Below are 144179 nucleotides of genomic sequence, written 5' to 3'. Positions count from 1 at the left end.
TTGTAGCTACTATAGTTTTGGTTGTTTTAATACAATTCGTTAACATTGGATTCACAAATATTAACAAATTTAACCAAAAATTCGCAAAGCTTGCAAAACGAATTTCTGGCTGCTTTGCACATCTCTAATACTCAGTGCATCAGGAACACTTGTTCTTTGTATGAGATAACCTTAAAACCCTTAGGGTACAAACCCACTTGACGTATTTGCTGCGTGAATCAGTCTTAAAAATAAGCAGGCAAAACGCAGGTTGGCTTTATACAATTGTTCTGTGTTAAAATACGCAATTGCGTATTTTTGAAGCGTGAAGCTACATGCGTTTTTCGCACAGGTTGTTAACAACTGATGCTTTGCTAACAACAAGCTTCACGCTTCAAAAATACGCAATTGCGTATTTTAACGCAGAACAATTGTATAAAGCCAACCTGCGTTTTGCCTGCTTATTTTTAAGACTGATTCATGCAGCAAAAACGTCAAGTGGGTTTGTACCCTTAAAGTGCACTGTTGAAAACTAATGCAAAGCAAACGTGAAGGAGTTGCCCTGAAAATTCTAGAGAAATCCCTAAGCATATTTTTTATGCTTGAAACATAAAGCAGTGATCTCATTGATTGAAAATAGGATTGGGCTACCTAAAGAGCTCTTAGTTACTATCTGTAAATGGTCACTGTTCCCAGAGATTGGTGCTTATAAACAAAGCTTTCACAAGACAAGATTAGTTACATGGCCAGGCCAAACAAACAATCACTAGATTGTTTGTGTAGGCCGTTTCTTCTATCAATTGTCAGCCACACAGAATGGCCTGATCAGCTGACAAACAAATATTTGCAGAGCATGTGACATCCTCCACCATGCTTGTGGAGTAGGCCAAGTGACATGCATGACCATATCATAGACAGGATTGCTGTCATAGGATCTGAAATCATAGGATTTTCTAACAAACCCCAATGAAAGTCTCAGGAGCAAAGATAATTGTGTGTTTGCACATTCAGGTTTTTAATTACAATTAATTAATTTAATTGCATTTATAACCTGTTAATGGCTCTGGCTTCAATAATTGGAATTAAAAACCTGACTATGTGAACGCACACGGGTAAAAGAGTATAAAAGTTATAGTGTTTAGACTACAAACTTCTTATTAACCAGAATTAAACCACCGGTAAAATGATTCATTAAACAGGTGTCCAGCAGACTATATAAAAGGATGTTACTTAACAAAGAAAAGCCCTTCCCATTTCATGCCGTGAGCAAGAAAGAGAAGAGAAATGCCACTAGACCTGTGAAAATATATATTTTTTACACAAGTAAGGTAAAGGCTACAAGAAGATCAGCAAGCCTTTACTTATCAGTCAGAATAATGTAGGAAAAGTAATGCAAAAAAAATTAAAGGGGTACTCCGGCAGGGGGGGGCATTTTTTTCCTGGGACCGGGGAGGAGGTGGCTGAGGGAAACAATGTCCGATCACCTCCCCGGTTCCAGCGGCAGGTCCCTCATCGCGGTGCTCCGGTCCCCGGTTCCCGGCCGCTTCCTGGTGTCTGGCGTGGGCCCAAGACGATACGTCTCAGGTCCGCTCAGCTAGTCAGTGACAGAGGCGGGATCTGAGCGGACTTGAAACGGATGCCGCCTCTGTCACTGACTAGCTGAGCGGACCTGAGACGTATCGTCTTGGGCCCGCGTCAGACACCAGGAAGCGTCCGGGAAACGGGGACCGGAGCGCCGCCTTTAACAAAGATGGAACCCGGAGAACCCCTTTAACAAAGATGGAACTCTAACCATCTTACAGAGATCTTCACGAAAGCTAATACCTAAATAGGGGTTAAAGAAAAATCATAGTTAATAAGGTTGAAAAAAGTCAGGAGTCCATTGAGCTCAACTTACAGAAACACTACTGTATTGATCCAGAGGAAGGCAAAAACCCTTATGAGGCAGACACCTATTGCCCCATCGCTGAAAAAAAAAAAAAAAATCTTCCTGACTTCAAAATGGCAATTGGAATAAATCCCTGTATCAACATCCTATCACATGAAATCTGGTGCTCATAATTTGTAATATAATATTTTTCAAGAAAAGCATTAAGGCCTCCCTTAAATTTGTTTACTTACCATGCAAGTTGGCTGTGCAGTGAGCTAAAGGAGCAGAAAGCCAAGCTATGGTGAGAGTTTTCCATGGAACAATAGAGTGCACACTGCAGAGCAGGGGTCCGTAGCAAACTTTTGATTGGGCCCCCCCTGACCACTAAGTTGTCAAGTGTAGTCATAACTGCATAAATTCAAGCCTTGGTCAGGAGTGCTTGCAGTTAAAGGGACCTTTGCAGAAGGCCCACTCTGTCACCAGGTGCTGCGAATGTTGTCAGCTCAGGGGGCCCGGTGTATTGCAGGAGCGGCCGTGGGGCCCCCTGATGCAATGGGCCCTGTAGCAGTTGCTATGCTGCAGAGGAGTGGCATGCATAGGAAATATATCACTTCTGTAGACTAAACACTGCAATTACTTACAGCTACACTCACTTTCCTGTTCTCCTAAAACGTATCAGACGGAGGATAAATCCATTTTACATAATTTATTGAAAGTTGTTTATAACTATATTATTATTATTTTTTTATTTTTTATTTTGCTGCATAATGCATTACCCCCAAATGAAGATCCCTTTAGGGTCCGACCAGTGAGAAGCAGTAATGGATCCAAAGACATCTTGTCGCTTGAAGGAGCTACTCCAACAATCACGGTCGTTCCACAGCCAAAGTGAGAAGAAGACAATGCAGATTCCTAAACAAATTTATAATAAATAAATAAGAAAATAAAAAATAAGTAACATTTACAGGTCCCAATTGGTTTCTTACTAACCATGACTTCAGTATTCCCAATAACCTCAAAGGCATAATCAACTCCATCGTGAGTCATGTCTGCCAAAATTTTTTCAAAAGGACGGTCATAATCTTTGGGGTTGATACATTCAGTGGCTCCGCACTCCATGGCTTTTGCAAATTTATCAGAGTTTATATCAACTGCAATTATCCTGGAAGCTCCTGCTACTTTACATCCAATAATGACCGATAAGCCAACTCCTCCCAAACCAAAAACTGCACAAGTAGAACCGGGTTTAACCTGTGATAAGACAAATACATTGATTTAGCTTCTGCATTGTGTTAAAAGGGTATTCTAAATGGAGACATTAAGGGCACATCGATAAGATCATAGATGCATAGATAGATGCAGACCTGCTATATGAATGAATTGGGAGGTGGCAGCAATGAATGGCTCCATCCATTCAGTTTTATGGGGATTATGGTAACATGCCTAAAATTTGTCATTTCTGTAACATTAGCAGAATAATAGCCCAGAAGTAGAAGTAGTCGCCCAGCCCCCCCCCCCACACACACACACACAGACACTTGCTTTTTCTTAATTTTATAGAGACATAGAAGATTGTCAGCAGAAAAGACCACCTGGTCCATCTAGTCCGCATTTATATTATTGCCATTTTTATTTATTTTTATTACCCCCACATTTTTTATTTTTAGGCTAAGGATTAGGCTGAGTATTTTTGCTCAATATTTTGGTGAGTAGTTTGCAACCAAAACCAGGAGTGGATTGAAACCACAGAAAGGCCATGTTCACACACATTTAAAAATCGAGTGGATTGCCGCCATTTAATGGCAAATAACGGCTTTTATTTCAAAACAATTTCCATTGTGTTTAAATAACGGTAATTGTTTGCCACTTAATGATTGCCATCCACTCAATTTCAACAGTGTGTGATCATAGCCTTTCTGTGGTTTCAATCCACTCCTGGTTTTGATTGCAAAATACTGACCAAAATACTGACCAAAAATACTGCGTGGGAACATAGCCTTACAATGAATACAGAAGAATAAGGATACTAAAATTAGGTAGGAAATTTCTCCTGAGTAAGGTTATGTCCCCACTTCGGGAACATAGTGGGGAATGGCAACTGTCTTGTGATATGGAGAGCCACTAATAATTACCATGATCATTATTCGCAGCTATCTACATAACAAGATGGCCACCTTTGCCCAATATGTTCCTTAAGTGGGAACATAGCCTCAGGAGATACCCCACATGTGGTTATACACTACTTTTTGGACACATGGCAGGGCTTAGAATGTAAGTAGTGCCATTTGTCTTCTCATATTTGTGTTCTCATAATGCCTTTTTTGGCTCTTTATTGGTTTTTTTTTATGGCCATCAATTTGACACTGAAACAAGGTAATTATGGCCATAATTTGCTTCAAATGGCCATGTTTTGGGTTCAAAATAAGGGTCATCCAAAAAACGGCTGAAAAAAAGACGCTGTGGGAACATGGCCTATGTGTAGGTTTTTCTGGAATATTTTTTTGGAAACTACACCTCTCAAGAAATTCATCTGCACATGTACTGAGCATGTTGACCTCACAGGTTTTTAGCCCTGGGCTACCAAAATTTAAATTTAAAAATGTTACTAAAAATGCCGTAGAAAATTGTGGTTTAAGATTATGAACTATGTTTTGGAGACCCAAAAAGGAAAGAGGGCCATTTAGTATTTTAGTACAGAGTTGGCTTGAATTTTTTTTGGGGGGGGTCCATGTCACATTTGTAGATCCCCACAAAAATGGACGTACACTTATGCCCATATGCAGGAATGGGTTAATAATAACAAATACTAAAAACAACTTACTTTTGCAGTATTTACAACTGAGCCATATCCAGTAGAAAATCCACAGCCAATCAAACAGACTTTGTCCAGTGGAGCATCATCATGTATTTTAGCAACCGAAATATCATCCACTACAGTGTATTCAGTAAATGTGCTAGTACCAATGAAGTTGTGAATACCAATACCTTTACAGGTAAATCTACTGGTGTTTTCTGTTATTGCGCCATCAAATTTGCCAAAGCTATTTAAGTAAATGAAACAGAATTTAAATTCTTAAAACAACTTGAGGTTATATTGTACAATGCATTGTCAAAGAAACCAAATAGTATCTTATTTGGCTCTTTGGGGACCCAATTTTTTTTTTTTTTAGGCTATGTTTACACACAGTATTTTTTTTTGAGTATATATAGAATATATAGAGTAATTATAAGTACAGTATAGTGACACTTGAATAGTAGGGAGACACCTGAATAGTCAAAATAATCAATGACCTTTTTTTAGCTCTTTGGGCACCCAATTTTTTTATTTTTAGGCTATGTTTACACACATCATTTTTTGAGTATATATAGAGTATATAGAGTAATTATAAAGTACAGTATAGTGACACCTGAATAGTATGGAGACACGTGAATAGTCAATATAATTGATGAAACTTGTTTGACATGTTCTGTCCTCAGTAAGGCCATGCTGGCTTGTGTCCATCAAGTTAATATTTAGACATTCATATACCCAAGCTAACTGGTCTGAAGTTTCTGGCCTCATCTCATCTTATACAGATCTGCCAGGGGTTGAATAAGGTGATCTAGACCCATTGCCTTAATCAGCATAAAAGGGGCATGCTCCTCTGAAAGACTATGTTCACACAACGTCAAAAAAAAAGAGAAAAGGTGTCTGCAGTTTCTATTTAAAAAGACGTCCGTTTTTGACGCAATTTAAAGGGGTTGTCCAGCGAAAATCTTTTTCTTTTAAGTCAACTGATATCAGAAATTTATAGAGATTTGTAATTTACTTCTATTAAAAAATCTCAAGTCTTCCCATACTTATTATTAGCTGTATGTCCTACAGGAAATGTTTTATTTTCAGTCTGACACAGTGCTCTCTGCTGACATCTCTGGCCAAGACAGGAACTCGGTCTCAGTTTTCTATGAATCCCCATAGAAAACCCTCTCCTGCTCTGGACAGTTCCTGTCTCGGCCAGAGATGTCAGCAGAAAGCTCTGTGTCAGACTGAAAATAAAACAACATTTCCTGCAGGACATACAGCAGCTAATAAGTATGGGAAGATTTGAAAGAAAAAGATTTTCTTTTGACAACCCCTTTAACTGACTGCAATGCAACGCACTGAAGTCAATGGGGTGGCGGACGTCCAATGCACACAGTATATAAAATGATGGACGTTATCTGCCCGGACGTGGAAATAATGATCAGGTAATTTATTTTTAGACGTCTTTTGCAAAGACCGGACGTTATTTTCTAGTTGTTCACACACAGTTTTTCTTTTTTCACCCTCCTTTCTCTGTTTTTACTATTAAATTCAATGGACTTTTCAATTAAAGATACAGGCAAAGGCCAATTAGTAACCCCAAACTAGAATAATGTACAAACAGCTGTTATTGCCGTGATGGGCAGCCAATCCTCAAAATAACAGACGTTGTATAAACATAGCCAAAGACTGGTCTCTGAAAACACCGGAGAGATAGGGAGGGCAGGAGAATGATCATCAGTGGTACTATGCTGATACAGATACAATTAGCTCACACTTTGCTGAACTGAGGTGGCTTTGATTTACCTTTCAAGAACAGGGTGGATCATCTTCAGCAAGCTTGTATCACAACAAGCCCAATGTTCCTGTCTAAAGGTCTCCATACATCTTATTTCAGGTGGAAGTTTACTCGTCAGTATAAAGTGTATGGGGACCTCTCCATACTCCACTGACAGATAATGTCAGAAGAGAAAGGGGTCAGGCATGATGTAATTTCACTGCCTGACCCCTTTGTTCTTAGAGAGATAAGCTGCCACCAGAGCCATCTGGCTGTGGCTTACCCCTCCCCTACCCATAGAGAAGAGAGAGATGTTCAACTAGGAGAGATAACTGTCAGCCAAACACTATGTCGACAGTTATTGAAGATGTATAGCCACCTTAAGAAGATGGTTCTAACCATAAGATTCTGATCTTTAGACATTTTAAGCAACTAATTAGATACATAAATACATACGAAGTTTTATAGCAGAAATTACTCTCTGGATTTAGGCAGCATCTGCATTTTCCACATTGGGGAATAATCAGTGGTATAACTTTGTCTCCTGCAAGAAACGCAAAGTCAGATAAGTTGTGAATACTATAACAATTTTCTATCACACCGAGAAGAAAGAACAGATAATGATAGAACAAGCTAATGCTGCGTTTACATGGAGCGATAATTCGCCCGATCGTTAGTGATGAGTGAATAGTGAAATATTCAAATATTCGATATTCGTACGAATATCGTACGGATATTCGACTAGTCGAATCGAATATTCAATCCCATTAAAGTCTATGGGAACAAGTATTCGATTATTAAAAAACATCTACTCGACCACTTGGAGGAAAAAAAACAAAGCTGAGGGATTTGAACGCTTATCGAATATTTTTCGAATATTCGGTGAACTATTCGATATTATTCGATAGACCGAATACCTTACTATTTGATCGAATATCTATTCGATCGAACAGTATTCGCTCATCACTACCGATCGTACGATTAACGATATTGAAAGAACGATTGTTTCTTTTTAGAACAATTTAGACAGAATGATATATCGTACGGAAAAATCGTTTTGCGATCGCTTAAGCCTATCTTGCACATAAGTAAAATCGGTTAATGACTGTTTACACGGAACGATCTGCAAATTTTTTGCGAACGACAAACAACGATTTAAGAACATGTTGTAAGATCAAAATGAATGATTTCTCGCTCGTCGTTTGATCATTCGCTGCGTTTACATGTACGATTATTGTTCGAATTCGATTGTTATCGTGCAAATTCGAACGATAATCGTTCTGTGTAAACGCAGCATAAAGGGGAACTATCAGAAGGTTAGATTCCCCCGCCCATAGTGCCGGGGATGCTGAAGAGGAAGGTATGTGTCTTAACTTCCTCCTTGGCACCGGTTTTGTGCTGTTATTGTATAGTCTGCTCTAGAACACCCTTGGAGCACTGCTGGCCCGCCCCCTCCATTGATTATCATTAGAAGGAGCGAGAAGGATAATGCAGCAGTGCTCCTAATGGTGCTCCGGAGCGGACTTTACCCCAACTAACAGCGCGGGACCGGCGCTAAGGAGGAAGGTAACACACATACCTTCCTCCTCAGCGTCCCCGGCGCTATAGGGGGCTATCAGCAGGTTAGATTTGTCCTACCTGCTGATAGTTCCCCTTTATTGTTAAGATTTTGTATTTCTGTAAAATGATGTGTTAAAGATGGCTGAAGATATCAGATGGAGTTTGTATGTTTTTCACATTTAAAACTGGAATTTGGATTAGATCAAATGCGGTTGCTTAACCTTATGCTGCTTAAGGCTATGTTCACACAAGGTATATTTTCGTAAAACCACGGCCGTTGTTTTGTTTTGTATTACGAGAATATACATTACATTGCTGTTTATGGGATCCCAGCCGGAGTGTATAAACATAGTATACGCTCCGTCCGGGATCCATAGCGGCGCCGCAAACAACTGACATGTCAGTTTTCTGCGGCCACTATTCAGTGAATAGTGGCCGTAGAAAACCCTGTCAGTGCACACTATGAAGTGAGCGGCTCCAGCCTCAAGCTTCATAGCGTGCTGTGGAGTGTTCTGATGCGGGCGCGCACGGATGCGCCCACATCAGAACTCTGCGGCCATAATTGCAGTAGCGGGTCACGGAACGGCCGGTCTCATACGCTGTGGGAACATAGCCTCATACTGTAACTCATCAAGGCTATATTGAACATAGTATGAAAGGCAAAAACAACAGTCTTACCTGGTTTAATGCCAGTTACACTTGATCCAACACTCTCCACTATCCCAGCACCTTCATGCCCTAATATAATTGGAAATTTTATGTAATCTAACGCCCCACTTAAGACATGTTCATCAGAGCGGCAGATCCCTGTGGCTACAATCTGAAGGAAAAGAAAAGATGTTACTTATGTCTATAAAAAACATTAATTCTAAGGCCATTTACTTTTTCAATTCTATTTTATTTCTATATGATCAATTGTTAGGGTCCTTTTACACCGACCGATCGCAGCCCGATCAATACTGTAAACGAGCGCCGATCCTATTACACAGCCCGATAATCGTTTAGCAAGCGCTGCACGGACATCATTAGCAATGTCTGTGCAGCCTTTGCCCAGACAGTTTACATTACCGGTCCACGTTCCTGGTGTTCTCGTGCACTCTGCTTGCTTCCTGGTCCCACGAGCCGCAGCTTCAAAGCGGTCTGTCTGAGCTGACAGGCTGCTCAGCCAATCACTGGCCACAGTGGTCCCGACACCAGGAACGTGGACAGGTAATGTATTAACTGTTTGTTGAATCGTCAGCCGTCGGCCACGCATTGCTATCAGATGAGTGATGCGTAATCGGCGGACGATGATATCAGCTCAGGGCCTAAAGGAATGATCAGCCATTGATTGTTTAATCGGCTGATTGTTGTCTCTGTTATACGGAGCGATAATCGGCTGAATCGGGTAATAGGGCCCTTACTGTTTCAAGCCCAAAGCCCAAAACTATATTCCTGGGAGATTCTAATGACATGTCTTTTAAATAATTTATAAAAGTCAGACTTAGTCAGCAAGTTATATAGGTTTGTAAATTACTTCTATTTAAAAATATTCCAGTACTTATCAGCTGCTGTATGTCCTGCAGGAAGTGGTGGATTCTTTCTAGTCTGACACAGTGCTCTCTGCTGCCACCTCTTTGTGAGACAGGAACTTTCCAGAACAGAAGCAAATCTCAATAGAAAACCTCTTGTTCTGGGATAATTCCTGTCTAGGACAGAGATGTCCTAGACAGTAACTGTTGATTTGAAAGAAAATGATTTTTGCCGGAGTAGCCCCTTTAATTTTGTATCAGCTGAGCCTATGTTGTATGGTACACGGTGGACAAAAACGTATCCGTTAATATATACTGTGGTCTAATCAAAGTCGTAGTAAAATATTTATTACACTAATGAGTCTGCGCCAATAGCAAATTCAACATGTGTAAGGTTTGATGGTTCAAAGTTCATTGAAGACAAACATGTTTTATTGGGCTAGTGCATGTTTATCTGGGCTAGTGCATGTTTATCTGGGCTAGTGCATGTTTATCTGGCCTAGTGCATGTTTAAAGAACATGAACATGTTAAAAGATCAAAATGAATAATTTCTCAAATGTGATCGTTATTGCGAAAATTCGAATGATAAACGCTCGGTGTAATTGCAGCATAACTTTTCCTGCTTTCATTTTGACATGCAGGATTTTTTTTCTTCTTTGTCCCATTCATTGAATGATGAATGCCTAAATCTCTCTCCTGGCAGCATGCCCACATTGTTTTTCTAATATACCTTATAACCCATTATTTCACTTTAGTTATATGGATGGAGCAACACATTATAATGTATCTATTATATATATATATATCTCTTATGTTTTAGGCTATGTTCACACAACGTATCAGACCGGCTGGGTCACGGACGGTCTGTGCCCGGATCTGTACTATAGTGCCCAGCATCAGCGCTCGCCCGCATTAGAGCTTCCCATAGCGCACTGTGTGAACTGTCAGGGCTTTCTGCGGCCGGAATTCACTGAATTCCGGCCGCAGAAAACTGACATGTCAGTTATTTGCGGCGGCATATGGGATCCCAGCCGGAGCGCATACGATGTGTGTACGCTCCGGTCGGGAACCCATTGAAAGTAAGGCATTATTCCACTGTGGTAAAAGCACGGCCGTATTTGCCAAAGGCCGTAGTTTTACGTAGTGTGAACATAGCCTTAATGTGTATTGATAATGTTGTGTTTCCTTAGCTCCATCTGCATCTGCTCCAAGCTGCAAAATATTGATTTTTATTTTATCTAGGATATGGATAAAATCAATATTTTTTATGTATTCAACAATATTGCTAGTGGCTGAAATCGTGATGAAATAACAAATAAACTTATCAAACATGGAGTAAAGTGAAACTGGCTCAGTTGCCCCTAGCAACCAATCAGATTCCACTTTTCATTCCTCACAGACTCTTTGGAAAATGAAAGGTGGAATCTGATTGGTTGCTAGGGGCAACTGGGCCAGTTTCACTTTACACCATGTTTGATAAATCTCCCCTATAGTCACCAGTTTAATCTCACACTACTTCCAGCATTACTGCCATATGGCTGCAGCTATGTGCATGTAAACCCACATGGTGTCTACAGCCAATCACCGGCCTCAGAGGTCTTGTGACCAATACTACAAAGGCCAGAGGTGATACTGGGGGATTCAACTGGTGCATATATAGTATCTTTATTATTTTATCACGGAAGATCCCTTTAAAAAGTAAACAGACTTTACCTTAATGCGAACTTCATGTTCTTTTGGGGGTGCAACTTCAATATCCTCAATGGTAAGTGGCTTGTTGGGTCCCCAACATACTGCAGCCTTGCATTTTATAATCTACAAAAACAACATGTACCAAAGATGATTTGTTTTGGGAAGGAAGGAAGGAAGGAAGGAAGGGAGGAAGGGAGGAAGGAAGGAAGGAAGGAAGGAAGGGAGGAAGGAAGGAAGGAAGGAAGGGAGGGAGGAAGGGAGGGAGGGAGGGAGGGAGGGAGGGAGGAAGGAAGGAAGGAAGGGAGGGAGGGAGGGAAGAAGGAAGGAAGGAAGGAAGGAAGGGAGGGAGGGAGGGAGGGAGGAAGGAAGGAAGGAAGGAAGGAAGGAAGGAAGGAAGGAAGGGAGGGAAGGAGGGAGGGAGGGAGGAAGGAAGGAAGGAAGGAAGGGTGGGAGGAAGGAAGGAAGGAAGGAAGGAAGGGAGGAAGGAAGGAAGGAAGGAAGGAAGGAAGGAAGGAAGGAAGGAAGGAAGGAAGGAAGGAAGGAAGGAAGGAAGGGAGGAAGGGAGGGAGGGAGGAAGGAAGGAAGGAAGGAACGGTGGGAGGAAGGAAGGAAGGAAGGAAGGGAGGAAGGAAGGAAGATCATACAGTTATCTCTCAAAGCAGATGAGAATTAAGAGTGTATATATATATATATATATATATATATATATATATAGGCTATGTTCACACAACGTAAAAATAAAGAAAAGACAGCCAATTTTGATATTTTAAAAAACGTCCGTTTATGCTGCGATTTAACTGACTGCAATGCATTAAAGTCAATGGAAAGACAGACGTCCAATGCACACGATGCATTGAATAACTGATGTTTTTACCACGGATGTCAAAATAATGAACGTGATCATTATTTTCGGACGTCTTTTGCAAACAGCGGACTTTTTTTTATTAGTTCACACACAGTTTTTCTTTTCTCACCGTTCTTTCTCCGTTTTTACTATTAAATTCAATGGACTTTTCAATTAAGCCGCATCCAAAGGGCAATTAATAACCAAACTAGAATAATGTACCAACAGCTGGGAGGCCAGGCTGCTAAATGACGTCCGTTATTTTAGACTCAAAATGATGGGTGTAATTTTAAACGGAGCTGAAAAAACGTTGTGAGAACATAACCATACACACACATGCACAGATGTAGCCAGGGTTAAAGGGGGTTATCAAGCAAAAACTCTTTTTTTGTTTAAAAATAACTGGTTTCAGTTATATAGGTTTGTAATTTACTTCTGTTTAAAAATATCCCAGTACTTATCAGCTACTATATGTCCTGCAGGAAGTGGTGCATTATTTCCAGTCTGACACAGTGCTCCTCCTCCTGCTGCCTCCTCTGTCCATGGTAGGAACGTTACAGCACAGTAGCAAATCCACATAGAAAATGTTTCCTACTCTGGACAATTACTGACATTGACAGAGGTGGCAGCAGAGAGCACTGTGTCAGACTAGAGAGAATACATAACTTCCTGCAGGACATACAGAAGCTGATAAGTACTGGAAGACTATGATTTTTAAATAGAAGTAAATTACAAATCTGTACAACTTCCTGAAACCCATTGAATTGAAAGAAAAAGATTTTCACTGAATAACCCCTATAACAGGATATGGACTGGCACCAGCGGGAGACCACTGGCAGGTACTGTAGGTACAAGTCTTCATTTCTTTTCTATTTTAAGCTCATGTACTGTATATATATATCTTTTATTCTTTGGACGCCCCTTTTAAACTAAATTAAGATCTCAAGCTGTGCTGAATAATCTCTATATATCTTTATAGTGTTTGGAGTTATACGTTTTCTAATACAGAGCTCCAAATAGTCTACATAGGCATATGAATACATAAAATATGCTGGCTGTCTGCCATCACCACTAGGAGGAGCACTGGAGCTCAATATTGTGTTACTGTTGTGTTCGATGCCCAGCAGAATGTAGTAAGCTGCTGAGCTCTATTTGGTGATTACAAGCAGCTAGCAGGTTCTACACTGAATGATTATTTTGTTAGAGACACCTGCCCTTTTACTACTAGAGCTTTCCTGTATGGAAGAAGACAAGTTACTTTGACATTCAACATAAAATCATGTTACCAAGTTTCAGTGGGATTCCATATTAGAATATGAAAATCAAGTGATCTTCAAACAAGGCATGTGTTGTAAGCTTTCTATTATTATTATTATTATTATTATTATTATTATTATTATTATTGTGCAACAAAGCCAAAGAAATTCTTGGGATTTTATTGCATCAGTACATGCCTTCAGAATAAACAATCATGACATGTCCCATTGTTATTCTCTTCTAGTAACATTGTTCTTAAAGCGAATGTACCATCAGTACATTTGCTTTAAGTTTTGCCCATGGATAGAATGGCACCGGGTCAGGGAAATCGGTGCCGCAGTCCTTTTTTTGAACCGCGGCCGTGTTCCCGCGTACAGCGCCATTTTTTTCCCGGCCGGATGTAAAGCACTACAGGCGGGTCAGCTGGCCCCCAGTGGGAGGAAACCCCCTCCTCTCTATGATGCGGCTCCATTGATTCTAATGGAGCTGCGGCATAGAGGGGCGGGGGTTTCCTACCAATGGGTCTGCTTGTCTCTAGTGCTTCACCCAGGCCAGTGCCCGGGAATAGAACAGCATCGTACACAGGAACCGGACCGCGGCTCAAAAAAAGGACCGTGGCAACAGCTTTCCCATGCAGGCGCCATTCTATCCATGGGCAAAATTTAAAGCGACTGTACTGATGGGTTTTGCTAGGGTTCTGATCAGCATACCCACCATTGACCTTCTAAAGACCTCTATGGCCTCCATGCAAGATCTACTTGTACAGTCTGTGACAGGCTGTACTAGCAGATCACTGATCTAACAGTACACTGCAATGTTATATTATTGCAGTGTAGTATGTACAAAATTAAAGGACAAGTGCCATAAAAAAAACTTTTTCCCAGTAATTGAAGCACATTCCAAAGTTATATAACTCTGTAATGTGCTTCAGTCACCTATCTGCCTCCCTTCCCTGTCTTTTCCCCCCTCCACCCCCCACCAGGAAGTGTCCTGACTCACACAGACCTGATGACTGTCTTCACCGTCACCAAGCTCTTCTCCCAGCTCCTTCTCCTGTTACACTAGCCCCCCCCCCCTCCTCTGCCTTGTCAGGTGACTCAGCTTGCTCAGCTCCCATTGGCTGAACAACTGCAAGCCATCACTTGAGTTACCTGACAAGGAGGGGGAGGCTGGTGTTACAGGGCCTAGAGCAGCCCTCCTGCTGATGACCCATCCTCACAAGAAGGAGCTGCCTGGTGACGGTGACGACAGTAATGAGGTCTGTGTGAGTTAGGACACTTCCTGGTGGGGGGTGGAGGGGGGAAAAGACAGGGAAGGGGGCAGATAGGTAATTGAAGCATATTACAGAGTTATATAACTTTGTAATGTGCTTCAATTACTGGGAAAAAGTTTTTCATGGCACTTGTCCTTTAAAAAAAAATTCTCATACAAGTTCCCTAGTGAGACTATAAGCTGTGTTCACACACTGTCAACATGATGGCCGTTTGGTTGGATGGCCGTCATTCAACGACAAATAACAGCCGTTATTTGTCATTAAATGATGGTCATCCAATAAAATTGGCCATCATTTTGACAGTGTGTGTGTGAACATAGCCTCAAAGTGTAAAAAAAAAAAAAAAAAAGTTTTAAAAGATACAAAAGAAAACCCCTTTGGATTTAAATGACAATTTTCCCTTTTTTTCTTCTTTTTATAGAAAAATGTTCCAAAAAATAAACATATGCAGTATCGCAATGTGTGGAAAAGTTATTAAAATATAATGTGATGGATCCTGCACTGTACATAGTGTAAATGGGGAAATAATGTTCAATGTCAGAAATGCAGATATTTGGTCACATGACCCATAAAAGGGAAGAAAAAGTCCCCCCTAAAATGACAAACATTTTACATAATGGCACAAAAAAATAAGGCTCTGTAGATTAAAAAAAATATATATATAGCTGAATTGTTTTTGTTTTTGTTATTTTTGTTATTATATTTTTCAGTTGCACAACACAAATGTATATATTTGATAGATAAAATAATCACTTTTAGAAGTGGAAGTGGATAAAATAATTAAAAATGAAAATTGGCTTGATTATTATGCTAAAAACCTACACATAATTTAGTAACCTGTCATTACAATCACACCAGAGGGTCTGCTTCAATGTTTCAATGGGGCAGTAGATATTCAGCTTTGCCTATTAGTAAGGAAAAAAATTATTACTTACTTTCCCAGCAGTTGCCATTTTATGTGTCCTTCTCTGCGCAATCTTTACTTACAAGAGAGAAGTTTGGCTAACATTGTGCCTGTTATCAAAGTTTATATTTAAACCACCCATATTCCTGACTCTAACATGGCTACATGCCTAAAACTCCTCCCTGTGAAAACATCAAAGAATTGCAGGTAACGGCTTGTAAACAAATAGTTTCATTCCTATTCCTACTATCTGTAATAAATAACACAGAAAATATTCTATATTATAGTTTTACAGTAAACATGTAGTGGAAGTATCTACTACCCCTTCAGTAAAGTAACATTTTATTGTGTATTTTTTTTTTTTTTACCCCAACTAATCTCAGATTGGCCACAATGTTCTTGAGTTAAGCTTCTTTTTTTTTTTTTTTAACACTTCCCTCTTGAACCTTATGGTGTTATTACACGGGCCGATGGGGGCCCGATAATAACTGTAATGGAGCACCGATCTGATCGGCGCTCGTTTACTGGGCCTATTACACGGCTCAATAATCATTTGATAAGGGCTGCATGGACATCGTTACCGATGTCCTTGCAGACCTTGCTTAAACTGTATACAATAACTTTCCATGCTGCAGGGCTCCTCTTCCACTCTACTTCTCTCCGGGTCCTGCTCGCTACAGCTTCAGAGCGGCTTGTCTTAGCTGACAGGCCGCTCAGCCAATCACTGGCCACAGCGGTCCCTGCCTATGATTGGCTGAGGGGCCTGTCAGCTAAGACAAGCCGCTCTAAAGCTGGAGCGTGCGGGACCCGGGGAGAAGCAGAGCGCAAGAGAGAAGAGTGCTGCAGCATGGACAGGTAATGTATGCACTTTGCATATTGTCAGCCACTGGCCGTGCACCGCTATTACACGCAGCGATGTGTGGTCGGCACCCGACAATTATAGGTCCAAACCTATAGCAACGATCAGGCGATGATCGTTGTCCTCGGCGGATTGTTGTGTTTATTACACAGAGCGATGATCGTCCGGATAGGACCCTTATTTAGTCCTTTAACATATTTAAAGATTTTGATCTTGTCCCTTCTTTCCTCCAGACCATACAGATTGAGATTACCTGATATGGTTTATGCCTGACACCATCCACCATTTTTGTAGCCCGTCTTTGGACCCGTTCTATTTTATGAATATCTTTTTTTAGGTGAGGTCTCCAGAACTGAACAAAGTATTCCAGATGTGGCCTCACCAGAGCTCTATACAGTGGGATCACAATCTCCTTCTTCTACTTCTAGATATACAGCCCAGCATACAATTTGCTTTCCCTACCGCCTGGTTGCACTGATGACAAATTTTAAGGCGGTCAGAAATCACTACCCCTAAAACCTTCTCTTCTGAAGTTTTTGCCAACACAGAACTGCCGATATGATACTCGGATAGAGGATTCCTCCTCCTCTCCAAGTGCATTATTTTACGTTTGGAAACCTTGATCTGCAGTTTCCATTGTTTTGACCACTTATCTAGCAAAGCTAAATCATTTTCCATATTACTGACACCTCCGGGAATACCCAAAGAAGATTCTATAGTGTGAATTCAGCCTTTATAAGCCAAAGAGAAGCAAGTGGATGTCAATAGAATAATTGCATTTCCTCTGTTTTCCTAATATACTTTGTGTTAAAAAGGCATTTAACCACTTGAGAGCACTGCCAATTTTTGTACTTGCATTTTATTTTTATCTCCTTCCCCTCTAAGAGGCAAATTTTCCCCAACAACAAAGTTGTTTAGAGTTATTATTTTCCTTTGAAGGACCAGTTGTTCATGACAATGTCACCCTTTATTTTAGAAGAAAAAAAAGCAATTCTGTATTTTCTTCTCTTGGCCAGGTTTTCTTTTCTTACAGATCTTCTTTTTGAAATGAGCAAACTTACAGTAATTTCAGGTTCACACCAACCCGATTACTCAGCAGCCCTAGAGCTGCCTGGAAAACATGGATGCAGCCGGGGGCTATGTTCACACTGCGTATGAGTCCGGCCATAGTTCGTACGCCGCCGTACATGTGCGGCTGAAACTACGGGCGTGGGAAAAGTAGACATGCAGCCGGATGCATACGAACCGCGAACATACGCCCATAGTACAGTTATGCTTCCCTAGCTTTTTTTCGTAGCGATCTGAAACATGTAATTTACGTGGAAATCTTCGCCCAGCCCAATAAAACTCACAGAACCTTTTTGATCGAAAAATCAAGTTCAATTTGGCTGAAATAAGTACTCCGTACGGGACCGCACTGGAATCCACGGCCGTGAGTTTCAACATTTCCGTCCTCAAACAATGGTCTTGTTCATTTTTCACGGCGCCGTATACGATCCGGCCGTAAGCTCATACGTAGTGTGCATTGAGCGGCCGTATATCGTTTTAAGATTTTTACAATATTTCAAATGTGGGGAGTTTTATCAACTGCAGATTGTGTTGAGTGGGCGGGGCTTCACAGCAACAGCGCCACTAAGCCCCACCCACAGCACCACAGTTGGTCCCGCCCCTCCATGACTTTATAGGCACATAGGCCCCGCCCCTCGGAACAGGCTGGCCTAAAGGTCTAGGCCCCACCCCCTCTAGGTCGGCCCATACCAATGGACATCAAGGGGGCAGGCCTATGTGCTGATGACATCATGGAGGGGAGGGGCAAACAGTGGCGCTGCGCACGGGGCTAAGTGGAGTTGTTGCTGTGAAGCCACGCTCACTTAGCACAATCTGCAGTTAATAAAAGATCACTTTTTACTTGAACAAGCACCATTATGTATGATATACTGTAAAATAATGTATGAAAACTGCTAAATGTACCCATAACACCTGTGTAGAAAAGTCAGAATGCAAAAAGGTGGTGACAGTGTCACTTTAATATACTAAAGTTGTTAAAGGGGTAGTGCGGCACTAAACAATTATTCACAAAATAATACACATTACAAAGTTATACAACTTTGTAAGTATGGTATGTATGTGAATGACCCCCTTCCCCGTGTTTCCCCCCACCCACGCTAGACCCGGAAGTGTGGTGCATTATACTCACCGCATCTCGTGTCGACCCCCATCCCCCATCTTGTGACAATGACGTAGTCTTCGGGAGGCCGGCCAAACCGCTTCATCCATCTCCCCTCTGCCATGTCATCAGCAGCTCAGCCGCGATTGGCTGAGCATAACTGTGCTCAGCCAATCGCGGCTGAGCACAGTTATGACGCGGCAGAGGGGGGCCGGCATAAGGGACTAATGGAGTGGTTTGGCCAGCTTCCCGAAGACTACGTCATTGTCACAAGATGGCGGACGGGGGTCTACACGATATGCGGTGAGTATAATGCACCACACTTCTGGGTCTAGCGTGGGTGGGGGGAAACACGGGGAAGGGGGACATTCACATACATAACATACATTACAAAGTTGTATAACTTTGTAATTAAATCCAAGAAGAAGAAAAGGTATGTCATATAAATAAGGGTGGCACATCCCAGATAGTAAATGACTGTATCTCTCACAAATGAATACAATAATTCTTTATTGATGTATCAAAAACTACAAGTGCAAGACAAACATCTAAAAACATTTAAAAACACAGAAAGGTTCTATTCGACTGGGCAAAATAACCTCAGTGCCAGTACACCCCGACTGGTACAAGTGTAATCCCCCTCCCATGAAAACAGATGATATACAAAGGAAAAACAATGAGTAAAATAACCAATAGGAAAAATTATGAGAAATATGACTGTAGCTGTAGCTCAATCTATATCTGAGATGGACACAAAGACCAAAATAACTCAAGGAAATAGAAAAAAAATGCGCATAATGAAGCATAAGAGCAGATATGAGGGAGCCCATGTCGGGGATTGGAAACCTCTTTGTGTCCATCTCAGATATAGATTGAGCTACAGCTACAGTCATATTTCTCATAATTTTTCCTATTGGTTATTTTACTCATTGTTTTTCCTTTGTATATCATCTGTTTTCATGGGAGGGGGATTACACTTGTACCAGTCGGGGTGTACTGGCACTGAGGTTATTTTGCCCAGTCCAATAGAACCTTTCTCTGTTTTTAAATGTTTTTAGATGTTTGTCTTGCACTTGTAGTTTTTGATACATCAATAAAGAATTATTGTATTCATTTGTGAGAGATACAGTCATTTACTATCTGGGATGTACCACCCTTATTTATATGACATACCTTTTCTTCTTCTTGGATTTAGTTGCTTCTTGTATGTCATTTTGTGGTTGAGCACCCCCTGATTTGTACCTTATTTATTGTTTGATTTGATTTGAGTAGTAGTGCCCTGTCGTCTCCCTTGTATAACTTTGTAATGTGTGTTATTTTGTGAATTATTGTTTAGCTCTTTTCGTCATAGATAACAGAAAATAATTATTTTACAATAATAGCAGCGTACATATATAAAAAACAACTATTCTCAAACATTGTCAAACAATTCTATGAAAAGGCCATGGATAATTCTTCTTACTAAAGGCTTGGTGCGCCACTAAAACACGAAATGTGCTTCTGAATTTTGCAGGAATGTACATAAAATTGTCTTGCCTTCAAAGCAATATGCACTGAACCACAATATGTTGCATTTTTTATGTAAATGGAAGCAAAACTACTTAGCTTTTGTGTACATATCACCAAAGCTGTGGACAACCATTCGAAAACTAGATCTACAGAACCTTTATTATGTCGTGAACAAAGGTTCTGCAGATCTACTCATCTGCACCACAGAGAAGGAAGAGGAGGAGGGCTGCTGTAGTGCAAGGTCATTGGGAAGGCACATGAAGACCAGTCTGTGAGAACAGGGGCTCTGAGCAGCAGTCTGTGTGATAGGGGCCATAAGCATTATTCCATGTGAAGGTGTGTGTGTGTGTGTGTGTGGGGGGGGGGGGGGGTCATAAAATATAAGTGAAAAATAGCAGCACATGGGCAACAGTCTATGTAAAACAAAATGAGGTCCCTTTTAATAATTAATTAGAAAGAACATGGTTAATCCTTTCAGTGAAGCAACTCTCTTATCACCATAACAATGTTCAAGGTCTAGGTTGGATTACTACATTATAAAGAACACCAGTAAACAAAGAATGTAACTGTGACACGTATCGATATTTATGCTTCAATCATTTAAAGTGAATGTGAGATTTTGAGCGACTTTTTTTTTTTTCTATTAAACCGTGTTCTGAGTGCAGTTATGTCATGATTGTACCTGATAAACCCTCGGTTCTGAGCTCTGGCCGCCGGCTAAGGCTGTTGCAGCAACATTTACGTCTAAGGCCGGGACCTGGCTGCCTTTATGACTGCTATAGTGTATACCTTGTGTGCCTATACTCACTTCCTACACTGTGATATCTATCCTGACTTATTAGTTTTCTCACTTAGAAACATAGAAGATTGTTGGCAGAAAAGTGTAATATCCCTATTACCACATCCAATTTCTGTCCAGACAGGTTTAGACATACAGTATGTTCTGTTATTGTGTTTTGACATTTCGATTTGTCCAACCCTACCTTGGAATTTCTAAAATACAGATGGCTTAACATTTCCCCTGTATGTGTCTAACCAACAACAATTTAACACTGTATTTGCTATATATTGTGCTTAGCTTCCTGATGTAGGCTTATTTTTTTCATTTGTTTGAAAAACGTAATACAATATTCAAAAAAATAAATTAAATAAAACTGAAACCTATAAGTCTCAGACAGCTCTGTAACAAGATGACTAGGTTAAATATAATGGATAATTATTAGTGTGGAATGAGGTGCTTACCTTTCCCTGAGCTCAGGTGCTTAGATAAAGGTGGCCAAACACCTTCAAAAACTTCAAAGCCTTTGATACAGATCCCCATAAAGAGCTGATAGAGAAGTTAGAAAAAATTGGACTTAATCCCTGGATAGTTCAGTGGATTTGTGGTTGGCTGAAGGATAGATATCAGAGGGTTGTTGTTAATGGTGTATATTCCGAGCAGAGACTGGTTACAAGTGGTGTGCCACAAGGGTCTGTTCTGGGACCTATTCTTTTTAATATGTTTGTAAGTGACATAGGAGAAGGTTTTGTAGGTAAAGTTTGTCTGTTTGCTAAGGACACAAAAGTGTGCAATAGCGTTGATATTCCTGGAGGTGTCAGTAATATGGAAAATAATTTCGCTTTGCTAGATAAGTGGTCCAAACAGTGGAAATTGAAGTTCAATGTTTCCAAATGTAAAATAATGCACTTGGGGAGGAGAAATCCTCTATCTGAGTATCCCATCGGCAGTACTGTGTTGGAAAAGACTTCAGAAGAGAAGGATTTAGGGGTAGTGATTTCTGACAGCCTTAAAATGAGTCACCAGTGCAACCAGGCAGTGGAGAAAGCAAATTGCATGCTGGACTGTTAGCTAGAGGAAGCTAGAGGAAGAAGGAAATTGTGATCCCGCTGTATAGAGCTCTAGTGAGACCACATATAGAATACTGTGTCCAGTTCTGGAGACCTCACCTAAAAAGGATATTGATAAAATAGAACGGGTACAAAGATGGGCTACAAAAACCACACCATTAACAACAACCCTCTGATATCTCTCCTTCAGCCAACCACAAATCCACTGAACTATCCAGGGATTGAGTCCAATTTTCTCTAACTTCTCTATAACTCTTTATGGGGAACGGTATCAAAGGCTTTGAAGTTATTGAAGGTGTTTGGCCACCTTTATCTAAGCACCTAAGCTCAGGGAAAGGTAAGTACCTCGAGTATCGAGCATGCTGATTGAACCCTAATAATTATCCATTATATTTAACCTAGTCATCTTGTTACAGGGCTGTCTGAGACTTATAGGTTAGGGTTTTATTTTATTTTTTTTTGAATATTTTATTACGTTTTTCAAACAAATGAAAGAAATAAGCCTACATCAGGAAGCTAAGCACAATATATAGCAAATACAGTGTTAAATTGTTGGTTAGAAACATACAGGTGCAATGTTAAGCCATCTGTATTAGAGATGAGCGATTAGTGAAATATATTCGACTTTCGAGAATTTTAATCGAATAGGCACCGAGATTCCACTATTCGAACGAATATTCGATCACATTATAGTCTATGGGAAAAAAATTTGCGGCACTTGGAAATCGAAATTCGACCACTTGGAGGTCACCAAGTCCCCCATGAACCCTCCCTAAATGATGCCAACACCTCCGGAATGACACTGGGACATTAGGGGGAGCATGCCTGGGTGCACCCAACACCCCAAATTTGCAGTATAATGCCACTCTCTGCAGTTGCGAACGCTTTACAAACGTTTACGGCAACGTTCACACCTTTTCCTTGTATTTCTTACGCAGTGTTACATACATGATTCCAATGTGCATCCGTAGAGCGTCATATTATTCGCGCGTATCACGCGTCATGCTGTATGAACGTTACTGGAACAGTGTATATCAGGTGCCCTTAGTGGGTTACTGGAACAATATGTATCACATGCCTTTTACTGGGCTACTGGAACAGTATGTATGACGTGCCTTTTTCTGGGCTACTGTACAATATGTATCATGTGCCTTTTACTGGGCTACTAGAACAGTATATATAAGGTGCCCTTACTGGGCTACTGGAACAGGATGTATAACGTGCCCTTAGTGGCTTAAACCAGGGACACTATAAGTCACTTGTACATACAGGGTACTGGAATGAATACACCTGCTGCTGCTGCTGTTGTTATCATCTATTTCTTAGCACTGAGAAGGGCTTTGGATTCAGAGATGACTTTTTCGCTAGATCTTAGCCCTGAAAAGGACTTTTGGGTTCTGTAGTAAGCCTGCCTAACCAAAACGCTACTAAAACCTCTCTCTCCCTGCTGCAAGATCTTTCCCTGGCTAGGTTGAAAGTGCATCTGCGGTCAAGAGGTGGGAGCCAAGTATTTAAGATATGAGGTCATGTGGTTCAGCCATCCATTGAAGGTAGACGCCGTTTTCGTGCTGTGTGCGTACTCCCAGGGTCCCTCACGGCCTCCCTGCATGGTGATTGGATTTTTAAAAAGCGCCAACTGTGATGGGAGGACTTTGGAATGTTTCCCGTGTACTCGCCACACTACGCGATTGAATTTGAATCTTTCGAATACCGCAATATTCGATTCGATCGAATACCATCTCGATGGAATCGTATTCACTCATCTCTAATCTGTATTTTCTTGGAGTAATCTGTATTTTAGAAATTCCAAAGTAGGGTTAGACAAATCGAGATGTCAAAACACAATAACAGAACATACTGTATGTCTTAACCTGTCTGGACAGAAATTGGATGTGGTAACAGGGATATTAATAGAGATGTTCTAGGAACATCATTGAGAGGTAATAAACATAAAAAAAACATTAAGGAGTGTCAGTGCACTAATATAAGTGAAGAGTTAAAGGAAGTGTTTGTGTGTGTGTGTGTGTGTGTGTGTGTGTATGTGTGTGTGTGTGTGGGGGTATTCTGTACAATATTCACAGAGCAGTCATCAGTGTCAGTGTACACGTAATAGTTTTAAATAAAGAAAAGAAACAATCCAATAGAAGCCACAACGGTAAATAATATAGGAGTCAATATGAAATGTTTAAGAATCATATGTTATTTTTTTTCTATTTAGATCTGGTACATGATTCCTAATATGAATTTTTCTCCATTTAGTGGATCTGATCCACCTTCTCAATTTAGTCCTCCAAAGTCAGAGGGAATTGTTATATGTAATGTTAATAGGAGCCTGGCTGCCGGGGAAGCTGGAATCTTCTACTAGATGGGGAGGTAGGAATAGAAGGGATAGTTCTGGAAAGAGTAAAACATGGGAGTTAAATATCAGGTTGCATGAAATATAGATGCCCATCAATGCTTTATTTTACTGCGGGTCCACCAAACAGGAAGGAAGAAACCTCCTACTATAGAGCATCTATCTGTATTAGTAGACATGTATAGAAAGGTCACCTCCAGGTTCATGAACTCTAAACCTAATAAAATAATCAACCTCTAACTTAAAGCTAAAATCTATTTTATTGTTACTATATGTATTGGGAACATAGAAAAAGCAATACAGATATGGAATATATGAACACAATTTTTTATGTCCCAAAAATGTTACATTTGCGTCCACCACACCTACACCCCTTACGCATGTTAGCATGTTCTAAAGCCAACTATACTTACTCAATTTTGTAGCAAAAATTATTCTCTGGATTTACACATCTGCATTTTCCAAACTGACAAACAAACAATGGGAGGACTTAGGGTACAAACACGCACACCGTATACGCAGCAGATTTGATGGTGCAGATTTGATGCTGTGTTCAGTTATTTAGATCTAATCTGCTGCGTATCTGGTGTGTATGTTTGTACCCTCAGCCTCCTAAAAGGGAATACAACGATATGTTCCTAATTTACTGTTTAGTATACAAAATTATTATACATGTACATAATTACATAATTAATGTACAGTACACTCAAGTAGACCAACTAATTTTACATTTAAAGGAAGACTTTCATGGTAAAACTGCTGCCCTGTCACCAGATTATTTCCCTCTGCTTTTTGAGAACACATGTACATTTAGTGCATGTGTATAATAAGGTGTATTGACACTTCAGTTCTATCACCTGTTTACAAAGAATCAAAACACAGAGTTCCATTACAGCAAGGATAGAATAATTATAAAGTAGTGAGTAACTAATTCATGACCAAAGGTCACTAATGCATCGGAGTTCAGATCACACTAAAGCAGTGTGCTCCTCTTTGCTTTTTAAAGGAAATCTGTAAGCTCTCGGGCCCTACCTAAGGTGTTGACAGTGTGCTTTAGTTGGCAGTCCCCTTGTGAGCATGGTACTGTACCTTTTGGTAATTTGTTAGTTAAGTGTAATTTGTCTGTGAGCTGTAATGAAGAGTCAAACAGGAGTTGTTTGTGCCACACTCTGGCATACCTATCCACTCCTTCCTCCTCCCTCTTCTTCATGAATAATCAATGCTGCCCAGCCTCCTGCTCGCTCAGCTGTCAGCCAGTGTCTCTGATTGCAGATCAGTCCTCTGTAGGGAGTTTCTGTCTAAAAGAATCACTCAGATATAGTTAAATCTTTTAGCACAAATGTCTAGGAGTAACTCACCTGTCTAGAGACCTGCCAGTAGTTCATCCTTACTTATTTTATTTTCTCATTATTGTATGATTTTTAAGGCTATGTTCACTCACAGTATATTTGCTCAGTATTTTGCAACCAAAACTGGGATTGGATTGAAAACACAGAAAGGCTATGTTCACACACTGTTGAAATTCAGTGGATGGCCGCAATTTAATGGCAAATAACAGCCATTATTTCAAAATAACCGCAATCATTTTCCATTAAATGGTGGATATTCACTTTTGGCAGGTTTCTAGACAGGTCACTTACCCTTAGACTGAAATCTAAAGTGCAAACAACGGCCACTCTGCTCTGTTCACACAATGTATGGCCGTTCTGATGGCCGTATATTGCATAGAGTTGAATGGTTAATTGGATTGCAGGCACATCCAAATGTGCCTGCAATCTAAATAAATTAAAGTGATGTTCCTGCAGAAAATAAGGTAGTATCGGCCGCAGGAACATATAAAACAGTGGCCGTTGTTTGACACTGCAAACAACGGCCATGTCAAGCAAAAGCCATTGTTTTATCTTTGTGAACATAGCCTAAAGCTCTATTCACATGCCTGTCAAATATGGTACGTAAGCTGGATGTACATCACGCACTGAACACTTCGCTTCTTATGGGACTCCATGTCTCATAATTTATTATGATTCACTGAACTCCGAAACAGTTAAAGCAATATGCTACTGAACTGTCACAGTCCTGTCAGTTCAGTAGCATAGCGCTTTAGCTGTTTTACAGCTTACTGTATCATAATGAAAAGGCGTGTCCAAACTTTTAATTGGTCTATTGTCTAAGTTATACTATATGTAATGATCTAGAAAATAAAAATGTACCCAAATGTGACCCTCACCAACAAACCAAGTCTAGAGGACACCTTGATTAATCATTGACCATTGAAAGATTTCAGCAATACCACGTGTGTGAACTGTTTGTCGGACTTTTGTTCCCCCTTAATTTTTTTTTTAAAAAAGACTATTTTCTTTTCTATTTTATTAGCAATTTACAAAGCATAAAAATTGTGGGGTTACAAGTGTCCATTATGCGGGACTGTCTACATGCATATGGTTCCCTGACTTTATATCAACATTTGCCATACTGCTGATTGGCATATCTATTAACACAAAGGGGGAGATTTATGAAAGGGTGTAAATATACACCTGGTGTAAACTGCCCACAGCAACCAATCACAGCTCCTCATATTTTACCAGAGCTGAAAGCTGAGCCGTGATTGGCAGCTGGGGGCAGTTTACACCAGGTGTATATTTGCACCCTTTCATAAATCTCCCCCATAGTCCATAATTTAACTATTGTATTTGAAGAAAAATTAAATATATTAATACTACTCACAAAGTTAGGGTTATTTGGTTTGCGGGTGTAATATATTGAAAACTTCACGTTCGTATTATAGTGATATTAAATCATAGAAGCATGTAATGGGGAATTCCTCATCTCAAACAAAAGCCACCAACAGTGGTGGGTATACATCCTGGTGTCCACCAAAAAGCCAAACCAAACTGATTGTCCCTCCAAAAGGGGAACAGGGTTGCAGGGTGGTAAGGAATCTGATAGCCACACATACAACCCGTAGACCTCTAGGAGGGATATCCCATGAAAAGTGCCACATCCTGAAGATTCCTGTGACAAATACACATGAAAAGTGAACACACAAGTTCAGCAAGTTCTGACATCCCAGGCTCGTCACCTAGGCACTTCTGCACTTCGAAATTTCTTCCTACCTTCACCAAATGGTCAGATACAGAGGGTCAGGTCGGACTTTGGGGTAGCCATTATAGGGTTTTTCTGGGCAATTTAGACTAATGGACTAATGAACGGAGACACAGGTGTCGAAAGCTTAGACTATTGTGGCCAAAAAGGCTTGCGGTCAGTTCAGCAGAGTAAATTATAATTTGCATATTATCAAAACACTTATTTCATAGAAGCAATTTACAGAAGTAACATATTAAATGTGAACTAATCTGAATATATTAAAGGGGAACTGTCAGCAGATTAGATAAATTCAACCTGCTAATAGCCCCCCCATTTGCACAGGAGACGCCAAGGAGGAAGGTATGTCTCTTACCTTTATACACTGCGCAGTTCTGGTGCAGTTAGTAGTTTTGCCCCCCCCCAACTGCCTGCCCGCTCCATTGATAATAATTAGAGAGGGGTGGGCCATTTAGGGGCAGTTCAGTGCTATGGGGGCGGGCAGTGCTCCTAATGGTCTTACCGGACTGTGGAGCAAACTACTAACTGCATTAGTGCCAACGGTGCCAAGGATGAAGGTAAGAGATATACCTTACCTGCTTTAAAAGCACCCTTTAAAAGCACAATGTCACCAATGTCTCAATTAAACTTTATCATCAGGTTAGAGTGCCCTAATCGGCTACTATATTCCCTTTAAACATTGCTGGCTTTGCAGTTGACTCTATATGGGAGCACCTATATTAGGAGGAGGAAAATGGATTACATAAAATAAAATGACAGGAGAATAATTTAAACACCATTTTCAGTGGTAATAGGAAATATTTTATTACTTTTTATAGGTAACAGTAGAGTCATTTTTAAAAGCATTACATTAAAAAATGTACATGCAGCAATTGTACAGAAAAATTGCTAAAGTCCAAATTAAGATTGGTCAGCTTTCTCCAGTCTGATAATTCTCGGACATCTACTGTATGAGTAGGATTTTACATCTCAACCAAGTGTGTTATTTCTAGCTTACACTGCTCAGTACTACTCCATATTGTCCTTCATGCTGTAGCTGATTCTTAGGGTATACTATAGAGATATAGGTGAACAGGATGTGTAGGTGCAGTTTATGTAAGATACAGTAGCCACAGAGTGCTATTATGTGTGAGTGCTGTTTATGTAAGATACAGTAGCCACATTGTACATTGTACATTGACCATATTCTGTGGAATGAGACCTTTCTGTTACATAGTAGAAAGCAATAGCAGTTCCTTGTGATTATTTCATCTTGCAAGAAGAGAACATCGTGGATTTCTTCTTAAGATGACAACCAGAACTAGATCTTCAAGGAGACAACACTGTACGGATACTAGAAAGAAAATACATTGGTTACAAACATATGTATTTGCTTTTCTTTGTCTGTGTTCCAGATGGGGGGAGTGGCTGTCTGTGCTTGGTCGTGCACTCCATCCATCCCACCTGGGGGTTATTTTTTCTCAGTATTAGTTGGATCCTGCATGCCCAAAGTATAGGCTTATTATTAGCCCTGGAGAGGCCAAAGTAGAGTGTAGGGTCCATCCCGTTCACGAGGCCACTTACCATTAAGGGATGGTTCGCACTATTTGCATATTGTATGCCAAGAGCCCCATTATTTTAGGGATTTTCATATCTGTATTGGGTCTGTGTCTTGCTATTAGCATTTTTTTGTGGTTTAGCATTTTGCATTTTTTTGTGGTTTTGTAGTACATTCAGTTAAACAATGTATATCCTGTATCCATGTTTTCTACTTTTTAAGCACTGCATGATACATACAGTACTCTATGTTAGTCTGAATGTAGCAATCCATATTTAACCCCTTCAAGACCGAGCCCTGTGATGCACGAATGTCCAGGTCAAAGTAATGCAATGTTCCTCCCCGCGTTCTAAGAGCCATAGCGCTTTTATTTTTCCACCTACAGGGCTGGTCGCGGTGTCATTTTTTGCGCCATGATCTCTTCTTTTTATTAATATCATATTGGTGTGACAGAAAAATTTTGATCGCTTTTTGTAAAAATTTTTCTGATATATAATTTAATAAAATCAGCAATCCTAGTGTTTTTTTTTTTTATAACAATAATGTTAGATTTTAATAGATTGGACAATTCCGCACTCTATGATATGTAATATGTTTATTTATTTTTTAAAATATTTTTTGATTATAATGGACAAGGGGGTATTTTAAACTTTTATTTGGGGCGGGGATATAAGGGTTTTTTCTAACTTTTTTATTACACTTTTTTAAACATTTTTTTTCACAGTAAACATGCAATCAATAGATTCCATGTACTGATCTATGCTATGCCATATCATAGCATAGATCAGTGTTATCAGCGATCTATGCATAGAGCCTGCCTGAGAGCAGACTCTATGCACAGATTGCCGAACCGACAGAACGGAGGTAAGAGGCTTACCCCCGCCCATTGGTACATGCGATCGTGACAGAAGCTTGTTCTGTCACTGAGTACCTATAGCTGTAGATCGCGGCGTTTAAGGGGTTAATGAGATGCAGCTGCGGGATCGCAGCTGCCTCTCATTACCTCCGGCCCCGGACACACTGATGTGTGCGGAACCGCTCTCACTGCAGCAATCCCGCACACATCAGTAAGCCCCTGAAGTCAGGAACGTGTATATGTGTGTATATATATATATATATATTATATATATACACACACATTCCTACTGCATGGGGTATGTGCAGTAGGAACATATATATACGTTTTATTGACAGGAAGGGGTTAAAGAGATAATCCTCCTGCTGAGATTATCCTTCGTTGTTCAGGAGCATATACATAACTGCATAATGAGTTTCTAATTATTTTGAGAAAAACTTTGAAAATTTCTATAAACTTATAACGTCATCCTGTTTGTAAGATCATCTTATTCAATTATGAACAAATGGAATAAGGGAAATTCCATAAAATAACAAAACATTACGCAGCCAAACTTGCGAAAACCTTTTTCTTTCTTAAATATATCTTGAGAGAAAGGAATATATAAAATTCTGAGTGAAGGGGAAGCTTTCGTTCTTTGTTTACCCTCAGGGGTGGCTGCTAGAGATGAGCAAATTTTCAGTATTACCAAATAGATGTGCTTTGTTAGCTCAGCATTCAGCTTATCAGCGGCTGCCTTTAACTCCATGCTGCTTTGCTTCGGGTGCCTGGAAAAACTGCATCCAGTCCTGGCAAACTTCTCACAGTTTCCCCTGCTTTGCTTCGGGTGTCTGGAAAAGCTGGATGCAGTTTTTCCAGGCACCCGAAGCAAAGCAGCATGGAGTTAAAGGCAGCTGCTGATAAGCCGAATACCGAGCTAACAAAACGATTTGTTTCCTTAATACTGAAAATTTGCTCATCTTTAGTGGTTGTATGTAGCTTAGAAATTTTTCATGTAACATTTGAATAGGCATTGTGTAGCTAAATGTATCAGAATAATGGACCTTCAACAGCACAAAAATGTATTATGAAATTGATGAATTCATAATATTGGACCTGATGATACTTTAGAGTTAATTGTAAAGATTTTTATGTAAAGTTATTTTATATATGTAATTCTTTCAAGACCTAAAGTATACCTCTCTCCTTTGCGTAGAAGTTCAAATCCTTCGTTGATCTTCTCAAGTGGTAATCTGTGTGTTATCAGCCCATCAAAGTCAAATTTCTTATTTAGATAGTCTGACACAAGTTTTGGGACATCATCTTTGCTCTTAAATCCTGTACCAACAAATAGAAATTATTTCTAAGTATAGTATTGTTACACATCACATGACACTTTTAATATGATGTAAGGGTGGGTTCACACTACCGATTTCATGCTGAGAGTTTGATGTGAAATGCGCTGCGGATACGATCCCTGTGGATACGATCCCTGTCATCCCGCTACGATTATGTAAATGCCGGCGCCCTTAACCCCCCGCCTCCCAGAGCATACTTTACCTGCTCCACGCTCCGGCTGCATCTGAGGCTCCCAGCTTCTGTAGGTCCCTAAGCGATGATTAAATATTTTTACTTTTGGGTTCAGGTGACCATAAATCAAAGATTGGCTGAAATGCAGACTTAGACCATTTTCTGAGAATTGTTGGTTAATTCCTTTATATGGCGTGACAAATCGAGGGGCCTAGGCTGCACAAACAATCCCTGTATTGTTCATGCAGCCCGGGAAACTGTGCTGTCAATTTAATGAAAACAGGCAGGCCACCACCTTCTCCAACTGTAAAACATTCCGAAGGAGTCGGGCCCTGAAGATTCAGCCAGCGGGAGGATTGAACGAGATCACAAGCAGCACAGCCAGGACCTTCCTCAGGCCATGGGGTCTCTGTCCAGAAAAGAAGAGCGAGAAGACTCCACCAACTCTTCTCGCTCTTCATTGCTGGATAGAGACCCCATGGCCTGAGGAAGGTCCTGGCTGGACCGAAACGTTACTCACATGGTCTTTTGCTCTTATATACTTTCTACAACAGTCGGAGTATAATCCTGTAATTTTTTCACTGTACAATAAATATCCACAGTTTCATGACTCAAAGAGTGCCGTGGTCTTACTATTAACACTAACCCCTTTAAATTCAGTCCATCTTTAGGCTATGTTCACACTGCGTATATTTTCGCGGCCGGACATATACGCTGTAAACTCCAGCCGGGAATTTACACAAGTTGCGGCCGGGTACGTACGGACCGCGAACTTACGCCCGTAGTCTACTTACGCTTCCCGAGCGCCCTACGTAGCGATCTGACAGCGGTCTTTTACTTGGAAATCTTCGCCTAGCCCCGGACACCCCACAAAACTTTTTGGATCGGCACAAAAAGCTTGCAAAATGAAGAAATCACCACTACGTACGGGACCGCATGTTACGCTACGGGCGTAAGTTACGGCATTTTTGTCCTCAAACAATGGTCTGGTTCATTTTTTACGGCGCCGCATACGAACCGGGCGTAAGTTTGTACGTTGTGTGAACTGTGCAGCCGTAGATCGTATACTTTCCATTGTACGCAAACTACGTAAGTCTCCGGCCGCTTATTCACGGAACACGCTACGGCCGGAAACTTACGTAGTGTGAACATAGCCTATGTAAGGAAGAGACAAAGATGGAACACAGGAAGTGGGGGCATGGCTTGGCTAGAGCTGTGTACAGAAGAGTAGGAGAGGGCTTCTCTCTTTTGTCTGTTGTGTTACCCAATTTTTTCTCCCCGGATGATGTAAAAAATCTTAACCAATTGAAAAGTCTGTATACACAAGTTATAATACACAAGTTCAAAAATGGGAATTTCATTCTGTGTAATGTATTACCTCCAAAAACAGCTCCAGCCAGAACACGTCCAGTTAGAACTTGCAACGGATTAAAAGTAATGGTAGCATGTGAATGTGCCACACCTACAATCACAGTTTTTCCGCAGCCAAAGTGACTGGATAAAAGAGCAGCTGTCTAAAAAAATAAAAATAAAAAATACAGTTCAGTACCAGCATTTAACATTGCTAATGTATTTATAATATTAACTAGTTTTTGTCATCAACGTACCATGACTCCAGTGTTTCCAATAACCTCAAAGGCATAGTCCACTCCGTCATCAGTCTTCTCTGCCAACACTTCATTGATAGGACGGTCATAATCTTTCGGGTTGATACATTCAGTGGCTCCAAACTCTTTGGCCTTTGCAAATTTGTCGCTATTTATATCAACTGCGATAATCCTGGAAGCTCCTGCTACTTTACATCCAATAACGACCGACAAGCCAACTCCTCCCAAACCAAAAACTGCGCAAGTAGAACCGGGTTTAACCTGTAATAAGAAAAACAGTATGCTGGTAGTGTGTAATCATACTACTCTATTGTATGTCACCTAATTCTATACCTAGATTATTATGGTCTACATCGTAGAATACATCGCACAATAATAGCAATTGTAAATATATGCCAACATATCAGATTTGTTCTAGAAATCTGGAATATCTAAATGGGATTATTTTTGCTTCTTGCGCATGGTCACATACATTTCTACAACAACTGACCAGTATAAACACAATCTGATGATTGCTTATAAAATTCCCTAGGGGGACTTGAACAAAAAATACTTAAATTTTACAAAGCTCCTCCCTCTCTTAATAAAAGTTGAAATCACTCCCTTTTCTTATTTTTTAAATAAAAGTATGTAAGAAAAAAATAAACATATTTGTTAGTGTGCAGAATTGTCCGACATATTAAAATATAACAATATTTTGATGTGTGAAAACTATTTTAATATGTGAAAAGTACAAATAAAAAAAAATACCAGGATTGCTTTTTTTTTTTTATAAAAAACCCTATCTACACCGATATGGAACCATTAAAAATGATAGATCATGGCGTTAAAATGTGCCCCTAAACAGGCTTGTAGATACAAATAAAAAATAAAAATAGGACAATTTTAAGGCAAAAAAAAATGTTTTACAGCTTGAAAAATTGTAAAATATTAGAAAAGCTATTTAAAATGGGTATTGTAATCAGACTGACCTATAGAATAAAGAAACAGTTTTACTGTAAAGTGCATTGTGTAAAAAGAGTGGGGTCCCCTCCCAAATAGTACATTTCTTATTTTTCCCCAGATTTTCCTCACAATAATAGTTTTGGGGTCCATACAGTTTATGGTATATTGAAAAGGGTTGTTCCGGCAAACCTGTCCTACATCAGTATTGGCTGTGTAGATGGAAAAATAAAAATGACGGCTCTTGAATAATGATGAGCGAACATCCCAATGTTCAGTTCGGATCCCAAATATGAACATTAAAAAAAAAAAGATTTTAATTGGTTTGGTTTGTGTTTACCGAACATGCATGCATGTATCACGCAATACGCACGAGCAGAAGCAAAAAAGGAAAATTAATAAAAAGAAAATATATATAAAAAAAGACTGTTGGTTTTTTAAGTTTTTTTTTCACAGAGGATGCCTGGTCACTACAGGGTTAAGAAATTAATCCTTATATTGCTAAAACTCTGGATTCTGTCACCCTCTCTACACTGACAACTTTCTAAGCCCTACTCGTCAGCTCTCCCTCCCTGCACTAACTATCACTGTGACTATAGCTGCCTTACTAAATTCAGATGCTGTCCCTGCTCGTGTCACTCTCCCTACTGAACGGCACAAGAATCAGGAAAGACTGTGAGAAAATTGGTCTCAGCGTTGCGTTTTTTATAGCGTGTACATAATGACGCTAATCGTACAGCCAATCACAGTAATGCCAGTAGTGAACATGGCTACTACATTACCTGATGTGCCCTTCGTTCCCCACGCGTTCATTGGCTCTTTCAAATTGATGGGAAGAAGCTTACGCAGTTGCATACATCGCAAAATAAAGGTTTGCATGTTCAAAAATTTTCAAAAATTATCATTAGCCATTTCAAGCATCGAACAAATTGCTTGTGATTGGTGAACACGAACAATTAGCGGTGTGTGTGTACGACCATACATTTATGAACATGTTCTCTCATCACTAGTCTTGAAAGCCAAAAAATTTAATTGTCTGTGTCCAAAGTCAAAATCCATTGTGTCAATAAGGGGTTAATTCAGTTATTTAATGTTAACATGTTCTTTGCAGTACTGCAGCATTTTTATTGAAATTATTATGCAGTACCGCAACAGTAAATTGTAATGTGTGAACACATTGAAATACAATGAAAGCACAAATAAAACTTACTTTACCAACATTGACAGCAGAGCCATATCCGGTGGAAAATCCACAGCCAATGAGGCAGACCTTATCCAGCGGTGCATCCTTGTGTATTTTAGCTACAGCAATATCATCAACCACCGTGTACTCAGTGAAAGTACTAGTACCGACAAAGTTATAAACAGGTTTCCCTTTGCAGGTAAATCTAGTAGTGTTGTCCAGTAGTACTCCTTTATATTTTCCAATGCTGTTTAAAAAATGGAAGAAAATCATTGACTGAAAACTACTATGGACTATATTGTATAAGTCAATGTTACATGATTATCTTCTGTATTCACACTAGATACTAGGCTGGGTTTATCCGTTGTCCATTGGTATTTGATCCTCATTTTGGTTTGTAAGGCACAAAGGGGGTTCATCCCTCAATGGAATATGGGGGAGGGGATATAGTTAAAGGGGTATTTCCATAACCTAAAAAAAGTTCCTTTGCAAATGTGGGCAGAGGTGGCAATTTGCCATTATTTACACCTACAGGTGGTGGAAATCATGGGAAATCTGTGCCAGCTCAGGGCTAATGTAGGTTTGTGAGAATGCCATTCGGCAGATTAAGGCTATGTTAACACTACGTATGAGACCGGCCATTCTGTGACCCAGACAGATCATCCGGCCGGCCGGATGATTTTTCCGGCCGCAGGGTTCTGATGGGGGCGCATCAGCACGCGCCCGCATCAGAACTTCCCACAGCACACAATGAAGCAAGCGGCCTGAGTTGTGTGAACTGACAGGTCTTTCTGCGGACACAATTCACTGAATTGCGGCTGCAGAAAACTGACATGTCAGTTATTTGCGGGTCCGCATGGGATCCCGGCTGGAGAGTATATCATGTGTATACGCTCCGGCCCGGGATCCCATAGAAAGAAAGGCATTGTTCCACCCCGCACAAAGTACGGCTGCTGTTGCCGATGGCAATAATGGCTGGACTTTTACGTAGTGTGAACATAGCCTAAGGCTATGTTCACACTACGTATGATTCCAGCCGTAGTTCGTACGCAGCCGTACATGTGCGGCTGATACTACGGCCGTGGGAAAAATCGTCATGCGCCCGAATGTGTAGGCATTGCAAACATACGCCCGTAGTACAGTTCTGCTTCCCTAGCTTGTTTTGAAGCGATCTGAAGCAGGTCATTTACTTGGAAATCTTCGCCCAGCCCAGTAAACCACACAGAACCTTTTGGATCTAAAAATCAAGTTCAATTTGGCTGAAATAAGTACTCCGTACGGGACCGCATGGAAATCCACGGCCGTGAGTTGAAAATTTCCGTCCTCAAACAATGGTCTTGTTCATTTTTCACAGCGCCGTATATGATCCGGCCGTAAGCTCATACGTAGTGTGCATTGTGCGGCCGTATATCGTATACTTTCAAGCAAACGCATCAACCTCAAAACTACGGGCGTATATTCACGCTTCGCACTACGGCCGGAATCATACGTAGTGTGAACATAGCCTAAAGCTGTATTTGTATGTTCATAGTTGTGTCCACAGTTGCGGAAAGAACATAATTCCTATTTATTTTAATGGCCTCGTTCAAACGTTTATACACGTGTATGGGGCCGAGATCATCTTATGGTGCAGACCGGCATTTGCCGCACGGAGGTTATCTTCATGTAGTGCTCTGTTAAGCACAGAGCACTACTGATGCACATTCATAGTGCAGTCTGCGGTCGTGGGCTGCATTATGGACGTGTGAACAAAGTCTATGATTTGCATAAGCCTCTCAAGAAATCCAGCGTGGTGCAGGGGGGACGGGATTTAGTTAAAGGACTGTGTACCCACAATCTGCCCCCCCCCCCCCAAATGGTTTTGCCGTCGGATAGCTGCTTTCAATCCAAGATCTGTCCTGTTCAGCAGGTGATGCAGTTATTGTCCTTAAAAACAACTTTTAAATTTGCAGCGCTGAGTCAAATTGCAGTGGCCTAGAGTGTCTGTGTCCTAAGCCTGCACCGCCCCTCCGTCCCTCCTCCCCGCCCTCTTCATCATTAGGAATGCCCCTGGGTAGGATTTCTCCTAATCACCACTTGTCTGAACACTGCACATGTGTTGGATCAGTAAGGCCTATGTGCATTGTTCAGACAGGTGGTGATTTGAAGGCATCCTGCCCTGGGGCATTCCTAATGGTGAAGAAGGCGGGGAGGAGGGACAGAGGGGTGTTGCAATCCTAGGGCATGGGTACTCTAGGCCACACCAATTTGACACAGCGCTGCAAGTTGTTACTTTGGACAATAACTGCATCACCTGCCATATGGACCCCAGGACAGATCTTGGATTAAAAGCAGCTATCTGATGGTACAAGCAGTTGGGAGGGGGGGCAAATTGTGGGTACAGAGTTGCTTTAAGACTAGTATACAGATACATTGGTCTTGATAAATCACCTATGTATCTAAGGACCACCTAGTTTGGAATTATAATTCAAACAGGTCCTCATTAGAGATAAGCAAACCGGGTTCGGGTTCGAGTCCATCCGAACCCGAACGATCGGCATTTGATAAGCGGGGGCTGCTGAACTTGGATAAAGCTCTAAGGTTGTCTGGAAAACATGGATACAGCCAATGACTATATCCATGTTTTCCACATAGCCTTAGGGCTTTATTCAAGGTCAGCAGCCACCCCTAATCAAATACTGATTGTTCGGGTTCGGATGGACTCGAACCCGTACCCGGTTCACTTATCTCTAGTTCTCATAGATTAATATTGCGTGCAAAAAAAAATTTTTTTTAACAGCTTGAAATATTTTGTAATAGATTGCCCGCTGCTTGGGATAAGATTGATTTTCATCCCTGTCTTCCAGTGTTTGCACATGTGGTCTCCCACCACGGGTGTTCATTGTATGGCACCTGTCACAAAAGTCTTGGCACTCAAAAGTAAGGTGGTGATGAAGATATGTATTGGTTTCGCCACCAGATGTCAGTATTTTGTATGTGAGCTTGTATATAGCTTTTCCTTCTACCTATCTCTATACTTCTTTCTTTGCACACTCCATTCTCCACCACTCACAGGGGCTCTTACACACCCTGGTAGGAAGTAGTCACTTGGTGGGAGGAAGTGTAGCGTCAGTTTCCCTCTTATTTTGTGGGGAGGACGACACACACAAAACAGGCATCCCTGCTGAACTTAGCCAGAGCCTTGCTCTGCCAGGATCCCTGTCCGGACAGTCCACCAGTGTTAAGTGTGAAAACACACATGTATGGAGAACCTTGAGACTTCACTTCTAACAGTATCATTATGTACACCATGCAGTGTTAGACCCCAAAAGGAGAACTAGTCAGAGATCACGCCAGCCCACGCTGTAAACCTCTCAAAAAAGTGCAGGGCAGTATCCTAGGAAAGAGGAACTGACCCAGATAGAGCAAAGCAAACGTGACGAAAGTCTATACGTTCTCTATCTTGCAGTGTAGGTGACACCGGATAATTTCGGACACTTAGCTAATCTAAGGCAACCAAGACTGGGGCTTGTGTCAGCCTGATAGGACGAGTCCCCCAAAACTGCAGGGCAGAAGGTGGCTAAGTGAAACACAGGCACAAGTATTATTCTCTCAAGTATCTCTCTCTCAAGTTCTGGCAGAGCTCACTTCTACCCTTGCTTGGGGCTCTCACGACAAACTCTTCTCTTCTCTTCACTGCTCAACACTAAGCTACACCAGCATCACTATTCTACCTCAGCACTTAAAGTATCTCCCAGCACAGATCCAGTGAACACAAGTCTGTACCAAAGAAATTGTCAATTACCAGCGTATCCTGTATCCTAAGAGACTGTTAGTAAAGCCATTTTATTTATTTTACTGGGACTCCGTCATCATTGCACCAACACCTAAACCTATCAGTTACTCAGTACTCCCCTTGGCTTCATCTGTGAAACCTGTTGGCATGAGAAGCTGAGGATGCAAGTCTGGCACTCATCAAAGTCAATAAAAAGTGAATTATTACATGATAATGGGGCCAGACGGGTTTAATAGCTAAACTTCAGCTGTCTAAAGTCATGCTACTGGTTTAGTATCCCAAAACCAGCCGACAGGTTCTCCTTAAGTTAACTACTTACTCATTTTTGTAGCAAAGATTACTGTTTGGATTTACACAACATCTGCATTTTCCGCATTGAGGAACAAAGAGTGGGATGACCTTGTCTCCTGTACAAAAGGAAATCGGGATGAATGTGTTATTCACTGGTTACTGCAGCAAATTCATGTTGCATGTACATTCGAGTACATCAACTATTTTGACATTTTTTGGGGAATATTGGACAAGCTGCTACATCCGCCGACTTAATGTTATAAATAGGAATGGTCCGAAACTGCCGAGGTTCGGGTTCGTATGAACCCGAACGCTCGGCATCGGATTCCCGCTGTCTGGCCTCCGTGCAGCGGGTGGATACAGCGGGAGGAACGCCTGGAAAACTAGGATACAGCCTATGGCTATGGCTGTATCCCAGGTTTCCAGGCGGTCCTCCCCCTGTATCCACCCTCTCCACGGAACGGCCAGACAGCGGGAATCATTTCCGAGAGTTCGGGTTCGTACGAACCCGAACCAAACTCGGTTCGGACCATCCCTAGTTATAAATTAGATGTCCTTTTTTAAAGCGTAACTGTCATTTCAGGGTCATTTTTCTGAAAACATTAAATATCTATAGTACAAACTATTTTAAGAAACTTTGTAATAGGTTTTATAAACCAAAGGAGTTTCCTTCTGTACTGAAAAATCAATCTCCCAGCCTCCCCCCTCACATGAAATAAAGCAGGATTTCTGTCTCCATTATGTGGCTATGGAGAGGGGAGGGGCTGTTAGGAGTGACTGAGCACGGAGGATTTCTGCACAGCACAACACCCTGCAATCTTCTCTCAGTAAGTTCATAGATAAGCACTGACCTTTCTGACCCCAGAATCCTGCGTTTAAGGTGCCCAGAGAGTCTACAAACAGCTGACCTTCATTTCACCTCTTCCTGCTCCCTTATCTCCCTCAGCCCCTCCCCCTCCATAGGCTTACAATGGAGAGAGCAGAGCCCGTCTTCACTGGCTTCTCTGTAATGAAGACGTGTTTGCCTGATAATGCACAGATAAGAAGTCAGGGGGGAGGCTGGGAGATTGCTTTTTGAGTACAGAAGGAGGCTTTTTTGGCTGATGAAACCTATCGCTTATACTACTAATTTCTGCAATAAAAAAAAACATGACAGTTACGCTTTAAGTCAGTTGTACCCAGTGCTATTCAGGGCTTCTTTAGCTGTAGGGCAGATGGTGCATTTGCACCATGCCCCCTTGCTTAAGCCCAGAACGCTGCACTCTGTCTCTGCCAGGCAGCAGGACCTGCAGCAGTCAGTCAGTCAGTGTGTGCAAGCTTTCACCTGACTGGCGCTAAACTTACCCAGTCAGATGGCAGCCAGTGTGGGGCTACAGTCTGGGGGGCTGCTCCCCCCCATGCTCTTTGTAATTTACCATTGGACCATACATACAGCCACGGCGCAGGACTCCCAATTGGTGTTTTGCAGTGAGGGGTAGCTTGATAAAGGTGTCAGTCCCACACCGAAACGCGTCGCTCATTTTTAAGCCTAGTGTGAATAAACTCCCAAGAAAGACACTCGTGAGGTCCTTGGAGTTATTTTGGGAGTCCTGTGCCGTAACTGTATGTATGGTTTAATGGTCAATTCCAAACTGCATTTTCGTGCTTTGACATCAGGACGGGTGTTGGGAGCAGAGAACCAGAGGCCAGACATCGGACTGATATAACAAAAAGGCCTACTAGTGTTGTGCCTAAGGTTTGCACAACACCACCAGGTTAGTTTGGTCCACTTTCTAGTAATTTCCCCACTGATATTGTCCATGCTACACTACATTAGCGCCCCTCTTTGTCCATATATGTTGTTCGTCTGCCTCCCCATGCTGTGTGATGGTCCTGCCAATGCGCCCCCTCCTCTCCATCAGTGAACTGATCGGCTTTTTTCCTCCCTTCTCTGCTGTCAGTGCAGAGGAGGAGGGGTGGAAAAACATGGTGCCAGCATGAAAAGGAAGATGGAGGCGAGACCTGCGGGATGCTGATGAGAACCTCTGGACTTTCTGCATACAAATTGTGTATGTTTGCCTGTCTGTGTTTATGGGAACTTTGGATGTATATATGAAGTGTGCAAGTTTGGAAGTATATATGAAGTGTGCAAGTTTGTATGTGTAAAAAGTGTGTTTATGTGTTTAACCCATTAAGGACCAAGGAAATAATTGTACGTCCTTTTTTGCGTTGCTTTGCCGCTCAAGGACGTACAGTTACGTCCTAGGATGAAACGGCCACAGGAGCTGCGCCCGTGCCATCCCACGGCAGGTCCCGGCTATCCGCACCCGTCGCACTTGCCGCGACCCACACAGATCGCGGCAGTTAACACTATAAGTGCTGCGATCAGGCCGATCGCAGCACCTATAGTTTGGAATAAAGGGAGAATCTTCCCTCTATTCCCATCAGGGCCATGCAGAAGTTATGACACCCTGAAGCCTCCTGTGTCATAGCTATGGTGGCTGAGCAGGTTCAGCCTAAGGCTGAGCCTGTTCAGCTTTGCCTGTTTCACAGGCAAATTACAATGTAATGCAGATCTGATCAGATAGTAATGTCCCCATGGTGGGACAGTAAAATAAAGTAGTATAGTAAATAAAACACACAAATAAATAAATAAAAAAATGCAAAACACATAAAATCCCCATAGCCCCCAATGTAATATTAAATGTAAAAAGCAAATAATAATAATAGAGTACACATATTTAAAATTGCTGCGTGCGCAATAACGCTAGCAATAAAATTATCACATAACTAAACCCGCACAGTGACCGCAGGGGGAAAAAATGAAAATCAATAATTTTGTCATTTTTTTCAAGAAATGTGGGCATTTTTCACACCCAAATTGTACGGATATCGGCCAAATTTCACCACTAATCTAAAGTACGATATGTCACGATAAACAATAGAATTGCTAGGATAAGTTATAATATCACAGAGGTACAACCACATAAAGTGAGACTGGTCAGATTTAAAAAAAATGGGCTCTGGTCCTCAAGGCGCTATCTGGACTGGTCCTAAAGGGGTTAATGTGCGCAGTATGTATATGGTGTATGCATGTACAGCATGTGTGTTGTGTACTGTATGTGATGTATGTACTGTATATTGTGTATGCATGTACAGTATGTGTGTATATGGTGTACAGAGGGGCTATTACATCATGGGGCTATTACATCATGAAAACCTTATGGGGGGCACTCTTGAGGTCTTTGCACTAGGCCCACCAGTGTATTAAAATAGACCTGTTGCTATCCCATTTAGTACATAATCCCAGTCTGGATTTTAACTTCACATGTTCATAACCTTACAGTTATCAGTGTTGAACCTCACCTGCCATGCCCCAGCCCTAGCCTCAATCTATCCAGGTCCATTGGTAAAAGTGCACTGTCCTTTATTGTATTTTTTTAGTATCATCTGCAAAAATTGGCATTTTACTGTGTAATCCCTCTACAAGGCCATTAATGAATATATGAGTGAATAGGGCCCATATGGTCCCCCATAGTAGCAGTGACCCACTAAGAGTATGCGCCAATATATGACATCCAATGAGTTGCCCAGTGCTATTATTGAGCTAACCCTTTGGTCTGTTGGGTAAAGCTTGAGTAGAAAGGGTAAGAGAAGCCCTGCTTTATATTATAAGTCTTACCAGGCTGCAGATCTGTCACTCCTTCACCAACACTCTCTACAATCCCAGCAGCTTCATGGCCCAGTATCACAGGAAACTTCACTTGTAATCCACCGGTTATAACATGATCATCTGAACGGCAAATTCCAGTTGCCACAATCTGTAGGAATACATGTGATTTTATTGTACACTTCAGAAATCCGACAGACACATCAAGTACAATGGAAGAGCGCTATTAAAAAATCTCAAGTCTTCCCGTACTTATTAGCTACTAAATGCCATGCAGGAAATGTTGTTTTATTTTCAGTCTGACACAGTGCTCTCTGCTGCCACCTCTGGCCGAAACAGTAACTGTCCAGAGCAGGAGATGTTTTCTATGGGGATTCATATAAAACCGAGACAGAGTTCCTGTCTCTGCCAGAGATGTCAGCAGAGAGCACTGTGTCAGACTGAAAATAAAACACTTCCCGCAGGACATACAGCAATTGATAAGTATGGGAAGACTTGATATTTTTAAATCAAAGTAAATTACAAATCTATATAACTGATATCAATTGATTTAAAAGAAAAAGATTTTCGCTGGACAAACCCTTTAAAAAGACAGCTGTACACTAGAACCTGACCCTATTTAACCCAAATCTGCCCCCATCCCCGCAAAGAATTTTTTTAGACACTGAAGCAGCATTCCTCAGAAGGATGGAAAGTGGGAAGGTGGAGATTGGGGTAAATGCTGTGATTATAGCACAGACTGAGTAATACAGAGTCCTGTTAGATACCTTGAACATAAATATCCAGCTTTTTTAAAGAAGTCTGCTGGATTATAAAAGCTGGCAGCCGGCAGGGGCAGGTGGGAAATTGATTACTAAAAAGTACTAACTTACCTGTCCTCATGCCCACGGTGAGCATTGGGACCAGCTGCTGGACCCCTGCCGTAAGGCAATTTCCCCAGAGTTGCTCAGCCAATCAGTGACTGGAGCAGCGTCTCGCCCCAGTCACTGACTGGTTGAGTGGCGAGTCCATCAGCCTGGTAATAAATAATATAATAAAATTACCAAGCATAAATGTTACCTTTATGCGAACTTCATGTGCCTTTGGTGGTGCAACTTCAATCTCTTCAATGCTTAATGGTTGGTTGGGTCCCCAGCATACCGCAGCCTTACATTTGATTACCTGGTTATGAAATAATATGCAGCTAAAGCTATTTAGTTAAATCAAAATTATCCTCTATTCACATTTGTCACTGTTTTCTGGTCAAATTGTAAAATGTTCAAGGGGTTGTTTCAGATAATGAAAAGTACGAGGCCACAGGTGAAGCAGACTTCCCAAAGCCAGAACAGCCGTGTGTTACACAATAGAATACATAGGCTAGTTGCAGCTTTGTTCTACTGGGATCAGTGCCTAACTGGATATGAGTCAGTGCCCTGTACTGTTTTGAGATTATCCCTGGCATGGACAAGGTGATCCTCAGAGGACGTCTTTTCCTCCTGAGAAGTCTAGCAGTGCATGCTAGCAGTGTTTACTTGCTTAATAATAAAAACTTAAGTCTCTGGTCCCTGACAAGGGTCCTGGCCTAAGCCACACCCTGGCTTTACTGCAGCAGGAACTGTGTGTTGCTCTTTCTAGTGACTCAAACTATACGATGACCCTCCCACCAGGAACTAGCTCCTAGTTATAGGGTTCCCTTAACTAGCCTGTGACTGCTGGGGCTGTGTAGTGCAAAAGAAAGGAGCATGAGGATAGTATAGAAAAAGAGGGAAAACAGACCAGCACCTGTGACAGGAGGGAAACAAACATGTGACAAACAGTTTTAACCCAGTGTTTCCTTCAGCTGTGCATAAAACAAGGCTTACAAAAATACAGTAGTGACACCTGGTGGGGAAAACGCATAACACCTCTGACCATATCCCACTGTGAGAACCTAGAAGGAGTGACTTTACCCAAGTGAAGTGGCACACCTGTGCTGGGACACTACAAGTGCTGCTATTAGAAGAGGTGCAGAGGGGGGTCAGTGCTCCTATTAGGGTATGTGCACTTTAAGGAAAACACGCGGAGGACTTGCGGTGGATTCTGCCGCTCGAGCCCGCACATTCTTGCTTCACTTTCCACCTGTACCATAGACTCCATTCTATGGTCAAGCAGATTCCGTCATTCTTTGGTCAGATGGCGGAATCTGCCTGATCATAGAATGGAGTTTATGGTACAGGCGGAGAGTGAAGCAGGAGCTCGTGGGGATGAGCGGTGAATGATCCGCCTTGGTTTCCGTAGTGTGCACATTCCCTAAGAAGAGGTGCTGAGGGGGGTCAGTGCTGCTATTAGAAGAGGTGCTGAGAGGGGTCAATGCTGCTATTAGAAGAGGTGCTGAGAGGGGTCAATGCTGCTATTAGAAGAGGTGTTGGGGGTCAGTGCTGCTATTAGAAGAGGTGCTGAGAGGGGTCAATGCTGCTATTAGAAGAGGTGCTGAGAGGGGTCAATGCTGCTATTAGAAGAGGTGTTGGGGGTCAGTGCTGCTATTAGAAGAGGTGCTGAGAGGGGTCAATGCTGCTATTAGAAGAGGTGCTGGGGGGGTCAGTGCTGCTATTAGAAGAGGTGCTGGGGGGGTCAGTGCTGCTATTAGAAGAGGTGCTGGGGGGGGGTCAGTGCTGCTATTAGAAGAGGTGCTGGGGGGGTCAGTGCTGCTATTAGAAGAGGTGCTGGGGGGGGTCAGTGCTGCTATTAGAAGAGGTGCTGGGGGGGTCAGTGCTGCTATTAGAAGAGGTGCTGAGGGGGTCAGTGCTGCTATTAAAAAAGTTGCTGAGAGGGGTCAATGCTGCTATTAGAAGAGGTGCTGGGGGGGGGGGTCAGTGCTGCTATTATAAGAGGTGCTGGGGGGGGGGTCAGTGCTGCTATTATAAGAGGTGCTGGGGGGGGTCAGTGCTGCTATTATAAGAGGTGCTGGGGGGGGTCAGTGCTGCTATTATAAGAGGTGCTGAGGGGGGGTCAGTGCTGCTATTAGAAGAGGTGCTGAGGTTGGGGGGGGGGTCAGTGCTTTTATTAGAAGAGGTGTTTGGGGGTCAGTGCTGTAATAATAATAATAATAATAATAATAATAATAATAATTATTATTATTTATAAAGCACCCTTAGTTCCAGAGCGCTATACAATAGATAGGCAACAGGCAGGAACAATACAAGATCAGAAAACATTACATGAAGGCAAAAGACAGACTGGTACATGGGGGAAGAGGACCCTGCCCGCGAGGGCTCACAATCTATGGGGTATAGGGAGAGAAACAGGAGGTAAAGTGCAGCCAGTCAAGTGTGATGCAGAGTTATTGTACGTTGTAGCCTTGTTTGAAGAGATGGGTTTTCAGGTTACTTTTGAAGGACTTGATGGTGGATGAGAGGCGGATGTGTCAGAGTAGCGAGTTCCAGAGTATGGGGGACGCTCGGGCAAAGTCTTGGAGGCGGTTGTGCGAGGTACGAACAAGGGGGGAGCGCAGACGGAGGTCACTGGAGGATCGAAGGTTGCGTGAGGGACGGTAGCGGGATATCAGGTCAGAGATATACGGAGGGGACAGGTTGTGGATTGCCTTGTGTGTCATGGTCAACAGTTTAAAGTGAATACGTTGGGCAATGGGGAGCCAGTGGAGGGATTGGCAGAGGGGAGAGGCAGAGGCAAAGCGAGAGGAAAAGTGGATAAGTCGGGCAGCAGAGTTAAGGGTAGACTGAAGGGGATCAAGGGAGTTAGCTGGAAGGCCAGAGAGGAGGATGTTACAGTAGTCCAAGCGGGAGATAATGAGAGCATGGACCAGCAGTTTGGTGGCGTCAGGGGTAAGGAAAGAGCGGATTCTGGAAATGTTTTTGAGGTGAAGGTGGCAGGAGGTGGTCAGGGTCTGAATATGTGGTTTAAAGGACAGGGCAGAGTCAAAGGTGACCCCAAGGCAGCAGACCCGAGTACAGAGCCTTGGGGAACACCAACAGTAAGGGGACGAGGAGAGGAGGTGGTGTGGGAGTGGGAGACACTAAAAGTGCGGTTGGAGAGGTAAGAGGAGATCCAGGAGAGAGCTAGGCTATTGACACCAAGGGATGAGAGGATTTGTAAGAGGAGAAAATGGTCAACTGTGTCGAAGGCAGAAGATAGGTCAAGGAGAAGGAGCACAGAGTAGTGGTGCGAGGTTTTGGCAGTCAGCAGGTCATTAGCCACTTTGGTGAGGGCAGTTTCTGTGGAGTGGTGGGAGTGGAAACCGGATTGCAGGGAGTCAAAAAGCGATTTCAATGAAAAATGTGAGGAAAGTTCATGGTAGACATGTTGTTCCAGGAGTTTTGAGGCAAAGGGGAGAAGCGAGATGGGGCGGTAGCTGGATAAGGAGGTAGGATCAAGGGATGGCTTTTTGAGGATGGGTGTGATGGTTCATGTTTGTATGGAGATGGGAAGATGCCAGAAGTTAGTGATAGATTGAAGAGATGGGTAAGTGCTGGGACAAGTGCTGAGGAGAGGTTGGGGATAAGGTGGGATGGAATAGGGTCAAGTGCGCAGGTGGTGAGGTGCGATGTGGAGAGTAGTTTGGATAGATGTTCTTCTGTGATGGTGGAGAGGTGAGTTAGTGGGGACTGGCAGTAGACAGGCATGAGGGGGGGCTGAGGGGACTGTGAGTTGAAGCTTCCTCTGATGTCATCGATTTTCTGCTTGAAGAATGTGGCAAAGTCCTCAACAGAGATGAGAGATGTGGGGGGTGGCAGTGGGGGGCGGAGAAGAGAGTTGAAGGTGTTAAACAGTTGCCTAGGGTTATGAGATAAGGAAGATATGAGGGAAGAAAAGTAGTCCTGTTTAGCAGAGGTGAGGGCAGATTTGAACTCGAGGAGTGCTCTCCTGTATGTTTGGAAGTGTTCCTCAGAGTCAGTCTTCTTCCAGCGCCGCTCAGTAGCTCTGGACACTTGCCTTAGTTGTTTGGTTAGGTCGGTGTGCCAGGGCTGTCTGTTCGTGCTTCGTGTTTTCTTTTTCGTGAGAGGGGCAACAGAGTCGAGGGCTGAGGTTATTGTGGAATTGTAGAAGGTTGCGGCTGTGTCAGTGTCGTTCAGAGAGTGTATGGTGGAGAGAGGCAGAAGGAAGTCAGAGAGTGTTTGAGTGTTGAGGTTTCTGAGGTTCCTGCGAGGGTGGGCAAGTTTCTGGACTGGGGGGGGCAGATGAAGAGAGGAGAAACGAGAAAGTTAGGAGGTTGTGGTCAGAGATGTGGAGAGATGTGCTGGTGAGATCAAATATGGGGCAGAGGCGGGAGAAGATGAGGTCCAGTGTGTGGCCCTTTTTGTGAGTGGCCATGGAGGACCACTGTGTAAGGCCAAAGGAGGAGGCTAGGGATAGGAGTTTAGAGGCGGGTGATTTGGTTGTGTCGATGGGGATGTTGAAGTCGCCCATGATGATGGTGGGAATATCTGTTGAAAGGAAATGCAACAGCCAAGTGTTGAACTGGTCAAGGAAGGTGGTTGCGGAGCCTGGTGGTCGGTAGATGACGGCCACTTGGAGGTTAGAGGGGGAATAGATACGGATAGAGTGTACTTCAAAGGAGGTGAGGGTGAGAGCAGGGAGAGGAGGGCTTGGGGTAAAGGAGCAGTTGTCCATTAGCAGCAGGCCAACCCCACCACCCGGCTTATTGCCAGGGCGAGGGGTGTTAGTAAACTGGAGCCCACCGTAGGAAAGTGCAGCAGGGGAAACAGTGTCAGTAGGGGACAGCCATGTTTCAGTTATGCCTAGGAAGAAGAAGTTGTGGTAAAGAAAGAGATCATGTATGAATGTAGGTTTATTGCAGACAGAGCGTGCGTTCCAGAGAGCAGCAGAGAAAGGGACAGGGGGAGGGGGGGTCGGGACGGATGCGTATGGTGTTAGAGGGGCGCCGCCGTGATCTAGAAGAATGTGGACGAAAGGAGGGCAGTGGAGTATATGAGTTCAGGTGGGGAGGGCCAGGGTTTGGTGAAATGTCTCCAGCAGTGAGAAGTAGCAGAGACAGAGACAGTAGGTAAGAGGGCGCAGACATTGAGAGCATTTACAGGTAAAGGTTTTAGTGTATGGAAAGAGGATAACAGGAGGGGTGAGATCAGAGGGTAAAAGAGCTGGAGAAATAAAGAGATTGTTACTTGGTGTGGGGAGTGGAGGGTTAACACAGAGTTTAAAGATAATGGAAGCAAAGGTGAAAGCCAAAATAAACATTGTGAGCAAAGAGAGGGAGAGGAGATGAGAATATGGCGGAGTGTTACCTTTGGGTTAATTCTGGTATTAATTCATTTTTCACACTTAAAATGGCTCACTTAGATGGACTCACATATGACCCAGAGTCCAGAATATATAGGGATTTAGCAATCACTAGTACCAGGTGTGATACATGGGGTGGGTGGGGACTGGAGTTGAGTGAAGACAGGGGAAACAGATAAACAAGGCTAATGAAAGCAAACTATTACAGCTCAGTGCTTAGGAGGTGCAATAAATGCCAATACAGATGGGATGAAAGACAGACATACCAAAATTAAACACAAGTATTCAGGGATCAATGAATGAGATGGTGAGGGCAGTAGTGGGGGTCCAGTGATGGAGAGGCACACATACCTGTGAATGAAAGATGGTGCTGAGGGGGGCAGTGCTGCTATTAGAAGAGGTGCTGGGGGGGGGTCAGTGCTGCTATTAGAAGAGGTGCTGGGGGGGGGGTCAGTGCTGCTATTAGAAGAGGTGCTGGGGGGGGGGGTCAGTGCTGCTATTAGAAGAGGTGCTGGGGGGGGTCAGTGCTGCTATTAGAAGAGGTGCTGGGGGGGTCAGTGCTGCTATTAGAAGAGGTGCTGGGGGGGGGTCAATGCTGCTATTAGAAGAGGTGCTGAGGGGGGCAGTGCTGCTATTAGAAGAGGTGCTGGGGGGGTCAGTGCTGCTATTAGAAGAGGTGCTGGGGGGTCAGTGCTGCTATTAGAAGAGGTGCTGGGGGGGTCAGTGCTGCTATTAGAAGAGGTGCTGGGGGGGTCAGTGCTGCTATTAGAAGAGGTGCTGGGGGGGTCAGTGCTGCTATTAGAAGAGGTGCTGGGGGGTCAGTGCTGCTATTAGAAGAGGTGCTGGGGGGGTCAGTGCTGCTATTAGAAGAGGTGCTGGGGGGTCAGTGCTGCTATTAGAAGAGGTGCTGGGGGGGTCAGTGCTGCTATTAGAAGAGGTGCTGGGGGGGGCAGTGCTGCTATTAGAAGAGGTGCTGGGGGGGGCAGTGCTGCTATTAGAAGAGGTGCTGGGGGGGGGGGGTCAGTGCTGCTATTAGAAGAGGTGCTGGGGGGGCAGTGCTGCTATTAGAAGAGGTGCTGGGGGGGTCAGTGCTGCTATTAGAAGAGGTGTTGGGGGTCAGTGCTGCTATTAGAACAGGTGCTGAGGGGGTCAGTGCTGCTATTTGAAGAGGTGCTGGGGGGGTCAGTGCTGCTATTAGGAGAGGTGATGGGGGGGGTCAGTGCTGCTATTAGAAGAGGTGCTGGGGGGGTCAGTGCTGCTATTAGAAGAGGTGATGGGGGGGGTCATTGCTGCTATTAGAAGAGGTGCTGGGGGGGTCAGTGCTGCTATTAGAAGAGGTGCTGGGGGGGTCAGTGCTGCTATTAGAAGAGGTGCTGGGGGGTCAGTGCTGCTATTAGAAGAGGTGCTGGGGGGGGTCAGTGCTGCTATTAGGAGAGGTGATGGGGGTCAGTGCTGCTATTAGAACAGGTGCTGAGGGGGTCAGTGCTGCTATTTGAAGAGGTGCTGGGGGGGTCAGTGCTGCTATTAGGAGAGGTGATGGGGGGGGTCAGTGCTGCTATTAGAAGAGGTGCTGGGGGGGTCAGTGCTGCTATTAGAAGAGGTGATGGGGGGGGTCATTGCTGCTATTAGAAGAGGTGCTGGGGGGGTCAGTGCTGCTATTAGAAGAGGTGCTGGGGGGGTCAGTGCTGCTATTAGAAGAGGTGCTGGGGGGGTCAGTGCTGCTATTAGAAGAGGTGCTGGGGGGGGTCAGTGCTGCTATTAGGAGAGGTGATGGGGGGGGTCAGTGCTGCTATTAGAAGAGGTGCTGGGGGGGGTCAGTGCTGCTATTAGAAGAGGTGCTGAGGGGGGTCAGTGCTGCTATTAGAAGAGGTGCTGGGGGGGTCAGTGCTGCTATTAGAAGAGGTGCTGGGGGGGGTCAGTGCTGCTATTAGAAGAGGTGCTGGGGGGGGTCAATGCTGCTGTTAGAAGAGGTGCTGGGGGGGTCAGTGCTGCTATTAGAAGAGGTGCTGGGGGGGTCAGTGCTGCTATTAGAAGAGGTGCTGGGGGGGTCAGTGCTGCTATTAGAAGAGGTGCTGGGGGGCAGTGCTGCTATTAGAAGAGGTGCTGGGGGGGCAGGGGCGCCGCAATCATGAGGCGACCTGAGTCGTCTGCCTCAGGCGGCGCCACCAGCTGTCACCATGGGGGCCGCATTCAGTGGCAGATTATAATATGAGCGGTTCGGGCGGCCGCCCACATTATAATCCGCCACTGATCGTACCATGTACCGGAGTCCCCCCGCGCCCGGACAGCATCTGTAATGAGATGCTGTGAGCAGGGGAGACTGTATTCATAAGCGCCGCGCTGTAATGAATCAGCCGCGCGGCGCTTATGAATACAGTCTCCCCCGCTCACAGCATCTCATTACAGATGCTGTCCGGGCGCGGGGGGACTCCGGTAAATGCATTCCACGTCCGTGATCCGTCAGGATCACGGACGTGGGAATGCAGCCTTAGTCCCCCGGGTGATGTGTGGCTGCCGGAGGTGTCCCATCCTGTCTCCGGCAGCGCGCGCATCAGAGAGCTCCCTGTGCGCCGGAAGTCACAGCCACAGGCACACGGGGAGCTCTCTGATGCGCGCGCTGCCGGGGACAGGACGGGACACCCCGGGCAGCCGCACATCAGCCGGGACCAGACCAGAGAGGCTCGACGGGGGAACGGAGGGCAGGTGAGTTGTGTGCTGTTTGTTGTGTTTGTTTTATCTGCTGTGCAGGGGGGGGGGGAGAGGGGACCATCTATAAGGTAGGGGGGGAAGGGGACCATCTATAAGGGAGGGGGGGAAGGGGACCATCTATAAGGGAGGGGGGGAAGGGGACCATCTATAAGGGAGGGGGGAAAGAGGGGGACGATCTATAAGGTAGGGGGAGAGGGAAGAGGGGGACCATCTATAGGGGGGGGGGAGGGGACCATCTATAAGGGAGGGGGGAAAGAGGGGGACCATCTATAAGGGGGGGACCATCTATAAGGGAGGGGGGAAAGAGGGGGACCATCTATAAGGGAGGGGGGGAGAGGGGGACCATCTATAAGGGAGGGGAAAGAGGGGGACCATCTATAAGGGGGCATCTATAAGGGAGGGGGGAGAGGGGGACCATGTATAAGGGGGGGAGGGGGACCATCTATAAGGGAGAGGGGACCATCTATAAGGGAGGGGGAGAGGGGGACCATCTATAAGGGGGGGGGAGAGGGGGACCATCTATAAGGGGGGGGGGAAGAGGGGGACCATCTATAAGGGGGGGAGAGAGGGAAGAGGGGGACCATCTATAAGGGGGGGAGAGAGGGAAGAGGGGGACCATCTATAAGGGGGGGGGAAGAGGGGGACCATCTATAAGGGAGGGGAAAGAGGGGGACCATCTATAAGGGAGGGGGGAGAGGGGGACCATCTATAAGGTAGGGGGGGAAGAGGGGGACCATCTATAAGGGGGGACCATCTATAAGGGAGGGGGAGAGGGAAGAGGGGGACCATCTATAGGGGGGGGAAGGGGACCATCTATAAGGGAGGGGGAAAGAGGGGGACCATCTATAAGGGGGGGCCATCTATAAGGGAGGGGGGAAAGAGGGCGACCATCTATAAGGGGGGGACCATCTATAAGGGAGGGGCGGGAGGGGGACTGTCTATAGGGGGGGGAAGAGGGGGACCATCTATAAGGGGGGGGAAGAGGGGGACCATCTATAAGGGAGGGGGAAAGAGGGGGACCATCTATAAGGGGGCATCTATAAGGGAGGGGGGAGAGGGGGACCATCTATAAGGGAGAGGGGACCATCTATAAGGGGGGGGAAGAGGGGGACCATCTATAAGGGGGGGGGAGAGGGGGGACCATCTATAAGGGGGGGAGAGAGGGAAGAGGGGGACCATCTATAAGGGGGGGGGAGAGGGGGACCATCTATAAGGGGGGGGAGAGAGGGAAGAGGGGGACCATCTATAAGGGGGGGAGAGGGGGACCATCTATAAGGGAGGGGAAAGAGGGGGACCATCTATAAGGGAGGGGGGAGAGGGGGACCATCTATAAGGGAGGGGGGAGAGGGGGACCATCTATAAGGGAGGGGGGAGAGGGGGACCATCTATAAGGGAGGGGGGAGAGGGGGACCATCTATAAGGGAGGGGGGAGAGGGGGACCATCTATAAGGGAGGGGGGAGAGGGGGACCATCTATAAGGGGGGGGAACATCTATAAGGGGGGGAAGAGGGGGACCATCTATAAGGGGGGAAGAGGGGGACCATCTCCTAAAAGATCAGCACCCTCCTCTCCTGACATCCTCTGTGCTGCTGTGACCTCTCCTAAAAGATCAGCACCCTCCTCTCCTGACATCCTCTGTGCTGCTGGGACTTCTCCTATAGGATTAGCACCCTCCTCTCCTGACATCCTCTGTGCTGCTGGGACCTCTCCTATAGGATTAGCACCCTCATCTCCTGACATCCTCTGTGCTGCTGGGACCTCTCCTATAGGATTAGCCCCCTCCTCTCCTGACATCCTCTGTGCTGCTGGGACCTCTCCTATAGGATTAGCCCCCTCCTCTCCTGACATCCTCTGTGCTGCTGGGACCTCTCCTATAAAGTCAGCCCCCTCCTCTCCTGACATCCTCTGTGCAGAAAGGGACCAAACATTATGTTTATTGGGGACAGCAGTGGGGGGGGGGGCAGTAGTGGATTATAATGTGGGCGGATTGACGGGGGGGGGCGTCATTCTATAGTTCGCCTCGGGCAGCAGAGAGGCTAGAATCACCCCTGTGGGGGGGGGGGGGGGCAGTGCTGCTATTAGAAGAGGTGCTGGGGGGGTCAGTGCTGCTATTAGAAGAGGTGCTGGGGGGCAGTGCTGCTATTAGAAGAGGCACTGGGGGATCAGTGCTGCTATTCAAAGCAATGCTTCAAGACTCTAAAGTATGACCTTGGCTTGTTGCTGGAGAAGAAGTTTTTGAAGTACTATATGTTTGTCAGTGAGGCCCCAGAATCAATAGACTGTCTTATGAGGCCCCAGTAGAAAAAGTATGAGAAGCCCTGTTGTAGAGACAAGTCAAAAGTTTTTATCGGTTGGGGTCTGAGGTAAAGTCGGGAGGTGTATCTATTTAGACGGAGCTCAAAAACTGTGGTTAGATTTGCAAAGCCAGTTGCAATCCTTGTTCTAGTGATCACTGGGGTTCTGAATGCTCAGGCTTCACTAATCAAAACTTTTGACATACTGTATCTCTAAACATATGAAAAGTTCTTTAAAGTGACAGGTCCACTTCAAGATTCATCACTTTTAGATAGAACACAAATGCTGCGGTGAGGGTGCCTTTACACAGAGAGATTTATCTGACAGATTTTTAAAGCCAAAGCCAGAAACAGACTATAAACTGGGAACAGGTCACAAAGGAAAGCCTGAGATTTCTCCTCTTTTCAAATCCATTCCTAGCTTTGGCTTCAAAAATCTGTCAGATAAATCTTTCCGTGTAAAGGCACCCTTAGATATGCAAATTCACATTCAGGTGAGAGTATGTAGGTAAACAGTAGCATGACATTATAAGTTATATTTAACAAAATTTTTAGATCATATAAATAAAAAATATATACTAATTATACATACACAGTGGTGCCTTGGATTACGAGCATAATTCGTTCCGGGACCGTGCTTGTAATCCAAATCCACTCTTATACAAAAGCAAATTTTCCCATAAGAAATCATTGAAATGTAGACAATTGTTTCCACACCCCAAAATCATTTTATAATCATTATAGCAGCAATGTGTATAGCTGAGTGTGGGTGCAAGCACATTATAGCAGCAGTGTGTATATCTGAGTGTGAGTGCAAGCATATTATAGCAGGAATGGAGAGGATGGGAAACACAAGGACTGATAGAGACTGCAGGGAGCATGAAGGGATGAGCAGGGCAGATGTGGGCACAGTATAGCAGCGCTCTCTGTCCGGGGAGAGAGGGGTTAAAGCTATAAAGAGATTACCCCCACAGTCCTGTCCCCTGATGCAAGCCCCAGCCTGAAGTGGATCTGCTATAAATTGGAAGGTGAGAGAGACTTCCTGGGTCAGAGTACTGTGCTGCAGACCCCGCTATGCAGGCCATGCCCCTCCCCCACTCACGCTCCCACCCAATACCAGGAGCTCTTAAACCAAAGCAATGCTCTTAAACCAAGTCACAATTTTGAAAAACTGTGAGCTCTTCTTGCAAAACACTCTTAAACCAAGTTACTCTTAAACCAAGGTACCACTGTATATATATATATATATATACACACATATATATATATATATATATATATATATATATATACACACACACACACGGTGTATATATATATATATATATATATATATATATATATATATATGATTCCTTACAAACTAAGAGCATTTATACTGATTAAAAGCAGTACTTACTTTCCCAGCAGTAGCCATGTTATACCTCCTCTCACAAACTGGAGATGATCGTGAATTGTAAAAAAATTTTTTAAAGTCCAAAGTCTCATCTTCCTCTGCCTCCACATGGGGTTGTGCCTAGCACTCCTCCCTTGATAGTAACCCAGTGAGGTAAGCTGAGGCCATCCCCACCTAACTATTAACCTTACTTACCAGTTAACCCTTTGTCTGCAATCAGGTTTTACCGCATAAGGGCCCTTGCACTCTGAGCAAAATAGGCGTTTTTTTGCGCGGATTTCGCGGTAAATGGTGTTTGAAAATCTGCCCGTTTATATTAAGCAATGCATATTTCAATAGTTTTTAATGGGTTTTGTTCTGTGTTTTTCACACAGCGGAATTTCCATCCATAATTTTCTGTTGTGGATCTGCTTTCTGTCCAAAGAAGTTACATGTCACTTCTTTGGCCCCGTTCACACTGAGCAAGAACGGCGGAATTCCGCAGCGGAGATCGGAATCCCGCCGTGCTCGGTGTCCTGCTTTGAGTGAATGAGATAATGTGTGCTCCTTTGCTGCCGTCTCTCTCCGCTCAAAGAAGTGACTTGTAATTTTCTAGAGCGGAGAGCGGCAGCAGCGGAGGAGCGCGCGTCCTCTCACTCACTCAAAGCAGGACACTGAGCACAGCGGGATTCCACAGCATAGAGCTCTATTGTCTATGGAGCCGGCGGAAAGGCGCGCGTCCGTGAGCGCGTACAGCCGTCTGAATTCCACAGAGTTTATCCGCGAGAATTCCGTAGTGTGAACCCGCCAAAATTCATCTTCTATTCTACTCCTATTCTGCCAGAGCAGAGTAGGGGTGGGTTCACACTGAGAAATAAGTGAGCAATTAGGTAGGGAATTGAAGAGGAATCCGCTCTTATTTCAGCTTGAAATCCCTAATGTAAAATATGTACTGAGCAATGTCCCATTGTGTTCAATAGGATTTCTGTTCTGTTGTTCACACTGCAAAATTTCCAGGCAGAATTTTCTGCTGCAGATCCTCTTTCCGCCTTAAGGCCCCTTTCACACTGAGCAAGAACGTCGGAATCCCGCCTCCGCTGCCGCCGCTCTCCACTCAACTAAATGACGTTCTTGCTCTGTGTGAACAGGGCTTAAGGGTATGTTCACACTGAGGAATAGGCCGCAGTAGGGTTTACTAGCTGGAGCCCTGCTGCAGTCAAGCAGAGGTTAACTGCAGCTAAAGAAAAAACAAACAAACAATCAACTCACCTGTGACCTGTTCTCAGCGCAGGCAGTGAGAACAGCCTAGCAGCAGAGCGTCTCATCGGAGAGGCTTGGAGATACTCGGCTGCTGGGAGAGCTTTGGGAGAATGGAAGAGGTGCCGGAAGTTCCCGAAGCCTCTGTCATTCTCCCGAAGCTCTTCCGGCAGCCGAGCATCTCCGTGCTTTTCCAGGAGAGCTTTGGGGACCTCCGGAGAAGGCAGTACGCGTAACACTGACTGCGCCGGAAATGGGACTGTTTTTTATATAGTGGTTGCCCCATACGATGGGGATGCGCCCATTTTTTAACTCCCCCACCGTATGGGGCAACCATACCCTGTGTATAAGATGACCCCTGACTTTCAGGGTTAAAAAGTCGTCCTATACGCCGAAAAATATGGTACATACAGCTATTAAACCGGCTAGCAGCACACTGTGTTTAGGTAGGCAGGCAGCTGGAGTGCACTGTGAGGAATAGGCTGCAGTGTATCTACTTGGTGAAAACCTCAGATATAGGGTATACAACTGTATACTGTACAATAACATCAGGGCCGTCTTAACAGCATTATGGGCCCCTGGGCAGATGTGCGAATTGGGCCCCACCCCCCGCGGCCGCCGTCATCAAAACCCCCCCATCTTTGCAACCCCGCCCCTAGCCAGTACAATTACGTACAATAAAAAATACAAATTATTGTTAACATAAACTTTAATTCACAACACAGTCTTTCAGCAGCGCAAAAACAAAAAATAACCGTGCGTGCATGCCGCACCAAACCAGACCAGGTTGGCTTCAAAGTATCTAAAAAACGCAATGGAGACAGCAATCTGCAGGGTTTATTGTCACACCAGTGCAACATGTCTCATATATACAGAGGGGCAACAACATGACTATTATATATGAGAACCATGTTGTCTCCCTGTATGTATACTGTATAATACAATATACAGGGAAACAACACGGCTTATATATACAGAGGGGCAAAACAACATGTCTAATATATATAGAGGGGCAACAACATGACTATTATATTATATATGAGAACCATGTTGTTTCCATGTATACAGAATACAGGGAAACAACATGGTTCATATATAATATAATAGTCATGTTGTTGCTCCTCTGTCTATATGAGACATGTTGTTTTGCCCTTCTCTATATATATGCCAGATAACAAGCAACAAATATTACCACCGCATACTGACTAACACCACCGCTGCTACTGACTAATCCACTGTACACAGATCACTATCACCTCATCCAGTCATATAGAGGTACCCAGCTCTACACAGGTTCTGTACACCATATACATTACAGTGCAGATACATCAAGTGACTCACATGGGACGTCTTCTCTGATCGGAGTTCTTCCCTTTTCATCTTCTTTTCCATTTGCCCTGTGCCGTTATGAGAACTTCTCTGAGCCACGAATCCACAGAATCTGCCAGACAGACATATTAGGCTCCACACTCTGTCACCATCCTCATCTCTCTACACACTGCACATCTGTATTGGCCCCTTATAGATAGCTCCCCCTGTATTACCCCCTTATAGATGGCTTCCCCCGTATTACCTCCTTATAGATGGCTTCCCCCTGTATCCCCCCCCCCTTATAGATGGCTCCCCCCTGTATCCCCCCCTTATAGATGGCTCCCCCTGTATTACCCCCTTATAGATGGCTCCCCCTGTATTACCCCCTTATAGATGGCTCCCCCCTGTATCCCCCCTTATAGATGGCTCCCCCTGTATTACCCCCTTATAGATGGCTCCCCCCTGTATCCCCCCCTTATAGATGGCTCCCCCTGTAACCCCCCTTATAGATGGCTCCCCCTGTATTACCCCCTTATAGATGGCTCCCCCTGTATCCCCCCCTTATAGATGGCTCCCCCTGTATCCCCCCTTATAGATGGCTCCCCCCTGTATTACCCCCTTATAGATGGCTCCCCCCTGTATCCCCTCCGTATAGATGGCTCCCCCCTGTATCCCCCCCTATAGATGGCTCCCCCTGTATTCCCCCCTTATAGATGGCTCCCCCTGTATCCCCCCCTTATAGATGGCTCCCCCTGTATTAACCCCTTATAGATGGCTCCCCCCTGTATCCCCCCCCGTATAGATGGCTCCCCCCTGTATCCCCCCCCTTATAGATGGCTCCCCCTGTATCCCCCCTTATAGAAAGCTCCCCCCTGTATCCCCCCCCTTATAGATGGCTCCCCCTGTATTACCCCCTTATAGATGGCTCCCCCCTGTACCCCCCCCTTATAGATGGCTCCCCCCTGTATCCCCCCCTTATAGATGGCTCCCCCCTGTATTACCCCCATATAGATGGCTCCCCCCTGTATCCCCCCTTATAGATGGCTCCCCCTGTATCCCCCCCTTATAGATGGCTCCCCCTGTATTACCCCCTTATAGATGGCTCCCCCCTGTATCCCCCCCCTTATAGATGGCTCCCCCTGTATCCCCCCTTATAGATGGCTCCCCCTGTATTACCCCCTTATAGATGGCTCCCCCTGTATTACCCCCTTATAGATGGCTCCCCCCTGTATCCCCCCCGTATAGATGGCTCCCCCCTGTATCCCCCCCCTTATAGATGACTCCCCCTGTATCCCCCCCTTATAGATGGCTCCCCCCTGTATCCCCACTTATAGATGGCTCCCTCTGTATTACCCCCTTATAGATGGCTCCCCCCTGTATCCCCCCCTTATAGATGGCTCCCCCTGTATCCCCCCCTTATAGATGGCTCCCCCCTGTATTACCCCCTTATAGATGGCTCCCCCCTGTATCCCCCCCCCGTATAGATGGCTCCCCCCTGTATCCCCCCCCCTTATAGATGGCTCCACCCTGTATCCCCCCCCTTATAGATGGCTCCCCCTGTATTACCCCCTTATAGATGGCTCCCCCCTGTATCCCCCCGTATAGATGGCTCCCCCCTGTATCCCCCCGTATAGATGGCTCCCCCGTATTCCCCCCTTATAGATGGCTCCCCCCTGTATCCCCCCATAGATGGCTCCCCCGTATTCCCCCCTTATAGATGGCTCCCCCCCTGTATCCCCCCCTCGTATAGATGGCTCCCCCCTGTATCCCCCCCTATAGATGGCTCCCCCCTGTATCCCCCCCTCGTATAGATGGCTCCCCCCTGTATCCCCCCCTATAGATTGCTCCCCCCTGTATCCCCCCCTCATATAGATGGTTCCCCCCTGTATCCCCCCTCATATAGATGGCTCCCCCCTGTATCCCCCCCCCTATAGATGGCTATCCCCTGTATCCCCCCCTCGTATAGATGGCTCCCCCCTGTATCCCCCCTATAGATGGCTCCCCCCTGTATCCCCCCTATAGATGGCTCCCCCTGTATCCCCCCCTATAGATGGCTCCCCCTGTATCCCCCTATAGATGGCTCCCCCATGTATCCCTCCTATAGATGGCTCCCCCCTGTATCCCCCCCTATAGATGGCTCCCCCTGTATCCCCCCTATAGATGGCTCCCCACTGTATCCCCCCTATAGATGGCTCCCCCCTGTATCCCCCTATAGATGGCTCCCCCCTGTATCCCCCCCTATAGATGGCTCCACCGTATTCCCCCCTTATAGATGGCTCCCCCGTATTCCCCCCTTATAGATGGCTCCCCCCTGCACAGCAGATAAAAAAACAAACACCCAACTCACCTACCAGCGCTCCCCCGTCGCTGCTTCCTCACCTCATCTGCCCCCGGCTGATGCGTCGCTCCCCGGGGGATTCTCCGGGAGCGCACACATCCGGAAGCTCAGTGTGCGCCCAGGCCGGGACTTCCGGTACAGGAAGCCCCAGCGACGCGCACTGAGGTTCCTGATGCGTGCGCTCCCTGAGAATCCCCCGGGGAGCGACGCATCAGCCGGGGCCGGATTTCCTCTTGCGACCGCAAGCAAGAAAGTGCTTGCGGTCGCAAGAGAAGGGGAAGGGGGGTGCGCAGGGCCGTCTTACCCATTGGGCATGGGAGGCGGCTGCCCGGGGACCCTTGCGTCCTAGGGGGCCCCTGCCCGCTGCCCTGAATAACATTAACCATTGGAATGCCTGTTACCTGAAGGCATTTCTAAATATTAATATATAGTGTATAAGGCTTTATACTGAGAGTGTGCCAAAAAAACATAATCATTTTCTAAGGACTGGTCGCTCAGACAGATAAGATGGCGGACACGGACAGTGGACCCTAAGCTGAATCCCGCCCACTTTTCCTTCCTACTTGCCTCAATCTGTCCTAGGTGACAGCGAGCAACTGGGCGGCAGCCCCTGCACCAGCTAGGTGGAACAAAAAACAAGACAAACAAACACAATAAAGAAGAGTCAACAGTCTGGGTCACAACAATCGGGTAGCGCAGTACAAACCACGATCCAATAAGCAAGGTCAATAAACAGGCAATATGGTCGGGGCAGGCAGCCAGCAGGGATGGTCAGAATACAAGGCAGAATGGTCAGAATAAATAGAGAATAACAGAGGCAGAGACAAGCTCAATAACTGGCACTGGAATGAGACTCAGCTGAACAATTGTAAGGAACAAGGAGACAGTCCCAGTCCCTATTGGACAAGTCTCCTGGTTCCAAACAAAATCACCTGTAGCCAGAACTGGCAGCAGAGTAAGGGCCCTTTTACACGTAAAGATTATCTGACAGATTATCTGCCAAAGATTTGAAGCCAAAGCCATGAATGGACTATAAACAGAGAGCAGGTAATAAAGCAAAGCCTGAGATTTCTCCTCTTTTCAAATCCATTCCTGGTTTTGGCTTCAAATCTTTGGCAGATAATCTGTCAGATAATCTTTCTGTGTAAAAGGGCCCTAACTCCTTGATAGCCAGAGCACATTGCGTGGGGCTGAACATCCTGATGAAACAGGCCAGTGTTCAGACAGGGTTCAGGTTAATGCACAAGACATACAAAACCACTGAATATTAGCATCGTCTCGGCAGCACAGCATGAGCCGAGGGGTGCACAGAGTTTAGCACAGGCACATTCATGACACATTTGGTACTACTTTATTGCATTCTGTGCGTAACATTAACCATTGGAACACCTGTTGCCTGAAGGCATTTCTCAAAAATCATATATAGGGTATACGGCTGTATACTGTGAGTGTGCTAAAAAAATATAATTATTTTGTACTACTTTTTTGAGTTCTGTGTGTAACATTAACCATTGGAATGCCTGTTGCCTGAAGGCATTTCTAAAAAAATAATATATAGGGTATATGGCTGTATACTGAGAGTGTGCTAAAAAAATTATAATTTGGTAGTACTGTTTTGTGCCTAACATTACCATTGGAACGCCTGTTGCCTGAAGGCATTTCTCAAAAATCTTATATAGGGTATACAGCTGTATGCAGAGAGTGTGCTAAAAAAATTTAATTATTTGGTGTAATTGGTAGAAATATTGCAGAACATGATGGAAATATTCCCACCTACCATCATTGGCGGCAGAGAGAAGAGTTCCTCCCAGAGTCTGACAACATCCATCAGGTCCACAGCCACCAGGGGAACACTCTCCAAAGTGTGGGACACGTTCATGGTACACTCTTGCAAAACTTCCATCACTGCAAGGCCTACTATAAGCAGGAGGGACAAGTATCGCGGATGTTGCGGGAGTACCTTGCCAATCGCAACCCTGTCCTCCTCGATCCCTTGGCTCCCTACACCTATTGGGTGTCCAAGTTGGACACATGGCTGGAGGTGCTGGCCTGCCCTGCCACCCGCGTTGTGTCAGAGAGAGTGTTAAGCACAGCCATGGGCATCATCACAGACAAGCGCAGCCACCTGTCAACTGATAGTGCTGATCGGCTGATGCTCATATAAATAAACAGTCACTGGATTGACCCAGACTTTGCTTCTCCACCGAAGGAAAGCAGCCAATAGTGAAATGCCATGTGTCTGCTCCAGCTCATTTCCTCCTCCTCTTCCTTCTTATCCACCATATAAATGAGGCATTTGAAAAAAACAGCATTAAGGCTCACTTAACCCTTTAAGGACGGGGCCAATTTTCATTATTGCGTTTTCGTTTTTTCCTCCTTGTGTTTAAAAGGCCATAGCACTTGCATTTTTCCACCTAGAAACCCACATGAGCCCTTATTTTTTCAGTCACTAATTGTACTTTGCAATGACAGGCTGAATTTTTGTATAAAGTCTACTGCGGAACCAGAAAAATATTCAAAGTGTGGTGAAATTGAACAAAAAAAACGCATTTCTTTTATTTGGGGGGACTGTGTTTTTACGCCATTCACCCTGGGGTAAAACTGACTTGTTATGCATGTTCCTCAAGTCGTTACGATTAAAATGATATATTACATGTATAACTTTTCTTTTATCTGATGGCCGTTTATTTATTTATTTACTTTTATTTAAAACCTGGGAAAAGGGGCGTGATTCAGACTTATTGGGGGAGGTGTTTTTTTACTTATAAGAACAATTTTTTTTTTTACACATATACTAGAAGCCCCCCTGGGGGACTTCTAGTATATACACTTTGATCTCTCATTGAGATCTTTGCTGTATACTTATACAGCAAAGATCAATGAGATCGGCACTCGTTTGCTTTCAGCTGCTGCAGCCGAAAACAAACGAGTGACGAGCCGGGGACGGCGCCATCTTGGAGAGGTCCCCGGCCGGCAGCAGGTATGGAGATCACTCCTCCGGGACAACGTATATCATAGTATATGACAGATATGCATCACAGAGGTGCCTGGCCTCGGGGAAGTGAACCTCATCTCTAAAACCCAGTGCATCAATAACCTCCAACCTGCTGTTTTAAATTTTTTACATCCAAATTCCAACAACTTCTATAAAACATCTGTGAGGTTATACACAATAAGGTTCCAGTAAAATACCCGAATAAAAAGAAGGCCACAAAATACACAGGACAGTCCTTTAATTCTATGGCCTGTGCCTGTGAGTCAGTTAGTGCACGGTGGCCAAACATATGGTATTTCTAAAAACTGTAGATTTAGGGAAATAATATTGAATTTAATTATTTTCTATTAACACATTCTGTGTGTCAGGAAAAATTACTTAAAATTTTAAATTTGTAAAAAAAAAAAAATGACATTTTTTAATTTAACCTCCAGTTAGCTTTGATTCCTGTGAACCACCTAAAGGGTTAACAAAGTTCCTAAATCCTATTGTGAAATCTTTTGGGCAGCAGTTTTCAAAATGGGGTCATTTATGAAAGTTTTTAGCATTCAGAACACGATAGAAAAATGAAAGTACTAGAGCTCTTAGAAGGGGAGGAGGAAAAAAATTAAAAAGCAAAAACGGAAATAATTTTGGGCTTGGTCCTCAAAGGGTTAATGGTCTTCTATTACACATATTTGTATGTAATAGTCTGAATTATACTTTTATGTATCCTCTGTATTGTAGGATTAGGATGCATTAGGATTTGCTTTTTCTGGAGGTGCTTTGGCTACTATAGCTTGAATTTTTTCTCCTTTGTCCTTCATTGTTCTATTTGCCAGACTGTGATGTTAGTAAATTTCTGTGTTGTAATATTTACAAAACTTCAATAAAAAATTTTAAACATAAAAAACGTTATGGACGATTTGAACTTCTACTGCCTCTAATGTCTGAAAATTTTTTGGAATGTTTATTAAATTATGATAACATGAAGTAGACATATTGTAAATGTAAATTATTAACTAATGTATGTGGCATGACTATCTTACTAGCAGTAAATTCCAAAGTTAGAAAAATACAAATGTTTCCAAATTTTTTACAAAGTTCTGGAGTTTTACCACACAAAAAAGCTAAATGTATTGACTAAAATGAACCACTAACAATCTCGGAAACATCTGGATAGGTTAAAGCATCACAAAGTTATTAGCATATAAAGTGAGACAGATCAGATTTTAAAAAAGGGCCTCAGTCATTCAGTGATGTACAGACCTTGTTAACCCCATAGTTAAAGGGCTAAAGTAATTCATAGGCTCATATGACAAACTAATGCTGCGTTTACACAGACAGAATTATCTGACAGATTTTTTAAGCCAAACCAGGGAATGGATTAGAAAAGAGGAGAAATCTCAGTCTTTCCTTTATAACCTGTTCTCTGTTTATAGTCTGTTTCTGGTTTTGGCTTCCAAGATCTGTCAGATAAATCTGTCTGTGTAAACGCAGCATTAGTTTGTCATATGAGCCTATGAATTACTTTAGCCCTTTAACTATGGAAAAATTACTTAAAATTTTAAATTTGTAAAAAAAAAAAAATGACATTTTTTAATTTAACCTCCAGTTAGCTTTGATTCCTGTGAACCACCTAAAGGGTTAACAAAGTTCCTAAATCCTATTGTGAAATCTTTTGGGCAGCAGTTTTCAAAATGGGGTCATTTATGAAAGTTTTTAGCATTCAGAACACGATAGAAAAATGAAAGTACTAGAGCTCTTAGAAGGGGAGGAGGAAAAAAATTAAAAAGCAAAAACGGAAATAATTTTGGGCTTGGTCCTCAAAGGGTTAATGGTCTTCTATTACACATATTTGTATGTAATAGTCTGAATTATACTTTTATGTATCCTCTGTATTGTAGGATTAGGATGCATTAGGATTTGCTTTTTCTGGAGGTGCTTTGGCTACTATAGCTTGCTATGATCAATCAGCAAGAAATCACCTTGGCAACCACCCTTTTCCTCGGCACACTGTTCATATAGGCTTTTTAACCTGACAATCAGGAGAGGAAGTGCCAGACCTAGGCGTGAAACGATCATAGCCTGTTGTTTTGTTTGCACCCACGACTATGTAAGCAAAATAAAAGATTCACTCTAAATTGGATGTGTGCCGTGGCATTTCTGTTCTCCTTTGAACTTATTGTTGATCAACATGTTGACTCTATGTTAATTAATAGTATTGAGCGAGTACTAAAATACTCGGGTGCTCTTTACTCGAGACGAGTATTTCCCGATACTCGGGTGCTCGTTTCGAGTAACGAACCCCATTGAAGTCAATGGGAAACTCAAGCATTTTTGCAGGGGACCCAAGTTTGGCAGAGGGAAGGTTGCTTGAAAACCTGTCAACCACAGAAAATGATGGAAACACCACAGAAATGGACAGGAAACATCAGGGGCAGCATGTAGGGAATCAGTAAAACAGGGATCGGCATTACCGGGGTTAGCGATCCTCTGCAATAACGCTGATCCCTGTATTGGTTAATATATTTCATTATTAAATCAAAGTTTCGTTCTAAAAAAGTTATTTTCGTTGTTCAATAGCTTAATCAAAATGAATCCATACTTGTGCAATTAAATATACTGTTGATAAAAAAATAAATATATTAATAAATGTGTGTATATATATATATATATATATATATATATATATATATATATATATAATTAATTATTTATTTATTTATTTACAGTATATTTGTAACGCCTGGAGTAGTGGATCAACTGGACCGTCACTAGCGATAGCACTAACCTCACCAGGGAGCGGAGTCTGGCTCTTTCACCAGAGCCCGCCGCAAGGCGGGATGGACTTGCTGCGGCAGGCGACCCCCAGGTCGCTACCCCTGGCTTGGTTGCTAGTGACAGCAGGCGAGGCGTGGCAGGAGCAGTAGGCAGGAGATAGTGCAGGCAGAGGACTGTAGACGTGATCGCAGGTGGCGGACAGGACTCAGGAACAATGGGAAGGCAGGTGGCAAGGACTAGGGACAAGGACTGAAGACAGGAACAAGGGACAAGGACTAAGGTCAGGAACAACAGGGAGCTGGGCCAAACGCTATGGGAAGCATGTAGAGGCTCCAACACCTGGGAGGGGGCAGGGCTGGAACTTATAGGAGAGTGTGATGTGCAACAACCAATTAGGGGCAGAACTGGCCCTTTAAATCTGAGACAGCCGGCGCGCGCGCGCCCTAGGAGGCCGGCACAGTGAGAGACAGGAGCGGAGGAAGGTGAGGCGCCCCCAGGGGCTGAACTAGCAGCAGCGCCGGGTCCCTGCACAAGGACCCCGGCGGCTGCATGGGGCAGGAGGAGGTTGCGGCGGCGGCCCGGAACACGGGACGCCGCCGCGGCCGTGACAATATTTAATTGCAAAAGTATGGATTCGTTTTAATTAAACTATTGAACAACGAAAATAACTTTTTTAGAACAAAAATGTGTTTTATTAATTAATTATATTAACTATTACAGGAAGCTCTATTAATGCCGGTAATTCATATTCCCGGTAAAACAGCTCATGGTAATAATTAATACTTTACTTTAATTAAAACATCAAATGTTTCTTCTAATTATGCTATCACAATAGCATTATTAGAAGAAACATTTTGATTCATATGTGCGCTCAGCTGATTGGCAGAGCGCACATATAATCCGACGAATAGGCAACATTGGACATAGGAGGATGAGTATAAAGCTCTCCCCACCCCCTCCCCTGCACTGAACCCATCCCAGCAAGAAAGGGGGGGGTCACTTAACCCCTTCCTTTCTGGTATGGGTGCAGTCTGACATCAATCTGGCCCCCAAGGGGTTAGGGGGGATGCAATGCATCCTCCCTTAACCCCTTGGGTGCCAGATTGTAAGCAGCGATCTGTAAAGATGCTGCATACTGTAAAGTGCACAAGACTGCTCACACTCACAATGATGGGTGTTGTGCTCCTGTTTGTGTGTTTTTTGTGTGTTTCTCCCTTTTTGTTTTTCAGATATTGGTATCCTGGGGATTACGTCGGATTTGCTGGACTACGTCGATGACCAGCGGTTGTTTGGATTTTTTTTTTAAATAAAATGGTCAATTCACTTGTGGCTTGTCTTTATTTCTTTACTTTATAGACTTAATAGTGGAAGCCGTCTAATAGCCGGAATCCATTACTAAGTCGGGACTTAGTGTTAGCCATTATAAAATGGCTACCACTAACCCCCCCATTATTACCCCAGTACCCAATGCCACCAGGGGTACTGGGAAGAGCCGGGTGCCAGTGGTCCCGGAGCGTCAAAATTGGCGCTCCTGGACTGGGCGGCAGCAGGCTGGTAATATTTAGGCTGGGGAGGGCCTAAACCAATGGCCCTTCCCACCGTGTTGTTACTAGGCTGCTGTTGCTTGGTTTTTAACCCAGCTGGTCATAAAAATTTGAAAAAAACCTGTAGGGCTATTGGTTTTGGCCCTCCCCAGCCTAATATTACCAGCCTGCTGCTGCCCAGTTCAGGAGCACCAATTTTGACGCTCCGGGACCACTGGCACCTGGCTCTTCCCAGTACCCCTGGTGGCATTGGGTACTGGGATAATAATGGGGGGGTCAGTGTTAGCCATTTTACACCGGCTAACACTAAGCCCCGACTTAGTAATGGATTCCGGCTATTAGACGGCTTCCACTACTAAGTCTATAAAGTAAAGAATAAAGAGAAGACACAAGTGAAAATTTTTTTTTATTTAAATAAAACACCCCCACACCCCTCATTGACCATTTTATTTAAAAAAAAAAAAAAATCAAAACAACCGCTGGTCATCGACGTAGTCTAGCGAATCCAACGTAATCCACAGGATACCAATATCTAAAAAAAAAAAAAAAGGGAGAAACACACAAAAAACACACAAACAGGAGCACAACACACATCATTTTGAGCGGTGTTGTGCACCTTACAGTATGCAGCATCTTTACAGATCGCTGCTTACAGTCTGGCCCCCAAGGGGTTAAGGAAGGATATATTGCATCCCCCTTAACCCCTTGGGGGCCATACTGATGTCAGACTGCACCAATACCAGCAAGGAAGGGGTTAAGTGACCCCCCCTTGCTGGGATGGGTGCAGTGCAGGGGAGGGGGTGGGGAGAGCTTTATACTCACCCTCCGATGTCTGATGTTGCCTCTTCGCCGGTCCGCGGCACAATGAAGTCACTCAAATTGAGTTAAAGATAGCCGTAAAACAGGCAGAAAGAGACTTGTGGGAACATATGCTGTTATTATTTTACTATGATTTATTATTTTCCTTATCAATATATGATCAGCACTGCAACTGAGTGTCATTACCTGATCAGATTTTTATCTGGATATAAGCAATGACCAAAAAATTTCCAGTGACTAAAACTGAATTTTCATTAAAGGAGAAGTCTGGCCATTTTTATTTTGGGGCAGCCGGCAGGGGCAGGGGGGATTTACTACAGGATGCTAACTTACCTCTCCTTGGGATTCCCGCCAGAAGGCATTTTCCCCCCTGAGTCCTGATGATGTCACAACAAAGGGAAAAATGACTTCCCGGCTGATGGATTGCCCGCACAGCCAGTCAGTGACTGCAGCGGCGTCCCGCCCCAGTCTTGATTGGCTGAACGGGCAGTCAATCATACGGGTTGTGACACCGGCTGGGAGCAGATCCCGGGCTGGAGCAGCGATCTGACGCTGGAGGGACATGCTTTTTATGTTCCCCCGCCCCTGTCTTAAAAAAAAAAAAAAAAAGTCTCCTTGTTGGACTTCTTTAAACTAGGGGGTTAAACAGACAAGATTTGCATTCTCTCTGATCCTGGCAGTTGCAGAAGGAGTGGGGCTGAGTATTACATCCCAATTCCTGCCTCTTATCTCCATGAAGAAAATATATGTCATGGAAAAAGTAAAGACAGCCATCCATTATGTACATTTTCATCATCAGTGGCTGTGGTGGGAAAGAACAGTGATTGGCTAAGCGGGCTGCCAGTTAGATGGAAACCAAAGAATCAGACAGGATCACACTAGAGGAACAGAGGCAGGTAAGCACAGTGTTTTTTATTTTTACCGTCAACAGTGCGTCAATAACCGCTTCTCCCTTCTACATGCCATATAGAGTATTGTATTGTGTAAATCATCAGCCCAGCATAGTGCCAGCCTTCTTAGTCCTGTGTACTTTCTCCAGCACTATGTTGTATGAAAAGTTGTTACTATTAAGCCGTAATAAATGCCCCCTACGATAGATGATAAACGTCTCCCTATGTGTACCTGAATAACAAAAGATGTATTGAAAATGTATGTATAAACTAACCGTATTGTGCAACCTGACACTATTCAGTTATATAACAGAAAGCAAAAAAAAGTGTGTTATAAATGAATATTCCTTCTTGGAAGCAGACAGCATTAGGGAGTTCTTCCTTAGATGACCACCAGGACTGGGCTCTTCAAAGAGACAACACTGTACGGATACTTAAGAAAAAAATACATTAGTTAAAGACATATACGGCATATAGAGTACTAAACAATTTATATTTATTTTTGTACCTTTTTAACCCCTTCATGACCGAGGTCATTGGTGCCCGGATGTCCAGGTCAAATTTTTCCATCTACAGGGCTGGTTAAGGTGTAGTTTTTTTTCTCTAGTTTTTATCAATATCATATTGGTGTAAGAGAAAAAATTGGATTGCTTGTTATAAATTTTTTCCTGATATAAAATTTTAAAAAATCAGCAATCCTGGTGTTTTTTCCTTTTTTCCCTCGTTTACGCAGCTAACTGCGTGGGAACAATAATGTTATACTTTAATAGATCGGACAATTCCGTACCCTACGATATGTAATATGTTTATTTTTTCCCTCTTTTTTTACATACTTTTATTTTTATAATGGGCATGGAGGTATTTTATACTTTTATTGTGGGGAGGGTTATAAGGGTTTTTTTTTAAACTTGCATACTTAATTACATATACTGATCTATGCTATTCCATAGCATAGCATAGATCAGTGTTATCGGCATAGAGCCTGCATGAGAGAAGACTCTATACACAGAACGCCAATCCTATAGGACGGAGGTAAGTGGCTTACCCCCACCTGTCGGTACAAGCGATCGGACCCCTGAAGCCATGCCCGGGGGTGTTTGTCCTGTCATTGACTACCTTAAACACCGCAATCACTATAGATCGCATCGTTTAAGGGGTTAATGACAGGCAGCTGTGGGCATTTGGCCCTTTGGCCATTTATTTTTATAACAAAAACACTTTAATTCCTTAATAAATCTTTATGGCAGTTACTACTACTTGTACTTGATATTATATGATATTACTTGGTTATTAGAAGCTGACGGTGAACCAGTGCTGCCTGCCATGGCTCTTCTACCTGCACCTAATTCTTGTACGTAGCCTGCGGGCCACTACCATCCTCATCTGTGATTAAGCCGCGTGAGACACCAGAAAATGTGGCATTTCTTATCTCCCACTAGACATCAGGTGGACATCTTCGAATTGGTACTGCATTATATAAGATGCTCAGCACTGTGTATAGGACTTTGGTACCTTCCATGATTGCACTGTTTTGGATACATTTTTATGGTACTGTTTATACTTTGATGGTCCTGTCCAATGGTTGGTTTCCTCTCTTCCCTCATTCTAGAACACGGTAAGGTCTCTGTGCGAGTTTTATAAAGCTTTCCCAAAATAAGGCCCTATGGAGCATGAAGCTGAGCCGTGGACTCCCATAGACCTCCCATCATCATGTATTAATATGATACGGGAGAGCCGAAAGTTACAGGAAGGAATAGAGTGGATGAAATGGGAGCTGCCCTTCTTTCCCATAATTTCCAAAAAGTGTATTCTGCATAAGTTTTAGATCATGGGTCTCCAAACCGTGGCCCTCCAGCTGTTGCAATACTACATTTCCCATCATGCCTGGACTGCCAAATCCGAAGCTTTAACTGTCCGGGCATGATGGGAATTGTGTATTTTCAACAGCTGGAGGGCCGCAGTTTGGAGGCCCATGTTTTAGACCCAACTTTAGATGGATAAATGTATTTTCTACAAGGGAACCACCCTGGTTGTTCAAATTTTCCACTTTACCACTTAGCCTACAAATGCCTTTTCAGCACGCACAATTCCTACATATTATAATGTATATAACTGGGTCATTTTAAGATGGTAACCATACCTCTCTCCTCTGCGCAGAAGTTCAAATGCTTCATTGATCTTCTCAAGTGGTAACCTGTGCGTTATCAGCCCATCAAAGTCAAATTTCTTATTCATATAATCCGACACAAGTTTTGGGACATCATCTTTAGTCTTCCATCCTGTCCCAAAAATTATAGGTATTATTTACTGTAGTATTGCTATTGGATACATGTCCCTTTTATCTTGGTGTGAGCCATTGTGAATATAAATAAGAGATAAGGATGTTATGGATTCTTGGTAGTTTTAGGTGACTGAAGTGTAAGGCTATGTTCACACAGTGTATTTTTTGAGACAGAAATGGCCGTTTTTGTCTATTAAAACAACATCCGTTCTTGCCTTAAAATAATGCACTGCATCAAACTCTATGGGAACAATGGCCGTTGTTCATGCACTGTATTGAACAACGCTCATTGTTCCCCTATGACCACACAAATAATTGACTTGTCAATTATTTGTGGCTGCTAATGTAGGAACGTTGTTCTCGCTCTGTCCACACAATGTATGGCTGTTCTGACAGCATGGACTTTAATGGTTAATTGGAATGCAGGCGCAACCAAATGTGCCTGCAATCCAAATAAAATGATGTTAATGGTAATATCGGCCGCAGGAACATGTCAAACAGTGGTCATTGTTTATAAACAGTAAGAACATTTTGGGGACTTTTTGTAACAAAAAGAGAATGACAGATACAAACTGATAGCAAATGTTTTTCTGGGGGAAAACTTGATGTGATATTTTGGTCATTGTAAGGTTCAGTTGTTCCCAATTCACAGTGATCATACGCATAGTATAAACTCAAGCCTGGCGGCCGCGTACAGGTACTGACGTCAGTTTTGTACGGCTGCTACTCATTGAATAGCGGACGTACAAGCCTGACAAGTCCGCACACTCCATTTTCAGCTGTGGTGAATTGGGATGCGGGCACACACAGATGCACCTGCATCCCAATTCAGCACAAAGAAAGATCCGGCCGGGATGATCTTCACAAACACTGGCCATTCTGTAACCCGGCCGGGTCCACAAACCCCCTCAAGCTCCTAAACAATCTGGCTAGTGAATGCGATAAAATAACAATTCCTTCAAACCCTTTAATTTCTTTTTTTTTTTTTTTTTTAATAAAAAGTCAGTGGGGGAGCTTTATCAAACATGGTGTAAAGTGAAACAGGCTCAGTTGCCCCTAGCAACCAATCAGATTCCACCTTTCATTCCTCACAGACTCTTTGGAAAATGAAAGGTGAAATCTGATTGGTTTCTAGGGGCAACTGAGCCAGTTTCTCTTTACACCATGTTTGATAAATCTCCCCCAGTGTTCACATTACACCAGAAATGCCATAGTTACTGGCGTCTTTACTGCAATATAAACAGGGGCAACAATTAAATGTAGTTTTTAGCAGGGGGCCCAAGGTAACTTTTTGAAGAGGGACCCATGAGTCATTAGCTGCACGCCTGATGCAATGCAAGCATCTACAACTAGCTGATGAGATGAAATGTCCATAACAGTGGAGGACTGACGGCATTTTTATCAGGAGGGAGACCTCTGGTGGACAAAAACATAGATGTGATTTGAAAGCATAAAAATACATATTTTTCAATGCAAATGTACGAGAACATTGCTTAATTTCATTAAAGGGGTATACCAAGATAAATTAACTTGTCCCGTATCGCCCCCACCCCACCCCCGTGATCTCTTACTTGTCCCCTATCTAGGGGACAAGTTAATTTTTCTTGACATACCCCTTTAAGCCAATTGAAAATGTAAAAAAAAAAAGTAGTTTTAAAAGCCATTGGCCTAAAATAGGTCATTTTTTAAAAAGTTAATAGAAATTATCTAAGTGTATAATCTTCTTTACTGTTGAACTGGAAATCAAACATCAGTGATACAAACTTATGTCTGAATGATTGCCCTGCACTCTGTTGCAAAAAACAATCTTCACCAAAGATAAAGCTTTTATATACAATTAATATGACAATGCGTTACCTCCATAAAGAGCTCCGGTCAGGACACGTCCAGTTAGTAATAGCAATGGATCAAATGTCATGGTAGCGCCAGAAGAAGCTACGCCTACAATCACAGCTTTTCCACAGCCAAAGTGACTGGATAAAAGAGCAGACGTCTAACGGAAAAACACAAAATAAAAACATTGTTCAACTAAAAAAAAAAAAAAAAAAGAATGATGTCTAGACAGAGCCACAAATGTTTCTGAGAGGTAACATAGCTGAGCTCAACAAAACTTAAGAGATGTCTATATGTTTTGAACCAGGAGTGGATTGGCCCCCTCAAACCGATCCATTATACTTACCGCATGGACCCTCTTCTGTGTCCCAGTGTGGTCCCTGGTTCAGCTATTGCTTCAGGCTACCTGAAGCAGCCTGAAGCAATTGAGTGTAGATTCCATGGATCAAGGCAATAAATACTGTAGGTACTGTACTGCATTGATCATGGTATTGCTCATAGGAGTGCCCTAGGGGACTGTAAAAGTCCAGGGACACAGCTAAAGGCTGATAGGCCCCGGTGAAAAATTTTAGCTTGGGCCTCCCCCTATCCCCCCTATCCCATCGGATGAGGCACAGATAGAGGCCAAAAAAAATGTTATATCCAATTACTCTAAGGTGATGCCTCCTAATGTGCCACCCAGTGACATACCTACCATGGAGGCAAACTAGGCAGCTGCTATGGGGCCATGTGACTCTCTGGCAGACTTTGACTTGCCTCCATGGTACTAGTAGCCACTAGGACTACATCTCCCAGCATGATGTGTGTGGTAATATACAGGACTACATCTCACAGCATGGTGTGTGGTAATATACAGGACTACATCTCACAGCATGGTGTGTGGTAATATGCAGGACTACATCTCACAGCATGGTGTGTGGTAATATACAGGACTGCATCTCTGGTTTCTTAGTTGTTGCAACCGAGAGCAATAGATTGCCGAGACGGGATCAGCGCCATTACGGCGCAGACCCCCCGGCCCATGGAGATGTGGGGATCGCTCCTCCGCGATTGGGCCCCCCCCCCATAGAGCACCAGGGATGCGGAAAAGAAGCCTGCTAATTGCCGCGGTCCTGGGCTGCCGTGCAGCCCCCCCTATGAACGCCCTTAATGATGCCGGGGTGTACATTTATGCATGAAAGACTGTTTTCTATTGTCTTTTGTATATTCATTATTTAATGGCCTATTTGCCATTAAATGGGGGCCATCCACTAAATTTCAACAGTGTGTAAGCAGAGCCTTTCTGTGTTTTCAAGCCACGCCTGGTTTTGGTTGAAAAATACTGACTGAAATACTGAGCAAAAATACTGTGTGTGACCATAGCCGTAGGGTAGAAACAAACATGCCCTATCCGCAGCGGATTTCACTCTGTGAGTTCACAGAGAAATCTGCTGTGGATGCCTATACTGTCAGCAAGGTTTGTCATCCCAGTACAATTATGTAAATGCACAGCCACACCGCATTCACTGATTGGCTGTGTAGGACCTACGGGAGCCAGGAGCCTTAGATGCAGCCAGAGAGCAGACCAGGTAAAAGTATGGTTCGGGCGGCGGTGGGTTAAGGGGGGCGGCATTTACATACTTGCAGCGCAATGACAATCCCGCAGAGAGCATGGAATCTTATTGAGACTGACAGTAAAGGTATCCACAGGGGATTATATATATTGCAGACACAAAGAAGTAAGTAAGTTAAATAAAACAGACCCAGAATATTTTGCTATTTTATGTACAGTATAATAGTATAATGTTTTTGTCATCAATGTACCATGATTCCAGTGTTTCCAATGACCTCAAAGGCATAGTCCACTCCGCCATCAGTCTTCTCTGCCAACACTTCATGGATAGGACGGTCATAATCTTTCGGGTTGATACATTCAGTGGCTCCAAACTCTTTGGCCTTTGCAAATTTGTCGCTATTTATATCAACTGCGATAATCTTGGAAGCTCCTGCTACTTTACATCCAATAATGACCGACAAGCCAACTCCTCCCAAACCAAAAACTACACAGGAAGAGCCGGGTTTCACCTGTACAAGGTAAAAGAATATAACAGCTGCTGTAAACAATGTTGTGTGGTGTAGCTGTGTCATATTATTACTTCATGATACCATTCTTTTCATCAAATCATCAGAATGCAAATAGTAGGCACACAAAAGACGTCTGTTGAGAAGTTATAAATCTGTATATTATTCTTTTTTCCCCTAAATTGTTTGTTTAGAACTAAAATACAACTAGAACCTACTATGGTGCCCCACTGTTAAGTGCCTTATACACCTGTTGTAAAGTTCTCACTCCAGGTTAATTGGTGATGAAGGTATTTTTACAGTTTTGCCACTAGATGTCAGTATTCTTTATATACCGCTGTTTGCACAGCTGAAGTTAGGAAAGGGTCACCATTACTGTTGCACCATGTGTTCAGTGCTAGCCTTGAGGAGCTGCTTTCTCTTCTCCACCTTTCCCTGCTCTCCACACACACAACCCAGTAGGAGCAGTTAGTTGGCTTTGTGTGGAAGGAAGTTAGTTCAATTCAGTGGAGTCTAGTATGTGACATGTGTGTACAGAAGAAGCTACAGACAACCAGTTCTTTCAGTATTCCTACTATATCTACTATGCAGTGCTAAATACTAAAAAGAGAGAAGAGTCTAGTAACACTCTGACCCATGCCGTGAACCATTCTAAAAAGTGCAGGCCAGTATCCTGATACACAAGAGAAACTAGCCTAGATAGGACAAAGCTACCAAGGAAGGTCTACGTATCCTATCTCGCAGTGCAGGTAACTGGGACACCCCCAGAAACTTAGCTTTACCCTGATAACCACGACTTGGGTTTGTATTACCCTATTAGGACGGGTCAGACCAAAATCTATACACGGGTACAAGTAACTTCTTGCTCTTCAAGTATTCTCTTATGTTTCGGCAGAGTACATTGCTACATTGGGTTGAGATTCCCTCAACAAACTCTTCTCCTCTACTTTCACCTCTTCAAGCACCGCTACAACTACCTCTCTTCTCTTCTACTGTTCAAGCACCTCTTCAAGCACAACAGAGTTAACCACTAAAGTCTGAGAGAAGATTTATCTATTCTGCCAAAGTGTATTGTACTATTGAGAGACTGCACAGTAAAAGCTATTCTATTTTTAAAATCACTGGGACTCCGTCATCCTTATACGCACCAGCATCCATACACACTAGGCACACACCTTGGGTTATTTTTCCCCTTTCTGTGGGTGGCGGTACCGATAGTCCGGGTGGGTCACTTGCCACTCAGGACTACCGTGACAAGAGCCCAAGGGACCCATCACAACCCGGCAGGTCACCGACCATTTGGGGTTTGCAGCCAGCCACAACACAAAGCAGGTATCTTCATCACACCTGTGTGCTGGACTAGCACTAGCATCATGACAATACCATCTCTGGCTAAGCTGACAAAACAACACCTATACCTCTACCTCACCACACCTACCTTAGCAACATTGACAGCAGAGCCATATCCAGTGCCGAATGCACATCCAATGAGGCAGACCTTATCCAGCGGTGCATCCTTGTCTATTTTAGCTACAGCGATATCAGGAACCACTGTGTACTCAGTAAACGTACTGGTGCAGATGAAGTTGTGAATAGGTTTCCCTTTGCAGGTAAATCTAGTAGTGTTGTCCAGTAGCACTCCATTATATTTCCCAATGCTGTTTAACAAATAAAAGGAAATTGTTTACTGTGTATTATTACCTCCTACAGTATATTCTGCTGGTCACTATAACATCTCTAACCACTATATCCCAAGGACAGGACTGTCTGGGACATATCGGTTAATGACCTAACCTAAAAATAATCAACCTCTATTGTAGATCTACAGTCATGGCCAAAAGTTTTGAGAATGACACAAATATTATATTTTCACATGATCTGCTGCCCTCTGGTTTTTATGTGTGTTTGTCAGATGTTTTTTATCACATACAGAAATATAATTGCAATCATATTATGAGTAACAAAAGCTTATACTGACAGTTAGAATGAGTTAATGCAGCAAGTCAATATTTGCAGTGTTGACGCTTCTTCTTCCGGACCTCTGCAATTCTCCCTGGCTGCTCTCAATCAACTTCTGGACCAAATCCTGACTGATAGCCATTCATTCTTGCACAATCAGTGCTTGCATTTTGTCAGAATTTGTTGGTTTTTGTTTGTCCATCCGTCTCTTGATGATTGACCACAAGTTCTCAATGGGATTAAGATCTGGGGAGTTTCCAGACCATGGACCCAAAATCTCTATGTTTTGTTCCCTGAGCCATTTAGTTATCACCTTTGCTTTATGGCAAGGTGCTCCATCATGCTGGAAAAGGCATTGTTGATCGCCAAACTGCTCTTGGACTGTTGGGAGAAGTTGCTCTTGGAGGACATTCTGGTACCATTCTTTATTCATGACTGTGTTTTTAGGCAAGACTGTGAGAGAGCCGATTCCCTTGGCTGAGAAGCAACCCCACACATGAATGGTTTCAGGATGCTTTACAGTTGGCATGAGACAAGACTGGTGGTAGCACTCACCTCGTCTTCTCCGAATAAGCTGTTTTCCAGATGTCCCAAACAATCGGAAAGGGGATTTATCAGAGAAAATGACTTTACCCCAGTCCCCAGCAGTCCACTCCCTGTACCTTTTGCAGAATATCAGTCTGTCCCTGATGTTTTTTCTGGAGAGAAGTGGCTTCTTTGCTGCCCTCCTTGAGACCAGGCCTTGCTCCAAGAGTCTCCGCCCACAGTGCCTGCAGATGCACTCACACCTGCCTGCTTCCATTCCTAAGCAAGCTCTGCACTGCTGGTAGCCCAATCCCACAGCTGAAACACTTTTAAGAGACGGTCCTGGCGCTTGCTGGTTTTTCTTGGGCGCCCTGGAAGCTTTTTGGCAACAATGGAACCTTTCTCCTTTAAGTTCTTGATGATGCGATAGATTGTTGACTGAGGTGCAATCTTTCTAGCTTCGATACTGTTCCCTGTTAGGCCATTTTTGTGCAGTGCAATGATGACTGCATGTGTTTCTTTAGAGATAACCATGGTTAACAGAAGAGAAACAATGATGCCAAGCACCAGCCTCCTTTTAAAGTGTCCAGTGGTGTCATTCTTACTTAATCATGACAGATTGATCTCCAGCCCTGTCCTCATCAAAACCCACACCTGTGTTAATGGAGCAATCACTGAAATGATGTTAGCTGGTCCTTTTAAGGCAGGGCTGCAATTATGTTAAATGTGTTTTGGGGAATAAAGTTAATTTTCTAGGCAAATATTGACTTTGCAGGTAATTGCTGTTAAGCTGATCACTCTTTAGAACATTCTGGAGTGTAAGCAAAATGCCATTTTAAAGACTGAAACAGTAGACTTTGTAAAAATTAATATTTGTATCATTCTCAAAACTTTTGGCCATGACTAAATCTAAAGCTAAATCTGTTTAATAGCTACTGTATGAAATGTGACCAAAACACTGACCCAGCTGAAACTCATTTTAGTAACATTGTAAGGCTGAATAAGACATTGCTCTATATGTTTAAACTATTAGAATACTATATGAATCCAAGGAAAATTGGGTTATAGAATAACTTATCAAAGATTTGAGCGTCAGCTATCCCCTAACTAGTCAGGGCTCCCGACCTCTAATCCTTCCTCTCTGTGCATCCTTTGGATGATGTAGCAGGTGCCTGGGCTGGGAAGCACCCCCAGAGAGGCAGGATTATAGCGCAGAGAGACGGTATTACAATACAGAGGGGGCATCATGGCTAGTTAAAGGGAACCTCTCACCACAACAGTACTGTCTAATCTATCGCCATCATGTTATAGAGCAGTAAGAACTGAGTATATATATATATATATATATATATATATATATATATATATATATATTTTTTTTTTTTTTTTGTGGGAAAAGGTTTAGTATAACTTGTAACATGTTGATTGAAATCTCTCCTCGTCCTGTTTTAAGGAGTCCAGAGGGCGGTGTCACTCAATGGACTGGTCTTTTTGGCATGGAAACATCGTAGATTTCAATCAATAAATTTACAAGGTATACTAAATATTTTCCAATAAAGATATTTATCAATTCGCTTAGCTTCTTCTGCTTATATATATATGTATATATATATATATATATATATATATATATATATATATATATTAAAAAAAATATATATATATATACAATAAAAAATTTGCATTAAAAAATGCACCCCAGCTGCAACAGGAAAACACAGTCTTAGGCCCCATTCACACGTCCGTGTCAGTTTTTACTGTCAGGAAATCCTGATCAGGAGACCTCAAAAGTCATCAGGAAAGTATCAGGATTTCCTGACAGTAATCCGTTTTTACCATCAGGAAATCATCAGGAAAAACCTTCAGGATTTCCTGATGAGTAAAAAAAAAAAGTGTTTCCAACAGGGGCATGATGAGAGTTGTACTTCTGCAACCTAGATGGCCACAGGCTGCAGAAGTACAACTCCCATCATGACCTGTCAACAGGGACATGATGAGAGTTGTACTCCTGCAACCTGGATGGCCACAGGCTGCAGAAGTACAACTCCCATCATGACCTGTCAACAGGGACATGATGAGAGTTGTACTCCTGCAACCTGGATGGCCACAGGCTGCAGAAGTACAACTCCCATCATGGCCTGTTAGCAGGACATGGTGGGAGTTTTAGTATTGGGGGTGAGAGGGCTGTGTATCTCACCTGTCGGCGGCGGAAGAACAGCGGCGGCAGCTGGTGGGAGTCCCGGGCGGGCGGGTGCAACCTGCTGCGGACTCGGGGAGGGGGGGGGAACAGAAGTCGGGGTGGCGGCGGGGTGATGCGATGCGGCGCGGTCATCGGCGTGGTGATGCGATGCGGCGGCGGGGTCATCGGGCGGCAGCGGCGGGGTCATCGGGCGGCGGGGTGATGCGGTGCGGCTCGGCGGGGTGATGCGATGCGGCGGCGGGGTCAGTGGGCGGCGGCGTGATGGGGCGCGGCGGGGTCATCGGCGGGGTGATGCGATGCGGCGGCGGGGTCAGCGGGCGGCGGCGTGATGCGGCGCGGCGGGGTCATCGGCGGGGTGATGCGATGCGGCGGCGGGGTCAGCGGGCGGCGGCGTGATGCGATACGGCGCGGGGTGATGCGATGCGGCGCTGCTGGGTCACCGGGCGGCGGCAGCTGATGTCCGGGTGCAGGGATCCCTTGGGTGGTGGCGGCGCGGCGTTCGGGCAGCGGGGGTGCCGGCGGGCTGTCAATCATCCGGAATCACGGGTACTTTCCTGATGTACATCAGGAAAGTGCCCGTGATTCCGGCGCCCCCATAGCCTTCTATGGGGGCGTCCGGGACGGAATTCCGGACAAAAATAGGACATGTCCTATTTTTTACGGATGTATTTTCCGGAACGGACACCCTTCCGGAAAAATCCGGAAGGGTGTCCGTGACCAATTAAAGTCTATGGGTCCGGAAATGGTTTTTCCGGACGTGTGAAGGGGGCCTTAGGCCAGACTCACACCTTCAACGGACTGGACCTCAGAGTTCCCTGCATTATAATTCATTATGATGCTGTGATCTCTGAAACAGCTAATCTTCACAGTACTGTCCCGACAAAGCAAAATGTGGAAACACAGCCTAAGGCCATGTTCTCAAATAGCTTGAAATGCATACGGTCAAAACTACACACCCGCCTGTTTAGCAATAGCCGTGTGATGTTGCAACATAGAGTTATAGGGGCATAGGGGCATGGTTTCAGACACATATGTTCCTAGGTATGTGAAAATTCAGCCTTGGGCTGCTCATAGATGTAACCTTAAAAAGGTTATCCACGTAAAAGCTAGCTGGTCTTACTCACCAATTCCCCCTAAGTATTTTAAAACGTCTCCTGTCTTTCTAGCTGCTTCTATTCCCAAGTTACAAGTTTTTCTAAAAGCAGATCTATATCCAAAATGGCAACTACATTTCCCATCATGCATCTCCCTCTTTGTCCATTGGCATACTCGCCCCCTTAGCTTTCTTTCCTGACCCCTGCTGTTATTACTACTGCACAATAAACCCAGCACTGTTTTTTTTTCAGTGATTTTGCATCACATCACCTAAGTATGTATTCCATACTAAATGATGATGTAGCAGAGCTGATGCACACATGGTGTAGCTATGTGCTGCATAATGGACATCTGTTCACTGGGGGTGTAGTGTAGGTTTAGTTCTCTGCTTGCTGACTGTGAATGCAGAGATAGAGCCATAACTTTTCATATTAAAGAAACCTAAGCTTAGGGACTCATAGAAGTCTTTAAAAGCCGCACAGGTGCATGGAGATGATGCAAATAATGACTCCTGCGGGACTGGATCACCAAGTCAATAGACAGCTAACCCCGCCCCAGAAGAGGAGATCACATGTCCTGTGTTTACAAAAGGAGGGGGGAAAAGGAGCAGTGTGTTGTCAGAGAGGACACAGGGAAGATGAATTTAGACACCCAGAGAGGGTAAATATGAGGGGGAAAAAACAGGGACACGTTGCAAGATACGTTATACATGTATATTAGACATAGGGTGGTATTGAGAAGGGAGATTGTTTAGAATATTGTTTTTGTTACCTGGATAACCCCTTTAATATCTGGCACCAGGATTTGCCCCTTTAGGTGTCAGGTAGTCCGGTTCTGAGTCACAATTATAAGAGAATCTTGAGCTCTACTGCCTTGCTATATAACTAGCTGTTACCCACTGTTGCTCAAAATTTCCTGAAAACTGTAGTCGGCACCTGGACTCATCACTACTTAAAGGAGACCTGTCACCCCGGCTGCGGAGGTGAAGGCCGCCCGACCCCCGCTGGAGCCCCTAACACTTACCCCTTCTACAAAGTCCCGGTCCCAGACCCCGTACCACCGCCGTGAAATCCCCGTCGGAAGCCGTGCACACGCTTACCAGAGATGAGTCCGACGCCCATAGAGAATGACTGCTCACATAGGCTATCAAATGGAGGGAACTTGTCTGATATGATGTTGACCATTTAATTACTTACTCATTTTTGTAGCAAAGATTACTGTCTGGATTCTCGCAACATCTGCATTTTCCACACTGAGGAATAAACAATGGGATGACTTTGTCTCCTGTAGAAAAGGGAATATAACAATGAATTATTTCAGAGTCCAGCAACCCCCACAGACACAATGTATTCAGAAGTCTTCAGTCCACCATCTGCTTCTTACTTACAGAATGTATATTATACTGGGGTATGAAACCAGGGCTTATATTCTACAGGGGGTCTTTTAATGGGGTTTTTATTATACTATGGTCAGATACTGGGGTCTTCTTTACACTAGGGATCATATAATGGGGTTCTGTATTATACTGGGGTTTGAATTATAGTGGGGTCTGATACTGGGTGCTATATAAGGGTGGGTTCAGGGGATTAACCCGCCATGGACTCCGTCGCTCACGCCTACTTGTGCTCGTGCACATCTCCACCCATGCCATAGACTCTATTCTATAGTCGGGAAGATGTCAATTCTTTCAGCAGACGGCGGAATCCGCCGGACCTGTTAGGGGTCTGATCATCAGCTCCATAACCAAAAAGGAGTACCGATTGAAATGGCTGCTGGAGGGCTATACTTACCTTCCATTGCAGCCATAGTGTTTGATAGTGCTGGTTGAGTCTGTCTCAGGCACACTTAGCAGACGCCGATATAACTGATCAACCCTATACAGAGGCATAGCGTTGATCAGTATAAGCAGTCTAATGATTCCTTTTTATAAAACTCAAGGGGGACTTAAAAAGTTAAAAGTACAAAAAAAAACCCTAATAAAAGTTTTAGTAACTACCTAGTTTGGTATTACCGCTTGTAGAATTTTCAGAATTAGTAAAAAGTTAGTAAAAGTAAGTAAAACAGAGCAAAAAGTATATAAACTGCCTATTACTCTAATCGTACTGAACTACAGAATAAAGATAACATATCAGTTTTATTGCAAAGTAAACAATGTAGGAAAAAATCCCTTAATTGTTGTAGAAATGCACCTTTTTTTCTAATCTCATTTCAAAAATATTCTTTTTTTTTTTTTTTTTTTCTCTTCATTTTTGCAATACTTAACGAAAAAAATTAAAGATGTTTTTGCAAAGGACTATTGGTCCTGCAAATAAATAAGCCCTCATATGGCTTAAAGCGTAACTGTCATATTTTTTTTATTGCAGAAATCAGTAGTATTAGCGATTTTAAGAAACTCTGTAATAGGTTTGGTAATCAGCCAAAAAACCCTCCTTCTGTACTCAAGAAACAATTTCCCAGCCTCCCCCCCCTGACTTCTTATCTGTGCATTATCAGGCAAACACGTCTTCATTACAGAGAAGCCAGTGAAGACGGGCTCTGGTCTCTCCATTCTATCCTTATGGAGGGGGGAGGGGCCGAGGGAGACGAGGGAGCAGGAAGAGGTGACATGAAGGTCAGCTGTTTGTTGACTCTCTGGGCACCTAAAACACAGGATTCTGGGGTCAGAAAGGTCAGTGCTTATCTATGAACTTACTGTGAGAAGATTGCAGGGTGTTGTGCTGTCCAGGACTGCTCCGTGCTAAGTCACTCTTAAAAGCCCCTCCCCTCTCCATAGCCACATAATGGAGACAGAAATCATGCTTCTTCTGCAGTGAGGGGGGAGGCTGGGAGATTGCTTTTTCAGTCCAGAAGGAAACTCTTTTGGTTTATAAAACCTATTACAGAGTTTCTTAAAATCGCCTGTACTATTGATATTTAATGTTTTCAAAAAAATTGCCCTGAAATGACAGTTACGCTTTAATATATGAAAATATAATAGTTATTGCTCTAAGTATGTGAGGTGTTTCAAATTTGGCAAAAATCTTGTACGGGGCAACGGGATAAAGTGTATGGGGCTCCCCCAAAATAGGCATCAGACATGACGGAAAAATCTCTGCCTGATCCCTTTGTTCTCAGAGAGATAAGCTGCTGCCAGAGCAGTCTGGCTGTAGAGAACACAGGAACACTTGAAGAAAAGAGGGGAGATTGTTGGCTGCCGGTTTTGAAGTTATATGCCCACCTTATGGGGGAGATCTACAGTATCAGTCAGGCCAGAGGATTGCCCAGATGACTTGGACACAGTTCCTGGGCAAATTTATAACTGAAACAGCAGGACCATCGAGAGTGTACAATATATCACTGTGATATGGGAGCTTGTAAGTGCTACCATGCAACCCTTGGTTCGGGCTGCATGAAAATAGGGACAAATTGCCTTTAAGCTACTTGAAGTGTTTGACATAACTCAATTCCTATGATTGCAATGCACCAACAGCTACCTAGTTCCTATGTTTACAATGTTTTCGATTATAAGTCTTACCAGGCTTCAGATCTGTCACTCCTTCACCAACACTCTCTACAATCCCAGTACCTTCATGTCCCAGTATCACAGGAAACTTAATTTCAGCTACTGCGCCATTTATAACATGATCATCCGAACGGCAAACTCCAGTAGCCACAATCTATGAGAATACATCAAATTTTACTTTGAGAATTCAGAAAATTCCAAGTGCAGTAAAAATATTACATAATATAACATAATTATCCAATGGTCACCTTTTGTAATAGACATTGATACAAGAGTAAAACTGAAGTTCACCTTATTCAGCAAATTACTTTTTTACTCTAGACATAGAAAGAGGTGTGCTTCAATCTAATACAGGTCATCGTAAGCACATAACACATATACATGGATGTGGGTTTGGTCCTGTGACAGTGGGGTTGCAGGGCTATTCTGTGCATTCTTTTACAGCCAAACTGGAAAGTGACGGTTAGGACAAGGAGACACATGGTACCTTTCATATACTGTATTCATCTGTGCTTCCAGAGTGTAAATAAAAGTGCATTTACTTTCCTGTGAAGAGGCTTCTCCAAGTTCCTGAAGTGAAGCAAGCTATAACACCTCCTTATGCAGTGTTTACACGGAACGATTATCGTTCGCATAAACCATCGCATTTGAGCGATAATCGTACCGTGTGAACACAGCAAACGATCAAACGACGAGCGAGAAATCGTTAATTTTGATCTTTCAATGTGTTCTTAAATCGTCGATCGTCGTTCGCTGAAAATTCGCAGATCTCTTCGTGTAAACAGTCTTTCATCGATTTACCCTATGTAAAAGATGGGCTTAAGCGATCTTAAAAACGATCGCAAGAATGATTTTTCTTACGAATTTTCAAACGATTTTTCTAACGATTTTTTCGTCTAAACGCTGATCTTTATAAAAACCAAATTGTTGCTTCAAAACCGTTAAACGATTGATTGGGCGAATTATCGCTCCATGTAAACGTAGAATTACTCCCCCTCCCATACCTGAGCCTGGGTGTAACTCAGCTTCCAGGTGTCAATCAAGCATGAAGAGGAGATGAGAGAAAGCATTACAACCTGCTGCTGTTCAGGAGCTTGGACCAGAGAATAAAATCATTTTTCTATATTCTGGAAGTACAGATGGGTATATGAAAGGTACCATGGGGGAGATTTATCCAACTGGTGTAAAGTAGAATTGTCTTAGTTGCCCCTAGCAACCAATCAGATTCCACCTTTCATTTTCCAAAGAGTCTGTGAGGAACGAAAAGTGGAATCTGATTGGTTGCTAGGGGCAACTAAGACAACTCTACTTTACACCAGTTTGATAAATCTCCCCTCATGTGTCTCCTTGTCCTTATCTAAAAGTGTTAGCGGTTTAAAACTAAACCTGAATTAAAGCTAACAGATTCCCTTTAAAGGGGTTATCCAGCATTAGAAATACATGGCCACTTTCCTCCGTGGGTAGGGTTATGCAACTCCGTTCCATTGAAGTGAATGGAGCTAAATTGCAAACCACAACCTAACTGGAGATGAGTGGTGACGTCTCTGTTTTTCTAACACCGGATAACCCCTTTAAGTCTTTTAAAATCCCCCTAATTTGAAACATAGAACATGCCTTTGGTTGATATTTCAATTCCAGAAATGCTGCATACCCCTAACAGATCTGGAATATCTTATCTAACTAGTTTTAATAAAATTATTAACAAGCATAAAAATTACCTTAATGCGAACTTCATGCGCTTTTGGTGGCGCAACTTCAATCTCTTCAATGCTGAGGGGTCGTTTAGGTGCCCAGCACACTGCCGCCTTACACTTGATGACCTGAATGTGAAATAATAATAAAACTGAATATCCCATCTGTCTAAGGTAGAAATGACATTTCTTTTATTCCTATTGATCACTCTGTTTTCACATCTAGGTTTAGGCTATGTTCACAATACGTAAAACTACAGCCGTAGTTCTCGCCGCAGAACTACGGACGTAGTTTTGCAGTGTGTAACATAGCCTTATGTTCAATGGGCTCCGGCTGGGATCCCATGTGGCGCCGGATAAAGCTGACATGTCAGTTTTCTGCGGCCGGAATTCAGTGAATTCCGGCCGCAGAAAGAACTGTCAGTTCACACTGTGGGCTATGGGAAGCTCTGATGCGGGCGCACACTGATGCGCCCGCATCAGAGCTCCGCGGCCGGAAAGATCACCCGGACGGTACTTAAGTACCCAGCCGGGGTCACGGAACGGCCGGGTGTTCACGTCATGCGAACATTGCCTTAAAGTGCTAGGTATATATGCTTCCCGTACCCAGGAATATCCTTGTATCAGACTTATTAACACCTAAAGGGGTATTCCCATGTCAACTAATATAGTTATGCTTGTGTAGATTTAGAAAGATATGAAAGCCGCGCCAGTGGCTTTTGCAACAGACAAGGCGCAGATTTTACCTTCTCCGTGTTGTACGCGAGCCATAACCCAGCTGGCCTAATGGGTGTGCAGAGGCATGGCAAGGAAGGGAGCAGCTGTGGCTTCTAGCAGGTGTAGATTTTGGCACCTGCAGTGTAGCAGGCACAGTGTCCGGTTCTCTTAGTAAATCCGGCACAGTTTCTCTTAGTAAATCCGGCATGATGAATGGGGGTCTAATTTAGGACTGACTTACAAATACACTGGTCTTAATGTTCCCTATAGTCAGGGCCGATTCTAGCTTTTCTGCCGCCTGAGGCGAGAACTGGCCATATCGCACCCCCCCACCCCCACCCGGCCGATATGGCCAAAAAAAAGTTTTTTTATTTTGAGACAATTCTTGATTTAAATCTCGATTTTCTATTTTTATGTTAAATAAGCAGAGAAAATACACAAAGCCACAGATAAAGCAGTACTGGCAGCTGTACTTGAATGAGCTGAAAAATTGCATTTCAGCATTATATCCTTGTTCCCCCACATTCCCCCTACAAGATTATCATGCCCCCTGCCCTCCTCACATTCCCTGTAATATCACCATGCCCATAGTGCCCCTCACATGCCCCCTACAAGATTATCATGCCCCCTGCCCTCCTCACATTCCCCCTACAATATTATCATGCCCCCTGCCCTCCTCACATTCCCTGTAATATCACCATGCCCATAGTGCCCCTCACATGCCCCCTACAAGATTATCATGCCCCCTGCCCTCCTCACATTCCCCATACAAGAACTCCAGTGCGATGCCCTGGCCCCTGGGGGCCACTTCCGCAGTGCTGGTGTTATGAGCGGGCAATGACCGGGGCAGCTGCAGGGGTGTATACTTGTCACGGTATAGGCCTGAGGGCGGCACAGCTGTAGGGACGGTCTGTGGAATCTGCGGGTGATGATGGGCATGCGATTCTTCGCTGCACTTAGTCAGGGCACCAGTTAGTGGACACCAATGCCAGGGTTCAGTAACAGCGGTTTTATTATAGAAAAGGTAACTAGTAGCAACAGTTCTGTCCGGATGCAACCGGGTATATAGCAGGCTTTGACAGATAAAGCAGGAGTGGTGCTGCATAGGCTGTGAGAATACGTGCCGGATGATGGGAGTAGGAGTATGAGAGGAATAGCGTTGCTGGGTGGATTAGCTTGAGAATAATACTTGCTGTGAATCCTTGCAGCGATGAGGAGAGATAACGGAATGACACCCAGATGAGAGAGAAGACTCCGGTCACTTGAGCAGGCAGATACAGCCGAAGACTGGTATATAGCAGCAGACTTAGTCACTCTTCTGTGGGAGAGGATAGAACCACACAACCTCCTTGCTTGGAAGCAGGAGCTGAACTGACTTGTCAGCAGGAAGTGGGAGGTCACATGGTTGCTCCTGGCCAGAGCTAGTCAGCCATTGGAGGAACCATGGTTACAGGTCACGTGATCAACAGCCTTGCATACCACTGTACACTGTAATAATACACAGGAATACATGAGAACACACATGAGAATGCACATTACCAGAGAATACTAGGGGAAAACCAGCAGCAGTTGCAGTGCAAACACTTACCAGAACAGGCATTGACACAGCAATAGAAATGACCATAATAGGAGTAGTAGTCTGCATGTTCTGGGACACTGCATACCTCCCTAGCAAATTTGAGCCGAACTCGGCGAATCTAGAAGGCAGCAAACATGAATAGACTGGACAATCAAACAACAGGAATGAATGATGAGAGTGAGTGTGATGAGGTGTGTGTTTCCCACGCCCAAGGCACAGGTGAGAAGAGAGAGAGGATGAGAAACCCTAGTGGCAGGACTTCACCTAGGGGTGCCTAACGTACTCTGGCGACCAGGTAGCTAGTGCGTGAACCATCTGACGTGTAAGCCAGGACAACTTAACTGCTGGCGGGGGACCCTCAATATTCCAGCCAGTTAGACAGTAGGTTTTCTGTTAAATGCGTTACCCTACTGGAAAAGAGAACTGTGAAGACCTGTGTACTACCTTGGCGTGTCTGAGTAGTGTCTTGGATACCTGGAAGAGAAAAGAACAAAATAATAAAAGCAAACATACATGGGGAGCTCCCTTTCATACCACTCAATCACACACACAAGCACTCCACAGGCCAAACACCCCAAAAAGATATCCAAAGTGCGATATGTATGGACAAGTGTGAAGGTTAGGTATGACTATGTGTGATAACTACTGTGTTGGGACAAGACAGAGGCGAACAAATACTGGAAACAAAAGGAAGGGAAACACAACAGACAACAAATACTGCGAGGTCTTGAGGAGAACTGGCTCACATGAATCTGAATGAAAATCTGAGAAAAATCTGAATGAAAATCTGAGAAAAATCTGCATACAAACTGGCTCAACTAAATCTTTCCAGCTATAGAGATGATATAGACAATAATGAGACTGGATGAGAAAATACACTCCTACATAAACTGGACTTTCTCTGAGGTATATGTAAACTGACTTCTCTTACTCAGAGGAGGAGCTATCTGACTTAGACACTGGAAAATATACTGTTTTACAAAAGAGGCGCTCTACTCTGAGGCAATCTATGTAACCTTGTGCTTACTCAGAGGAGGAAATACAAAGACTTCGATAACACTGGAATGCAATAGTAGAATAAGTGCAATAATACCCTGTGTGGAACACACAATCACAGGAAAGTGCATTAGGAAGGAATGGGTTAAGTGTCTCTGTTAGGTAGAGTCTCTTTTTAGGCAATTAGACATTGTCCATGTAAAAGGCTCTGGGACAGGCACTAGAGAACCTTTTGTTACTGTAAGTGTCCATCAGCTCATGGCTGGTTAGTACAGGGAACTTGGTCAGGAGGACCAGGCACGAACCTTAAACGTTGCAGGAACTGGAACAAAACAGTTAGACAACAAAACAGTTTAAGGGCTCTGGTCTCTGTAACGAAGTGGAGGAATTCCTCTGGTAGAGCGCTCAGACCGTCTCAGCGGAGGATCCTCTTCAACAGTGATTGGTGCAGGTACCGGTGGAAGATCACCCCCAGTGTCTGGTTGTAAAGATGGAGTTGTTGGAGGCACAATTGGAAGTGGAGGGGCCACTGGAATGTGTACAGGGACCGCTGGATAGCCTATGGCCATGAGGAACGGTTCAACTTGGAACATTTCTTCCAGAGAGAGAGGTTTAGCTGGAGCTGCTGGGGGAGCCGTAGGTGTGGATGCAGGTACCGGACACGGTACTGTAAGGCCCTGTAGGTCCTCCTTAGTGCAACGTTTTATCCTATTCCGGTGCACCGTCTGCGGGGCTAGCCCAGGCTTTTTGACTTCATACACATCAGTCTCTGGGTAAGGGATAGAGGAGATGACATAGGGCTCAGGCTCCCAAAGGCTTTCAAGTTTGTGAGAGCGATGATATTTCTTTAGCCAAACTTTATCCCCCACTTGTAGTGGTGTGGCATTCGCCCTTAGGTTGTAGGCATCCTCTTGGCGCTGCTGAGCCTCCCCCATCCTCCGGTCAACAATTTCCCGGGCATCCTGGATTCTCCTCTGATGTTCCCGAACCCAGTCCGTTTCAGGTAGGGGGTTGAAGGTGTCAGGAGCTTGGACTCCAAGAGCACGGTCCTGAGGAAGTTGGCCTTGGCGGCCGAACATCAGGTAGAACGGGGAGTAGCCAGTGGAACAATGAGTGGTATTGTTATAGATCTCCACTAGTTCATCCAACAAGTGGGGCCACTCTACTCTCTTGGTCACTGAAGCCGTTCGGAGCATGTTGATAAAGACCTGGTTAACTTTTTCACACAGACCATTCCCTTGAGGGTGATAGGCCGTGGTGCGGAGCTTCTTACATTCATGGTAGGCACACAGCTCCTGGAAAAGTTGCGACTCGAAGGCCGGACCCCGGTCCGTCAGCAGAGACTCTGGGCACCCATAGTGCTTTACATACTCCTTGTAAAAAGTAAGAGCAGTGGTCTTGGCGGTCAAGTCCCTGACAGGTACCACGACTACCCACTTGGAGTAGTGGTCAACCATGGTGAGGGCCCGCATCTTGTAGGGGCTAGCTTCACATGGTCCAGGGCGACTAGCTGATTCGGCCGGTGGGAGGTGATTGGATGCAAAGGGGCCCTGACTTCTCTTCCCCCAGCTTTGGAGATATTACAGGCAGGGCACTCAGCACACCAGTTCTCGATGTCAGCCCTCATCCCGATCCAGTAGAACCGCTGTCGGATAGTGGCCTCCGTCTTGTGTACCCCGAAATGACCGGACCGGTCATGGTAGGCATCTAGCACCATCTTAGCGTCTCGTCGGGGAATGAGGATCTGGTGGCACCTCTCCCCAGAGACCGGATCAAGAGAGTTCCGCAGGATCAGTCCCTTCTGTAAGAAGAGCCTCTTTCTTTGCCTCCAGAGTCGCCTTAGCTCGACATCAGGATAGGGCCTCTTTATCCGCATGGGGACCCGACCAGTAGAGAGGTAGTCATAGATCTCCCCCAGGACACGGGACTCTTCCTGGATGGTCTGCCACCTGGCCAAGTCTTGCGGGGCCCTAGGTGGAGGCGAAGGCGTTTCAGGCCCGGCTACATCAATAGCACTCTGGGTAGCGAACCTTTGATAGAAGGGAGGCATTTCTACGTCTTCCCAATCGCTGTCCTCTGGGGCCTCTTCGCCCTTGGATAGTCGGGACAGAAGGTCTGCATTGACGTTAGCCTTGCCACTGCGGTACTTAATTTCAAACTGGAAATTGGCCAGTCGAGAAGCCCACCGCTGCTTCAGGGCGCCCAGCCGAGCAGTGTTGAGATGCGCCAACGGGTTGTTATCCGTATAGATGGTAACAGGGGTGGCAGCCAGGTAGTCCTTGAACTTTTCAGTGACGGCCCACACTAGGGCTAGTAACTCCAACTTGAAGGAGCTATAATTGTTATCGTTCTTTTCAGCACCCCGAAGACTCCGGCTGGCATAAGCTACGACTCTCTCTTGGCCATCTTGAACCTGGGACAGCACAGCTCCCAGGCCTTGGAAGCTGGCGTCTGTGTAAAGCCGGAAAGGAAGGTTATAGTCCGGGTAGGCCAGGATAGGAGGCGTGGTCAACAGGCGTTTCAGGGTTTGAAAAGCAACCTCCTGCCGTTCGGACCACTCGACGGGGAGTCGTCGGTTGTAGCTTTCTCGAGGGCAACCCCGGAGTAACTCATTGAGGGGCTCGGCCACTTGGGCAAAGTGGGGAATGAAGCGGCGGTAATAGCCGGCAAATCCCAGAAAGCTTCTCACCTCCTTGACGGTCTTAGGGGTATCCCAGTGTTCCACAGCCGAGATCTTCTCTGGATCGGGTCGTATCCCCTCAGCACTCACAACGTGCCCCAGATAGTTCACTTGGGGTTTGAGAAGGTGGCACTTGGAAGGCTTGATTTTCAGGCCGTGATCGATTAGGACCTGGAACACTTCAGCCAGATGATGGACGTGATCTTCGTAGGTACGTGAATAGACAATCACATCATCTAGGTAGAGCAGGACACTCTGAAAGTTGAGATGGCCGAGACACCTTTCCATCAACCGCTGGAAGGTAGCGGGGGCGTTGCACAGACCGAAGGGCATGCTGGTGAATTCGAATAGTCCCATGGGGGTGGTGAAGGCCGTCTTCTCACGGTCTTCGGGTGCCATGGGCACCTGCCAGTACCCACTGGTGAGGTCCAAGGTGGAGAAGTAGGCGGCTGACCCCAAAGCAGCAATAGACTCTTCGATCCGGGGCAAAGGATAGGCATCCTTGTGGGTGATTGTGTTTATCTTCCTATAATCCACGCAGAACCGGATGTTACCGTCTTTCTTCCTCACGAGGACGATAGGGGCAGCCCACGGACTCTGACTCTCTTGGATAACGCTAGAGTCTTTCATCTCCTTGAGCAGTTTCTTGACCTGCTGATAGCTGGCAGGAGGGATTGGCCGATGTTTCTCTTTGATAGGCAGATGGTCCCCAGTGTTGATCCGATGCTGGACCAGGTTGGTCTTCCCGAAATCGAGGGAGTGTTTGCTGAAGGCCTCGTGATACCTTTTGGCCACCTTGAGGATGCCGTGGAGGTATTCAAGTGGGGTATTGGCATCGCCAATATGGAGTTCATCCCACCAAGGGGCGAGAGCCCTGTTTGAGTCCCTTTGAGTGCCACGGATGGAACTCTGATAGGCGATGGTCTCCTCACAGATGATGTCTTCAGGATCGAGTTGGTATAACATGGCCACGGTGGTGAACTTGGGTAGGTCAGCTGAGGAGTCTCCAAGGTTCACCAGACGGACAGGGACCTGACCATTGGAGACGGTCACCAGGCTCCTAGCGGCCCTGACAAGAGGTTGCCCCTCAATTTCAATAGCATCCAGAAGGGCCACATAATCAGCATTGTTGAGGCCTGGACGGACCCTGCACCAGATGAGGAACTCACTGTTAGCTGGGATGGTGATCGGACGAGCATCTCTAGTGCGGACACGGCAGATTTCTCCTCGAGGATTGGCAAATTTCCGCTGAGCGGCGAGCACCTTTATGGTCTTCTGAACGGCTTGCCTGTACTGAGGAGACATAGCACAAGACATAGAGGCATTCAAGGCATCCAACACTTCAGTGAATACATGGCGGATAATATTCATGCCTAATACCACGGTCCCACTATCTCCCTGAGCCTCAGTAACAATGATACCCTGACGCGCTAGCTCCCGCTTCCCTATGCAGACAGTGGGTTCCCAGTAACCTAGTTGCACAATAGGACGACCATTACTAGCAATAAGTTTCAGACGGTATTTCTCAACTGGACCTAGGGTTCTCAGATCCCAATGTTCTTCAAACACATGCCTCGGGATAGTGGTAACCTGGGAACCTGTATCTACCAGAGCCTCCAGGGGGACTCCGTCCACCCAGAGAGTCACATGCGGGCATTGTGAGAGGAACCTTGAGAACCACTGTGCTTCCTGCGGGCCTGGATCTCGACCTCCTGGGTGTTGGCCCTCGGACCCAGGGGTAACCCGTTTAACTGATAGCACTGAGAGCGGTAGTGTCCATGTCGCCTACAGTGGCGGCAATAGGGGCGCTCAGGGGATCTAAGTCTCGGTGGAGGAGGCCGATCGGGAACTGAATACTCAGGGCAGGGGTCCTGTGGTGGTGGAGGTGTTGGATAGGCCCCTTGTAGCCCCCTTAGGGCTTGGCAGAGAGAGTCAACCACTTGCGTAAGGAGAGCAGGGATCGCTGGTGAATTAGCCGGGATAGATTGTTGGGCAGCTTGTATAGCGGAAACTGGTGGAACCATAGTGGGCACTGGAGGTGGGGGTATAGGTCCCACCGGATCCGGGCAATCCGAATCTGGAGTACAGCCGGCACAGGGATTGTCAATGCCAACCACCCTCAGAGCCAGAGTCTTGAAGTCCAGGAAAGGCATTGTAGGGTTTTGGGCAGCTAGCATACGCAGTTGGCTCTGGATGAGTCTAGAGTCCACCCCCTCTATGAAGCGGTCAGTGATCATACTCTCCACAGCTGAGGGGTCTATGGTATCAACCTGTCTCAGGGCCCGGTAGGCAGATTGGAGTGCTAGTGCATAGTCTCTGAGGGTCTCACCTGGCCTTTGTCGTCGGTCATAAAACTTAAGGCGGACCTCCGTGGGTGACTGTACCTCAAATTCTTTACTCAGCCGGGTCAGGATCTGTTGTACATTAGCTTTCTCCGTAGCTGGCCATGACCGCACCTCCTCGGCAGCGGGACCCTCAAGTTGTCCTAGCAGCAACTGCACCTGCTGAGTGGGAGAGAGTGAGACAAGTTCAAGGGTGCGGGAAATTTTTTCCTTGAAATCAGCCAACGTGTGGGGTTCTCCTTTATAACTGGGAAGATTGTTGGGCCCAATGAAGAATGGGACCGCTGCAGTAGCCATAGCAACGGGAGCCGCGGGAAGCCTTCTTCGGGCCGTCGGCGAACTGCCGGACCCGTCAGAGTCACTGTGATGGCCGGTGGACATGACGAGGGGTTCTGGTGTAAGGCGCCTGGAAGAAAGTAGGAGCGAGGAGAGCTTGCGGGAACAGCAGGCACCGATAGGCAGGGCGTCCGGGACCGGAGAGGAATAGGGCGGAAGTCAGCATCAACACTTCCGGCGGTCCGGGCACAATCTCCTTCCCTCCTGCAACAGAGGCTTGGATACTGCAGGGCCGGGGCGGAGCGCGCGCGCGCGCGAAGACAGTGCGTCACCGGCTGACTTGACCCCTTAGCAGGCCGCAGCGCGGCAATAGCAAAGCCTCTGGGGGGATTAGCAGTACAGTTCTGGGGACACTGACAGTTGGCACAACACAGTCTGTATCCTGTTCGTGACGCCAAAAATGCGATGCCCTGGCCCCTGGGGGCCACTTCCGCAGTGCTGGTGTTATGAGCGGGCAATGACCGGGGCAGCTGCAGGGGTGTATACTTGTCACGGTATAGGCCTGAGGGCGGCACAGCTGTAGGGACGGTCTGTGGAATCTGCGGGTGATGATGGGCATGCGATTCTTCGCTGCACTTAGTCAGGGCACCAGTTAGTGGACACCAATGCCAGGGTTCAGTAACAGCGGTTTTATTATAGAAAAGGTAACTAGTAGCAACAGTTCTGTCCGGATGCAACCGGGTATATAGCAGGCTTTGACAAATAAAGCAGGAGTGGTGCTGCATAGGCTGTGAGAATACGTGCCGGATGATGGGAGTAGGAGTATGAGAGGAATAGCGTTGCTGGGTGGATTAGCTTGAGAATAATACTTGCTGTGAATCCTTGCAGCGATGAGGAGAGATAACGGAATGACACCCAGATGAGAGAGAAGACTCCGGTCACTTGAGCAGGCAGATACAGCCGAAGACTGGTATATAGCAGCAGACTTAGTCACTCTTCTGTGGGAGAGGATAGAACCACACAACCTCCTTGCTTGGAAGCAGGAGCTGAACTGACTTGTCAGCAGGAAGTGGGAGGTCACATGGTTGCTCCTGGCCAGAGCTAGTCAGCCATTGGAGGAACCATGGTTACAGGTCACGTGATCAACAGCCTTGCATACCACTGTACACTGTAATAATACACAGGAATACATGAGAACACACATGAGAATGCACATTACCAGAGAATACTAGGGGAAAACCAGCAGCAGTTGCAGTGCAAACACTTACCAGAACAGGCATTGACACAGCAATAGAAATGACCATAATAGGAGTAGTAGTCTGCATGTTCTGGGACACTGCACCAGCACTTCCAGGTCCCCCCATTCAACATGATTAATGCCTCAGCTGAGTATCCTATCCTGTGACCTGACAGGATAACAACAATCTGCAACTGCTGACCTCTGACCTCAGGAGCCAGAAGAGCCATAAAACGGCTGCTCTGTTAACTCTTTCAGTACTGCAGAATGTAGAGTATTACTGTGCATCACTTACATTCTGCAATACAGAAAGAGTTAACAGCAGAGCAGAACATTACCTTTATGCCTCTTCTCCTCCTCTTGCACTATGCTGAGGTCAGCTCGGAGTTCGGCAGTGCAGAGAAGACATAATATAGCGTCCCCGCTGCTGTTAACTTTTTCTTTTCTACAGTGTGTAAGTGATGCAGAGTATAATAACTGCATTATTGAAAGGGTTAACAGCAGGAGACACTATATCTATGTCTTATGTGATGTGAATACCTGTGAATACGAGGCTTCCAGTGCCTCCTCAGCGCTTCTCATGAGGCAACTGACAGGAAACACGGCTGAGCACTGAGCCGTAACTAGTTGTAATGATAATAATAATAATAATAATAATAATAATAATAATAATAATAATAATAATAATAATAATTTTTTATTTATATAGCGCCAACAGATTCCGCAGCATTTTACAATTCTGGAGGTACATACATAGACAAAAAATCGACATTACAGAGATACATATAATTATCCATACAAGAGGAGTGAGGTCCCTGCTCGCATGCATGAGCTTACATACTATCAGGAGGGGGTGCGAGACAGAATGGCAGAGGGGCAAAGTGCATTGTTGTTCTTATGGTCCAGCCATCTTTATAAATAAGGCAGTGCAGGAAAGGGTGGGTGAACCTGTCACCAGCCAATGCCTGCATGCACAGGGCCAAGTGCTTAAATGCTTGATGTGTGTGTGTGTGTGTGCGTGTATGTATGTGTCTGTGTGCGTGGTGGAGGTGTGTGTGTGTGTGTGTGTGTGTGTGGAGGGGGGGTTGAGGGTTGAGTCAAAATTAGGGAACCTGGTAAGCCTGTTTGAACAGATGTGTTTTGAGGGCACGTTTGAAGCTTTGTGTATTGGTGGTGAGTCTGACAGTCTTGGGTAATGCATTCCATAGAACTGGTGCAGCTCGGGTGAAGTCCTAGAGACGGGAGTGAGAGGTGCGGATCAAGGTGGATGTTAATCGTAAGTCATTAGAGGAGCGTAAGGCACGGGTAGGGCGGTAGACAGAGATGAGGGAGGAGATATAGGGAGGTGCAGCACTGTGGAGAGCCTTGTGGGTGAGCAGGAGGACTTTATATTGTATCCTGTGTTTAACAGGGAGCCAGTGTAGTGACTGGCACAGGGGGGAGGCATCAGTATAACGGCTGGACATGGGGATGAGCCTGGCCGCTGTATTGAGAATGGACTGGAGAGAGGAGAGTTTAGAGGAAGGAAGGCCGATTAGTAAGGAATTGCAGTAGTCAAGACGGGAATGAATCAGAGCGACAATGAGAGTTTTAGCAGATTCGACAGGAAGGAAGGGACGGATTTTAGAGATGTTTTTTAGATGCAGATTACAGGAACGTGAAAGAGATTTAATGTGAGGAGTGAAGGAAAGATCTGAGTCAAACATAACCCCAAGGCAGCGGGCTTGTTGTGTAGGGGCTATGGTCGCACCACAGACAGAGATGGAGATGTCAGGTGGAGGGTGTTTAGCAGAGGGAGGGAAGACAAGAAGCTCAGTCTTAGAAAGGTTGAGTTTTAGGAATAGGGAGGACATAGCGTTGGAGACGGCAGACAGACAGTTACTGGTGTTCTGTAGAAGTGCGAGGGTGATATCACGGGAGGAGGTATATAGCTGGGTATCATCAGCATAGAGATGGTACTGAAAACCAAACTTGCTGATGATTTGTCCGATGGGTAAAGTGTAAAGTGAGAAAAGGAGAGGGCCCAGGACTGATCCCTGAGGAACCCCAACTGTAAGGGGTAGAGAAGATGACGTGGAGCCAGAAAGTGATACACTAAAGGAGCGGTCGGAGAGATAGGAGGAGAACCAGGAAAGAGCAGAGTCCTTGAGGCCGATAGAGCGGAGCGTGGAGAGGAGGAGCTGGTGGTCTACAGTGTCAAAAGCTGCAGATAGGTCCAGGAGGATGAGAAGTGAATGGTCACCTTTAGATTTGGCGGAGAGGAGATTGTTAGAGACTTTAGTAAGGGCAGTTTCTGTAGAGTGGTGAGGACAGAAACCAGACTGAAGGGGGTCAAGGAGAGAGTTGTCAGAGAGGTAGCGGGTTAGGCGGGAATAGACCAGACGTTCCAACAGTTTGGAGATAAAAGGAAGATTAGAGACAGGTCGATAGTTGGCTGCACAGGAGGGGTCTAGGGAGGTTTTTTTCAGTAATGGAGTGATAATGGAGTGTTTGAAAGCCGAGGGGAAGATGCCAGAGGAGAGGGAGAGGTTGAAGATTTTAGTAAGGTAAGTAGTGACAACAGGAGAGAGAGACTGGACAAGGTGTGAGGGAATAGGGTCACTAGGGCAGGTGGTGGGACGAGATGAGGAGAGGAGTCTGGAGACTTCCTCCTCTGTTACAGGTTCAAATACTGAGAGGGAAGAGGAGGAAATACAAGAGGGAATGGGATCAACACTTCTTTGGGACTGGGAGGTGATCTCCTTACGGATGGTATCTATCTTTTCCTTAAAGTAGGATGCTAGGTCTTCAGCACAGAGGTTAGTTACGGGTGTCTGAACTTTGGGTTTGAGGAGGGAGTTGAGGGTATCAAAGAGACGTTTTGGGTTATGGGATAGAGAAGAAATGAGAGAGGTAAAGTAAGATTGTTTAGCAGAATGAAGAGCGGAGTAGTAGCTTCTAAGCACAAATTTGTAATGTAGGAGGTTAGCATCAGTTTTAGACTTCCTCCACGAACGTTCAGCACACCTAGAACACCGTCTAAGAAAACGAGTTGAAGGTGTGTGCCAAGGTTGTGGTCATCTGCGTTTTGCTGATTGAGGTGTGAGGGGTGCCATTTTGTCAAGGGTTGTTTTGAGGGTGTCGTGATAGCACTTGGCAGCCAGATTGGGACAGGAGAGCGAAGAGATAGGAGGCAGTGATGACTGTACAGAGTCTGTAAGTTGTTGGGTGTTGATGGCACGTAAGTTTCTGTACATGACCAAGGTTGGGGTGTCAGGAGGAGAATGAGTATTAGTGATTGAAAAGGAGAGAAGATTGTGGTCCGAGAGACCGGTAGGAGTGTTATTAAGGCGAGAAACTGGGCAAAGTCTGGAGAAGACAAGGTCCAGGGTATTCCCACCCTTGTGGGTTGGAGAGTCAGAATGCTGGGAGAGGCCAAGGGAGGAGGTTAGGGAAAGAAACTGAGAGGCCGATGGGGAAAGTGGTTTGTCAATAGGGATATTAAAATCGCCCATGATGAGGGCGGGAATGTCAGAAGATAGAAAGTAATGAAGCCAGGTAGAAAAATGGTCAAGAAAGCGTAGTTGTGAACCAGGGGGGCGATATATGACTGCGACTCTCAGGGAAAAGGGCCGGAAGAGTCTAATGGTGTGCATCTCAAAAGAGGAGAATGAGAGGGAGGGCTCAGGGGGAATGACCTGGTAGGTGCAGTCCTGAGAGAGAAGTACACCCACTCCTCCACCATGTCTGTTATCAGGTCTAGGAGTATGGGAAAATTGAAGACCTCCATGGGTCAGAGCAGCAGGTGAGGCTGTGTCTGACTCTTGTAGCCATGTTTCTGTGAGAGCCAGCAGGTTGAGCGATTTATTGAGGAATAAGTCATGGGTTTCAGTGAGTTTGTTGCAGACAGATCTAGAATTCCATAGAGCACAGTTAATGGAGATGGGGTCTGGCATGCAGGGAATCTTAATCAGGTTAAAAGGGTTTCTGTAGGTGGCCGATGAAGAGAAGCTGTTAGTAAAGGTTGGAGGACCAGGGTTAGGAGAGATGTCTCCAGCAGTAAGCAGGAGCAGAGATAGAGATAGCAGGTGTGAGTAAGAGAGGGAGGGAGGATGTTTGGAGGGAATGGGAAGAAATGGTTTATTGTATGGGAAAAAGACAGCAAGGGGGGTTAGATCAGCAGGTAGAAGGGAAGAAGAGATAAATATACTATTGCTTGATATAGGAGTTGGGGGTTTGGAGCAGAGTTTGAGTATTAGGGAAGCAAAAGTGATAGCAAAGGTGAACATTTTTGGAGAGCAGAGGAGTATATGGAATGCAGTTACCTTCAGTTCCCTTCTGGTTCAATTCTGGCTTAATTCATCTAGACACTTTGACTGATCAGCACTTAGAGTGATCAGCAATGACCATGGTCAGGAATGACCAGAGCAGTTCACTATATAGTTAGATAACTAGCTGAGAAGTACTACCAGGTGTGAAACATGGGGTGGGTGGGGAAGAGATGGAAGAGGGCAGGGGTAACTGATAGAGAGAAGATTGTAAACAAACAATTTGGGTTCACTGCTTAGAAAAGAGTGCAATAAAAGTCAATGCTGAGAAGAGTAGAGCCAGATATCATACCATGAAATTTAAACAATGCAATGGATAATGGGGGTAGGAGTTGATAGTTGGAGCCAATTCATACCATGAAATTTAATGATAAGGACACAGGACGCTGATGCCGCCCCCCTCAAAGGCTGTGTTATCTGCCGCCTGAGGCGAACACTTCACCTCGCCTCATGGCAGATAAGGGCCTGCCTATAGTATAAATCTGTCTCTTGTGTTGCCAGGTAAGCTGTGATACCTCATCTGTAACCCTGCCCACCACTGACATCACAGAGTGAACACTTGGCTAAGGGTGGGTAAAAACAGCCTCTTCTGAGTAGTATAAGGGATATGAGACACGGTTGTTCCATATCTATCTATGTAGATGAATAGCCACAAGGATAGTAGGCAGCACAGCTTCGAAGCTAGAGGTGGGGGTGGGTGCCAGCTAGAGGACCTAGACCACGGGTGTAGATGAATAGATAGATGGACGGAAAGAAAGATTGACATCGATAGATAGATAGATAGATAGATAGATAGATAGATAGATAGATAGATACTGTGTTTATTGTGCAAAGCAGAAGCAGAACAAGCCAGTGGGTGGATACTATAAGACAGGGGCGGGTACTTGTCATTTGGCTCTAGGGTGCAATGCATGTTGGGAGATGTAATTTGAATTTTGGGCTTGGAGCAGCATAGGCAAGTGGGAAAGATGTCAAACAATCAGTGGGGGATTGATGAGTGCTTCTATATGCATCTATATTGTTATGGGATTGATGGAGTTCCCTTTTTAAGGCTGTCACTGAAGACTTAGATGCAATAAAGTCCTATTACACATGTCCCCTTTAGAGCCAGAGTAATATTAGTAAGTATTTGCTGCAATGAGGCATAGTTTCCATTGTTGCCTCTGCTATTTATATACATAACAGAGCCCCTGGCTGAGGCCATGTATTCCGAATACGTGATAACTGGCATACAAGCAAGAAAGGAAGGGTCATTACATTGTTTTTGCAAACAATTGCCATTAAAATCTATTACAGAAATGCAAAACCTCTGGAAATCATTACGCTGTATCTAAATCCAGGGTCCTGATATCAGGCCATGACATGTTTTATTGCCAACATCAACAATCAATAAACCTCACAATGACAAAAAGCTGGATCCCAGAATTAGATACTGTATATGCTTATGGATGGAAAAAGGGTATGAGATTTCTCAGACCCTTTGGAACCCTTAACAAGCTTAACTTCTACTTTAAGGCAAAACAAAAGTTTTCCTTCTTCAAAGAAGATGTTTATAAATTGTTTAAAATCAGAACACTCAAACAATACCATAAAATATATAACTTGCCTAAGTCCTATGCCTTTTAAACCTCACCTGATTTCAAGTGCTTGAAAATGGCGAAGACTGTTCTCTGAAACGTTGCTCCGGTATCTTTTGTATGCTGCACCGTGTTATTTGTTTGGATTGATACACTTTTTGATCACATTGAATAAATTCACATTTTTTATTGGCATCTACAAGTGCTGTGGATTATTATTTGCATATTTACCTGAGCCTTTAGTCAAGGTAAGATCCGCTAGCACCAGCGTCATCAAGGAGTGCTGCTGAATTATCCTTTGACTATATATATATATTTGTGGAGTGAAATTGAAAAATAACAACAACAAAAAACAAAAACTAAATGTAAAACATTTTGTGGAGTTTTTAATGCCATAAAGGTTATGTTAGAACTGTTTTCTGCATTCTGTGGGTCAGTATAATTACAATGATACTCAATTTATATAGCTTTTGTTTAATTTTACTACTTTTTAAAAAATAAAAAGGTTTCCATGAAAAACTTCATATGCGTAAACTTGCTGTAATCTGACCCCTATAACATTTTATTGTTGCATGATTGGACATTGCTTGCCCTGATTGTACTGTGATATTGTCACAAATACGCCGGACCGAGGTAGGGGACAGGACAAGACAGTGAGCCCTAGCCACTAGAACCCACCTTCTGTCCCTACCCACTTGCCTCAATGGCCCTAAACAACCTCGGACAACCACAGTGACGGTCCCTGTACTACACCAGGTGATACACAAAACAGAGACGGACAAAACAGGGCAGGCAGCAGACAAAGCAGGTAGGAAGATCAAGCAATGGGTCAGGCAGCCGAAGTAATAGAACCAGGAGAGGTGAAGCGCTTAGCAGAGTAACACTCAATAGCCAGCAGGGAAATAAGGAGCCTGTTGCTATTTACCTGGGATCGTGCACTGGGTCCGGCAGCTGATTGGATCAGCCCCGATCTCAGCACCAAGCTCAGCTGGACAGGCCTTCAGAAGGATTAACCCCTGCACTGCCAGAATGTAACAGGCAATGCGGATGTGGCTGGGAAGCTAAGACAGCATTCAGACAGATAGAACAAACAAAAAACAACCAGAGGCTCAGCGCTTCCTTGGTCTCCCAGCACGGACCGAGGAGTGCAAAGTCCCATTCCTTACAGATATGTTATTTTTAGCAGTATCATTTTTATTTACAAAAAATGCTTTTTATGCTTATGCACTTATGCTTACCACCTTTCATTTTCCAAAGAGCCTGTGAGGAATGAAAGGTGGAAGCTGATTGGTTGCTAGGGGCAACTGAGCCACTTTCACTTTACACCATGTTTGATAAATTTTCCCTATAATGTTTATTTTTATTATGTTTACTTTTTTTATTTTAAATGGGAAACAGGGGTGATTCAAATAATAAATCATGCAATTCAATTCAATGCACAGCTCTTGCAATGTATTGTTTTGACTTGTATTGATCTGTGATCTGCCCATCCAGTCTGCCGTAGGCGGGTCAGTCATTGAAGTCATGGAGTAATGATAAAAAACTATTGGAGGTCACGGATTGCCCCCTGCACTCTTATTGCGGGGAGCTGATCAAACCACTATACCTGCAAGGATGTGTGGCACTACTGTAATAATACAACTGTCAATTAAGTGGTTAAATGACCGATCACACTGATAGTGGCCATTAGCAATGGATGCCAGCTGTAGATAATAGTTAGCACTGGCAATGAACCTGCTCTATACTCCTCCTTCTTGCCATTGATATAAGCAATTTGAAGGGTTACATATATTTAACTTGTATAATAAACTTAAAAACTCTTGTGTATTGCTATTAGGGTCTAAAAGACGTGTTAAGATAGCAGATTGGGGGCCCTTAGTAAGGCCCTGGCTACCATGACAACCCATCGGTACCTTGTGGTTTTATCAGTAGGCTAAAGGGCTGATACAAGGAACCCCCTTCCTTCTATTTAGGGGCTTAAAAGACACAAAACTATTGACTGTTCACTCTAAGGGGATAATCTTCTGGGACTGGAGTTATCCCCGATTCTGGTAGTTATCGCAAGAGCTTGGCTCTTTTTTTTCCCTGTGACAGTGTGTTACTTCACTCCCTTTGCTTTATCTCTCTCCCACTGTTCATACAGTATGTAAGAAAGAAGAGGAGATGGAGGGAGCCATGACAACCCCTTAATACTTAATATAATATATATATATATATATATATATATATATATATATATATATATATATATATATATAGTGGTACTTTGCTTTAAGAGTAACTTGGTTTAAGAGCGTTTTGGTTTAAGAGCTCACAGTTTTTCAAAATTGTGACTTGGTTTAAGAGCATTGCTTTGGTTTAAGAGCTCCCTGTACTGGGTGGAAGGGGAGTGGAGGAGGGGCATGGTCTGCATAGCGGGGTCTACAGCCCTGTACTCTGACCCAGGAAGTCTCTTTCATCTTCCAAATCATAACAGATCCACTTCAGGCTGGGGCCTACATCAGGGGACAGGACTGTGGAGGTAATCTCTCCATAGCTGTTACCCCTCTCTCCCCGGACAGAGAGTGCTGCTATACTGTGCCCACATCTGCCCTGCTCATTCCTTCATGCTCCCTGTAGTCTCTGTCCGCCCTTGTGTTTCCCATCCTCTCCATTACTGTACAGTAACTTATAATATCACATATGCTGCTGTTTCTGAATGTTTGTTTCATCCGTTGTACATGTTATTCAGAATAATACATCATTATTTTTGAGGTGTGGAACCAATTGTCTGCACTTCTATGATTTCTTATGGGAAAATTTGCTTTGGTTTAAGAGTGGATTTGGATTACAAGCACGATCCTGGAACGAATTATGCTCGTAATCCAAGGCTCCACTGTATGTATATATATATATATATATATATATATATATATATATATATATGCTGCGACAGAGGGTTACTTTTTTACTATATGATGAAGGGTACAGGGGCAGTATGGCATATAAGTCAGTCATAGAGGGTGATGTAACTTATGATCATATGTTAATGTTAGAAGGGGTTGAAATGGCTCCCTCTGCCACTTCTTCTTCTTCACATTTAAACAGTGTTGGGAAGGGAGCAGAAGAAGTGAAGTACATGACTATGGGATGAAACTGGACAACGGGATTGTTTGCGGTCTAAATTGTCAAATACAATAGGTCTGCATAGAAGCTGTATACGTAAAATAGGAAAATATTCCGAAAATATTTTTTGGACTATCGACGACGTTATTTTATATTGTATCACAGTATGTCTAATAGGGGATACCCAGCACTGAAAAATCTAATTATAAGTCAGACTGTCTTAGTTGGATGCTCATGTACGGCTCATGATCATATAAAGCATGTCAATGCCGGCCTGAACATCCACCTGTGACAGTCTGACTAATAATTATAGTTATCAGTCCTGGGTGTCCCCTATTATATATACAGTGATTCTTCTTCACTGCGGGAATAGGGGGTGCCCCCTATGTACCTAGCTGCATTTTCACATATATACAGTTAACATATCTGCACCTGAGTCTGATATTGCTACATACACAGCTATCAGATGGCACCATTGTATATTTTATATTTGATGAACTGGAACATAAAAAAAAAATGCATTTTGTGAGATGAAGCCACAATACACTATTTCAGAGAGCAGCTGTCATGTATAAAAAAATGTTTTCCCTTTAACTAAGTAACCTTTTGGCAAAGTGGTCCAATCCCTTGCAAATCCCTTAAATTTAAGAATCCCAGATCATGATCCCACAAATCTCACTTCAAAACATATGAAGTATCAGCAAAATCCTAATCTACTGAATACAGGTATGAAAACTTTGCTTAAATGTTCTAATCCACATAATACTTTCAACTGGAAATATGATCAGAGAACAATTTCCATTAAATAATTTTTTTTTACATGTAATGCATTCAGAAATATAATCAAAAATCATCTTTAAAAAAAAAAAAAAAAGTATACAAATATATAGAGGTAAGCAAACAGTCTTGTCAAACCTTACAAACTAGGAAAATATAAAGACATGAGAACTCTTACTTACTTTCCCAGCAGTAGCCATGTTATACTTCCTTCCACAAACCTTTCTAGAGGTGAATGCGACTCATACTTGCTCTTCATTTAAGAAAGTTCCACCTCCCCTTTGCCTATGCTTCTACATGGCTGGGTGCCTAATCTTCCCTCCTACCGGGAAAACGATATGTACAGAATCAGTTACAGAGCACTTCTCTATTTGTGTAGAAACTGTGATCGGATATAAATAAACCAAAGCAAGATATGAACTGATATATTCCTTTTATAAGACATTTAGAGGTATTCTCCATGAATGTGAACAGTGTTTATATTGTTTTTTTATAAAGTAGTTACATTGTATCTTGAAAAAAAAAAAATTTTTTTTTTTTTTGTTTTGTTTTGTTTTGTTTTTATTAACATAGTATTGTTGTCTATGCTGGTAGAATACAATTTACCGGAAATTATTTAAAAAGTCATTAGAAAACAATTTGCCTGATGACATGTCAAAAGTTATTTTTGATGACAGGTACACTTTAAGCATGTTTAAGTAATGCAACTTCTAAATTACTTCTTTCCTTACCTTACCTTACCTAACCTCTTCATTTAACAACCCTTAAACCGTAATGCATTTCACATTTTTGCATACACAGATTAGGGCTGGATGACTTGTTTATCCGCCTTTATGTATATTATCCTAAGATTATTTTATAGTACAAGATTTTTTACTTTGTGTCTCCTTTATTTTTCCCTAGATTGTAAATTTTCTCACTTCTCTTGTGTGGGTTGTTTGTAATTTCCATAATTATTGTTTTTTAATCACTTCCTAGTATACTATCTAGTTTGCTATAATATTTCTCAGTAACCAAATGCATTGAGACTTGGAGGCACCAAAAGTAGTATTATTTCTCATAATCAAAAATACACTCCACAACACAAAAAAAAACCCTCAGACTTGCTCACTGCTATTACAAAATCTAAGTTTTATATGGATCATCACTTAAGACAGCCATTAAAGGAGAAATCCGGCTAAAATTTTTATTAAAGTATTGTATTGTCCCCCAAAAGTTATACAAATCCCCAATATACACTTATTACGGGAAATACACATAAAGTGCTTTTTTCCCTGCACTTACTACTGCATCAAGGCTTCACTTCCTGGATAACATGGTGATGTCACTTCCTGGTGACATGGTGATGTCACTTCCTGGATAACATGATGATGTCACTTCCTGGATAAAATGGTGATGTCTCTTCGTGGATAACATGGTGATGTCACTTCCTGGATAAAATGGTGATGTCACTTCGTGGATAACATGGTGATGTCACTTCCTGGATAAAATGGTGATGTCACTTCGTGGATAACATGGTGATGTCACAACCCAACTCCCAGAGCTGTGCGGGCTGTGGCTGCTGGAGAGGATGATGGCAGAGGGATGCTCAGTGTCCCTCCATTGCCCTGTGTCCCTTAGTGTCCCCCTGCCATCATCCTCTTCAGCAGCCACAGCCTGCACAGCTCTGGGAGTCGGGTCACCATGTTATCCAGGAAGTGACATCACCATGTTATCCAGGAAGTGAAGCCTTGATGCAGTAGTAAGTGCAGGGAAAAAAAGCACTTTATAAGCATTTCCCGTAATAAGTGTATATTGGGGATTTGTATAACTTTTGGGGGACAATACATTACTGTAACAAAAAATTTAGCCGGACTTCTCCTTTAACCTCTTAAGGACATATGACGTACCCCTACGTCATATGTCCTCACTTGCACTTCAAAGCGGGGCCGCGTGCCGCGATCCCGGGTGCCGCGAGTAGCCCGGGACCGCTGCTATTAGCGGGCACGGTCTGATCGCCGTGCCCGCTAATTAGCTAATCGGAGGCAGCTGTCAAAGTTGACAGCTGCCTCCGATTACCGGAGGCAACGTTTCCCTGGGGTCTAGTGGGGGAGATCGCTCCTCCAGGACCTTGTCCCGGAGGAGCGATCTCCGTTACTGATGCCGGCCGGGGACGCGTCCAAGATGGCGCCGTCCTCGGCTTGGCACTCGTTCGTTTTCGGCTGCAGCAGCCGAAAGCAAACGAGTGCCGATCTCATGGATCTCTGCAGCATATCTATGCTGCAGAGATCTCAATGAGAGATCCAAGTGTATATACTAGAAGTCCCCCAGGGGGGCTTCTAGTATATGTGTAAAAAAAAAAAAAAAAAGTGTTGTTTATAGTAAAAAGCCCCCTCCCCTAATAAAAGTCTGAATCACCCCCCTTTTCCCAGGTTTTAAATAAAAGTAAACAAATAAATAAATAAATAAACATGTTTGCTATCGCCGCGTGCGTAATCGCCCGAACTATTAATTAATCACATTCCTGATCTCGCACGGTAAACGGCGTCAGCGCAAAAAAATCCCAAAGTGCAAAATTGCGCATTTTTGGTCGCATCAAATCCAGAAAAAATTTAATAAAAAGCGATCAAAAAGACGTATATGGGCAATCAAGGTACCGATAGAAAGATCACATCATGGCGCAAAAATATGACACCTGACACAGCCCCATAGACCAAAGGATAAAAGCTCTATAAGCCTGGGAATGGAGCGATTTTAAGGAACGTATATTGGTTAACAACCGTTTGAATTTTTTACAGGCCATCAGATACAATATAAGTTATACATGTTATATATCGTTTTAATCGTAACAACTTGAGGAACATGCATAACAAGTCAGTTTTACCCCAGGGCGAATGGCGTAAAAACACATTTCCCCCAAATAAAAGAAATGCTTTTTTTTTTTTCAATTTCACCACACTTTGAATTTTTTTCTGGTTTCGCAGTGTACTTTATGCAAAAATTCAGCCTGTAATTGCAAAGTACAATTAGTGACGCAAAAAATAAGGGGTCATGTGGGTTTCTAGGTGGAAAAATGCAAGTGCTATTACCTTTTAAACACAAGGAGGAAAAACCGAAAACGTAAAAACGAAAATGGGCCCCGTCCTTAAAGGGTTAAAGTACTAAAAATTCACATAATTTGAGATGGGAAAGAGCAGAATTTGAGAAATCAACAGGGGGAAAAGAAAATGGAAAATTCTAATAATATTTTCCATTATATTTTATTGATATTGAAAGTAAAAATACAGAAAAGAAAATTTACAGGACACAGAATAATACTGTATTGTATGCAGTCACATCCAATAGAAACAAAAAATAAATTACTATTTCTTTGGAATAATAACTCACATACAGAAAATATAAAAACAGCTGTAAAAAAGTGAAGAACAATCCCAAAGGAAGCAATGCTGAATACAGGCCAAATCATTTCCTAATCTTCCAATCTATTACACATTTTGGGATAAAATGTATTTATTTTTTTTTCAAATTATGAAAAACATATTGAGAGCTATAACACTATAAAAGACCTACCAAATCACTGACATATCCAACCTACAATGACCACGTCACACTTAAAAACCAAAACCTGTCAAACCTACCTATACCTAGTATTTACTATAAGTACTGACCAAAATCATTATCCCTCATCTCCTGATGAAGACAGGTGTTGAAACGCGCATCGGGGAGCCGTGGATCAGCTATGGCCACTTTCTTCCAGAGACAACATAACTCCAGTTTAGATGTGTTTTCCAGTTCTCCAGATGTGGTCTCCAGTTCAGATGTGTTCTGCACTTAAAGGGGTTATCCAGCACTACAAAAGCATGGCCACTTTTGCCCCACTCTTTTCTCCAGTTCAGGTGTGGTTTGCAATTAAGCTCCATTTTCTTTAGTGAAACTGAGAATCAAACCCCACCCAATCAGGAGACAAGAGTGGAACAAAAGTGGCCATGTTTTTGTAGCACTGGATAACCCCTCTAAGCTTCATTCACTTCAATGGAACTAAGCTGCAAACTCCACCCAAACTGGAGACAAGAGTGATGATATCTCTGGAAGAAAGTGGCCATGTTTTTGTAGTGCTGGATAACCCCTTTAAGTCTGCCATATGGTTAGATGTACTCTTTATGGCCACGGCAGTGTATATAAAGGCGGTTTTGCCAAAACACGATCTACTGAACGTTCACACTTGTATGATAATTGATGCCAAATAAAGACTGAAGATTATGCTATCGGTGAGTGCCAGGATTTTTTATTGAATTGTTTGCTGGGACTTTATTCCTTTTCACGTGCACCACCAGACTTCACACACAGTGCCATTCTGAACTTCTACTATATATGTTGTGTGGCATTTGTGTTTGGAAAATTGTAGGTAACAAATCGCTGGCATATTTTGTATTTTTACAGCCTAGATATAATGGTGAAATAACAGCAACAACCAACCTCACCACGAGGACACTCTGCCATCCAGACTAACATCAGGACCCACAGAGTGGAAGAGCGCCCTGACAGACTGAACCAGCTTGAATCATTTTTATCTGGACAGGTGAGAGGTTCCAGTTGGTACCATCAGTCTATGTTTTTATTCTCCCTTAGACTTATGCGCAGGGATTGTTCAGTCTGTAACATAGTCAGTTACAGTAGGAGCTGTATACATAAAAATAGTAGAACAGTTTTAAAAGGACTATTGGTAACATAAATAATTTTTTATATTTGGTGCATTGGAACGCTGGAAACCACAAACCTATCTAAATAACATGAAGCATCAGCAAAATCCTAACCCACTGACTGCTGGTATAAAAACTTTGCTTAGTTTGCAATTTGCAAATCCATATAATACTTTCAGCTGAGAAGAATATACTAGCGGAGAAGAATTTGTATTAAAGGAGAAGTCCAGCAAATTTTTTTATTAAACTATTATATTTCTCGAGAAAAGTTACACAAATTACCAATATACACTTATTACGGGAAATGCTTATAAAGTGCTTTTTTCCCTGCACTTACTACTGCATCAAGGCTTCACTCCCTGGATAACATGGTGATGTCCCTTCCTGGATAACATGATGATGTCCCTTCCTGGATAACATGGTGATGTCACTTCCTGGATAAAATGGTGATGTCACTTCCTGGATAACATGGTGACCCGACTCCCAGAGCTGTGCGGGCTGTGGCTGCTGGATAGGATGATGGCAGGGGGAGACTAAGGGACACAGGGCACTGAGCATCCCTCTGCCATCATCCTCTCCAGCAGCCACAGCCCGCACAGCTCTGGGAGTCGGGTCGTGACATCACCATGTTATCCAGAAAGTGACATCACCATTTTATCCAGAATGTGAAGCCTTGATGCAGTAGTAAGGGCAGGGAAAAGCACTTTATAGGCATTCTCTGTAATAAAGGTTTGCCGGATTACGCCTTTAAATAAGCAAAGTCTTGTCAAACCATACAAAATAAAAAATGTAAACACAGAATTCTGACTAATTTTCCCAGCAGTTGCCATGTCCTACTTCCTTCCATAAACCTTTCCAGAGGAAAATGTGACTCATACTCACTCTTCATTTACTAAAGTTCCACCTCCCCTTACAGGCCCAATGATCTCTTAAATAAACTTTATTTGATTAACTTTGTTTTCGCTCCTGTAACCGCTCTTGTCTGCTTGCTATAAGCAGTTGTTACTATGTGGCATTAACTGCAATATGTTTCCTACAAGATTACATCAGTTTTTCTCATAAAATTTTAGTTTCTGTTAAAAGGAGAAGTAGCAAGTACACATGTGAGATAAGGAATTTGATCATTTAATAGTTTATATATATTTATAAAATGGGAAAGGGGGGGTGGGATTTTAACTTTTACTATGGGATGGGATTTTTTATTAATGAAAAAACATTGTTAGGAATCAGGAACAGGAGGACACAAGGACAGGTAAGCCCTGAAGCTTGCCTCCGCCCCGCTGTCCCTGCCTACTTGCCTCAAAAGCCCTAAAAGGCAATGGACAACTGGACAGCGAACCCTGTTCTCAACTTCTGCAACACAGAACAAAACAAGACAAACACACACAATAAAGCGAAATCAGAAGTCCGGATCAATAACACTCGAGCAGCGCAGTACAATACAGAATCCAGGAGGGCAATCAAATAGTCAAGAGCCAGATGTCAAATAACCAGTAAAAGCAATGCAGGAATAAATGCTAGGTCAAGATACATTAGTAAACTAGGCACTATCGCAGGCAAGGCCTGAATCCAAGTGTAGGATACTTATGGGACCAGAAGGCACCAGCCGTCAGTCAGCCTAATTAAAATCACTAACACTTAATGCAAACCGTTCGGGGTTGGTGAGGTCCCAGCAGTGGCAACCTCATAGGGAAACGACGATGCTTCCCCCTAACCTGGCCAGCTGCTAAGGACGCCATTGGCGCACCCCTAAAAACCAGCCAGCCCAGTACCCAGGGACCCCGTTGGAGCTGCCAGAGAGCTGGCTGTGCAGGGTGCCATTTTTATTTTACAGTAACTAGTAGTCCCCCCGGAGGACTTCTATTATAACTACATTTATCTCTCAGAGATTTATGCAGTACATATATTCTGCATAGATCCATAAGACCTCTGCTCCATTGCTCTGGCCTGCTGGAGCCCAGAGTAATGGAACACTGAGCCGGAATCAGCATCATTGCGATGGCCCAAGCAGAAGAACGGATGCATTGAAATGCTCAATTAGCCAGAGTGCCAAGCAGCCTGCTTTGGCCAATGATGGTGGTTCCTGGCTGCTAATAGCAGCTGGAAGTGGCACCATACAGAGTGGGGTCATGACGTACCAGGTATGTCAGGGGACAATAAGGGGTTAATTAGCACACATTTCTTATTAACTCTCCAGAATATCGTGGACAGCGATTATGGAGACGAATGATGGTCACCTAGATCAAGGACCTAGACCTTCGGGCCACCTAGATCAAGGAACAATTTGCCAACTCACAAGAGAGGCAGCGCTGACGAGTTTATTAAAAGACGAACCAAGATAGATCTATGCAACTTCCTCAGTATCAGTACACCTACTGATAAAGATGCTGCCCCTAAAATTTGCAAAGAAATAAATCAAGCCACTCACTGCTAATAACTAGACATGAGCGAACCGGCTGAGGTTCGGGTTCGTATGAACCTGAACTATCGGCTTCTGATTCCCGCTGTCTGCAGCCTCCGTGGAGAGGGTGGATACAACCTTGAGGACAGCCTGGAAAACTGGGATACAGTCATAGCCATAGGCTGTATTCCAGTTTTCTAGGCGGTCCTCAGGATGTATTCACCCGCTGCACGGAGCGGGCAGACAGCTGGAATCAGAAGCCGATAGTTCAAGTTCATACGAACCCAAACCTCAGCCGGTTCGCTGATCTCTACTAATAACACAGAGAAATCAATTCTAAACTACTTGTCTCTAAGACATTTGTGAACAAACTAATTATAAACGCGCTTGAGCCAATGGTTAAAGTGCTGCAAGACCTCAAATATGAAGCGAGGCAAGTAGGTGGCAGAGAAGAACAACTAGAAACCACCCAGTCACAACTTATTTTTCATCCTGCTAATCCCACCTTACCAAAATTATTGACTGGTTGGAAGACAAAGATAATAGAGGTGGCCAAAGGAACTTGAGAATAAAGAGACTTCCAGAGTCATTTCTAAATTAGTCCTTCTAACCTAAGCTGAAACAAATCTTCATACAAATTCTAAGGGGACCCGAATGAAATCTAATCCACAGGACCTCCCCCTCAGGGATGTCATATGTTGCCTTCTGAATTCTGAGCTGGGAGACGACATTTTGAAGAAAGCACAATCTATTCCCTAGCTATCCTTAGCTCAGATCACTTTATCAAAGAGAAAAAAAAATGTAGGAATATCTTACAGAACAGCTACACTCTAAAAGTATAGCATACAGATGGTTCATTTCTTCGTACTTTCCTTCTCGGTAGAAGGGCGGAGGTCCTGGAGACATACCAACTCGTTTGCAGTTGCAGATTTGACATCCTTCCTAGGAAAGGGTCTGGACCAGCCAAACATTACAAAGGCAAAAAGAGACCAGGGAAGCTAAAATAATTCATATGAGTTTCATATGCGCCCCCTGGTACTTTTTGGCCCAATTACAGTATTCTTGCAGTCATCTCTAGTACAAGAAATGTGCCACAAGAATGATACACAAGAATGTTAAAGGGGTTGTTCACTAGAAAAAAATTGTTTCAAATCAACTGATCCCAGCAAATGCCAAAGCGACTCTGTACACACAATCTTCCCCCCCAAAACCGATTGTTCCGTCGGATAGTTATTAATATTGTTAATCCAAGATCTGTCCTGGGGTCCGTTTGAAAGGTGATGCAGCTATTGTCCTAAAAAACAACTTTTAAACTTGCAGTACTGTGTCAAATTGACATGACCTAGAGTGTCTGTGCCGTAGGCCTTCATCGCCTCTCTGTCCCTCCTCCTCCTCCTCACCCTTTTCATCGTTAGGAATGCCTTAGGCAGGATTTCTGCTAATCATCACTTGTCTGAACACTGCAGATGGGCCTTAATGATCCAGCTCATGTGCAGTGTTCACACAAATGATGAATAGGAGAAATCCTGCCATGGGATGTTCCTAATGATGAAGAGGGTGAGGAGGAATGATGGAGAGGTGTTGCGAGTCTAGGGCACAGGCTCTGATTGACTTTACAAACTCTAATCTAATTGATAATAACTAGAGATGAGCGAACCGGGTTCGGGTACGAGTCGATTCGAACCCGAACGATTGGCATTTGATTAGTGCTGGCTGCTGAACTTGGATAAAGCTCTAAGGTTGTCTGGAAAACATGGATACAGCCAATGACTATATCCATGTTTTCCAGCCTTAGGGCTTTATCCAACTTCAGCAGCCACCGCTAATCAAATGCCAAAAGTTCGGGTTCGGATCGACTCGAGCATGCTCCAGGTTTGCTCATCTCTAATAATAACCATTGCTGGAGGAGTTAGTTAGTTGGGAACTGAGATCTTTCCTGTAAAATTTGGAATCCATGGAAAAACTATAGGAAATCATCTAGCACACCTCACATCGCATTTCTATACTTTCTTTTTTTTTGTATACAGTTCATAGAAGTGGGTATCGGCACTATCCACTCACCGCTGTGTAGGAGATCCCCGCTGATAGAGTCTCTCTGGATACTGGCGTGGTAATAGCCGTGCTCTACGCCTCTCAGCAAACAATGTCCAATACACTTATAGAGAAATAGAGGCAATGTGGCACTTGCTAAACTTTCCACGTTTTCTTTATTACACCATCTTTACAGTCAGTGATACAAAGTACAGATCGGCAACGAACGTTTCACGCTAGATTGCGCTTTTTCAAAGCCAATCTAGCGTCAAACGTTCGTTGCAGATCTGTACTTTGTATCACTGACTGTAAAGATGGTGTAATAAAGAAAACGTGGAAAGTTTAGCAAGTGCCACATTGCCTCTATTTCTCTATAAGTGTATCTTTTTTTTTTGTATATCGAAAACAGATGTGCATCTTACAAAACTATGTAAACATTTGAATGACTTCTATTAATATCCTGTATTACTTTTCCACAGTTCACACTGACGCCGTGATTAAAGTCCTAGGTTTAAATGTCATTACAAAATAAAAAGGTAAGCAGTACGTTTCCACCGAGCTTCCTTGGCTTCCCTTTGGGAACTCTTAGAACTCCCAAATATAGGCCCAATACTGTGGGATCCACTAACCTTCAAACTCAAGAGCCTATTCTCTGCTTATGGCAAAACTCCAATTTCAATCATGGTGGTACCTGCCTCCCTGTGTTCCAGTTGTGGCATGTCACTGGCTTTTTTACCTATTTTATCTTATGTCAGATGCCTTATGTGGGAACTAAAATATTGCCAGCTTTACAAGCATCTCATAACATTTGTAACTCAAAAATATAACTCTCTATAAAAAAAAAGTTGTAATTTTTTTTCTTTTCTTCTTAGGCCATGTTCCCACGTAGTAAAACACCGGCAGTTCTGTGACCCAAATTATGGACCCAGTCATTTAACCCCTAGCTGCACCAGGACGTTACCGAAGGTCCTGATGCCACTGGGGGAGTTCAGAGGGGGGGTCGCGCGGCGACCCCGCTCTGAACCGCCACAATCCCGGGTGCCATATGCAGCCCGGGACCGCGGCTATTAGCGGGCACGGTCCGATCCCAAAGTTGACAGCTGCAGCTTGCTGTCCCCTTACCCTGGTGGTCTAGTGGGGGGATCAAACCCACCCTCCCCTGCGACGCGATTGTGGAGGGGAGATCCCCGCATCTGCTTGGAGCCGGGGCCTGCGCCGTAATGGCACTGATCCTGGCTCGGAACTCTATTTCTTTTGGCTGCAGCAGCCAAAAGCAATAAAGCACAGATCTCATTGATCTATGCAGTATATCTGTACTGCATAGATCTCAATGAGAGATCAGAGTGTATATACTAGAAGTCCCCCAGGTGGAATAACCTTAACCCCAGGGGGAATAAGCCTAACCACAGGAGGACTTCTAGTATGTGTGTAAGAAAAAAAAAATTATTAATACAAATCCCCTCCCCTAATAAAAGTTTGAATCACCCTCCTTTCCCCTGGATCTCCTCTTACCTCTCCAACCGCACTTTTAGTGTCTCCCACTCCCACACCACCTCCTCTCCTCGTCCCCTTACTGTTGGTGTTCCCCAAGGCTCTGTACTCGGGCCTCTTCTCTTCTCCATCTACACCTCTGGCCTGGGACATATCATAGAATCCCATGGCTTCAGGTACCATCTTTATGCCGATGACACTCAGATCTACCTCTCTGGTCCGGATGTCACCTCTTTGCTATCCAGGATTCCAGAGTGTCTATCGGCCATATCCTCCTTCTTCTCCTCCCGCTTTCTAAAACGCAACATGGACAAAACAGAACTTATCATCTTTCCCCCATCTCGCTCCACCCCGCCTTCTAATCTGTCAATCACTATCAATGGCTGTACTCTGTCCCCTGTCCCCCAAGTCCGCTGCCTTGGCGTCACCTTTGACTCTGCCTTGTCCTTTAAACGACATATTCAGGCCCTGACCACCTCCTGCCGCCTTCACCTCAAAAACATTTCCAGAATCCGCTCTTTCCTCACCCCTGAATCCACCAAACTGCTGGTCCATGCTCTCATTATCTCCCGCTTGGACTACTGTAACATCCTCCTCTCTGGCCTTCGAGCTAACTCCCTTGATCCCCTCCAGTCTATCCTTAACTCTGCTGCCCGACTAATCCACCTTTCCCCTCGCTTTGCCTCAGCCTCTCCCCTCTGCCAATCCCTCCACTGGCTCCCCATTGCCCAACGTATTGACTTTAAATTGTTGACCATGACATACAAGGCAATCCACAACCTGTCCCCTCCTTACATCTCTGACCTGATATCCCGCTACCGTCCCTCACGCAACCTTCGATCCTCCAGTGACCTCCGTCTCCGCTCCCCCCTTGTTCGTACCTCGCACAACCGCCTCCAAGACTTTGCCCGAGCCTCCCCCATACTCTGGAACTCGCTACCCCGACACATCCGTCTCTCATCCACCATCAAGTCCTTCAAAAGTAACCTGAAAACCCATCTCTTCAAACAAGGCTACAACCTACAATAACTCTGCATCATACTTGAATGGCTGCACTTTACCTCCTGTTTCTCTCCCTATACCCCATAGATTGTGAGCCCTCACGGGCAGGGTCCTCTTCCCCCATGTACCAGTCTGTCTTTTGCCTTCATGTAATGTTTTCTGATCTTGTATTGTTCCTGCCTGTTGCCTATCTATTGTATAGCGCTCTGGAACTAAGGGCGCTTTATAAATAAATAATAATAATAATAATAATTTTATAAATAAAAATAAATAAATGAATAAATAAACATGTTTGGTATCGCCACATGCGTAATCATTTGAACTATTAAATTATCACATTCCCGATCTGGCACGGTAAGCGGCGTAAGCATAAAAAAATTCAAAGTGCAAAAAATGTGCATTTTTGGTTGCATCAAATCTAGAAAAATTGTAATAAAAAGAGATCAAGCGATATATTTTTAACAGGTTTTAACTTTTTAAAAGCCATCAAATAAAATAAAAGTTATACAAGTTACATATCGTTGTAATAGTAACAATTTGAGGAACATGTATAACAAGTCAGTTTTACCCTAGGGCGAACGGTGTAAACCCCCCCCCCCAAAAAAAATTGTGTTTTTTTATTCTTGTTTTTTTTCCTATTTCACCACACATATAATTTTTTTCTGGTTTCACAGCATATTTTAGGCAAACATTACATCTGCCATTGCAAAGTACAATTAGTGGCGCAAAAAATAAGGGCTCATCTGGGTCTCTAGGTGGAAATATGTACGTGCCATGGCTTTATATACACAAGGAGGAATTAAAAAGAAAGCGCAAAAATGAAAACTGGCTGTGTCTCCTAAGGAGTAAATGGCCTCGTTCACATGTTTTATCGATCTGTGATCAATTCCGGAAAAAATACTGAGAGGTCCTAGTGCTACAGACAATCCTATGGATGAGACCTTAATGTGTGTTACTGGCAGGTTTACTAAACAAGTCAATTCGAGGTCCTTTCTAGGTCTTCAGGTATACCTAAAAAAGATTTTTCTTGTTATCCAGGCCTCCCTCTTACCCTATGGTATTATAAGTAACTGTAAATAAATGCACATCATATGAAATATAGGTTTAAACAAGGATTATATAATAAATATATGTGAGTATATATATAGGAATATGTGAATTATAGTCGAAATAATAAAGTAAGACTAAACACTTACCATAAATGAATATAATCATGGAAATTCATAAGATTATTGCATGGTTCAAGACGAAGCTCTTTGCTTAAGAGGGTTACTGCAATAAATACATTCCCAGATGTTTCAAGGAGTATCTTGTTTACAGAGAGGGCAAGGAACAAACTTGATAGAATTTTCTTTGGCTTCAGTTAATTTAATACCAGTGACAGAGACTATCACATGTCAAGTCTGTGGATCCTTATCAGGCTACTTTCATAATAAATGTTTGCAACAGTCGGCTGATCTATAAAAGAAAATGCAGAAAATCACATTGTTTGATTATTAAAGTGGCGCTATCAGCAGGTTTTGCCCAGAGAAGCTGCTGATGTGCCGCGGAAGCTAAGTACCTTGTGGGATGATTACTGTGAATAACATTCCTCTCTCTTATTAATTCCCTAAATGCCCTCATGCAAATCTCCTACCTATGAGCATTTGGGGCGTCACCCTCCGGCCCCCCACCACCGCGTCCCACCCAGTCCGCCACCTCCCATCCAGCTCACTATGCATATTCATGAATGCATAGTGGGCTCTATGTACCGCGGCTGTGCAGGGAAGATGCCTCATCGGAGATGGTCTGTTTCCCGTGCATGCGCGATTCCTCCGGGCCGCCGCCAATCCTCCCGGAGGTCACTCAACATGTAAGTATAAGTCTATGTTTTTCTGTGAATGTGTCTGAATTGAAGTGATTGTTTTTTGTTTTAGTTTTTTTGCAAATTGTATGAATGAGAGTTGTAGTGTGTGCCTGTTGAGAGATGATGGGAGTGTGCATGGTGTGGATGATGAGAGTGTGCATGGTGTGGATGATGGGAGTGTGCATGGTGTGGATGATGAGCGTGTGCATGGTGTAGATGATGAGAGTGTACATGGTGTGGATGATGGATCTGTACATGGTGTGGATAATGAGAGTGTGCATGGTGTGGATGATGGGAGTGTACATGGTGTGGATGATGAGAGTGTGCATGGTGTGGATGATGGGAGTGTGCATGGTGTGCATGATGAGCGTGTGCATGGTGTGGATGATGAGAGTGTGCATGGTGTAGAGGATGGGTCTGTGCATGGTGTGGATAATGAGAGTGCATGGTGTGGATGATGGGAGTGTACATGGTGTGGATGATGAGAGTGTGCATGGTGTGGATGATGGGAGTGTGCATGGTGTGGATAATGAGAGTGCATGGTGTGGATGATGGGAGTGTACATGGTGTGGATGATGGGATCACACAATGCTCACTCCCATCATCCGCACCATATACACACTCTCATCATCCACACCATCCACACTCCCATCATCCACACCATGCACACTCTCATCATCCACACCATGTACACTCCCATCATCCACACTCTTTCAACAGGCACACACTACAACTCTCATTCATACAATTTGCAAAAAAACCAATCGCTTCAATTCAGACACATTGATAAACAAAGACTTACATCTTGAGTGACCTCCGGGAGGATTGGCGGCGGCCCAGATGAATCACGCATGCGCGGGAAGCAGCCTCTCTCCAACAAGACATCTTCCCTGTGCAGAAGCAGTACATAGAGCCCTCTATGCATATATGAATATGCATAGTGGGCGGGATGGGAGGGGACGGAACACGGTGGCGGAACACGGTGGTGCTCAGAGTCAGAGGGTTTCGCCCCAAATGCTCTTAGGCAGCAGATTTGCATAGGGGGGAGAGGAAGGTTATTCACAACAATCAACCCATAAGGTACTTCTCTGGGCAGAACCTGCTGATAGTGCCGCTTTAAATAGTGCACACAGAACAGCGGGGATTTTGTCCCACTTCTCCATACAGATCTTTTAGGTTTCAGGGCAACATTGAGTTTCAGCTCCTGTTAAAGATTCTCTAATGAGTTGGAGACTGGCTAGGCCAATCCGGGACATTGAAATGCTTCTTATGGAGCCGCTCCTTAGTTACCCTGGCTGTGTTTCAGGTCATTGTCATGCTGGAAGTACCGGACACAACCCATCTGCAATGTTTTTAATGAGGGAAGGAGGTTGTTGGCCAAAATCTTGCAACAAATAATCCCATCCATACAGTGCAGTCATCCTGTCCCTTTTGAAAAAAAGTACCTACAAAGTATGTTTCCACCCCCATGCTTCACGGTTGGGACTGTGTTCTTGTGGTTTTGCCCATCCTTCTTCTGCCTCCAAACATGGAGAGTGGCGATGATACCCAAATGTTTTATTTTAGGCTCATCTGATGGCATGACTTTCTCCCATGCCTCCTCTGGATCATCCAGATGGTCATAAGGGAACCTCAAATGGACCTGGACATGTGCTGGTGTGAGCAAGGGGACCTTGCTTTCCTTGCAGGATTTTAATCCACGATGGCGTCGTGTGTTACTAATATTAATCTTTGAGATTGTAGATATAGGGAATGTTCATCCGACATCCAACACAACATAGTTATTATAAATGTATGGACATCTTTAGTCCAGGGGGTGCTATCCTATCATATGAAAATTCTTAACTTGAACAAAGTTGCTGTAGCAAGCATAGGTCTCAGAAGAAGACTCTCAGCTCTGTGCACCACAAAAATTAGTCCCATTTTCCTTTCCCTCAACTTCCACACTTCTAGTTTAGATGTCCATACTAGGCAGTGCCAGGGCTCTGACTTTCTCTGTATTTTTGTATATAACTTGTCATGAGAGGGCACACAATGCAAGACATAACAACAACATATCTGGCACTCCTCCTATTCCATTCCATTATCACTTTTCAGCAAGCTTTAACTTATTTCTAAATTGAGTCACGACAAACAGCATGATAATCCGTGCAAAATAAAATGTAATCTTTGAACAGACTGATCATTTTACATCCTTATAAAAGTTTGTTAGAATTTGCGAACATCAATACTTGGGTGAGTAAAAAAATCTTCTCTTGCCATTCAAAACAGATATTTTTAGGGAAAAGCGTTGCATATGTCTAAAAATGTCTGACTCTATCTTGCAGGATACAAAAAGGCAAAAAGCTATGTCAACTATAAATAACGGGCACGCCAACAATAATAATCAAGACAAATGCTTTATTGGGTACATCTCATAAACAATAAGTAGTACAACACCTATTAAAATAATGTAAAACCATAAGAGTCTCGGGGACCATTAACAATAAGTACATACCCCAGGACAAACCAACATACAAAGTGTGCAAGACCTACTCTTAGAAATGAGGATGATGTGCAAACCTGCCTGTATGTGTAAACAATGTAAGGCTATGTTGACACTATGTATGATTCCGGCCGTAGTGTGAACCGCGAATATACGCACGTAGTTTTGAGGTTGATGCGTTCGCTTGAAAGTATATGATATACGGCCGCACAATGCACACTACTAAAATGAACAGGACCATTGTTTGAGGACGGAAATGTTCCAACTCACGGCCGTGGATTTCCATGCGGTCCCGTACGAAGTACTTATTTCAGCCAAATTGAACTTGATTTTTTGATCCAAAAGGTTCTGTGTGTTTTACTGGGCTGGGCGAAGATTTCCAAGTAAATGACCTGCTTCAGATCTACGGGCGTATCTTCGCGGTTCATACGCATCCGGCCGCATGTCTATTTTTCCCACGGCCGTAGTTTCAGCTGCAATCATATGCCGGAATCATACGTAGTGTGAACATTGCCTTAAAGTGCAAATAATATGCGCTGTGAAATTGAAAAAAAAAGAAAAACGCAATTCTTTTTATTTGGGGGGGGGGGGGGCAATTCCTCCTGTGCAAATTGTGATCCTTGTGAGCTTCCATAGTCAACTTTGTGACGTAACAGAGAACTTTCACGGAACGCTGTAGCTGGTAGAGAACGCGCCACCGTCCGGGGCGCGCTCCCAGCTTGGACTTATCATCTACGTTATACCCTTGGAAAAAATCAAGAGTAATTCATTTTATACACCCATCCATACGCGAGTTCTAGGTAGAAGCGCTAGATGCATAAATTTTATTCCTGATTTTAACACTAGTGGTAAGTACGGGCTATTCCTTTGATATCATCTATAAGCAGCAAATTACGAGCCAACATTCAAGCGCCGTGTCACTTATACTCATTTTTTGGGTCGCATTTGTAACAAAAAAAAAAAAGATTTTGGATTAATCATTAATGGTGTGTTCACACCTACAGGATCTGCAGCTGATTTTCTGCTGCGGATCCGCAGCAGATCTGCAGCAGATTTCATTTAAATAACTGAACACAGCATCAAATCTGCACCATCAAATCTGCTCCTGTAGGTGTGAACGCACCCTAAAGAAGTTTGACAGAATACTTAAATGAAACTATCATCTATGTATCTGGTGTAACAGTTCTGCTTTGTTCTCCTCTAATTTCTTGAATCGGTGTCCACAGGATATACCATGTCTTTTACATGCAGTTTCTAACACCCTCCACCCTCATCTCTATAACAAAGATCCTTGATCCATGCCCTACCTCAAGAAGTGACCACTATTCACACTCACACAGGCAGATTTAATCTAAAGTGTAGTTTGAGGGAGGAGTCTCCCAGGTTCAACCTTTCTCTGGGTTAGACCTAATCCCTGCATAGTTAAAGAGGACCTGTCACCCCCGGTGTCGGGGTGACAGGCTCCCAACCCCCCGCTAGAGCCCCTAATACTTACTTGATCGCGCCGGGTCCCGGGATGGAGATATCCCCATGGGAAGCCTGGTGTGCACACCGCTGAGATGAGTCCGCCGCTCATAGAGAATGAATGGTGAGTCAGACCCTTAATTCATTCTCTATGAGCGTCGGACTCATCTCAGCGGCGCTCGCGCCCAGCTTCCTGCAGGGATATCTCTGTCTCGGGACCAGCCAAAGAAGCGGGACCTGGCGCAATCAAGTAAGTATGAGGGGCTCTAGAGGGGGGTCGGGAGCCTGTCAACCCGGCATCGGGGGTGACAGGTCCTCTTTAACTATGCAGGGATTAAGTCCAGACACTCTCCCCTCAATGGGTTGGAACTTTCCAATTAGTCCTGGCTTAATCAGAGTCGTAAGAACAACTATCCATGTCTCCTCTTTTTTGCTAGCCCTCACACTAAGCCTTAAAGTGTACCTGTCATTAAGCATCTTAAAGAAATACAAGTAGACTTGCTTGATGAGTGTCTATGATCCTTCCTAGACCCTTTTTTAGTTTTTTCAAATCTTCCACTTTGGCATAAATTATCCCAACTGCTCACCTAATCTGGAGTTCTAAATTCTGTGAGGGGGTACAGGAAGTGATGTCATCTGCCCTTACAGCTCAAGGAGTGATATAGTAGCTGCTACAGTTTTTACTTATCATTTATGATCTAATTCTGCCTCAATAAAGCAAATAACCACCTAACAAAAAAAAACCTGCGAGCGGAGGATATGGAAAGCGTACGCCAGGGAGAAAGGGCGAATCTGCAACTCTCCCTGGTGTACGCCATGGTCGTAAGTTTCATAAATGTCCCCCAAAGAGTGTTGTCACAAGGGACCATTAGGTTAGTTGCCCTGCTCTAGCCTGCAGCACAATGCTCATCACCCCTATGGATAGCACATATCTATTACATTATAGTGATATAATACTTATATTTTTTCATCTCGGAAAATCTCAGTTTTACAATCTTTTCATTTTAATCATTGGCATCAGTGTTTAATTTCTAAAAACAAATACATTACCATCTCCTAATCATGTATTCTACAAAATGTTCTTCTGAGCTTAACATGCCGAAGCATAGCCTGTTATGCCTGGGTACAATTGTTCTGATCTGTAACTTAAACCACGGGCAAATTGTTGCATATGTACTGTATATAGTCATACTCATATAGTAGCCTGGAGCCGTAACAATGTTATTACATGTTTAATGAACTGAGAAATCCTTTAAAAAAATTTTCCATAAGAACATACATTTGCCTTAAGATGTACTTTTGAAGCTACATTTGATTGTGGCCCACCATGAATATTGTGTGCCGTACATTCTGAAAATACTTTTGCTCAAGACCATAGTTATAAGCTGGTATAGGTATTTACCATGATTTATACCTGCTTGCAAAATTAGGTCATTAGGTTAAAATATAGATAGAAAAAATATATAGAAAAAAATCTCACCGCTCCCTGGCTGCTATTAACAGCTGGGGGGCGGTGCTAATGTCCAGAACAGAGCAATCTTGTGTGCCAGGCATTTAACTATTAAGATGCAGTTGTCAAAACTGATGGCAGCATTTAAATGGTCATGGCATGCCTCATTGAGCGGCGATATAGATCAATGCTGTACATATGTACTGCATTGATCCCTATGAGCAATCATTGTATTGCTCATAGGAGTCCTTAAAGTGGACTAAAAATTATTATGTAAAAAAAGTTTATTTTAAATAAAAAATTCCTTCTACAATATAAGTTTAAATCACCCTCCTTTTCCCATTATATAAAAAAAATAAATATCACCGAGCGTGGAATTGTATAAACTGTCGCATGGTAAACGGCGTAAGCTCAAAACTGCTGATTTTAGGTCGCATCACATCTAGAAAAACTCAAATATAATGTGATAAAAAAAAGTTGCATATACACAATCAAACTACCGATAGAAAGAACACATCATATGGCAAAAAAATTACACCTCAAATAGCCCCATAGACCAAAAAATAAAACTGTTATAAGGATCAGAATAGAGAGTAAATCTTTTTTACTTTTATTTTTATTAATTTTATAAATTATCATTATTAGTTATCATAAAGTAACATCATAGGGAGGGGGGCAGGGGGCAATGGGAAAGGTAGAAGGGTTCTGGAGGAGGCAACATGAGTCCATGGTTGTCCAATATTGGTAAATTCCACTGGTAAAATTTTTAAAAAAATTTATAAATTTTTTGACAGCAGTAAAATAAGATAAAAGTTATAGAAGTTGCCGATCGTTGTAATCATACTGACTTCAGGAACATAGATAACATGTCAGTTTTACAACATGGCAAAAGGCGTAAAGACAAAAAAAATAAATACCCTTTTCAATTTCACAATGCAATTTTTTTCCATTTCACAGTATATTGTTTAGAAAAATTGCAAAGTACAATTGGTGTCGCAAGAAATAAGACCTCATATGGGTAAATGCAGGCAGTTTTAAACAAAAGGAGGGATAATTGAAGGCGCAAAAATGAAAATTATCTCTGTCCTTAAGGGGTCAAAAACAAGGTCGTTCTCTGATGACAGATTCTTTTAAAATACCCAGTTTTCTTCTACTGTGTAGAAAGAACGCCTGACATATTCAAGGCCTCCAGTTTAATGCGTCAGGATTGTGCGAATGCTGGGGAATGAAAAGAGTAAAATTATAACTAAATTAATAGTAATCAATTTAGAAAATTTGTTTAATTTTGAAAAATATATACTGTATGCAATATCCCGGAACAGATCATGCTTCCAGAAAATGTAATTGTTGTTGTACTGTAACTAGATGTCATTACTTTCATACTGTCATTTTGAGTATAATAAGGCTGGGGCTACATGGTAAGATCTGGTTGCACAACCGAAAATGTTGGGTTGCCATCATAATCAAGTGGCAACTCCCCTAATGCAAGTGAATCTTCCATCCATAAAAAGCATAGAGTGTAAGGTGCACACATACCTGTTTGCATTCCTGGAAGTTGCACAGGCCGAGTCCAGAGCTTTGTGAGTGTTAGATCAAATTTTCCTGAACACCTGCATCCTACAGCCGGCACTGCAGCTCAAATTCAAGTTTTGTGATGACTATGAGGGAGATTTATCAAACAAGGTGTAAAGTGAAACTGGCTCAGTTGCCCCTAGCAACCAATAAGATTCCACCTTTCATTTCCTACAGACTCTTTGGAAAATGAAAGGTGGAATCTGATTGGTTGCTAGGGGCAACTGAGCCAGTTTTACTTTACACCATGTTTGATAAATCTCCCCCTATGTGTTTAACCAGAAAATTATCCTTGGGGTTATCCAGGATTAGAAAAAAAAACACGGCTACATTCTTGCAAAACAGCACCACCCCTGTCCTCAGGTTGTGGTATTACAATTCAGCTCCATTCACTTCAATGGAACTGAGCTGCAAAACCCACACCCAAACTGAGGACAGGAGAGATGCTGTTACCTGAAGAAAGCAGACATGTTTTTTTTAAATCCTGGATAACACCCTTAACCCCAGTAAAGTGAAGATCCTTTTAGTGGAGTATCTCACGACTGTTTTCCTTACATCAGTACAATCATCATAACATACACTATACACATCTAACTGCTAGACTAGAAAGCAGTACCTCTTACATGTACTATTGCAGTGGCTATGGTTTTTAAAGCCTGTGAAGAAGTTTCCAATTATTTAACAGTAAAGAACTGTTCCTTTTTGTTGTTAAATTATGTTTCTGACAATGTTATTGCACCTTTAAAAGGACCCTCAATCCCCCCCTGCTGCAGAGAAATCGATGCTCGCCTGTCTGCACACTCAATATGCAAATGAGAAGAGATAAGTCCGATGTCCATAAGAAATCACTGGAGCAATAATTTCCTATGGACACCGGGCTCATCTCTTTTGCAGAGGGTGGCGATTTCTCTGCAGCAGTATTGGGGCCTCTATTGGGGCCTCTATGGCCTCAGGTGCCAGGTTCCCTTTAAAGGTTCAATAATATAGTCGGAAACATATTTAACAATAAAATGGGGGGGGTGTAGGTATCCAGGGCTCTACCGGGGGGTCAGGTGGGTTCTGCCCTTGGTGCCAGGGTACCAGGTTACCTATAAAGGTGCAATAATGTAGTCAGAAAAATAATTAATAAAATAAGGGGTTAGTATCGGGGTGTCGGGTGGGTTCTGCCCGGAATGCCAGGGTGACAGGTTCCGTTTAACACCATGTGCACCACAACTATCATTCACTAGACAAAATATGCAAAGTTACTAAGTCTGCACTGGGGGCCAAATCCGAAAAGTGTACAAGTGTACTAGTGACCACAAGCGCTACACCTCCCATCGGTCTATAGCTTATGTCTATAACTACATTTAGAAGGTTGAACTCTACATCTTTGCACAGAACCTCAGCTTCTTACAAAAGTAGAAATGTTTTCAGCGTTTTGGATTCTTTCCATTATTTATCTCTTAGATGTCTTATGCTGCCAAAAGTTAAGTTGCTAAATAAATATCTGATGTGGTTTTATAATTGGATTTTAAATCAAATGCAGAATAATACTGATAAAAAGGACCACGGCCAAATTCCATTCAGTCACTTGTGAATAATATTTAAGACAAATGTACCACTAGTACATTGCTTTTTTGTTTAACGTGAATAGACCAGCGCCAGTGCGGGGATGCCGGCGGTGTGGATTTTTTTTTGAACTGCCGCCTGATTCCCGCATGAAAGTCACTGGTCTATAACTGAGTAGCGGTCGGGCATGAAGCTCTGGAGGCGGGCCTGCTGACCCCAGTTTGATGATCTTCCCTTCCCTCTGTGACACAACTCCATTGATTCTAATGGAGCCGTGTCACAGAAGGGAGGGGGTTTCATCTCACTGGGGCCAGAGGGCCCACCTCTAGTGTTTCATGCCCGTCCTGTTCTTGGTAATAGACTGGTGACGTGCGTGGGAACCGGGCAACGGTTCAAAAAAAGGACCACACCACTGGCATCCCCGCACTGGCGCTGGTCTATTGATGTTAAACAAAAAAGCTATGTACTAGTGGTACTAGTGCTTTAAAGTTTGGTATATACTGCATAAAAAAATGCCTGGTAAAGAACATATACATTAGAAATTTAATAAACTGATGAAACGAAACACAGTTTAAAGTGATTGCTGATACCTTTGTCCAGAGAGCAGAAGATGAAAACCCTTAGAGATTTGTTCCAATGGTAAAGTGTGGCTCACCAATTCATCCAGATTAAATTTATTTGACAGGTAATCAGCAACTAATCTGGGAACACAATCTTTGCTTTTCCAGCCTGGAAATTTAAAATGAGGACTTAGTTTCATAATTTTGGTCATTCATTAAGTTATTCATTGGCCAAAATATTTAAGGTCAGTTTCACATGACCTCACAAGACAAGATCCAATACTGTTCAGTGATTAATGGAAGAGGCCTCTAAGAAATACTATTCTAAAAAATACTGTATGTAGCCTTGTAGAACAATACTGGGAATTGGAACATCCACAATTATGGCCGTTATGGGAAAACCATAGAGCACAAGAATTCTCCCTGCACTACTAGCCAGTCTGGGAGGAAGGAGGGCACAGCGAGCATGACTAAAAGCCACTGTGCCCCCTCTACCTTGACTGGCTATCAGCCACTGTACCTTCCATTTAGGGTGCATTCACACCTACCGGATCCACAGCGGATCTCACTTCTGCGGATTCGAAGCTAGAACCGCTGCGGATCCGGTACCATTCACCCCTATGATAGCACATATTCGCAGCGGGATTAACATCCCGCTGTGAATATGTGCTTTGACCCCACGCTGTCCACAGCCTCGCCGCCACATTAGCCCATCCTCGGCCGCATCCCCCATTTCCGGCCGCATCCCCCCATCCCCCGCCGCATCCAGCAGCCCGCATCCCCTATCCCCGGCCGCATCCTGCAGCCCGCCGTCGAGAGCATAAAGTACCTGCTTGGTGGCGTGGCTGCAGTGAGGCTCCCGGCTCTGGTCCCGCTCATTAGCGGGACCGGAGCCAGGAGCCTCACTGCAGCAGCACCGCCGAGCAGGTACTTTATGCTCTCGTCGGCGGGCTGCAGGATGCGGCGGGGGATGGGGGGATGCGACCGAAGATGGGCTAATGCGGCAGCGGGGCTGCGGACAGCGAGGGGTTAAAGCACATATTCACAGCGGGATGTTAATCCCGCTGCGAATATGTGCTATCATAGGGGTGAATGGTACTGGATCCGCATCGGTTCTCGCTTCGAATCCGCAGAAGTGAGATCCGCTGTGGATCCGGTAGGTGTGAAGGCACCCTTAAAGTTTTTTTCATCTCAATGCAGAATTACATAGAGTTGAGGAGAACAGAACTGGAACGCTGCCCTTCTAACCTCTCAAGTCCTGGGGTTAATGTGTCACGGACTATGAAACAGAGGACTCCCATAGACTTGGCAAGGCATGCATGGCCAAATTTCTACAGCTCCTCTTATAAGTAGAATCACTAAATAGTCATCATGAGCGGTAGGTTAAGGAGGCCCTTTTCATTATCAATAGCATATGCTGTATGTGTCCTGCCCTGGGTACAAGTTCTGATAATAACATAAAAGTTTTAGGGTGTCTTCACACATAACAGATCCGCAGCAGATTTCACGCGGCGAATTTGCAGCAAAATCCACTGCGTATCCAGTGCCTTTCATCCCTATGAGAACACATACTTGAGTATGTGAGTTAACCCCCAGCCGCCCGCTGCCCGCCTCCCGCCGCCAAGAGCATTTATTACCTGCTCTGCCCGGCGGCTGCATGTAAGGCTCCTGGCTCCGTTCCCGCTCAGCCAATCAGTGCACGGCAGCATGAAATCTGCTCCGGATCCGTTATGTGTAAAGGCACCCTTAAAGTAATAAATTCAGCAATGTGGTTCTAAAATTTTTTAGCCTCTTACCTCCGAATACGCTTCCTTTCCATGTACGACCTGGGAGGAGCAGCCATGGATCAAAAGTTATCTGTTCGTTTGGAGGTGCCTCGCCTATGATCACACTGGTTCCATATGCCATGTGGGTACACTTCAATGCTGCTTTCTAATTGGAAAAAAAAAATATAGGAATCATATAGGACTTGTGTCAGCAACTAAGGATACTGCTCTTTGTGGTTGATACTGATAAGAGATCAATAAAATGATGAATGAAATGTAACAATAAGAGATGAGCCAACCTGCCGAGGTTCCAGTTCGTATGAACCTGAACTCTCGGCTTCTGATTCCCGCTGTCTACCCGCTCCGTGGAGAGGGTGGATACAGCCGGAGGACAGCCTGGAAAACTGGGATACAGCCATAGCCATAGGCTGTATCCCTTTTGTATCCCAATGACATGGATGAAGAGTTTTGACACATATGATGTAACAACTCTGTATAAAAAGGAAGACCATTTTTGCCAGGAATATTTGTAGACAAGTTTAGAGAGGATCTACAGTATTATCTTGCTGTAAAATGAGTAAGGAGGTTGTAGCTGCGGTGTGGCCTTTAACCCAGGAGTGTATTTACCCATAGGCGCTGGAGCGCCAGTGCAAGATGGTGGAATTGCCCCTGCATGCTGATCCACCCCTAGCCAGCCCCCACCCCATGATTATCATAAATGGGTGGGGCTGTCCGGCTCCGGGTGGGCCCTGCCCCTGCCCACAGCGCTCCTAACAGCTTTTTAAAACCTAACAGGGCGGGGACAGCCCCAAGGATGACGGTAAGAGACATACCTTCATCCTTAGCGCCCCGTGCACACTAGGGAGCTATCAGCAGATTAGGTTTCTTTAACCTGCTGTTTGTTTCCCTTCTAACAAAAACTATAGTTGCCTGCAGGAATAGTTGCATTTTTTAGCTTCTTTGATTTGAAAAAAAATATGAATAATTTCTTAGAAATCTCTATAACTTTCCATCACCAGTTGATTTAAAACCATATTCAGAACAGAACTCCAAATACTAAATGAAATGAAATAATATTAGTAAACCATAGTTCATACATTTATGGAGCTTGCATATTTCTAATATCTTAGGAATAATTTAACAATGAAACACTTGAATGTTTATACATACGTACCATGGTATCTGTACTTCCAAAACACTCGAAAGAATAATGGACTCCATGTCCTGTCATTTCAATGATCACCTCTTCTATGGGCTTGCTGTAATCCTTAGGGTTTAGGCAGTCAGTAGCTCCACACATCATTGCCTTTGCAAACTTGCTGCTGTTTATATCTATGGCGATTATTCTTGAAGCACCAGATACTTTACAGCCTATAATGGTTGACAGCCCAATGGCTCCTAAGCCAAATATGGCACAAGTAGACCCGGGCTCCACCTGCACAGACATATAACAAGGTTTATTGTCAATGTTTATTGTCACGGCACATAACTATTGTGTGCTAAGAGCTAAATAAATTTGCCACATAACACAAGTTTTCACATTTTTTAAAATTGTTGAGATCTATTAGAATCAATGGAGCCACGTCATAGAGGGGAGGGGTTTCCTCCCACTGGGGGTAGGCCGGCCCGCCTCCAGTGCTATGTAATGCTGGTACATTCGCTTTAAGCCGCTGTGCATGTACATGAGGTTCAGCACTATATCTGACCGTCATATATCCTATATGTGGCATTTTTCTGCAGATTTCTGCTCTTTAAGCTAAATCTGTAATTTTCACTTCTCTTGAAGGTAATAGGCTTAGCCTAATGTCTATAGTGTCTGCCATACATTGCACACAGGGCTGTTTCTGCCATGAGACGATTTGTAGGGGTGGCAGATTTTATGGAGTTGCCATTAATGATACTGTTACTGATGATACTGCTACACACCACTGACTTCATTGACCCCATGGCCTGCAAATGATAGCTGGACACAGAGGTAGAATGCAAAGAAGTTAGGACTGCAGACACTTTGCAGCTATTCTTATATGTGTCACACATTACTACACTACAAGTGATCACTATTCCTTTATATGGAACACAAGGTGTAATAGCAGTATGACCATGAATAAGATCACCAAGAGAAGTCAAAATGCATTGCCTCTTGTATATGGCAGGGGCTTTTATTCTTGGAGAAAAAAAAAAGATTGAAGAATTGGTTACTCACTGGTGGAATTGGAAACTTTAAAACTTTTTCTGTCCTGTCCTAAAAATATGTTGCAGCATGGAAGACACAATAAAGTTGCAGTGAACAGTCTAAACTGTGTATAAAATCCCGATGTGAGATCCCTTATGCTGGTTTCACACATGGCAGTTCTTTGGAAACTGCAGTTTTTGTGCCAAAGCCAAAAGTGGATTCAAATTGGTGAAAAGTATAGGAAGGACTTGTACTTCTCTTTTATATGTGTGTGTGCCTATGTGTGTCATAACAGGAGAAGAAAGCATGTTTGTCTGATAAGATATAGTACTATCTATATATATATATATATATATATATATATATATATACATATATATATATATATATATATATATATATATATATATATATACACATATATCTATCTATATATATATACCATACTGTATATAAATATATATATATATATATATATATATATGTTTGCCTGTATTATTGATCTGTTGAAGAAACTGTAAATAGGATTGTAATGAATTCACATCCACACACATTTTATAATTTAGTTTTAGAAACTATTTCACATCTACATCAAAGGTTGCTAAGACGGTGGTACTGTTGTATTGATGTCTATGGAGAATTTTGTGACCTGCAAAGTAGTTAAAAGAAATGCTAGGCATATAAATACTATACTATTAATACTATATACACATCTTTATGTTTTTTCATATCAAAAAATGGTTAAAAAAAAAACTCCTCACCTTGGCCGTATTGACAGCCGCTCCATATCCAGTAGAAAATCCACAACCAAAGAGACACGCTTTATCTAGTGGGGCTCTGTCATCAATCTTTGCTAGAGCAATGGTAGGCACTACGGTATATTCTGAAAAAGTACTTGTCCATAAAAAGTGATAGACAACCTTCCCCTTGCACGAGAACCTCGTTGTTTTATCTGGCATTACATTCTGGCTTTCAACAATGCTGAATTGAAAAAAGGAGAATGAATGAAATGGTTACGAGTTTGCCAGTTACATCTCCACATTATCTACAAGAAGCAATTTATATTAGAAGGACATTTTGTATAGTGAAAAACAACTAGTATACAGTACTACGCCTTTTCATTGGTTAAATGGCCTTTTAGCATACATTTATCTGGATACTGTGTATTGCTATAGAGAGTAATGTAGACTGTGGCACTACTATATGCAATTTCAACCCTTCCAGACTGGACTGATTTTGGCCTTCAGGACCAGAGCCCATTTTTTAAAATCCAACCTGTCCCACTTTATGCGGTTATAGCTATAACTTTTCTATCTGTTTTTTTGTGACATATTGTACTTTAGGTTAGTGGTAAATTTTGGCCGATATGTAAAAAAATTTTTTGGTGAAAAATGCAATTTTTTTCATGAAAAAAATGACAAAATTAGCCTTTTTCTCATTTTTAATTTTCTGTACAGGTTTAATTATGTAATAAATTTATTGCCAGCATCATTACGCACACGGCAATACTAAATATGTGCATATTTATTTATTTTTTCAACATTTACTATTGTATTGGGGGCTATGGGGATGACATGTGATTTTTTTTATTTATTATTAATATTTTGTGTGTGTGTGTTTTCTTTTTACTCTTTATTTCATTTTCCCACCATGGGGACTTTACTGTACAATTGCCTGATTACAGGCATATTGCATTGCATTGTTAATCTGCACTGCAATACAATATGCCTGTAATAGGCAAAGCTGATCAGACTCAGCCTGAGCCAGATCAGCTTCCGTAGCTGTGACACCAGGAGGCTTCCTTCCTGACGTCACAGCTCCATCGGGACTGTGCAATCTCACCGCACAGCCCCGATGGAGGAGAAAGGGAGGATTCTACCTTCTTGCAGCACTGTAGGTGCTGCAATCGCACTGATCGCAGCACCTATAGGGTTAACTGCCGAGATCCGGGCTCGGCCCGAATATCAGCAGGTGCCCGGCTATCACTGACAGCCGGGCTCCCCTGCGGATGACACGAGTGCAGCTCCTGTGCCCGTGTAATCCCTGTGAAGTGCCGGCATGTCCACCTGCGAGAAGGGGTTAAAAAAAGATACAGTTTTTTACCATTTATTGGCATGCCCCATTCATATGTAGAACCCATGGGGGGAGGATTTATTAAGATTAGCGTATCCGTACGTATCTGTTAATTTGGCAAATCTGTGGCTGATGTGCAGCAGGTGTGGATTTTAGCCATGGCTTACGCCTTCTTCCATGTATTGAAACAAAGCAGATAAAAGGGGCTTTTCCTGGTGTGATATTGATAGGCTAGCGTATGATAGTATCTATACAGTGTGGGTACAATCCCACTTACCTGAATACGTTGCGCTATGATATAGGCACAGCTCTATACAACACTATATCACAAGACCGTACAGAAACCTCACGCATGCATGGACTGATACAGTACCAATAGTATGTTCAACTATTTATTCAATAATTCGCAACGCGTTTCGGACTCTGTAGTACTATCATTTATCAAGCATTCTTACACGTATATATCATGGTAAATAAGGTGTAGGAGGAGGTTACATCCCCTCCTTCCCGCCCATCAGGTAATCAGGTAATATGTTGGAAAAAAGTCCCACATTTTTGCCCAAACCAGCATAAACATAGGGGACACTGAGCTTAGTGATATCTAGTTAAATAAGATTTGCTGCCGTATTTTTATTATTTAAAGAAACCTGTCATCACCTGCCTGAACTATAAGTCACAGGATGCTCCTTTTAAGGCTCAGTGGTTTCATTTCCGAGAATGTTTGACATATCTTTTATATCCATTCTATAAATCAAGGCTGGTGGGGTTGGAAGAAGAAGCCCCGGACCGTTCGATAACTTGGTTTTGAGGCACCATGAACATTCTGACAGATTCCTCTTTTAGAGCAAAAATTCTGTCCAGATTCATGATATGAACCCATGAGTAGGTCGTATCCTAGCTTACATCCTGATTGATTTGTCTATACATGCATCAGCCTGTGTTGCAAGAGAGGGGTTAGGGCCCCATTACACAGAGCAATCATCGTCCGGATCAGCCCAATTCGGCTGAATATCGCTCCGTGTAATAGAGAGAACGATCAATGAAACGATCCTCGGCTGATTGTTTCTTTAGGTCCAGACCTAAAATCATTGGGCGTTGTGCGTGGATCGCTATGTGTAATAGTGATGTGCTGCAGACAGTTGATGACTGTAGTATGAAATAATGAAATATTAACTCACCTTACCAGATTCCTGGGTGTCCTCGGAGGCCGTCCCCACTGTTTGCAGCTCTGCCTTCTGGTCCGGTCTTTGCACTGTCTCAGCCAGTGATTGGCTGAGTGGCCTGTCAGTGCAGAGACCAAAACAGAAGGCAGAGCTGCAGACAGCGTAACAGGTAATTTTATCATTTTACACTAAAGGCAATGGCTGCACGGACATCACTAATGATGTCCGTGCAGCCCTTGCTGCCCAATAGTCGGCCTGTGTAATAGCTCAGTAAACGAGCCCCAATCTAGCAGATTGGTGGGTGCTCATTTACAGTTTATTATTGGGCCGTCTAATAGGACCATAAGGTCCTTTTACAAAGAGAGATTATCTGACAGATTTTGGAAGCCAAAGCCAGGAATGGATTTAAAAAGAGGATAAATCTCAGTCTTCCCTTTATGGCCTGTTTTCTGTTTAAAGTCTGTTCTTTGCTTTGGCTTCAAAAATCTTCCAGATAATCTGTCAGATAATCTCTCTGTGTAATAGGACTCTAACGGTACTATTACACAAAGCGATTTTTCGAGATGAACGATTAATGATAAACAATCTTGTTTACCCAATTACACGAAACAATGATCGTTACTTATGATCGTTCTTGCGGTCTTTACATCGATATTGCGTTTGTCACTACTGCGAACGACCGAACAACATCTTATTCCATGCGAACGATTTGCAAACGGATCAATGATAAAAATAGGTCCAAATTCTATCAAACGACCAACGATTTCTCGTTGTTTAATCGTTGTCTGCTATTACACTAAACGATTATTATTCTAATCCGAATGATCTAACGATATTTCGAACGATAATCGTCCCGTGTAATAGGGCCCTTAGACTTTCTGTGAGTCAAACAGAATTTTCTTAGGTTTTTATTTTTTTACACTAAGATACTAACAAAGCCTATATAACCCACATAGCTATGCATCAACTCCATGCAGTCATTTCCTTAGCACATAATAACAACAATAATAATAATAATAATAATAATAATAATAATAATAATAATAAACAAAAGTAATGTTTTAAAACCTTTCAAATATTTTGCAATCAACCCAACAAATAAACAGGTAACAGAAGTGCCAACAGTGAGGAGAGATGAGAAGAATAAATCTAAGTCCAAGGGTAAAAATACTCACTGTGTTTTTAGACAGCAGTTGCTGTGTGGGCTAAGACAGGAACTACACTTTCCACATTGAGGAAGACATAGTGGAATTACTTTGTCCCCTTTAAAAAAAAAAAAAATTATAATAATAATATTAATGTTCACCAATAATAAATATGAAGCAAGTTCTTTTTCTAAATTTTTTTGCAGTAAAAATTTTTTAAAAAACTTAAACAGCTATTCCAGGATATTGGATACATGGATAAATGGGGGAGGGGGGCTTTCATACCGCTGAATATCTCCACCTCTCATGAATGGGGTCACCAGTCTCCTGATGGAATGAAGCTGCAGTCGCGTATGTACAGTACACTACCACTAGTGATGGTCCGAACCCGCCGAGGTTCGGGTTCGGCTGAACCCGAACGCTCGGCATCGGATTCCCGCTGTCTGCCCGCTCCGTGTAGCGGGCGGATATAGCAGGAGGACCGCCTGGAAAACTGGGATACAGCCTATGGCTATGGCTGTATCCCAGTTTTCAGGCGTTCCTCCCGCTGGATCCACCCGCTGCACGGAGCGGGCAGACAGCGGGAGTCATTGCGGATGGTTCGGGTTCGTACGAACCCCGTCCGGGCCAGGTACGGACCATCCCTAACTAGAACTGTTTGGGACTTGATGGAGGGGGGAGGCTACCTCTGAGAGCTCCCATAGACACTTAAGGGGTTGGACCCCCTGCTATTACATTCATATGTGCTGTTGGATGAAATAGCGCTGTTTAACTCCCATTACCTGTATAGGAATTATTATAAATTGCAGAAAACAGTTTCTGCTATTTTTGGCTTCTAAACCACCTCCAGTGACTAAAAGGCACCAGGGAGCCCTAGATCCAGAGGTGGAACCCTCATCTATAAGACATTAAAGGGAATGTTAAGGTAATGGAAGGTATCAGCAGCACCGATGGTCACTTGTGTTTTCGATCGCGGTAGGATGCCCGCTGGTTAACCCACAACCCTGAGTGGGAGTACGATATTGGTATGAAGAAAGTCCAACAGCATCCAGGAGGTTCTTTTCAAAAGGTCAATTGGACACCAAGTCTACATGGATACAACGTTTCGACCCCTGCTGGGGTCGAAACGTTGCATCAGATAGCCTTGCCCGGACTTCTCCTTTGAATCAGAAACACCTTATAGCCATAGCAAGCAGTTATTCCCAAATTGCCATGAATACGATTGCATCAGTAAGAATCAGTTTGCATATCAGTTTTTTTTTTTTTGTCCTCATATTCCACCAACTACACCCCCCCCCCCCCCGCCCCCCCCCCCCCCCCCCCCCCCTGGTCGCCAAGAAGTAGTGATGGGAAAAAAAACAAAAAAAACAACACATTGGTATAAAAAAAAATATCAGACATTGTGCTCCCTCCAATACGAATTCCATTTATCCACATACTCCTTTAATTTTATCCACCCCTTTTTGTTCTTATTATACCAGACTTCATATCTCAAAATTGTGTTTGTTAAATCTTTCCATTCCTTTATACTCGGAGGTTGCGACGACACCCACTTTTTCACAATCGATAATCGTGCAGCAAACAGTACTTTATACACCACTCCCTTCAACACTCTATCCCTCTGTATCTCTATGTACCCTAACAGTGCACACGTGTACTCTTCTTCAATATTCAAATCGAAAATAATTTTAATACTATTAAATACTCCACTCCAATACCCCCTCAGTTTTCTACAAGCCCACCAATGGTGATCTAAATCGGTTCCTTCCATCTCACACCGAAAACAATTGATACCCCTTCCATACCTCCACCGACTAATATCCTTCAATGCATAATAAATTCTGTGCGTAATAAAAAATTGAACAACCTTGTGCCTCCTATCTGTTAGATTATTCTTGGCTAATACATACACCTCTTCCCAAAATTGTCTCTGTCTATCCCCAATTACCTTCTCCCATTTTACCTGTGACAATATTACCTCTCTATTCGCTTCTATCTCACCCAACCACCTATATATCTTTGACACTCCCTTTTTTGAATTTACAGTCAGACCAGTTATATTCCCTATTAATTTAGACTCCTTCACCACTAATCTTCCTGTTCTTCCCAAGACACGTGTAGCACTCTCAAGTTGCATATACCTCAATCTACAAATTTTTTGCCCCAAAAACACACACAATTCATCATATTTCTTTAACCTCCCCTCCACACACAACTGTGATACTTTCGTTGCACCTATTCTCCTCCAATATACTGGATCTGGACTCGTACCTAATTCATAAAGTCTGTCATTTTTAAATAGCGGCGTAATATCCAACACTCCATCAATTTTCTCAACCTTTCTAAGATGTTCCCATGTTTTACAAAATGCTCTTTCCATTGAATTCTTGGGGTATTCATGACTCATCTTCATTTCCAATAGCTCATATATGTTACATGCAATCCCCTCTTGCTTTTTAACCCAATCTAACAGAAAGTTCACCTTCTCCCATTTTACCATCCAAGATATTATTGATGCAATATAATACCGAAAAAAATCGGGTACCGCTAACCCTCCTTGATCCTCTAATAGGGTCAAACATCTGATTTTTAGTCGTACCCTCTTTCTGTTCCAGATCAATTCATTAAGGACTCTCTCTATCCTCTTAAATACAGATATTCCTAACCAAACTGGTGCACTCTTTATAATATACAAAAGTTGGGGTAACCATACCATTTTTATTAGCCCGATCTTATCAGCTTTAGACAGGTTCAACTTATTCCATACCCTTGTTTGTTGCTTCATTCTCTCTAACCTGGGCACAACATTCTTCTCCACATATTTACTCGGGTCAGCCGTCACCCATATTCCCAAATACTTACAGGCACTGTTCTTATCTAATACTCGTAACCTAGTATCTGCTACCACTTCTCCCTCTAATGGCAGCAACACTGACTTATTCCAATTTATAGTTAACCCTGAGTGAGCTCCAAACAATTCCACCTCTTGCATAACTACATCCAGTCCCCTTTGCGAATTTCCTAAGAACAAAAGAACGTCATCCGCATATAGAGCTATCTTGTCCCCTCTCCCCCCTACTCCAAACCCCTCCACCTCCTCATTGTCATTGATTCTCCTAGCCAACGGCTCCATGGCCAGGGCAAAGAGCAAGGGGGAGAGGGGACAACCCTGCCTTGTCCCTCTCTGCAATCCAAAATACTCAGACACCTCTCCGTTCACCAAAACTTTAGCCCTAGGACGCTGGTATATTATTCTCAGCCACCTTATAAATCCCTCCCCATATCAGTTTACTTTTCTGCTTGGCTTCTCCCTTCTTCTGAGCATGCTCAGTGAAAAAACTAATAAAAACTGATAACTGATAAAAATAGCGAATTCCATTCGTGTTCTGTTTTTTTTTTTTTTTTTTTAACAGAAAAAAAAAGTACATGGAAGGTTTTTTTTTACCCATTCGAAAAAACTGAACACTGACGAAATACATGCAAACGGAACTCAAAAATGACAAACGGAGCAGAATAAAAATACATAGAAATGAATGGGGTGTTGGATGGCTACGTCAGATTCCGTTTGTGTAGTTTTAAAATGGAATTGTTAAATGAAACTGATGGAGAGAATAACGCCAGTGTGACCCTAGCTTTACCTGCACAGAAAACTACAACATTTGAGCCTTGCCTCAATATCCTGTTTTTTTAATGTTCTGCAATTTGGTTTTGGTAGTATATTTGATTTATCACTACTTAGGTTATGTTCACACTGAGTAATAGGTGAGGGATTAAAGAGGAAAAGTTCTCTGCTTGAAAGTTCCTGTTCTTCAGCTCTGGCATAATTTAAGCTGAATTCAAGCAGAATAGGAGCGTAAAGCAGAAATTCAATGACTTCTATGACGGAATCCTCTCAAAGAATTGATATGTTCATTTTTTGGGCAGAAAGCGGATCCAAGGAGGAAAATTCCCTGCGTAAATTACGCTGTGTGAACAACAAAGCAGGAATCCTATTGAACCCAATGGAACATTGCTATGTTAATAATTTGTAGGTGGAATTTCAAGCGGAATCCGCAGGAAATTAGACATGGATTCCGCTTCTAATTCCTCTTCGATTCATCAGTGTGAACATACTCTTACAATGATTCTTCAAACTACTGCACATTTAAACAACTTATTTACATGGAGACATATTTGGATCGTGCCCTATAAGATAACAATAGCTTTTTTTATTGCGGAGAGCATCCTGCTGCAAAACTAGAAAAATTCTTAATCGTACCTGGTTTGAATTCTGTCACTTGTTCACCAACACTTTCAACTATTCCAGCTCCTTCATGACCAAGAATGACTGGGAAATTAATATTATGGAAACCTCCTTGCAACGCATGGTCATCTGTCCGACATATTCCTGAGTAAATTATCTGTATAACAGAAAAATAATAATCTCACAGTATTATTAATGTTCAATGGTGGAATTGGTGCAGGTCTTTTTAGCAGATTTTTAGACCGGATTACACACTGAAAATAACATTGTGACATTGAAGTGAAACCTTAAAGGGTCCCATCACTATACCCTGTGCCAGACTATTCATGTGAAAAACAAATTTACTAGTAATACATTCCCTTTAAATGTTAAATAGCTAAAGCAGTGTGTGACATTAAATAATATCATTCCATTTGCATCTCTTAGCACGCCCTAAACATACTACCTTTATTCGAATTTCATGAGCTTTTGGGGGTTGCACCTCCACTTCTTCAATAGTAAGTGGCTGACCTGCACTCCATGCAACAGCTGCTTTGCATTTTATAACCTGCAATGAAGTTATGTATTATATGATTACATATATGACAAGTGCTCTTTGCAAAGCCAATTCTAAATTAATGTGGTCGTCCTCCTTAAATTGGACATTTCCTGATTCCAGCCATACCTTATCTATCTCTATAAAGTACCCCTTTGGCAAGGTATAAGTATATGTGTATATATATATATATATATATATATATATATATGTAAATTACGCCCATGTGCCCAAGATTTAAAAAAAAAATAAAAAATACAGCATAACTGTAAAGCTTAAAAAGAAATCTGCAGCATTCACTATGCGGGATAAAAAATAAACAGTAAAATAATTTTCTTTTTCAGATCTTGACAATAGATGGCAATACCTAATATTTATATTTTTAATTATTTTTTTATGTTTTATTTAGGAAAGGGGGTGAGTATTGTTCATTTTATGGGGTGGATTTTTTTTTTTTATTACATTTAATTTTATATACTATGGGCCGCCATAGCAGCCAGTCTTCACAAGGCCTCCGCTCCTGGTTGCCATGTAGACACATCAGACCGGAGATCCTCTCAACTGAAAGCTGGTGAGTGTAGAGCCATGAGTCATGATCTGGCCGCAGCATGTAGAGGGTTAATCTACCAGAAACTGAGGTTTCTACATTCCTGGTAGATACAATGGGGGCTCAGCTGTCATACGATGCCCACACAGGTTGCCTGCACTGTATTATTCTGGGCCGCCATCTCAAGGAATCTGAAGAATAAAAAATGTTATCGATTCTAATACAAAAAATCATCTACAAGGTGAAAACATGGCTTTAAATATCTTGGGGAGAAAATCGTATAGGGAGTTCAGAACAAGAACTAAGGAACATCAAATGTTTTTTGTATAATCGAGCCAGCAATAATATAAGTTTGGTAGATGTTATAACTAGAGATGAGCGAACCTGCCTGACGTCATATGAACCTGAACTCTCGGCTTCTGATTCCCGCTGTCTGCCTGCTCTGTGGAGAGGGTGGATACAGCCGGAGGACCGCCTGGAAAACTGGGATACAGAATATGGCTATGGCTGTATCCACCCTCTCCACGGAGCGGGCAGACAGCGGGAAAGCAGAAGCCGAGAGTTCAGGTTCACAGGAACCCGAACCTCGGCAGGTTCGCTCATCTCTAGTTATAATATACATGACTCTCCCAGTGTGACCAAACTCAACAGTAGATAACATGCAGAGATTACTCTACTACAAGACTAAGACAGAGTTGACCAATAAGATATGAAAAATGAGGGTACCTCAATATAGAATGCAGTGGCATACATAAGCTAGCTACCTAGAACTAATAAGGTGTCTGGGGCAGTAGATGGTTCAGAACACTAAAGACTCTTGTGTTAAACCTTAGAGATAGAAAGTGTCCGATGCAGCAGATTCCTCAGACCAACTGGTTCCCAATGATGCTGTGGTGGAGAGTGTAATATAAGTGTTTCATATCCTGACTACTCTCCATTCCCAGAAAACAAACACTAGCCTCAATGACCGCCCAGATTTATCCATGTGGCTGGTTGATAAATCTGTCACATCTAGAGGCTCTCTACTCCTAAGTTTAGACTATTTGCTTAAGGTGCTCCAGGTTTGAAGCAGATTTTGATGACTTTTTGGAACAGAGTAAAGTAATTTACGACACCTCCCGTTTTTGTCACAGCCAGGTCCCCTTTCGAAACCATTGCAAAAGTGGCTTTAAAGCATCTAAAACCTACAATAAATGTGAAGATAATTTCTGTACCACACTTTTCTGCCACAGACACAGTAGTACATCTGGGTCATAGATCTTAGTGAAGACATTACATCATAGATTAAATATTAGGCCAACATAGAAGAACAACCGTAAAGTCAGAACATATTCAGTGAACTGACATGTTAGTTCTTTGCGGCGCCGTAAGAGTTCCTGGCCAGAGCGTATACTATGTGTATACGCTCTGGCCGGGATCCCATAGAAGGCTAAGCAGCGTAGCTTTTCGTAAAAAGTATGGCCGTTGTTGCCGATTGCAACAACGGCCGTACCTTTACGAAAAGTTACGTTGTGTGAACATAGCCTAAAAATGCTAAAAAAAAGTCCATATACATTCCATCCATAGTAACTTGTAACATGTAACATGTTACATGCATAATGATATATACAGAGTTCCTATAACCAGATGCATTGTAACAGCAAGTGCAGCCTGAGCTTCCCAGGCGCTCTAATAATACTGCGATTAACATATGTCTTACTTTTCCTGCAGTATCCATGCTGACAATAGGCCGTCTGTGTGGTTTACAGAAAGGATCAAACACCATCTCTCCTATATAGTTCCTCTTGTCATACCCACCTTCTGTCACATGATGCAGAATCCACGAGCTGCTGCCAATATATTCTGCTGAGTTCGGGATATTTCTTCCAGAATGTCAATGTACAATATTCTGTCATACTAGATTTTATTATTTTAACCCTTTAAGGCCACAGTTCATTTTGGCTTTCAGAACAGAGATTATTTTAATTTTTGCATTTTTCGTTTTTTCCTCCTCGCCTTCTAATAGCCATAACAGTTTTTTTTATCATCTGAAGGGCCATGTAAGGCTTGATGTTGTTGTTTTTTCTTTTTTTTCTAATTTTAATCTACCATAAAATGTATGGAAGAAAAACGAA

General features: G+C 43.5%; 4 protein-coding genes across 4 annotated transcripts in view; all 4 read right to left on the bottom strand.

The window, feature by feature from the left end:
- LOC138797765 (alcohol dehydrogenase 1-like) overlaps positions 1-15566 on the bottom strand; it is a 17759-nt gene extending 2193 nt beyond the window's left edge. The window contains exons 1-7 of the mRNA XM_069978369.1: positions 15482-15566; positions 11194-11295; positions 8647-8788; positions 6865-6952; positions 4671-4890; positions 2840-3100; positions 2626-2761 (exon numbers count right to left, since the gene is read on the bottom strand). Of these exons, the coding sequence (XP_069834470.1) occupies positions 2626-2761; positions 2840-3100; positions 4671-4890; positions 6865-6952; positions 8647-8788; positions 11194-11295; positions 15482-15499 (967 nt within the window). The 5' untranslated portion in view covers positions 15500-15566. The remainder of the gene's footprint in view (positions 1-2625; positions 2762-2839; positions 3101-4670; positions 4891-6864; positions 6953-8646; positions 8789-11193; positions 11296-15481) is intronic.
- Positions 15567-28069: 12503 nt separating this feature from the next.
- LOC138797764 (alcohol dehydrogenase 1-like) lies at positions 28070-55360 on the bottom strand. Its single transcript, XM_069978368.1, has 9 exons — positions 55256-55360; positions 43700-43801; positions 42653-42791; positions 39020-39107; positions 34953-35172; positions 32801-33061; positions 32572-32707; positions 30863-31001; positions 28070-28624 (listed from the first exon to the last, which is right to left on the bottom strand). Exons 1-9 carry the CDS (start codon positions 55271-55273, stop codon positions 28600-28602), a joined length of 1128 nt encoding a protein of 375 aa, XP_069834469.1. The 5' UTR covers positions 55274-55360; the 3' UTR covers positions 28070-28599.
- Positions 55361-69150: 13790 nt separating this feature from the next.
- On the bottom strand, positions 69151-118703 carry LOC138797762 (alcohol dehydrogenase 1-like). Its single transcript, XM_069978367.1, has 10 exons — positions 118689-118703; positions 106071-106210; positions 86323-86424; positions 84617-84758; positions 82299-82386; positions 76762-76981; positions 75066-75326; positions 73287-73422; positions 71289-71427; positions 69151-69581 (listed from the first exon to the last, which is right to left on the bottom strand). The coding sequence occupies exons 2-10, from the start codon at positions 106086-106088 to the stop codon at positions 69557-69559; spliced, it is 1131 nt and encodes a 376-aa protein (XP_069834468.1). The 5' UTR covers positions 106089-106210; positions 118689-118703; the 3' UTR covers positions 69151-69556.
- Positions 118704-125076: 6373 nt separating this feature from the next.
- LOC138797760 (alcohol dehydrogenase 1-like) lies at positions 125077-143803 on the bottom strand. Its single transcript, XM_069978366.1, has 9 exons — positions 143765-143803; positions 141429-141530; positions 140999-141140; positions 136771-136858; positions 133121-133340; positions 131361-131621; positions 130217-130352; positions 128451-128589; positions 125077-125955 (listed from the first exon to the last, which is right to left on the bottom strand). Exons 1-9 carry the CDS (start codon positions 143780-143782, stop codon positions 125931-125933), a joined length of 1131 nt encoding a protein of 376 aa, XP_069834467.1. The 5' UTR covers positions 143783-143803; the 3' UTR covers positions 125077-125930.
- Between the last annotated feature and the right edge of the window lie 376 nt (positions 143804-144179).

The sequence above is a fragment of the Dendropsophus ebraccatus genome, chromosome 7, assembly GCF_027789765.1.
Source record: "Dendropsophus ebraccatus isolate aDenEbr1 chromosome 7, aDenEbr1.pat, whole genome shotgun sequence".
Classification (NCBI taxonomy): Eukaryota; Metazoa; Chordata; class Amphibia; order Anura; family Hylidae; genus Dendropsophus; species Dendropsophus ebraccatus.
Note: the sequence above shows the minus strand (reverse complement) of the source record. Positions and strands in the feature narration are given on the sequence as shown.

Coding starts and splice junctions, on each gene's coding strand:
- LOC138797764 (XM_069978368.1), bottom strand. Junction 35,173..39,019: donor AATCTTTGCTACAAAAATGA/GTAAGTAGTTAA, acceptor TTTTTTAAACAG/CATTGGAAAATATAAAGGAG. Junction 28,625..30,862: donor CTTCTACGCAAAGGAGAGAG/GTATACTTTAGG, acceptor TTTTCTTTCTAG/TATCCGTACAGTGTTGTCTC.
- LOC138797762 (XM_069978367.1), bottom strand. Junction 75,327..76,761: donor CTGCTGTCAATGTTGCTAAG/GTAGGTGTGGTG, acceptor TACCTTGTACAG/GTGAAACCCGGCTCTTCCTG. Junction 73,423..75,065: donor TTGGAAACACTGGAATCATG/GTACATTGATGA, acceptor TTTTTCCGTTAG/ACGTCTGCTCTTTTATCCAG.
- LOC138797760 (XM_069978366.1), bottom strand. Junction 136,859..140,998: donor AGTGACAGAATTCAAACCAG/GTACGATTAAGA, acceptor TTTTTTTTAAAG/GGGACAAAGTAATTCCACTA. Junction 128,590..130,216: donor GAAAGGAAGCGTATTCGGAG/GTAAGAGGCTAA, acceptor TTAAATTTCCAG/GCTGGAAAAGCAAAGATTGT.